The sequence below is a fragment of the Dermacentor variabilis genome, chromosome 11 (assembly GCF_050947875.1).
Source record: "Dermacentor variabilis isolate Ectoservices chromosome 11, ASM5094787v1, whole genome shotgun sequence".
Lineage (NCBI taxonomy): Eukaryota > Metazoa > Arthropoda > Arachnida > Ixodida > Ixodidae > Dermacentor > Dermacentor variabilis.
Window position 1 is genome coordinate 88,660,321 of NC_134578.1, and position 144,179 is coordinate 88,804,499.

General features: G+C 45.5%; 1 protein-coding gene across 6 annotated transcripts; it reads left to right on the top strand.

The window, feature by feature from the left end:
• The first annotated feature begins 35,484 nt into the window (after positions 1 to 35,484).
• Positions 35,485 to 112,920, top strand: LOC142564742 (uncharacterized). Of its 6 annotated transcripts, none has more exons than XM_075675883.1 (15): positions 35,485 to 35,649; positions 46,074 to 46,159; positions 48,542 to 48,718; positions 56,540 to 56,565; positions 59,525 to 59,689; positions 64,742 to 64,770; positions 65,711 to 65,778; positions 72,985 to 73,077; positions 77,332 to 77,448; positions 81,076 to 81,101; positions 84,127 to 84,291; positions 95,527 to 95,555; positions 96,525 to 96,592; positions 103,664 to 103,756; positions 112,760 to 112,920. In XM_075675883.1, the coding sequence occupies exons 2-15, from the start codon at positions 46,096 to 46,098 to the stop codon at positions 112,882 to 112,884; spliced, it is 1,245 nt and encodes a 414-aa protein (XP_075531998.1). In that variant the 5' UTR covers positions 35,485 to 35,649; positions 46,074 to 46,095; the 3' UTR covers positions 112,885 to 112,920. The 6 variants fall into 6 exon arrangements, with proteins under 6 accessions (XP_075531998.1, XP_075531997.1, XP_075532002.1 ...); XM_075675882.1 differs by having other exon boundaries at positions 35,485 to 35,645; XM_075675887.1 differs by lacking the exon at positions 56,540 to 56,565 and having other exon boundaries at positions 35,488 to 35,649.
• The last annotated feature ends 31,259 nt before the right edge of the window (positions 112,921 to 144,179 follow it).

Below are 144,179 nucleotides of genomic sequence, written 5' to 3' on the forward strand. Positions count from 1 at the left end.
TTTATTATCGGTCTGTTATATGTGGAACTTGAACAGCTTATATTTTTGTGTCCTCAATCCACACTTCTGCTCCACTTCTGCCAGCATCTCAATACAGGGTGCTTTGACTGATGTCATACCAAGTGAGCACGCTACAAACTTTGTGCGCATCGTTGTCATGGTTCTTTCGATGACCATATTTCATTTTCAGTGACTTTATCAACAAAGTATCTAATGGCAGCTTGAACATGGGTACTCATGAGAACTCGCAACAGGCTCGGTCAAATGCGTTCAGCACTGCAGCACTGAGTAGTGAACCATGCTGTAAGAGTGGCAACTAAATTGCCGCCTTGTGATTGGAACCTTTCAACCTTACAATCAAGGCTTCAATTGCCCAGCCAGCGAGCTGCAGCAAAGGTGTGAACTGATGTCACATTCTATGTTATAGCGATAGCAGCTGATCGCTCCAGTGGTGGCCCCCAAGGCCAACAGGCATCCCTTTCTGTGCACGTGCTTGTGTAGGACTAGGCAGATGGTGCCAATTTGTTCTTCAGCATTAACACTATGCTCACGCTGTATCGGGAACACATTTTCTTACTCAGTGCGATAGCCCTTGAACCTACATAATTGCCACCAAGATTCCTCTGCCCACCAACCTTTCCTTTGCCATATCATTTGCTTCTGCCTTGATGGCATGGAGCAACTTAAGCTAGGTGAAGCAATGATGGTGTTTGAGTACCCACACAGCCTTGCAGTTTTCCAACCTGAACATAGCTTCATTGAAAGCTGACATGATTTGGTCTCGGCAGACAGATCAGAGTTAAAAAAGAACCCTCATAAATTTCTTTCAAGGTCATTCTAACCTTGTCAATATTCCCGTGCCTTTTGATGAGTTATTCAGCAATGTCCAAAGCAATTTGGCTCTTAAAAACCAAAATAACAACTTTGCGAGGCCAGCTACTAGGCTACCACTGTCTCTTCAGCCAGCCTGAAGTGTGTCGCAGCCACGAAAGCAAAAGTACAAAAAAATGACAAAAAGTGTGGCAGAAAAAATGTTCATGGAAATCCATATGTTTATGGACTGTTACACTAACTGAAAAAGATCGTGGCTTCCCAATACAGTCTTTATGTATGCAGTTGTTTCAGTCACGAACAAACTGGCAGTTGCCCAGTCCTGCACAAGCACAGTGTACAGATGCTTATGGATTAAAATTTGTTGTGTGTGCATGTGGCGCAGTGTACCACATTTCATTTTCCTGAGGCTGCAGTACACTGGGAAGACTGGTTGCTACTTCAATAGCAGGCATTTACAGTATTGCAGCCCTTTGTTCACATTTTGCTTCAGATTGTATCAAATGCGAATGCAAACTGTTTTGCAGGACACGTCAGTTCAGTTCAATCAATTAGACAGAGTAACGAAAGAAATAGTTTAGGCCTCCAAAATGTCCTAATACAGTACCTAGTACAGGTTTTCGCCTGATGTTTCGGCTTCTACGGTATAATGCTGTGTATAAGGCTAGCTAGGTACTGGTGGTTTGATGTGCACACTCTCTTGTGTTGCTATAATGACAACTTGTAACAAAGATTTTCCTTCCTAACAAACGTTTGGATACAGTGCCTGTGAACTCATCTTTTAACCTGTTTTTAATTCGATCTGTGCATTTACATTGAACGTAAACTACAAAATATCAGTACTGAGAATCACAAAAGAACACACCTGCGTAACAATTCTGCCGAGATCGTTGGAGTGTTCAGCCACAGGATGCAATGCAGGTAGAAAGGCATCCTGAGTTAAAGCAAAATAACAATCGTTCTAAAATGCGGATCAAAAATTTTATTCTGTGAGGCTTTTGGCAAGTACACTAATTACCACATTTGTATTTAAATAGTTTTGCATAATAGCTGAGCAAGGATAACGTCTCGCCCTGTGAGTGTCAGCCAGTGCTACTCATGGCAGTGGTGGCGAATATGACACATCCTTTCATATGGAACTTTTGTTGTTTACATTAATTCAAAAGAACTTTGGTTCACATATTACATGACACCTGTGGTTATAAGAATGTGTTGCATGCAACACCAATGCCACGAGGGGCACTGCCTAACACTTCCAGGTCCAGACTTAGTACACAAACAATACAAATGTGCAGCAAAGTGAACAGATGGATAGCTGCTGCTATATCTCAAGGACTGCATCCATCATGAAGATGTGAATGCAGCTCCTATGAGGAGCGAGTTGCCCTTTGGTGCACTTCTCTTCCTTTCTTGACTTCATTGCATGCTGGTGCCATATGGTAATAATGAACAAAAAATAAGCACCTCAGTTCCCATTCTTGTTTTACTACATGCTGTAATACCATCCAAATGCGCTTAGGACTTTGAAGGTTGTACTTTAGCCATTTTGTCTTAACAATATTTTTCGCTTGGCTTCTCTACACCTTAATGTAGTGCAAATTCTAGACAATGCTTACAAAAAAACCTACTCCACACAATAACAACTTCAATTAACATTACAGTCTATGGCTTCGAGATGTGTACATACATACTTTATACATGGTTACAATGAAAATATAAGTAACTATTCTAATACGCACACTTAGCATACTGCATAACAGTCACCTGGTTCCAAGATGGTTTTTTTTGTTATCACACATAGGACGGCCACAACTATAAATTTATTTCTGGCAGTGACTTAAGTCACGGCCAAAACCTTCATAGTGCAATCAGTGAAAATTTTCGAATTTAAAGCAGTTAGACAAACAGGGCAAATAGTTTTAAAGTGTTAAATATAGAACAGTTATGAAATATGGCGGTAGAAGGCCATGCGCCTGAAACATAGGTACTGTTTATCATATAAGCACATTCTTATATTTTTGTTTACTTTCCTAGGGATTGCATCAAACAGTTTGCTTACGTGTAAATTTTGCTGCATGGCTGTATCGTATTAGCCCTTATCTTTTCACATTTGGCTTACTGCAGCTTTATGCACATGCAAATGGGCCACTACTACCTTCAGCTGAAGGTCAAACACTATGCTGTCCAACATACATGCATTTTACAACACCGAACAGTAGACATAGAGAATGAGCAACTTTTAAAAACTGCCGTTCTTTGGACACACATTGATATATATTTGGAAAACAAAGATTTTTGCTAAAATAATAACTTAATCTAACTGGTACTGAGCATAATGCATCACGCAAGAAACTTGCATTCACCGGACACCGCTATGGACACTGCGGCCTCTGCGGCTTCTCCACAATCTTGCACAATGTGCTCAAGCTGCCTGTAAACCCTGGAAGTTGTCTATGATACTTTAAGAAGGTCAGCAAACATGAGCAGGGCCTAAAATGGAGGTCAGAGACGCAAATGAAATTTTTAACCATTCCTCTCTATGTTGCTATGAATGTGAAGGTGCCAGCAAATGATGTATTTGAACTGTGTTTTTAATCGTGCAATAATAGAGAGCACATTTTGCACCAATAATGTGATAGAGAAGAATGACAGAAACCAACCTAATGAATATTTTTCTAAACTTGCACGAGGTTCTCGCCATTATGTTGATGCACACACCTGAATTCCCTCTACTGTGAAGTCTTGTTTCAGTTTATTTTATGGTCACATAGTAATTTACATCATACACTTCTCATGAAATACATCACGTTGGGCTCCTTCAGTATTTTTTTTCTTACTGGAACACACATGCCTATACAGGGCAAGCACTCAAATACATGCAAAACTACCACGGGACTGGCCACTCGAGGTCACCATGTTTGGACAGCGCCAAAGACGAGGAGTGAAGGAAGAACACAACACAGGCGCTTTCACACACACACACAATCAAGGAACTCTGCATGATTCTCAGGCTTCTTTCATGCTCCTAAAACACATTATGTAGCCCATATTGAACCACAGAAAGCTGTACTAGAAAATTTTCTCGTGGCTTTACAATTTTATAATTGAGACTTTTATCTAATTATAATATTGAGTTGATTAATTGATAAGGACTAATTAGGTAATTAGGCAAAATGCAGAAAATCCAAGTATTTCCAAGAGACAGGAAACAACATGACCTAGGTTCTGTGCAGCTAGGTGGCATATGCATATCTTTTAAGGTTTGCTAAAATTGCGTGGGATAACCTGCATACGTCGCATGGAACAGGTGCCACAGCAATCACTCTAAGTGATGCCGTTAAACTAGCCATTGCGCTTAAAACATACTAGGGTAAATAAAAGTAAACTCTAGGTAAGAGCATACCAAGGACTCTATTGCTGAAAAGGGAAACTGATTGGAGGCGTCTGATCTCCGGTTATGAAGCTGCTTCATCCTCACAGCTGGCAATGAAACGGCCGCAGCCGTAGTCGGCTGTAGCCGCAGCCGTAGGAGAAAAATTTGACACTGCAATAACCACATAGAACGCCAAAAAGCTGGTCGCAAGTTTATCTTGGAGAACATCTGCTGCTACATTAGGTTTTGTATATTGGTCAGCTTATTTTTAAACTAAGCTTGCCAGAATTTTATATCTTAATGGCTTTGCTCTTCACAAACTAAAGTTTTTGCCCAACTCATGCACTTATGCACTACTTAAGCTATGAGATGTTTACTGATCCCTTACAATGAATGGCTTCTAACACAAATTATTTCACACATAACTCATGGTGCATAACTCATGACTGTTACTGACATTGGATACCAAGGTAGTACCTCTTTATAATAGACAATGGCGGACTTCAGGCACATTTTTCTCACAGATAAGGGTGATCGATCTGCCTTTTTTTCCACCAGTGGCAGAAATATTGTTTTTCATACTCGTGCAATATAGGATGACGCTCTGATGTGTGATATGATCCTGAGTTGAAAAGCGCAACATTTTTGCGTGAATTTGGCACCTAAAATTCAAAATTGAATATCTGTACCCAATAGGCAATGGCACAGCAGCAAAGCAATTAAACATTAAACAAGTCCAGGTATCCAGTGCACAGCGCCAGCTGTTGAATAACAACATTGCACAAGCATCGACTATATATATATAGCGCAGTATGTGCACGGCAGGCGTAGTGGCGGCCTCCAGCAAAGAACACAACCATGGAGCGACGCGCCCGTATGACGTATCACCGGCAATGCGATCGCGTAAATTGATATATCTCGTCACGACACGGGCACTGTATTCTGCCCGCCGAGGTGTCGGCGCCACTGGTACTCTCCAGCTCCGGCCGCCGAGGTTCAAGTGACGGCGTATCCAGTAATCTGAACCCAAGCAGGACACCTGTTACCGCCAAGCAGTACGCTAACTATAAAGAGTTTCTTATATTCTGACCGGCAACTCATGCGGCGCTGACCCGTAGTGCCGTTGGAAGCTCACCACACGCTTTTAATACCACAAACGCGCCGCCGACATTTCACGCCCGTAGATCAAAGTCGACGGGTGCAGGCTCTACATGCTACGTGCCGCAGTCGCGCACTGCCTGCACAATCAGCGACGTGGGCGCGAAGAGACACAGACGATAGCACGGAGCGTACTGGCAAATCTGCACAATGCGCGCTAAGTGGGCGACCTACTGCACACAATCGCACGAGCTAGGGGATTGGCGCCACGTACGGGCCAGCTAGCAGATACCGCGCACAAAGAAGCGCCGCCGGTTCAAGCTCAATTGATCGCTGTAGAAACGCTCACACACGCGCACCGCAGTAAACCCTTAACGAGCCGCCACATTTTTAGGCCGCGGTTAGGCGGCGAAGCTTACGTCACCTCGCACTGCACGTAACTATTATGGTCGTGGCTTGCGCTTCGGGGAACATGTCGAATGCTCACATCAACCTAATTAAAGACGCGGCAGAGTCCCTCATCGTGTAAAATCCAAATCTTTAAATACACTCGCTTGAATCTAAGCACTCAAGTCGCCTCGATTACGACAGAACTCGAAGAAACACGGTGATCGTGCAAAATGGTTCTGGACGGCCAACTGTCGCGCCAAGTTCTGCTGAGACCTTCAATGAGTATTATCAGCGCGTCTCCTCACTTAGAACACATGCACACTCATAGAACGTGTAATAATTGTTCAAAGTCACTTACCGTGGAATCTTGGTGGTTCGAAGCTGTGAGAAACATCAACCACGGTAGAAGAATGTGCTGTCGCTGGCAAATGGCTGCTTTTCGCGGCTTTCAACGCGCGCGCTCGCGCTCCGAAGGCTCGTGTTCCTCCGCGCGTAGATCCGACTTTCAGCGTCCTCTACAGCGCCAAGGCGCGGCTACTCCGAACAGAAAAACAATGCCGACAAACTCTGCGCGGGATATTTCGAATCTGACTGCAGAAATAATCCAACTGAAATTTTCGCTGCGGCTGACTGCCTTGTTGGTCACGGCTTAGTTCTTTTCTCTATTTGGCTCATCTCGGATATGGGTGTTTTTCAACACTCCCAATTTCCCGTACGCCACCGCTATTCCTTTAAAACGCCCATTTTACAACCGCAATGCTCCTTCAAATGGGGTCGGGGGTACAATAATGGTTCTAGCTTATTTTAATTCTTCTCGACGGAGTACTCATTTTAAGCTAAGGAGGAAAAATGGCATATCAACTGTTAAAATGCCCATATGGGCTCATTTGTGTTTACAGTGATCGGGTTTAGTCGTATGTAACTTGTTATTTACGCAAGAGTTCCATTCTTGTTGCCACTCTGATACTAGGGCCTTACGAACCGCTCGGATGCTGTTTTTGTACGGAAGTGTTATGTGTGTTATGCTTTTGTGCGCTTCCATGGATGCGCTTCTATCTGCAGCTTCATTCCCTGCTGTCCCAACATGGCTTGGAACCCAGCAGAATCGTATGGGAATAAGAGACCTCTTCTTTAAAACACTATCTTAGAAAGTACGCGTTTTCAGCAGTAAGAGTACGAGCACATGTCAGAATAACCTAGCGTTTGTGCTGCAGTAAAGCCACCACGAGAGCTATTTGTTGTATTTGCCATTTCAGGCAAATAGAACCGTGAAGCAAAAATTATTCTATAAAAATATTTCTAGCTCTTACGCACAGCATGACAAATTCGTCGTATTGATTTACTACCAAAAGGCTGTAAGTTCTCACGACCACGCTCAAAGTAAGTAGAAACTTACTACAGATTTGAAGCCTGTTTTAGTCCTTTTGTATACAAGTAGAGTTAGCCATTTGCGCTGAACGATTCCCATACCACACTACTCACGCGGAAAGCGTGTTTGATAGCTGACATTCTTGCGGTATTGTTTCAACCTTTGTAACAGACAACGCATCGCGTAACGGTGTATTTATGAGCAATAAAACTATGTTCTGAAGTTACTTCTGAAGTGAAGTCAGTTCTGTTAGTTCTGAAGATATTTTAGGTGTGGGATGAAAGTTAGCTTGATGCCTTGTATCATGCCCAAAAATTTGTATTTGTTGCTGTCTTTAGTGTAAAAAAGAACGCAATAGTTTGTTATTCAGTCGCCGCTGAAAGCCATTTTCATAATCCCATTTCGAGACTTCGCTGCGACCAAGCTCAATCTGCCGCCCAAAGAACGCAACGATGCGCTACCTAAATTCTATCTGCACGTCGTCCACGTATACGACTGCGGAACCCCAGTTCCTGGATAATAGGTCCGGACAGAACATTACCAATACTAACACAAAATGCACGGTTATGCAGATAGCTTTCTATAACACTCAGCATGCTTACCCGAATACCCATCTCTTACAGGTACCGCAATATCCCAAAGCGTCATGTAATGTCGTGGTATTTTCTATGTTGAGGAATACGGAGAAGAAAAACTGCTCATAGACAAAAGTGTTAAGGATATTTGTCTCAATGCGCGCCAGATGGTCGGTTGTTGACCGGCCTTCGATAAGGCCACACTGAAATCGATACATCATTTTAAAGCTTCGCAACAGGTGTTACGAGAACGCTTGCATATAGGTGCCTCCTACTGAAGCGCAGTTCGCAAGAACACAAGTATACGTTGTCAAGCTTCAAGATCTGTTAAGAAATATTCTGAATCATCCGGAAATGGTCACTCTCGTGACAAACCTTCGTCAAAGCAATCATGATTCCATGCTTGAAGACTTTTTTAATGGTAGTAGATGTCGCTCTCATCCTATCTTTAAGATGCAGAATATTACCACTATTCTGCTTAGTCTCTATTACGACGACATTCGATTTGCTAATCATATTGGTATGAAGAGAGGAAGTCGAGGAACGCACAGTATGCCCAACATACCGCTTCGAAATGTCCCACCTCATAAACGCCCCAAGCTAAGCAACATATTTTTGTTAGGACTTGGCTACACATCCTATTTGAAACATTCCACGGCGGGTCTGAACCTTTTTCATAATTTAAAAACAGTGTTAAATTCTCTAAGCTCTGAAGAAATCATCATCAGCAGAAACTGGGGCCCAGAAAAAAAACTTGTTAGTTGTCGCAAGATCTTGTCACGCGATGCTGTGGCTGTCCATTTATTAACAGGATTTAAGGAGTCGTTTGTTTCTGAAGTAATTTCTTCCTCCCTCTTGTACATACGAATGACTATGCAAGGCCAGTAGGCATGGAAAGTGCATTCTTTGAACGGAACGCGAAACCACAAAACAACTGGAGTCTAACCGGTCAATGTAGTTTGGAAAAAATGGAGAGTCTGCGTTGACCTCTGTTGCTTTTTTTTTCCTTTTGACAAAAGTCATTTCGTATGATCCAATGCATATTTCAACAGAAAGGGTTCTACTGAAATAAATAGAAGTGTTTCGAAAAATGCAGCGAAAAATAAAGCCTTGTTTGCATGAAAATAATTGAATGACACCACAAGCAAATGCAGTTCTCATCGACTGGTAAACAACAGTGACCGGCGTATGATATTTGAGCAGCACATAAATGTTAATAATAGCGTAAGTGCATAACTGGTTCCAATCGTACTCCTACGTAGGATTCTGCCATATTTGTTGCCCAAACATTTTCTGCGATTGCAAAGTCTTGTTTGGTTCGCGCAAATTACTGAAATACTCTCCCCGGTTTCGAGAGAAGAGGGCGTTGGTGCCTTAGAGGAAGTGATATTGCTTACCCCAATGACATGTTATAAAAATGCTATGGAAGAGGAGCAATGTTTCTCGAGCTGCACATGCTGCTGCGCATTGTCGAATTAAAATCCAAGGTACTGGCTGCCATTCAGCAGAACATGCGAATAAAAGCCAAGAATGCTCTTTCAAATTCAAATATATCTTATTTCAAGTACGCGCCGTTTTCGGTAAGGTAATGTTAGCAAACGCTCCTTCGAATACCGATGACACTTTAAAGACAGGGCATGATACTAATAAAGTAACCTCAATAAAGTCCTTCCAATGCTGTGAATGATAAATTTTGTAAAGGCGGACTGCCTCATTGAGATGGTGGCAAAGCTGTCCTCTTTGTTGAATTTGTGAATGCAAGGAACGTAACACTCAGAGTGAATTATGTTTTTTCTTCTTGGTGCACCCGCTGGAAATCTTGATTTTGCAGAATATCTCACACAGTATCCTTTGATGCTCGTATATTTTTATTCTGCAAGGTAGAGAGACACATAGCGTATCTGAATAAGTTAACGCATTTCTGGGAAAAGAGACTTGCCACAATACTGTAACAATTCCGGAGAGCTTCGCATTTCCGTGGCCTGTGTTCGGGAACCAAAGACATAATGAACTTTATTTCATTCTTGAAAGAATCTACACTACTTGCAAATAATATTTACTGCAATAATAGAACTTTAACGTGCACAGTTTTATACACATCTCCAGTCACCGCGAAGAAGGGCGGCCCAGCAAAAACCAATACAGCAATGTATAAAACTTCATTTACATTGCTTTCAGCTTTCGTATACTGAGTGGCATCTGTTATTCGGAGCACATGATTTTTCGTGCAGTTACCACCTCGTTTCCATTTTGCTTAACCGATATTGAACTGAGGCGGGTTCTTGCAGAAAAAAAACATTCTGAGTGTAAAATTTCATCTGCCTATACTCACCATATCCGGAAGTTGCTATTGAAGAAAATAATGTTTTATGGTCGTGGTGTTGCACGTTCAAAAATGTCCGACGATTGCGTTACGCACTAATGTGAAACTTGAGCGCAGCTTAATGAATGCTTTGATTTAGGCATATAGCGGGGCAAAGAATTTGAGACCGAAATCGCCGTACCGTCTGCCAATGGGCCAGTGCCGTCAGCGCCTTCGCAGAGCGAAGGGTTGTATACGAACGCTGGCATGATGAGCGCTATCAGAGCCAGGTGTGGTAGAAGACGTGGATGAACGCTCTAGCAGTGGCACGAGTGCGTTCGAACGGTGACGCCGAGGGAAGGCGGCGCACAAGCCAGGAACGGAAGCACAGTGTAAGAATATTATGTGAGGTGTGCGAACGGCGGCGCCTTGCCATGCTGAGGGCAGGTCCAGAACTTGCGTGCGCTTCTGCCATCCTCCTAATGACAGCGCTTTATGTTCAGGGGCCGCCAGCTGGTTCTAAAGGGTGAAGCCTCCACGACATCGCATCATGGGTACCGTTCGTCGTAGGCAGTTGCGATCACATCTATGCTTTGCGGTGGTATACGTGTGTTGCTCTCGGATGGTTCTTGCGGTGTGAATTGTTTCGTGAACCTGTTCACCCATTTATTTATCACAGTGACAATAGAAACAAGCTTGAACGAGACCAAACCAACCAAACAAGCGCGAGTGGTGCGAGCAGACGATAGTACAAAACTATCGGTCCAGTGGTCGAACGGGTCCGCGTAACAGCAGTTTCCTTCTCCCGCTCCGCGTTCGGTTTTTATTCTTTCGCTGCGTTCGTTCGCTTATGGCCTCCACACGATATGCGCCAACTTACGGACACTGTCTGCAGCGCACGCAAAACAGGACTTGCTGGAACGGGCGCCGTTCACACACCACACATACTATTCTCACACCGTGAATGGGAGCCAAGTGTAGCACTCTAAAAACTTCAGTGGCCTTCCACTCAGTGAAGGATGATATTGTGGCTGTATACGTGGGCCACTTAATGGCAATCTGGCCGTTCGCTGCGGGTCGGCCCGGCATTGCACTATTTAAATTATGAGGTCCTGCTTCACCTCATTGTGGGTCGGCCTGATATTGTACTATCTTCGGGATCGTCCTCCTACGTCGGCTTTAACCACCACTGCGGGTCGGCCCGGTATTGAAGTATTTAAATTACGCGGTTTCACGTGCTAAGACCACTATCTCATTAGGCGCACGCCGTAGTGGGGGACACCGAAAATTTGGCCACCAGGGGTTCTCTAATGTTCACCTAAACCTAAGTACATTGGTGTTTTCGCATTTAGCTCACATGTAAATGCGGCCGCCACGGCCAGCATTCGATCCCGCGTCATATGCTTAGCAACCTGACACCATAGCCACTAAGCAACCACGGCGGGTATTGCATTATATGCGGAGGCGGCCAACGTATGGGGAGTGCTTAAGGCATGTTTCTCCTCCACCCCGGGTCGACCTGGCATTGCACTATCTTCAGCATCGCCTGCATAGGGGGAGTGCTTAACGCCTGCTTCACCTCCTCCGCGAGTGGGCTCGGCATCGAACTATTTGCGGGATCGGCCCACGCATGGAGAGTGCTTCATGCCTGCATCACTTCCGCCGCGGGTCATCCCGGCATTGCCCTATCATTGGGACCCGCACAAGTAAGGACGTTTTATTGTAGTAGGGCCGCGGCAATCACGGCGCGTACTCCGTGGCACGAGCTCATGTGGCGTCTGAGCTTCGTGTCGACACACGGACACGATGCTGGGGAAGCTAGCCCTTAACAGCTTCGCAGTGAAAAATTCGGATCCCTTCCACTATGTGACGATGGAAAACCTGCGAAAGTGTATTACTGAATTGCTATGGTAAATCCTATGTGGTGGTTAAGGTATACTGGTTGAATGAAGGCATAAACACACAACTTCTTTGTTTCATTCGTGCCTTTATATTTTTGGATATTTTTATTTGCAATGTTTATTTTTCAGTTATATTACTTTTCACTTCTATTCTTTTTTCTTTCTTTGTATATGTTTTTTTTCACTTTCTATTTTTTATTTATACATAGAAAGAGAGAAAGAGAGAGAAACAACTTTATTGAGCCGAGCTCGACATCTTCTTAGACGCTGTCGATGGAAGTGTTTCTCTCTTCACGGGGCCCATATGATTCCCTAGCCGCCTGGCCCCTGGAGATCAGGACGAGCTGGTCTTCCAGGGCGGTGCTAGTTAGCAAGGTCTCCCATCGCTCGGTAAGGGTGGATAAAGAATGGGGTAGGGTAGTGGGGAAGGTAAGAGGTGGGGGGATTGCCTTGATGAAAGCGCATACTCCAATGACGTGTTGGAGCATGCCTAACTGAGTTTTGAAGAAATAACAATCCTTCTAGTACTTTTCCGGGTGCATCTTGTTTTGAAGGTAAGGGTGCGGGTAGGATCCTGCCTGTGTCTGCCTGTAGATAGCATGCTGTTCTCTGCTAAGCGATTTGTGAGGATCGGGGTACCGGCGCCTCTCCGTCTTGCAATGGTTAATTCTTCCCACCTTCGGCTGCGCGAGTGCTAGAGCTATCGCGGCCTCTTCTGCCACCTCCGGAAAAGACGTCTTGATGGAGGCGCAGGTTACGAGCACATCCCGCGTCGTAACCGCCAGCGTCGCTTTCGATGAAAACTTGGGTAACGAAGCGTCTGTGAAGAGAGTGACCCCCTCTTCCTCGTCTACTATTTGACCCAAAGTCTCCATGAAGGCCTCTATACGAGCCGCTCTGCGGCCGTCGTTACGACCCGACCTCATGTTTCTAGGCAGTGGCTTACTGTCGATTCTATGCACCCACAACCTGGGGAACGGCCCCATTTCCTTCCGCTCTGCCTCTTGCCAGCACAACTTGGCAAGAACGCGACGTCCCGCCGACGTTTCACTGAGTCGAACTCTTTGATTAGACAGATGAGCTGCTATTAACTCTTCGACGACATTGTGCTTAGCCATGCCGAGAAGCTTGTCGGTCGAAGAATGTATCGGAATGCCCAGTGATATCTTGGTTGCCTTGCGTATAATGACGTTCAACTGGTCCCCGTCTTTCTTCAGTAACTTGAAGTACGGCGCCGCGTAAACGATGCGCGACGTCCCGAAGGCCTGGACGAGCGTCAGTGCATCGTCCTCCTTCAATCCTCTTTGTCTGTTTGTGACTCTTCTGATCATGTTCGAAGTTTGTTCCGGTGAAACCTTGATTTTGTCAATCGACGCCCCCGCCTTGCCATTGTTCTGGAAGATGACACCCAGGATACGTGCTTGTGCGGTTGGCATTATGGTCGTCCCGTCAATGGTGATGCGGACGTTCTCTTGGTCTGCTTTCTTCTTGGCTTGATGACGAGTAACTCTGACTTCTGTAGCGAGCAACTGAGGCCGAACGATTTAGCGAACTCACGCACGGTCTTTGCCACTCTCTGAACGGTCTCCTCAATCCAACTCTCCGAGCCTGCCCTCGACGTCCACACAGTGATACCGTCCGCATTGAGAGCGTGACCTATGCCATCTACATCTTGAAATAAAGCTGGGAGAGGGAGGAGTGCCAGGTTGAAGAGAAGCGGCGAAAGAACCGATCCTTGCGGAGTGCCTCTGTCTCCCAGGACTATCGATTTCGACTTTTCCTCTCCAATATTGATCGTTTCCGTTCTATTGCTTAAAAATCCTGCACATATTTGATTGTTCGCTTTCCGCATCCCGTTTGACGCAGGTTACGGATAATACTTTCGTGGGTGACGTTATCGAAGGCCCTCTTGAGATCGACCGCCAGGATAGCTCTTGGCGCAGGGGTTTTCGCTTGCTTGATAACCAGCTCATGTAGCTGCACCACGACGTCTTGAGTGCTCAGGTGCCTCCGGAATCTGTACATAGTCGGTGGCATCTGATCAGTGACGTCCAAATGTCTCTAGTCTCTTGAACACCGTACGCCCGACCACCTTCCCTACACACGACGTGAGGGAGATGGGGCGCAGGTTTTCGACGTCGTTTGGTTTCCCCAGCTTGGGAATCAAACGCACCTCCCCTTCTTTCCATTCTTTTGGTAACGAACCCTTCTCCCAGGACGCGTTGGCCAGGTTTAGCAGTTCAGCTCGGCTTTTGTCACTCATATTTTTCAGCACCTTGTATGTAACTCCATCAATCCCCGGTGCGCTGCCTTGATTACTTTCATCGATGGCCACAACCAGCTCCAGTTCGGTGAAGGCTGCGTCCATCTCGACGTTGCTATCGCCTTCATACTCGTGAGTCGGGTTACTGCTCTTCTAGGTCTTGGGGTATTTACTTGTGAGTTCACGAAGGAGCTTCTCCCCCTCCCCGCCGTAACTGTTGATCGTTCTTGTGAGATTTCGAGCGCATGCGCTCTTCCTCTTTAACGGATCTATGAGGTGCCGCAACAGGTTTCAAGCCTTCTTTGTAGACAGTGCGCCTTGCAGGTCGTCACACATCTTCATCCAGTTTTCCCTGCATAGTTGTTCCGCATACTGGGTCGATTGCTTGTTGAGCGCGCGTATACGTCTGCAAAGCTTCTTGTTGTGTCTTTGCCTCTTCCTGCTTCGAGTAAGACCGTGCCTGGCCGCCCACATGTGACTCAGCCTGCTGTCTACGAAAGGAATTTGGGTGGTCGTAGTAATCTTCTGCGTAAATTTCTTTACAAATTCGCGTTTCTTTTTGGCCCACGCCTCATACGTCTTGGTGTCTTGGTCCTCGTCCTCGCCGTCACTGTCTGTGCTTCTACGTAACCGGCCCAGTCTGTGATGTTGGCTTGACCCAGTTTCACCTTGATGTCGGTCCCCCCGAGGGTTACACAAATTATGTCGTGATCCCAGCCAAGATTTTCCCCCGTGTTACGCAAAGTTACGTAGAGGTTCCCCCGAACTAGCGTCAGATCAGGTGCGGTGTCTCTGACCCTGCTAGTGCCTGTTCTGGTCAGTACGCCCGGTTCGTTAACCACCTCCATGTCGTTATCCTCTATAGCTTTAACCAATTGGTTTCGTCTGTTGGACGAACATTTGTAACCCCACATCGTGTCGGAGGCGTTGAAATTTCCTAGCACTAAAATCGGTCTTGTTCTTGCTTCTTTAATGCAGTCCAATATGGTGCCTTCAAAGTCCATGACCCTGCTGGACGGTCGGTAATAAGCATTCAGGACGAAAATGTTCTTGTGCCCTCCCCCCTCCCCCCACTCTTCTGCTGTGAATTTCGATGAGCGTATGTTCAGGGCCTCGCTCAGCGGCCACGTGCTGTGTGGCCGCCGCGTTGCTGCGGACCAAGATCTCAGTACCCTTTTCGCTAGGGTTCGTATACGTATTGTATCCCGCGAGCTAGGCCCGGCCGTTGGTCTCGTGTAACGCTATGATATCCGGCTTCTGGTCCAATTTATCAAAGTATAGTTGTAACTCCCCTATCTTGTTTCCAATACTACTGCAGTTCCACTGAAATAACGTCGCAGTCTCTTTTTGCTTTTCTTTAGTCTTCGTCATTTTCTACTTTTTGAGCAGCATGTTTGAGCACGGAACCAAGTTTTCGCGGCCTGACTCGTAGATTAAGTCGTGATGACTTCATCTTGGCAACGGTGAGATGCTCATTTCCCGCATCCAACGTCATGACTCTAACGCAGAGCTGGCTGCATTTGGCATCCACATTATCCATTCTTACTTTAATACTGTTCACTTGCGCAGGCATTTGAGAAACTTGGCTGGAAATTTGCGTAAGCATGCTCATGACCGAGTTAATTATCGGAGGAACAGCGGCCTCGGCCTTCTCTTCCTCCATGGCAACAACTGCTGTTTCTGTCTATGGAGCTTGCGTCACTGACTGCGTCAATGCCGGTGACGTGATCAGCGCCGATGGCGTGATCACTTTCGTCGCCGCAGGAGCAGCGCTCGTGGTGTCTCGTTTGGGTACTTTCTTTTTAACTGCACTGACGTCATTATCACAATTCTTTGTTATACTGAGCGTCTCGATACGCTCCATCATTGCTTTTATCGGATTGCTTTGGCTCTTGATTTGATTGTTCTGCCTATCTGTCATCTCCTTGAGTTCCAAACAGTGTCTACACTCGTTGTCTTTGGAAGGGCGGGAGAAGAGGAGGGGAGGGAAATTGCTATTGTTAAGAGCGACGGGAGACCCCGTTGCCCAGCCCACCTGCTTCTCGGCGCCATTGCTCCGCCGGGTCTTCGACTTGGATCTCGAACGATATTCGCGCCAGCGAGCCCCAGCTGGCGATGCTGACCTGGTATCGCTCGTGCTTCTCCCTCGCCTTGTCTGGGAGTGGCTGCGACGCCCGCTCGGCGCCTGCCACGCTGTCTGCTGCCACGCTGGCCCCCTCGCCTGCTGCCGCTATCGCTGCCGCTGCAGCGTTGCTCGTCGCTGACGTTCCCAACGCCGTTTACGAACGACGTATGGTGTCTTGATTCTCGCTGTACACTCCTTGTCCGCGGAGAGGTGGTCGCCCCCTCAGAGGCTCCACTTGGGGTTACTGCAAACGTGGCTTTCTTCAGGATTATTCATGCCATAACCACGGTATATCTTGTCTTCGGGGTTAGGACAAATGCCCATCCGGTGACCGAGGCGACCACACCAGTAGCACATTTTAATCTACTTGCGATACAGCGAACACTCGACCAGCAGGTTGCCGTATCTGATGTAGTTCGGGACCTTGTCGCCGTCGAATGCGATGACCACCGTCGTCGTCTTGCCGATGCGGTGGGCTTGCATAGCAGTGGGATTATACTTTTGAACGATGTAGTCGTTGATATCTTGAATAGTGTCCGTTATCGTGACACCCCTGATGACGCCCTTAACGGTGCCGTAGGGGGCGGTCTCGTAGGCGCTGACTTCGTGTGCCGTGCCGTTGATAGTGAGGCTTCTGACTGCTCAGTAGCGGTCTGCGCTCTCTCGTTTAAGCGTACTGATAGCGACTATGTTTTGCTGTTTGTTCGGGCAGACAGCATCTTGCGTCACCTTCTCGCCACACACGTTCGCAGTTGCGACGATGGCTCGGCTGCTGTCGAATCTAGATACTTCCCCAAGGTTCAGACCTCCCCTAGGAAGCATGACGATCTTGATATCTTGCCTCGGCAACACAGGCATCCTCGCTGCCTTGAGTAGCTTGCTCTTGAATTTTTTCCGCTGCGGGTGGCGATGCCCGGCAGCGGCCGGCCCCCCATTGACTGGCGTTAGACTTTGCTTGCTCTCTTGCTCCTGGGTCTTCTCCCCGGCGACGCGCCAGCCAAACTTCTCGGAAACTTCCTCTGGCATTATTTCTTCACCCTCGACTTCTACACGCATAGCGGACGCCTTTTTCTTGAAGCACTTCGCCTCTAGGTCCCCGACAAAGTTGACGCCCCGCCGGAGCTCGCCGAAGCACGGCCGCTAGGCCCTGCTTTCTTCAGGCTTAGCTCGCAGCGACAGTGTGCTTGTAGAAAAAGTCCTCCTAAATACACTGACGTTTCGACACATGTTGTCATAGAATAGCGTTTGGGCAATATCATTGTTTGCTCCGGCGCATTGTTTCTGTCAACATCTCACACACATTTTTTTTTGCAGATCCTAGTAATAGACAGCTTAGCAGTAAAGCATCTGTTCTTACTCTTGTGCCTAGGAACCACGTGTGACAACGGTCATTCAAGGGTTACAGGTCTCGGAGCTCACAGGGGTATGTGCCATTGAGCTTGGACTCTTCCTGCACTGTCAGCAGGATCAGCCCACATGATGAATTGATTTTGTCAACATCTGGGGCTCATTTTGTTCCTTGATCCTAGCGATAGACAGCGTCGCTGTAGAAGTACGATATGTTTCATTTGATTGACGAAGTTTACACACATGTATGTTGACGCTTCAAGTCACAGCAGTGCTGTATTTCTTGGCAAAGACAACTGTTGTTATTGAAGATGAGGGACGTTGTCGAAATAAAGACTTTGATGCAATTTAAAACCGACTGCCACCTCGATTCCTTGCAACAAACGGTCGCAAGTCTTCACTGGTCAACAGGCAACAAATAGCACAGTTTTCAGCTTTCGTCTTACAACTGCTCAACGGAATGAACACTACGGAAGAAGAGCACCACAAATAGTCGCAACAAAACCGTCACGCACTTGGGACGCTTTAAACGGGACTTGATCTGAATCTAAAGCAAAGACAAGTTATCGGTATTTTCAATGAGCGTAATACGTATTTTCAATATGCGCTGGAGACAGCCAGACTTTATGACCCGGTAAGAGCTCAACACTGAAGCATTCAAACGAATGGTTTAGTGTCATATACGTGCAGTTTAAGACTACGTTTTTCGTAATACATTTATTAATACATTTTATGAACAGCGAAATAAGGACAGAAACCAACACTACGCATTATAATGATGGGAACCTTGATTTTTGTATAGAATTCTGAAATAGTTGAGCCGTTTGAGAAAAATGAAGAGACTCAGTAACCAGTTTTCTTCCTGGGCTGTTGGGAATGCGGTTTGTACAACAGGGCCTTTTAACAAGAAACAATGTAGTCGCTGTTGCATAACACAGTCAACATGCGGAAAATCAATCTACCCTATCCCTCCGATCTGCTACAAACCATTTTTTTTCTTGAACAAAGAAATTCTTAGTTTTCACATTTCGTAGTTAAACTAATCAGCGCAAGATTAAATGAAATACTGCTTTCTGTGCTGACATTAGTGAAAAAGAAGAAAAATAGCTGAAGGCTTAGATGGTTAAGCCTGGAAGATTGCGAAAGCAATACCCTTCGCTGCGCCTTCGTTCGGCTGATGGTGTGGACATGGTTGCGCTTTGTTAATATTATGGCTATACATCATCCGACATAGCGCAAGGCAGCGCGCCGATCACTGCGAGGAGCCGAGCTGTAGCCTCATTTATCCCCCTAGCGTGATGTCACACCAGAGAGCGCCCTCTCTCGGTAGCACCGCAGCAGCGGCGCGCAAGGCTTCGCCTCCACCATCGATCCCGCGAGCTGGGGCCCCGTCTCTCGGTCTCGCGTCACGTCACACCCGCGAGCGCCCTCTCTCGGCAGCGCCGCAGCAGCGGCGCGTAAGGTTTCGCCTCCACCATTGATGCCGCGAGCTGGGGCCCCGTCTGTCGGTCTGGCGTGACGTCACACCAGCGAGCGCCCTCTCTCGATAGCACCGCAGCAGCGGCGCGCAAGGCTTCGCCTCCACCATCGATGCCGCGAGCTGGGGCCCCGTCTCTCGGTCTGGCGTGACGTCACACCAGCGAGCGCCCTCTCTCGGTAGCGCCGAAGCAACGGCGCGCAAGGCTTCGCCTCCACCATCAATGCCGCGAGCTGGGGCCCCGTCTCTCGGTCTGGCGCGACGTCATACGGTCACGTGACGCGCAGTGGTGTAAGGAGGCGCCACGAGCACCGATGGGCCGAAAGTGCGAGCAGTATTGCTTTCGCAATAAAAATCATATTCTTAAATTTTCTTCGTTATTTAAGATCGCACTCCTGACATGCAAGGCACCGGAACACGCATTTTGTAGATTTAGTCTAAGGAGCGCCTGTTGTATCGAGGGTGAAATTATGCTCTTGCGCAAAGAAAACAAGCTTAAAGGTGCACTGGCGCATTGCCTTTTTATATATTGATTGCAAGAACCTCACATATCGAAGTGCTTTCCCTCACGTTTTAGGCTTAGTAGAAAGCGCACTAAGTAATGATGCGTTTCTGTCGTGCTGCATGAGCTTATGAACATTGTAATGCTGATGAAGTTCCATTAAACCTCCTGAGAAAAATTACGCGGGATGTCTGTACATTATTTTCGCAATGAAAAGAGAATCATACGTCTGTTAGAAACGCATTTGTGCGCGTTGTTGAGTGCTTCAGCAGCAGAAGTTTCTGCACTCAGGCCTACTTGTTCAACTAGCTCGCTTAAATGTTTGCGTGCAGCACAGCGCACGAGTTGTAATATAGTGAAAAACAGACAAAAAATGTACCCGAATTTTGTGATGTCGGAATTATTCTGCAGAGCTTAAAATTGTGTCGAATAAAACTAGCATTCCTCTTCATCATTAAAACATTGTATTGGAAAAGGATAAAGCGTTGCAAAATGTTTCTTGTTAAATAGTGAGCGCTTTAGAGTGGTTAAAGTCCCGTATCTGCTCAGAATATGAGGAATGCCTCAACTTGGGATTCCGAATAAATTCTAAATAAACCTGCACTTCTTTATCCTCCACGGACATTATACAGCATTTCTCGTCTATTGAAACGCTGCCGCTACAGCCGGGAGTGAACGTGCCTCCTCGTGATTGACAGTTCGTTAAGGTAATGAGCCAGCGTGGAGGATTCAATATATGATTTATTCACCAAATGCACTGAAATAAAAATTAGCATGTCATAGGTTGCAAAATAATTTGCTTTGGTATATCAAGAGCACCTACCGTGCATGAACTACACTATAGCAACTTGCAACAAACTAACTTGCCTCCGTATTACTCAGTGCCCATAGCTAGCTATATTGGCATAGTGTAGTGGTACAGGTGCCGGTCTGAATTGCACTTTACCAGAGCTGAATTCCTGGCTGGTGAGTGTTTCGTCTGTTCTCTGATGGTACTTTCTGAAGTGATTTGTATTTGTAGGTCTATGGCAACGTGCGTTAGTGGTTGAGAAAGACGCTTAGAACGCCTATAATGACTTTCTTTTTGCGAATAAAAGGCTGGGGCACACAATTTACCGGCCGCACAACGGCGAACCGTTTCTGTTGTGAAGCAGTTCGAAAGATAGGCCAGCGACGCGTTCAGGCACACAAGAATGAGCCACTTGTGTGAACATCAGGAACAGTTGACTGCTTACGTTATGGGCCCCTAGCTTTCCGAGCTCGGCGGGCCTATTTTAGTCACATGTACTGCGAGCCGTAGAATACTTTCGGCCCTAATATGGCGCGCCACGAAATTCTTTTCGACAATTCTGTCGAGACATGGACTGCGTGAGCCGCCTAAGCTAACCGTTTATAAGACGCACAATTTTAATTTGATTTCTGCAATGTTTTGCATCCGTATATCATCGGATGTTGGCTCAGTGTGCCGGTTAAAAGGGCCGGTTATGAGAGGCAAAATTCTACCACGCGTTTTTGTTTTTAAGCTGTGTTCTTGCAGGAGTTTGCTAAGAGTGTAGATGTGATATGTAATCATGTTTTCCATTTTTCACGTCCACTTAGGGCGGGAGCCTGTCGTGCTTTGCCCGATGCGATCGGTGATGTCGACCTTTCCCGACCCCTGTTTCCTCACAATACAACTTTTCGTAACATGAACCAAATTTGGCAATAGAAGGGCCAGCCTCAGAAGGCTCGACGTGCATATAATGTCAAACGTCAGGGATATGTATGGCCCAGGTGCGTTTGCGGCATTGGATAGCAAGGCCGAGTGTGCGGGTATTGGCTCACGATGCGTTCGAACTCAATCCCAGTGGTAGCACATCGTAAGGATGATCGCAGGGATTGTGCACTGCTGACGCCTGAACCATTTATGGGTGACTTGCTTCCTCGTGCTGGAACTCAGCTTTTCTGTCTAGCAGCCTGACTGATTGCACTGGCGTGATTACCTGCTGCAAGCCTAGTCAATGACTTGATTGCTTGGAAAGCCGGAATGCATCCGTAACAACGTGCCATAGGTCACTGGCTGTCAATTATCCCCAGAGAGAGACTGAATCCTTGCTCAACAGCACCCAGTTCAGGTGCATTGTTCGCGCTCCCGGAGGTATTATGCCGTGTTACACTGACTGCTACTTTTCCAGGTATTCTGCACGGTGCTCACAGTGCAATCGCTTGTGCGCTCAGTTTCCCGTTGCAGGCACCTCAGCTTTGAAAGTACGTTTTCTGTGGCACTAGTGCTTCAACACGCCGACATGAATTCGTAAGCTAATACGATCTCTGGGCAGAGTCCTCAGTTAAAGTAATCTCGCAAGAACGTCTTATCAACTTCAAAGGATCCATACTGGGGATTCCGAAAACAGATCTGTAACTCGGTTAACTAAATATTTGTTACTGCTCTAAGCTATACCGCGGGGAGCACATATATCCGGCCCAACCGCGTACAATTTCCAGCTCTTGATTTTCTGCCAGTCGTTCCGCATCACCTAGGGAAACGTGCAGTGGTACCATAATTTTTAGATTGAGCGCAAGAAAGTAATCTACTGGTTGTGCGACAATGAGAGTTTCGCCAGGAAATACCCCTAAAATGGCCACTACGAATGCCACCTAATAAGCCTTAAACACTACGATAGCTCGATGATACAACCATCGGTATTATTCTGCAAGACGCCCCATGATTGTATTGACCAATCACTCCCACAAATTTCAATTGAGCTTGAGGCGAGTGCCTTATCAATAAAATTTGCCAAACCTAATGTCGGAAAATGGTAAGCAACTGTACATCTCGCATGACAGCGCAAGCAAAATTAATATGCTTTCTTTGGACATATAATGGCTTTGGCACAATGTGCTCTTTAAGGCCTTTCTAAACAACATTGGCAACACGTAATCAGATTTTAGCGCTCACATTTGCACTGAGACATCTGACTGAACTATGCATGGTTGTTTTCAGGAAGAACGCAACAACCTTTGCAGTGAAGGTGAACGTTGTTTATATTCCCGACAAATTCAAAGGCGAAACATGGCGAGAATTTTCGGCACCGCAACCAGGAAGCTGCTGAATAATTATGAGAAAAATAAGATGATATTAAGGGCATAATACCTTGTCAATATTCTCTAAAATTTCTTGCGGTCATCATGGGAAAAAAAGAGCAATTGCTGACGACAGGCAAGAAAACGTGTAAGAACACGCGCCGGTTCACAATTCTTGTCTACCACAGGTGCCCACTCGATAATGCGCGTTGGACGACCTTGTTCAGGTACGCGGCCATCATGAACTGGCTTTAGGTGCACATTTTTCCTATATGGAAAACAGGATCTGAAGAGAACTGGATTGCACAAGTTGACCGGACTGCACGCGGAGATGAACTTGTAGCTAGACAAGGAGGATGATGGCTTCATTTTTAGATATCAGAAGAATTCTAGGTGCTGTTGAAGTGGTTAATGGCGAGGAAAAAATATGTAAAATTTTTCTTCATACTTGTTTAGTTGCATTGGTAAGCCGCGTTTCTAAACTCTCGGATAACACTTCAGGTAGGCTCATTGTTATTGAATGTGTACTTGAAAAAAACTGGAAACTGAAAACGAGAAATGTGGGGGTTCGTGTGATCGGCTGCTCGAGCAGCAGTAATCAGTGTGTGTGTGTGATCCCACACATTCGTAGACACCCCGTTGATGGCAGCACGTTATGGCTGCATTCATGCAACAGCAATATCCAAAGAATAAACGATGCTACGCACATTGTCCAACACAAACGCGCGTCATTTTGCCACGACTCCTGCCCCTACCTAAGCAATAAAAACAATGCTTTGAGAAATATTTTTGCGGTAGTTACTCATGTTAACCGAGGTGCAAGATATACTGGAGGCACGAGGGAGCCGTTATGCGACATCGGTAGAGCCGTTATGCGACATCGGCTATGCGACATCGGTAGTAGCCGATGCGACATCGGCACTGCACTGACATCCATACCAAGAAAACAATAGTGCTGTATTTGACAGTTGAGAGTGCGAAAGTAGGCTCTTAAGCTAAACTCATAGTTCTCGCCAGCTGGGCCGCTGCAAAATTTTAGTATTTCGAACGGACAGGTCACCAAGACGGGTTATGGAATTAATGGCTATGGAATTAAGCTTACGAAGCATGTCAACAGAGTACGTTCCCACGCTCGCAAGCACGTCTTGTGTGAGCCGGCAAAAACTATGGCCTATGAGGCACCTGTCAAACGAAGATAGTCCACGCTCGTCAAAGGAAGCCAGCTAGTGTGATAATTCTCCTGCCACAGCATGTCCGGTCTGTCATGTGAAAGTTAAACGCCGGCTCTCAAGGCTGCTCTGTTCATACAATGCACCACGCTCATGTCATCATCCAAGTTCTTCGTTCGTTAAGCTCAGTTTTGACGCGAAAAATAGCCCCACTCATCACATGATGCAATAGTGCGTACTTCTGTGAGCCCAATTTCAGCAGTGAAAAAAAAAGTGGGACGAATCAAATGAAACCGCAGTGCTCATCATATTTGCAGTGCCAATGAACGTGATTAAATGTGTTTGCAGGTAATTGACAATAACCTTCGTTTGTTTCAACAAATGGCCACATTAATGTGCAAAGTTCCCGTGCGTATTTGTGCGAGCAATAGTGGTTGTGACAACAACAAAAAGACGACGTAAATACGAGAGCAGTATGACCAATAACTTTTCCAGACGAAAACATAAAGCAATATTTTATGGTTTCATGGGCCCGAACAAAAGTATAATTATGGGGCATGCCTTAGAGCGTAGATCTGGAATATATCGTCCACATGGAATTTTTCACCGTGCATCCAGTGTATGCTACACGGGCATTGTGGCGTTTGGCCCACAGCGAAATATTCTCTGCCCTGTCCGCAATGTCATGAAGACGAGGGTGACACCGAAGATGGCAATTTCTTACTGCCATCCGAGCAAGCACTTGTCAAACTGTTCATGTCAAAGATGACGGCTACTGCTTCGCTCTAAAATATTTCGCAGCTTCTTGCTGCAGCAATACGCGTGTAGGATACGAAAGCCGTAGGTCTTTCGTTATGACCTTCGGCACGCGCGAGCGTCGCTTCGAGGTCTTAGGCCGATGCGTCACAAGACAGATGCAGCGGTTTCTTTTCGTCGTACAAACGTATTATCGAGTCATCACACAGAAGCGCTTTGCATTTTTAATGGCGTTTTCACGCTCTTGCGTGTTCACTCACCCAGACAATCCTTTCTGAGAAGCTTGTTGAGATGATCTAAGGTCATTGCTGTTTGTAAAAGAGACCTAGCGTAAAAACTCGCCTGTCCTAGGAAAGCCTTCAGTTCGTAGACGGCGGTGGGGTTGAAGCCCTCAACATCTCCTCCACTTAAAATTTCATGGCGTAAATACCGACTGCGTCGATTTCGTTACCTAAGTCGCAGGCACGGTGTTTCAAAACATGACATTTATTGGTGTTGACGCGTACTGGTTCACATGGAATTCTTCACCGTGCGCCCAATAGATTGTACGCGGGCGTTCTTTCATTTTGCCCACAACAAAATGCGCCAGCTGTGCCCGCAATGTCAATAAGATGACGGCGTCACCTGAAGGGGCAAATTCAAATTATATTTCTATAATAAATAAAAAAATACAATTCTATCCCTCACAACAATTGCTCTCGTAACCATGTTAATAAAAACGTCTGCGCAACTCTTCGGCACAATGTTTTTGTTAAGTATTTGGCGTTTACAACCACTAAGAAACTACTTGTCATGAATTACTATGAATATTTAACTGGTACCTCTAATGACTGCTGAAGTCCCCGGTCTAATTCGAATAATACAGTCATCGAAGGTGCATTCGTTGCGTTGCTTTGACAAGAACAGCGCTAAATTTTTGAAAAGCCGGCCTACAAGGGGGCGGGGGGGGGGGGAGTCGCTATAATTCTGTTCCCCATGTGTCGCCTACTCTCTACCAATAATGACGTTTTTGTGTTGTTTTTAAATAATGTTTTTGTGTTGGCGTTAAAGTGCAGACGAGTGTAGCACTTTGCTGCATATATTGACAGGGTACCGTACCGAGGCACACCAGAGCACATGACAGACTTAAGAGGCGATTTCTGGGAAGGAGTTGGATGTGTAAGTTGGATTGCGTCTTAAGGAATGGTTGAGTGCAGGGAACTGGATAGAAGTTCTAGGATTCCCGTTGTTGGCCGAACCACTCTCAAGCACATGTAAATGTGTTTGTTTTGAACCAGCATGAAAGGCATTCCCCGTAAGAAGCGCTGGAGAGATTGACCCTATAGAGAGCGCTGGAGGGCATAACCACTATTCTTCTTCGCTACAGATGCAACACTTCTCCTTTTCTTATTTCGCATCGCTAGCACGCGATCAGTGGTAACCATGCATTTCGGATATTCATAAGGTCCTAGTGGATCGCCGGATGGCCACTGGTCCCACTGCCTGTTTTGGGGAAGTCGGTTCCCTTACTCTCCCCTCGCCGGGCGGCATCAGGTTTTGAACGGCCGTGCCTGTGCCTAATATACCCACACGCGGTAGAATTTTGGGTACGATTTTGCATTCGGTATCCTGCGTCCTCAGTGTAGCCCGGTAGTTTCGTACGAGAGTACATTCCACGACTGCACTTTACAACTTATGTTATTTGCATCACAACACTTAAGTACCCCGCCTACGCATACCAGGAACGTCACATTTGATACTTTCTTCACAAACTTCCCTCGGCGCCAGCACGTTTTTTTCCGGTGCAGACATATACCTCTTCGCCTTGTGTAAACTCATGGCTGCTTCTCTTTCTGGCATCTACCGTGAGATAATTTTTGTCACTACAATTCTTCCATTCCTTCATGGTGTCTGGTTTTACCATGGCCTGTCTGGCTCGCATTTTTGTCTGAGAAACAGTTCGCATGGTGCTGATTTTGTGAATGAGGCGTCATCGTGTATTGAAACAAAACATTATCAATGCGGTGCTGTAACGGCCGCCTTTGAGCGGCTCGTTCTTCTTCGCGCTGGAAATTCCAGATTGCCTTCTTTGTTGTCTGCAGAAGCCTTTCTACTGCACCGTTTCAATGGGAGTGATATGAAGGCGTGAAAATTTCCATTACCCTAGTTTGCTCTAAGATGTCTTGAAATTCATTGAATCTAAATTGTTAACCACTGTCAGCCATCACAAAACTCCGTAGGACATACTCTGTAGAACTGCTTCTTACTACCTCCACTGTGGGCAAGGCTGATGTGCCCTCCGTTAATCTTAACGCGAGCCATTTTAGGTGCGCGTCTTCCATTAGCAGCTACGATATGCCTTCTACTCTCGAAAAATTGAAATGAACCCTTGCCCGAGTTTTCGCAGCTATAGGCCAAAATTGAACCAGTACTAATTGCGCAGAAGTGTGCACATTTCTCAGGAATCACATGTTCGTACCATGTTTTCTACATCTCTCTCGAGATTTGGCCATGAAACCCCTACTTAGGGCCGGCATTTTGATTTTCGGCATTCATGTGTGGCTCTCGTGCATTAACAGAACACTTGGCCTGAGAGTTTTTGGGATAACAACCCTACTGCTCCGCAACGTACACCCCTGCTCTGTCGACAATTCATAACAACGAATACCATAGGGGCTTTATTGATTTTGGGTTTCTTGCGTCCAGCCGCGGCACCTCATGTCTGTTACTGCGCTTAAAACCTCATCCCTGCTTTTCTCTTTAGCCACTTCCTTGGCTGCAAAGAAACCTCTAAAAGTGGTGAAAAAAAGTTTCTGGTTCGTCCTCTGCAGTTATTTTCATCAGCAGTCTTGGCAAAGCATCTGCATTGCCTACTTGTTGATCAATATTTTACTTGATGACCGACTGATAGGCGGCCAAGAAATTTTTCTATCGCTGTAGTTATACTTTCGATAGTACTTAAACTATCGCAACTTCATTGCACTGTCTGTTCCGATCAAATAGCGGGGTCAGCGGCTGATGACGAGTCACGATTTATAACTGCCATCCGAGCAAGGACTTATGATATTTTTATGTCAAATATACTGACTAAAGCTTGTTGCTCAACTTGTGCGTAGTTCCTTTCAGCAGCTGTGAGCCTGCAGGTCGCGAAAACGATAGGTCTTTCGTCATGACATTTGGTAAGTGCGAGCATCGCTCCGAGGCCTTATGCCGACGCGTCACATGATAGACGCAGCGGTTTCTTTCCCGCGTACAAAACTAGCACTGACTCCTCGCGCAGAAGCAGTCTACATTTCTTAAAGGTGTTTTCACTCTATTTTGTTCACTCCCGCATACAATCGTTTCTAAGCAACTTATAGAGTGGTTGTAAGGTTTTTGCAGTTTGCGAAAGGGAGCTACCGTAAAACTTCACCAGTCCTAGGAAAGCCTTCAGTTCGTAGGCGTCGGTAGGATTGGCACCCTCCTTGCGCCTTCGTCTTGAGATAAATGCCGACAGCGTCCAATGCTTTATCCAAGTAGCGGACGCGGTGTTTCGAAAAATAGAATTTTTTGGTGCTGACGCTCATCCCATGCTTCTGTAGTCTCAGGAGCACCTGTTCGGTACGTCTCAGGCACTCGTGCTGTCCTCCTATGAGAATATCATCTAGATAGCACACTGTGCCCTCCAAGCCAACCAATGGCCGATCCATTACCGACTGGAATATGGCTGGGGCGCTCGCATTACAAAAATGTAAACGCGGAAAGCGAGAAAGGCAAAGGTGTGTATTTAACGTTAGCTACTCTTGCGAATGGCTATCAGTTGGAAGTTGAAAATACACTTTTGATAAATCAAGCACCCTGAAAGAGGCCTCCGCTGCCACTGACACGAACACATCTTCCTGTAATGGCAACGGGTAGTGGGCTACCGTAATAAAGTTGTTTAGGACACATTGGTAGTCACCACAGACCCTGACGGTTTCTCCATCACTCTTCTAAAGAGCTACGCAATGGGCTGCCCATTAACATTCGCGTACCGGATACAAGACACTCGACGCTTCCAACTCCTGGAACCCATTTTTCAACCTTGTCGTTCATGGCGTACTGCACTGGCCTAGCTTTGCAGAATACTGGTTGTGCTCTCTCATTCAAAAGAATGTTTCGACAAAGTAATGCCGCTACTGTGCGCCGTTGTTCATTCGTAGCTACCAGGAGTGGCAGTCTCAAGGTGCTCTGATCAGCTGCAGTTGCAGTGACACTGCCGCTCAATGGAACGCTTCAGCCATAGTATGTCCGCAAGCGGAACTGCGCTAGCTGAGATGGCTGCTGTCTATAATATTTCACAAGTTCCTCTTCAGCAATAAGAGATATAGCTGAGCCTGGGTCTATTTCAAAAGCAATTGTTTGCCCGTTTCCATTCATATCAACTTTGTACAGCTGAATTCTTTCTCCTGGGGCGTAGAATTCTAAGCTAGACACAACCGCACCTCCAGTGAATGGGCTCGGCCTTGCATTGCACATGCTAGCTCAATGTTCCGTCCGAGAGCAACTATAGCACCCTGCCTCGGTGTGTCGACGGTCCTGATAGTGCTGGCGACCCTCCCTCCTCCCCAACGAAAGCAAGACGGCATCCTGTCCTTGTGAGCGGACACTTTTCTTGCGCCCACAGCCCCAAATTGCCGAGTGTTGCTCATCGGCTGCGTACTCGCCGTCCTGTCACCACCTTGCTACTTGACATCATCTTCTGGTTCTTGTGTCATGCTTGTTGCCGATAGCGTCTCCCTCGCGTCGCTTTGTGAGGAATCCATGGACGTGCTGGTTATAACGTAACAAATACTTGCTCTGATAGTTATAGCCACTAAATTATTAGCATTCTCTAGAATCATTCACTTTTCCGTCTTCAAAACAGAAACAATTATTCCTTTGCACAAGTCTGGAAGCAACATGTCACCAAAAAATTGTAGTTCCAAATCATTACAAGTACCCACTGCAGATTACAAGAATACATTATTTTTGCTAATCTTGCATATTTCCCTCAGCCTAATTCATTGTTTTCGTCCGAAGCAGAGGCGTCGGCGCCAGCAGGCGTTTGGTGTGTTGCGACACCATGGACCCGTGCACACGGTGGTTGGACCCTCCCGTGTGTAGCCTTGGATCACTTAGCTATGTCCGGAAAATAGGGTACCCGGGGGGTTGAGAAAATGCGCAGTGCTTGGTCTTTTACGGCCCCTCGGCGGAGGCTACACACCCCTTTGGCATCAACTTCACGTAGACGGAACCCGCGGACTGATCCAACGAGGAGAAATCCTTAGCGGCCTATTCCTATCCTCCTCGCCAATCTTCGTCTCCTGTCGCTTTCAATATTTTCTGTCGTCTCCTCTCGTGTGTAACTTCTGATCTAAACAGCTAGGCTTAACCCTGTGTGAGTAGCCAATCTAGGATATGTCATAATCGGATGTAGCGGTAACGTACAATTGGCTAACAGAGGACCTGTTTTTGGAGGTCCGGCAGTGTCCCCTATTAGGGCTTCATATCGGGTCGCGGGCGTTACTCTCGAAAAGAACAGCCACGCTTACGGGTACTCGCTGACCCCACTCCTTGATCGCACTCAAAAAAGGAGGCGCAAAGAAAAATTTTTCAAATTTATGGGTTATAAAACAGATTTCCCCCGTTATCATATATATTACTGTAAAAAACTGGAAAAACTGTAAGACGCATCTCCACCGGCCTTGCATCGAAATTTCTAGCAGATACTACAGGTACATTTTATAAAGCTACTAAATTGGGCGGCGGTGACCTCCTCTTGGAATTCCGCGACAAGGTACAGTACGAAAAGCTGCGTAATCTAGTCAAATATGGGGGCATTACATAGAATTTCGCCAACACCGCGCACTGAACACAACCTGTGGCGTCATATTCTAGACTACTTCTAGAGGCCTGCAGGGACAAGAACGTTATCGATTTCACACGAATCAAGTTGAGGCGTTATGGCAAAGAAATCCCGTGAAAGCACCATATTCTTACCTTCGCCTTATTCTTACCGTCTCCCTGCGTACGGAAACCCTCGACTACGTCTAGCCTTCTGTGTCGCGCACGGCTCGCCTGGTCGTTAAAGATCTTTTGTGCTTATGGTTGGATATGTTGGCTGTTCACCATACTGGCACAATGTAATTCGTGGCAGCAACTTTGTTTCCGAACAGCATCTATTGTTTTGACTACGTGCGTGCCTAAGTTGCGTTATCGCTGATGTGTGATGCCCCCATCAGTGTATTGTTTCCCTTCCTATTCCTCAGTGGTCATTTACGTGGGAACTGACACATGTTCTTTCTATTCTGCTCTCGTCTATCTCTCTGGGGACTCTTCTCCTTATTCTATCTCTCTGTTTTCACCCTCTAAAAGCTTCATTTTTTGCAACAACTTCCTCTTTCATTTTGCCACTCCCACAATTCAAAACTTTTGCAGATTGGGTTATTTTACGAGTAGGCTACTTTGTCCAGCCACTTTATTTTATGGTAAATATTTTCTCCGAAGGGTATTCAACTGCACCATCCCAAGACCGACTTGCCTTTCGGCAGTATTATTTCTGCTACCTCAGCTGCTCCCTCACTTTCATTAGTCTACAAACCATCAATGGATTTTGCGCTAGTAATAATCAGTCATCTTCATCAATAGATTTTCTACTCTCTGATCACCGGGGCACCCTGCTCTTGGAGATCCTCAGCCATTTTCAGACTGCTTTTGAACATCAACGACTTTTTTGAGCCGTCCATCTGCTATTATTCACCAAATGAACAGCAGCGCTCATTGAACTCTGGGCGACAAGCCTACATTGAGCCTCGTATGCAGAACGCCGTTTCATTGATGACCAGGAGAGTCATATACTTAACTATGGTGCGATACAGCCGTCATGCAGTTTTTGGCGCTCCCGATCTGTACTGGCGAAGTAAAAGACGGTTGCATCAGATTAAGTGTGGAGAAATGGCGCCCTATAGAAATGAAACAAAAAGGTACTTATGCCTGCCCCAAATCTACAACGGCCTAGACGGTCAGCAAGAAGTGGACTTTTTTTTCTTGGCTCTTCTATCGGAGTACTAACCAGTACATATGGACTTGCTAGCGTTGACTGCCTCAGGACTGAATTAATTGCTCCCGATGGGTTACACAAGTTTAACGTGATGCTTTGCGACATTTTCAATGAGCCTACCAGTTTCAAACGCCTCATGGACAGCCTAATTCGAGGCCTCAAATGAAACAACTGTCTTTGTTATCTAGATGAGGTCATCGACTTTTTCGGGACCTGGCATCTCATCTCCCCCGCTTCGCAAGTGTCCTCACTTGGCTTACACATGGTGGTCAGCAGATAAATTCAAAGAAGTGTCATTTTGATACACGCTGGCTTACTATCTTTGTCCGAGGCTAATACAAGTGCGGGGTTCTGCCCACCCCTGCTATGTTAAGCTTTGGGCCGTTGCCGAGTTTCCCAGGCCAACTACAATGAAATAACTTGTTGGTATTTTAAACGATTCATCCGCAACTTCGCGTCCATCATTGCTCCTTTGACAAAGCTCTTTGCCGACATGCTAGGCGTCTAGGCTTAGGCTCGACCTTGCAACGACGCATTCACAACTTTACGCCATCTCCTTACCTCCTCTCATGCTCAGTGCTGTCTTATGCTGCCCGATTCAACAGAAATCCTCATGGACGCTCATCGTGTTGATATTGAAGTTCACCGTGTTAATAGCACCTACACCAAAAAACAGACGCGGGCTATTGTTGCCCAAAAAGGCGTGGCTAGTCCACATTGTCACCTGGTCACCTAGCTCCACCTGTTCACCTAGCTCCACCTGGTCACCTAGCTCATTGGACACTATGACTCCAAGACTATGGCACTGATGTCATCCACAGGTCCTGCCGTAGACATGTAAGTGCCTACATCCTCTTCCGTTCTCCCCTTCCCCATGGGCCTGGCACTGCATCTGTCTCCAGCAACGAGTGTTTGCCCTTTCCATATGCTGACACGCTATTCGACCAGCGCCAGGATCCTTGGACATCCCCTCTCTCACAGTTGTCGCATAAGATATCGCCGTGTAACACCAACCCCACGCTTCGACGCAGTCCTCGTAACTTTGCTATCAACGATGAGCTTCTGTACCTCCGCAATTATTTATCTGACAGCCGTGAAGTATAGCGGCGATTCCTCGCCGTGTACACTCTGACACCTGTACCTAATTTGGCTCAGACCCGCAACGCGACTAGGCCAGAGTGCTGAAGACCAACGCATACCTCTGGCTTTGGCACTACTCGCGGGGATTGCACTACTTCGTCCGGCACTATGTGCGCTCTTACGCCGATTGCCAACCACCGCAAGAATCCACCCTACAGAAGCACTGGGCTGATCCACCCCTTGCTATATCCCATAAGGCTTTTTGACTGCATCGATATTGATAAGGATGGACCCCTTCTGAATAGTCCAAATGACATCCGCTGGGTCATTATCACTGTGTACCACTTCATGTGCTAAACTGAACCTTCAGGGATTCCGTCGGCCACCTCACAAGAAGTCGCCCTCTTCTCCCTCCATGACTTCGTCCTTCGGCCGTCAGCTGCTGAGCGATTGCGGGCATTTCTCCCCGAAGCCGCATAAGCCCTTATACGTGAATGCTACATTGTTCATCTGACTAGCAGCGCATATCAACAAACCGTCGAAATTAATGAGTGCTTTAATCGTATACAAAGCGACGTGCTCCCCGAGTATGTGTCCGCTGACCACATACCCCCCCCCCCCCCCAACTTGAGACCAGACGCTACTCTTCGCTACCTTCTGTTAGGAATGGCCTGCCAAGGTGGAAATGTGCAAGTTATTTCAGCCCGCTGCACGTGTTTCGATCCAGCCGTGGTGAGGGCGCCCTTCTAAGAACCAGCGAGGACAGCGCTAACCTACCGTGAACTTCCTTTGGAGAACTGAGGACTACGTCCGCTCTCGAATTTAGAGGCGCCGGCTGGTTTCGGGCGTGACCACCTGGCTACGGGGACGCAAGACAATGGACACCACGACGACTGTGCTGCAAAGGTCGTCTGCCCGCGGAGGGGGCACTGAAACCTGTGTGTGCGTGTGTGTGTTTCTGAAACGTCCCGCAGAGAAGCGGCTGGTTTATGATGACGTCGAATGTTTGGCCTCACCTAGGGATCTAGGGAACGCGAAGTGGGTATAACGAGCTCAAGTCGCCGGCTAGAGAGTGCTCGTCCTCGTGCTCTGTGCTCGTGTTCGTACTCGTCAGCTGTGCGCTCGTGTGCTGTATGCACGTCTTGCGTGCTCCATTTGGGAGACGCACTAGACTGTGTAAATGTATGCCATGTTCAAATGTAAATAACTGTAAATAAATCCAGTTCGCCTAAGTCCCGACGAAAGTCAAGGTCCTCCCTAAAGCTACGACTGCCAAACCCTACGTGTGGATGGCAGCGGTGAGATCAGCCTACGGCTCGTAGATCGGCCTACGACTCGGGAGAAAGCAACGGCAGCTCACGGACATTGGTACATGGTGACCGACCGGTGTCCTCATCAAGTTGGAGGCGACTTGGGATTGACCACCTCTTGCAACTGACTGGATACGGTTGAGAAGAACTGGTGACATGGGGCTACTTCAGTGGACAAGCGTTTGGTTTTGGCTGTAAAATTTACCAGGCTTCAATTTCGCTGTGTTTGTTGATTTGAATCGCTGGGGATCTTTAAGCTGTATTCTGATTTGCGGGGGTATCGCAGCAAGTATTGTGTGACACCGGAGCCAAAGCTTAAAGTAGCGGCCATGGTCCTAATGTGTTTGACGAGAGCTGACCTGTCGTGGTTGTGTGAGGAGGTCGAGGTAGACGTAGAGGAGGACTTGACGGAATCAGAAATTGGTAAAACCATTCTCGCAAGCAACAATAACTTGAAATTCATAGAACAAATTCGTAATCGAATTCTAAGTAAAAATCGGGAACAGGAATCAATTAGGCAGAACAGGAAGAATTTAGGCAGGAATAAGAAAAAGCTAAGCAGGAACTGAAAAGCATTTCCCAGTAGAAAGACCTAACAGAAGTAACGAGGCCGTACGTTGCCACATCGAACAAGGAGATTCAAGGTTTGAAGCAGGAAATTGAGCGAAGTCAACAGTGGCTTGAGAAATCTGTAGGCTGGACGCAGCGAAAGTGGGAGTAAGTCGATAGCAGATTTTAGTCGAAAGCCGAGAAAAGTAGTAGCACCTGCGAGATTAGCAGCATGTTCATAAGTGAACTCGAAGTGCTAGCAGTTACCGATGCCTTAGTGGCAGCAGAGGCCGTTAAAGGCCAGAGTGAGAGCGACGAGGTGCTGTGCCAACAGAGGACTGTAGAGACAGCTAGTCGAGCTGCGAACAAATTGGCACAGTTACCGCGCGTGTGCGTCGCATCTAAAGTTAACGAGGTTACTAGCGAAGTAGAGAGTACTGCTGACCCGACAGACGCGAGCACTCATGTCGAGTCAGATCTGCGTGCCGAAGTGCAATGCCAGCTGGACGATGCAGTTGAGGGCAGGTCTCAGGATTGCGCGCTGCGTAGCTCAAGAGAAAACAACTGCATTGTTGAGGGATCGGTCCAGCTCTCCGCCAGTCTAGGTAGCCGAGAGAGGGATGATTTAGTCAAGGGTCATTCAGACTGTGCGGGTAAGCGACCAATCCGGGCCGACGAGATGTGTACCGGCCAGCACGAGGCGCTAGAGGACGGCGTGAAATGGAGTTCATAGAGAAAAAAGAAGCGCCGTAAAAAGAAGCGCGATAAAGACCGAAAGGCGGTGACACTTGTAGCGCAGCCAAAGACGGCATGAGACCCAAAAGGGCAGGGCGCGAGGAGAAGAAAGGTGCGGTCGTCGTTGACGACGTGTACGCATCAAGCACGTTCGAGCCACCGGTCAAAAAGAGACCGAGAAGCATGTTCTGCACGGATGCGGACAAAGGGCACGGTGCAGTTATGTTCCTTGTCGGTCCGTCTTTCTTTTCGAAGTTCAGCGTGCAGTGCGAGGGAGCGCAATGTGGCAAGATGAGACCAGGTGGTAGAAAGTCATGACGCGGTCAGTCGAGATCGCGATGAAAGCGGGGCGCCAGGACACAAATTGGCAGGAGACTTGGAGGAGCTGATAGTGAGTGAGTCCTTTTGTTGTTCCGTGGTAGCCAGAATAGCTTTCGAACCGCGACCACCTCGGGTACGGCTCAAAAGTAAAAGTCAGCCGCAAATATTTGGAACGGGAGGCCAAGAGCCTCCGTAGAAGTGAAACGTGGTGTTTTTTTTTAGCATTTGAAAATTTCGCGATTTGAGGCTAGAATTTCTTTCAATATGTAAGGTATGAGCTTTCTTTGTTTTCGTTCGAGAAGCTCCGAGATTTGAAAAATGAAGTTTAGGCAAAACATTAGTTTCGGGATGGCTCATTAATGAGTAGATAGGCTTTTTTGTGTGAGTAACCTGAAGGACAAGGTTATCGTTAAAAGGCCTATCATAACGCGCGGATGTATTAGTTAACATTTTTATGTGTTTTTTTCTTTTCTAAGGTTAAGTGCGTAGATTTTCAGTGAGTGCATGATTTGCACTGAGAAGCGTTTTTAGCTCCTTTAGCGCGTGTCCTGTGCGGACGGAAGGAAGGAGAATGTTTACGACTGGGTCGCTCGTTTGTGTTGAGGGCAGCCGTATTCTGACTTCTCTAGTGGGCGTGCGTGGAACTAGTCGTTAGAAGACACATTTGTTGAAAGGTTCCTCTGTGTTGCGTAAGTTACGCAAGTTTAGTTGTTCGTTTAAGGAACATGTCCTGTGTGGATTAAAGGAACAAATGTGAGTAAGCGTGATGAAAATTTTGTGTGTGACGCAAGTACGCGTTCGGAATAGGGACCACAAAGCTAGCGCGATTGTGATTACGTACCTATGGAGTTGGCCAGACTGTCCAGTGGCAACAGTACGTGAGATAAGTATGCCACTGCGTTAGGATACGAACAGGCTGTTAGTGAAGTTAGGCTGCTTAAGATATGTTCGTGTATTTGTGGTTGAGAGCCTTCGGTTCAGTTCTGCGTAAACCTTTACTCTTGTGCAGAGCGACGGGCGGGTTTGGTCGAACTCAAGAGGAACGTGAACGCTCGCTTTGGCGGCACGAAATTTTGGGGCAAAATTTGGGGTTTTCCCAGTTGAGTGACTTGCATTGAAATTTCTATAGGAAGCCTGGTGGGTTAAAAGCTGATTCCGGGCGTTTACACGCTGAGTGGTATTGTGTTGACAGGATCGACTCTTCTGTGCCAGTTGTTGTGAGATGGTTGAAGGCATTCCAAGTGCGCAGGGATTGCAGAGAGCAAAGCCATCTTCTTGCTTACCAGCCATTCTCTTCCTGCCCAGCGGTTCTCAGTACTGGCCAGTCAAGATTTTCTGGCCCATGGAGGAACTGTTAGGAATGGCCTGCCAAGGTGGCAACGTGCAAGTTATTTCAGCCCGGTGCACGTGTTTCGATTCAGCCGCGGTGGGGCGCCCTTCAGAGAACTAGCGAGGACAGCGCTAACCAACCGTGAACTTCCTTTGGACAACTGCGGACTACGTCCCCTCGGGCATTTAGAGGCGCCGGCTGGGTTCGGGCGTGACCACCTGGCTACGGGCACGTAGGACAATGGACACCACGACGACTGTGCTGCAAAGGTCCTCTGCCCGCGGAGGGGGCACTGAAACCTGTCTGTACGTGTGTGTGTTTGTGAAATGTCCCGCGGAGAGGTAAAACGTCCCGCAGAGATGCGGCTGATTTACGATGACGTCGAACGTTTCGCCCCGCCTAGGGATCTAGGGAACACGAAGGGGATATAACAAGCTGTTGTCAGCCGCTAGAGAGTGCTCGTCGTCGTTCTCTGTGCTCGTCAATGTACTCGTGAGCTGTGTGCTCGTTTGCTGTATGCTTCATGTTGCGGGCTCCATTTGGGAGTCACGCTAGATTGTGTAAATGTATCTCTTGTCTAAGATGTAAATACTGAAAATAAACCCTGTTCACTTAGTTCCTCCCAATTTCACCCGATCGTCCTACAAGCCCGACTCCCAAACCTTACACTTCACGTGCAACAGCGCCACCCGGTCTAACTAAGGATTTTCCACGTTATTCCATTTTTACGGCCATGAGCCTAGCTTCATTATCAACACTTCTCTTCGATGTAGTTCTGATGCCATCTGTATCGATGACTCTACCTGAAATCGTCCAATCCTTTAACATGGCTTGCAGCCCGTATCCAGTCGTCGACCAAATCGTATGTCTCCTAAATACAGGAAGGGCTCGCGCTTTGCCGGAAAATCGACGAGCACATGAACGAGCTTGACAAGGTGGGCCATATCCTAAAACACATCGCGGACGACGCCTTCAGTTTGCTCTTCTATAAAGACGTTTCTACCGTCGACGGCATCGACAAATAATGCAACCGCTTCGAGGTAGCCAAAAGCCGCTGCGTCGTCCCACAGTTTTCCCGGTTCCGAAACACCCCTGCTACGTCCTCTTGTTCCGCTCTTACCGTCACACGACCATTTCAAGAGAACGTCACAACTATCGTTCGCTTTGAGATTGAAGTGGTGAGTCCGGCACCGCTTCATCCACGACCCCTTGAAGGTACCTTGACCAAGCGGCCCCCACTATTTCCGTTATTGAAGCAGTTGTGCGGCAAGAAATTGCAAACCTTGGCATCCCTAACGCCTGATCTGTCTCCCGACATGATTCGGCAACTATTCCCATGTCCACAACCTGTAATGACCATTTGCTCGCAGACCACGAAATCCCGCTGAAGGGGGAACCCCAGACGACAAACCGATCTGCTTCCGCTGCCACCACGTTGTTCATGTAGCCCGCCACTGCCACACCACCTGGATGCCGCCGTACTGCAGCTCCTTCCCTGCTCCTCGCCCATATGCCGACGCTGGCTGTTATTCACCTCGCCGTCTGTACCCTACTTCGCATGCCTCTGACAGCCGCTCCTCCGTGCGATCGCCATTGCCTCACCGCCGGCGCTCCCCGTCGCCCCAACCTCGCCGCTTTTCCTCCCTCGCCAAACCGACGGACGGAAAACTAGGCCATGCAGCTCTTGGGGGCAGTGCTGCATCACGTTCGTCCTGTCCAAATTCTTTGCTGACGCTCCTGACTAACACGAACCTAATTGAAGTAGGCGTAGATGGTGTTCCGTTGACGGCATTAATTGATACTGGAGACCAAGTGTCCATATTGAGCACTAACCTATGTCGTCGCCTCAAAAAAGTTCTTACGCCTGCCATCACTCTAGCTGTACGCGTCGCCAATGGCGCCACTGTGGCCGTCTGTGGTATGTGCACTGCTCGCATAGCAAATGTTGGCCGCCAAGTTCCAGTTATATTCACCGTGATGCCCAGTTGCCCTCATGTCCTAATCTTCGGGTTCATGGAGATATTCTATAATAATATTTCGAAGAGCTGCTTAACACTCACTGCGAAAAAATGGTTGTATTGTCTGCATAGTTGTGTACTCTGCACCATAGTTATTTTAATTATGCCATTTATATAAGTATTAGATAGGAGCAGGCCAAGTATGCTCCCTCGAGGGACACCTGAAGTAACTGTTTTTAACGGAGATAAACTGTCCTGAATGGAAACAGGTTGCATTCTAGGTTGGAAGTAGGCTGTTATAGGCGCCGGCGGTGTGCCTAAGGCTTCATGTAATTCGAATTATTCAGTAAGTGTTCAATGGTTTAGGCGGCCGAATGCCTTCGAGAAGTCAATCTATATGCTAGATTTCAGTCGTATTTCTTCGAATGATTTTAGAACTATTACTTTTGGTTAGACAAAGAGAAGTCCTCCTAACCTGCCTTTTCTGAAACCGAGTTTGGTAGCGTTAATCAAATTGCATTTGTTTGCAAACGCAATTACTCTAGAGTATATTATTTTTTCTGGACCTTTAGAGAGCACGGGCAGTATAGAGATTTGCCTGAAGTTAGCGATCTATATTTTTCCACCCTGATTACGGTAATAACTTTTGCTATTAGCGTTATCTCCGGAAAAGCACTTGTCGAGAGAGCAATATTATAGATATGCATGAGCTATGGCAGTATGATGTCAGGAACGTACTTTAGTGGCCTGATTAGATGTTCTCCACCGCTCCCGTTAAGCTGTCTTTAGGAAATTTGTACATGGTATGCATTTCCCTCTCGCTTGTGAGGTCCATGTATATGATCATCGAATTTCTGCAGATACCATTTATTGACTCTGGAGAATGAGCGCTAGAGACAAGATTTACAAAGTAATGAATAACTCCTTCGTCGAATACTGCTCCTTGTTTAACTTCATTGTTCAGCGATATTTGACAGACTTCTGCGTTTTTAGATACCGAGCATAGCAGCACATTATTTTCATCCACGTTATGTTCAATTTCTGTTTACCCCGGACATCAACGTAGTTGTTGAGATAGTTTTACTTCGTATTCCGTAATAAGGTATTAGTTTTGCTTCTACGTGTCCGGAATGTGTCCCAGTCAGCAGGGTTAGGCCTTTTCAGGAACCTATTGAAGAGCTCATATTTCCTTTTAATCATCTTAAGGCACTGTTCATTAAACCAAGGCCTGTGCGCTTTTTCAAACATTTTTATGCGTGATATAGAAAATTATTTCCAGCATGCATCAAGAAATAGGCTAAAAAATTCATCGTATACATCATCAGAGATGTGAGACATGCATAATGGAATCCCATAGTATATTTATAAAGTTATAATTAAACTTCATTAGTGTTTTTTTGCAATTATCTTGAACTTTCTTTGTCTAGGGAGATGTCGTAAGTTCCGGATTACGATCTTCGGGTTGCAATCCCATTATGCCTGTGATATAGTGACGGTAAACGTCGTGACGACATTCACCCTTTTTTTACCGTGTTACTCTCATTTCTTACGTGAAGCACTTTGGGCAATTCATGCTTTCGAACCAAAAACTTTCCGTCCTTTGTCCATACGAATTTCCAGTTGCAAGCCTTTTTTCGCTGATCGCTATACCGAGCAACTTGAGGGGAGTGCACAGATGATCGTTAACAAATACAGGCTTATTACAGATTATTATATATCCTCGTCGAGTCAGGCTTACACATTCTATGATTGCTAATTCAGCTAGTAAGCGAATGTTTAGAAGTTCACACGGCCGATAATACTACTATCCCTACTTCATACAGGTAGCTACTAATTTGCTATCGCAATCGGTGCTTAGCCTTTCGGGCGGAACTGCGCATTTTTAATTCAAGCAGTTTAAATCACAAGGAAGGCGCACGCAATGGCAGGCTAGAAGAGCATGCTGGGAGATGTTTCGTTCGGGAATCAATTCGTATGACAAGGAAATTGTGTAATGCGTTTAGAAGGCTATAAGAGGAGGAACTCCACCCGCTGCCTTTGATAAATAACCAAAGAAACTGGTTCGAACACCAAGCAGACGCTTGAAACACATTATCAGTATGTATCTAGCTCCGCACACATTACACAGACGTACAATAAGCCCAAAGAAATGGAACGCAAGACACTGGACCGCAAGTGCAGAGCAAACAACTGGTATAACCGTCCGTTCTACGTTACTGAGCTTCGATCAGCACGGAACGTCTACAAACGCTCGGCGCCTGGAGCAGGCAGGATCATGTATGGTATCACCAAGAACCTGAATATTCAAACAAAAATTACATTGCTCGGGCTTCTTAACAACATTTGGGTAGCCGTACACCTTCCACCAGCACGGAAAGATACCATCCTTGACCCAGTTTTGAAACTGGGTAAAGACCCATGTTTGATAAAAACAGGCTACCGGTGGATAGAGCTAACAAGCTGACTGTGTTAGATTTTCAGAAAAGTGTTAAATCGCCGTCTTTTGCATTTTCTAGAATTAAAGAACTTGCTCGATCTCCACCAAAGTCTTTTTCGAGAAGGTAGGTCTACAACCGACCATCTTGTGCGCGTTGACGCAAACATCCGCGATGCATTCGCCCATAAACAATACTTATTGTCAATTTTTTCTGGTTATGAAAAAGGCCTATGACACCACATGGCGCTACAGTACATCATAGACCCGTCGGAAATAGGCATCAATGACAACGTGCTCAGCCTAATTGAAAGCTATCGCTCAAGTTTTCCACCTTCGGACTGGTAATGCCCTGTATAGGCCGCTTACTCGAGACACTGGGGCACCGTAGTGTGGCGTACTTATATGTGCCACTTTGATTGTTAAAATGAATTCTTTAGTTTCGTGTACTTCACAAAGCAAGTTTTATTCAGCATGTGCCGATGATGTGCAGATTGGATTTAAACCGTGTAACAACGCATACTGCCAGCGACGCATTCATTTCGGGCTGAACAAGGTCTCCACATCGGCCAATCAGAACGGCTTTAAAATAAATACCCAAAACAACTCCTTCATTGTCCTTACGAAGAAGAGGAACCTCGTCCAAGAGTCCAATGTCCGGCTACATGATGAACTCTTGTCCATGAACACATAGCACAAACTTCTTGGTGTTAAACTTGACATCAAACTTACATTCATTCCACATATAAAGCATGTGAAAGCCAAATGTTTAAAACAAATGAACATTCATGAAATTCTTGCACGCACTGCATGGGGCCGTGACAGGGGCTGCTTAATGAGGCTGAACGTGAGCTTCATACGGTAAGGTCTGGACTATGGTTTCACGGTGTACCAAACTGCCGATCTAATTGCAATAAATATATTGGATCCCGCTTACTATTAAGGTATTCGCTTGGGCACAGGCGCCTTTAGAACAAGTCCTATACAGAGTTTATATGTAGAATCCAATGAGTGGTCACTCCACCTGCAAAGTACATATATAAGCTGCACATTATTTCCTCAATGTGCAATCTAATCCCGAAATCTTTTCTTGTAAAACCGTTAATGATTACGCATGTTCCACAGTATGTGAAAAACCGGTTCTTAATAATAAAGGATTTCTCGCTACACGTGAGGAAGGTGAGCGAGGAAATGAGTGTCCCACTACATGTGCATGCACTGACGGCTCCGACAAGGTTGTTGCCAGCGTAGTAGTTGCAACTGATAAAATGCGACACGTCCTTTGTCGAAGTTCCGAAGCATGCTCCAGAGATGCACATCCATATGCACTTTCTGGAACGGCAGTCAAAGTACTCATGTCCAAGCGTTATACCGACGCACCGAAGTCACCTACTGGTGTAACGTGAGTGGCAGTTGGGCCATCTTTCTCGCAATGAAATATTATGCACGCAGAAACGAACATTTTTAGTGGAGAGGCTTATGCGTTACTCTCGGCAGTAAAACACATAAATGCATTAAAACTACAAACATCTGCCATATATGCACACTCTCTAAGCGTTGTAAAAGCTTTAGTGCCTTTATGGAAACATAAAGACCCAGTATTCAATCTCATCTACTCATGTTTGTGCAATATGTATGCATCTAACCAACATGTCGTAGTATGTTCAGTGCCAGGCCACAGAGGAATTTGGGCAATGTACCTGCAGACAAGCTAGCTACACCCATAACGAGAGCCTGTAACACTGCATAAGCTATCCCTTCTAAAGCCCTGAAGCCTTTCTTGTGCAGAACACTGACAAACTTTCGGCAGCCCATCTGGGACCACGTAGCCTCTAATAAAGTTCAATTAATTAAGCCAAACATGGGAAATTGGCCTTCGGTGGCAAATGCGCAGCAAACTGAGCTCATGTTCTGTCGACTGAGAATAGGACACGCATACGGTACTCAATGTTCCTTGTTGACTGGTAGTGAAACTCCCTTTGGTTGTAGCTGTGGTGACAGGCTGACCGTTTTCCATGCCTTGTTAGGGTGTCGACAAGCAGAAGCCGAACGAAAAAAAAACTTTCCTGTAGCATAACGATGCCACGTTCCCCTTCATCCGGTAATGTTTCTTGGACAAAAACCGATGTTTGATCAGAAATCAGTTTCAAAGTTCCTAACAAGATGTCGAAAGTATGACGCGTTATAACCCGACGATATTCTTACCACATGCTCTCACAAAAGGCTAATGCTGTGATAGTAGCGACCTGTTTGTCACATGCCTCCTGGCCCTTATGCTTAAGGGTCTTGGTGACGCAGTAGCGCTACTTTCAGCGACATATTTTAGAACATCTCCGCTTCATAGTACATCGTTTCTCCGCAGCTTATCTCATGTATCATTTTCAAGTTTTATTACGAATGTATTTACGCGCTGCATAACGAATATTTTAAGCCTTTATACATCCGTGTTTCCACCACATCCAGCTATTCGTTATTCATTTACCAATGGCCATCTAATATTTTAGCCTTGGCGCTCTTTGGCTACTTCTCGTCCTTGCGCCAATAAACTCCAGTCATCATCAAAGGGCAAAGACGAGCTTACTTTAAGTAAGTGATGTCAGGAATATATTTTGACCATATGATTTTCCCTAAGATATTTAAGCATAGAGCCCCGTTAAAAGTTGTGGAATGCTTTATGTTATTTTGATTTCTCAACACAGTGTACCAGCCTGATTTCTTTGTCGTAACAATAAAACGAGCTGAAACGGGTGAAGAACATACCGATGTGTCGAGGGGTGAGAAATGTCTGTTGATAAATTACATGCTAGCTTTTTACAAGTTCAGACAATGATGACTGAGAAGCGGTCAGAATTTCTTATGCCCAAAACTAGAAATGATTGAGCATGTGTTTTTTTTTTTTTGAGTTCTGGGTTGGAGTGTGCTGTTTGCACGTCCTGAAGAGGACATTAAAGAAATATTTCTTTTCAACAGACAAGGAATTTTATATGGCATTATTATGTTAATGGCTCCACATAGTTAATAGACCTCATGCAGAGCAATTCGCCATGCAGAAGTCCGTACATTGATGATTTTTTTTTATTTTGTTGCTGGAAATGAGAAAATTCTTCAAAAATATATAGCCTTATTTGTTCTCCGAATCTACTCTATTACAATTTCAGGAATTGAATAAATATGTGTATTTCATTAAGTAACTCATAAGTGCAGCATTGCAATTAAGAAACGTGAAGTGTGGCGTATTTGTTGAAGCCTTGACCTGCTGCGCATGAAGCCGTTAATTTGAAAACGCGAAGCATTCTTTGGCTAACATCAGGCATTTTGCAGTAGGCAAGTTTATGTCTCGCCTCGTTTTCAGCCTTTTCGTTGCGGAGAAAACTCAAGTATTCAATAGAAGCATTGGTCCTCTGACTCTCGGGGCAGTAGCGTGGATAGTTATTGTGAAGCCGCGATTGTGTTTTTCTTTAATGAAATGCCAAGATCGTTTCTGCGTTTCTATGGAGTGCGTAAACACAAGGGACTCATGGGCGTGATTGTAGCGCCACAGTCCTGGCATGTTCCTCTCGGGCTATTTTTTTCTAGACTACTGGCATGCAGCACATCATGCAGCACGATTGAAATTACTTGCGCAAACAATAGTTTCCGTTTTGCCACTGGCTTCCTACTGTCATTTCCTTGTATCGCAAGGGGTAGCGTACTAGTTTTCCATAGCTGAGGCGTGCTTATTTTGAAGGCATTTCCTTGCATCAGATATCGCTATTAACAGATGTGCGATATTGTAGCACCAAGTAATTGAAGATACAGCGCTTCTTTGCCAGAGTAACAACGAAACTGTCACGATGCCGCCACCGTCATACTATAGTGATGAAAGTCTTCAACCACTTGTATTCGTCGTCCACACCCATGCTGAGGTCACATAGGGAATTTTCGCTTCGCGCAACACGCTGGTTTGTAATGCTTTCAAGAATCACAAGAACTGCTGGATAACCAGACTGCAAAATTCTTCGGAAAATATTTATTCTGATAATGCATGAGGTAAGATTATAATCCTTATTAAATATGTGAGGAAAGAAGCGAGACAGTAACATACCGGCCTCTTTACTGATAAACTGTCTAAAATGAGGGCATGACTGCTCGGCATCTGTGTTGACACTGATGACTGTCTTGCCTGTGTCTTGACTCTGATGACATCTGATGGCTGTCTTGCCAAGCAGACTACACAGGTCACTGGTTATCTGCTCGAACCGACAACTTCGGCACTGCTCATGTTTTAGCAGGCGCCTACTCTTCACCAATTTTTCAGAATGGGCGCGCGAAGGCGATATTACTGGTATGTAAATTTAAGTACAATACATTACTAGCCCCCTATCCACAACAAAGTGCTCCGCGTCGAGTGATGCCGCTTCTTGGGGAGTTATTGCAACGAAGCTGCAGCCAGGGTGCCAGAGATACTACGGACTTTCAGCAATGCTAGAATGATTACCACATTACCTTTGTGAATCGCTGGACAGACAAGATATAATAAATCCCAGGAGAACACGTATTGGTGTAGATACGCTGTAGAGTGAGCAGATTCGTTTCTTTTGTGCCGTAGTATGATGGAGCATCACACTTTTCGGCAGTGTCGGCAGATGACATCTGACATAATGAACATTTTTTTATCTATATTTTTCACAGAATGGCTACGTTTCTAACGTATCGCAGATAATTGATGGTGTCATCATTTTGGTTTTTGAGCAGTTTTTGAAGTAAATAACATACCTGAAACCTTTTATTTTCCAGCAAAATCACCGACAAAATTCAAATGACATCTGTGGCGTATGTGTTAATTTTGGCTTTCATGATCTACGAAGCTTTTGCCGTGAATTGTAAGTCTGCTATTCTTCTGCATATATCTTGGATTACTTGGTTGCCAGTTGTGTGTTTTGGCTGCTAGGCTGGTACATTATTATTTTTTGTAGAAGAAGTCTTCCTGCGTTCACCAGACAACTGCTGCTGAGTGGCAAGAGCAGCGCCTTGGCACATACCTAGGGTGTCACAAAGTTCACACAATTAATAACGCCCAAATGGACGTCGACCCTCCATGGGGCAGCAGATTCGCCCAACGCAAAAGCGTCTGCGGATGTCAGCGCCAACTGAAATGATCTAGAGAAGTTAGCTTGATGCTTAGCTCTCCGTACCGCACAAATGGCTCTATGTAACACGGTATGGTATACACACAGTTGGTCAAGAGCAATGCTAATGTGTGTGCGCACAGTGTTTACGTCATCATGGGAAGCCTAAACGTTTGACTGACAGAAGCCGAGCCGGTTTGGTGGATCAAAATGTTTCACCCACTTGGTTTCGCCGCTGTTGCTGCCAAACACCAAGCTAGGGTCAGCAGGTCGTCTAATCCTCGCCTGTGTGTCACGCTTTCTCGCCTGATAGGATGAGAGCCCGATGTCATTGGCGACGGTTAGTGTAAATGCCCTTTAAGAGTCCATACCATTGCTGTCGCACTAAGGAAATCCTGCACGTTAAGCGTTCTTCTAGAATTAGGCAATGACGTGAAGTCATAGAGAGCCCAAACGCGACCGTTGCTGGATTCAATATTCACTATTTTGTGAGCAAAGCGTTCGTATCTTACTACACAGCCCTTCTCTCCAACGAACGGATCGAGAGAGTCTAAGTCTGTCGATGCAGATGCCTTCGCAATTAAAGAATAAAAGAAAGAATGCGTGTAAGGTTGCAGGCGATGCATTGAAAGAGCCAGGCCATTTAGTTTAATTCGCTGCATGTTTGCGATTTTAATAAAAGCAGGGCGGAACGTAACATTACAGTAATGAATTTACCTTTAGTAATTTTTCAGTTACTTTAGTGAAGCAGTAAATCGTAATTGTAATGAATTACATTCTTGAAAGCCGTAATTCTAATTGTAACCAGTTATTTTTTTTCTAGCACCTACAGGTCGGCCAGCTATTGGGATACAGGCTGCATCAGGAGTCTTGCACGATGGTCCACAATAGTCGCATTGTCAATTTTCCTCAGAAAATTTATTTGTGAAGTTCAGTAAACAAAAAAAGCTTGTGTTTTCAGGCGAAGTAAGAAAAAACTAACTTGCTGAGCACGACGGCAAACAACGTTAGTGCAGTCCAGCTACAGGTCTTTTGCATAATGGGGAATATTGCCGCAACTTACGTAAGGCACATGCTGTATTCACAACGCATCTAGAAAAAGTAGTCTACTCCTTTGATTTAGAAATCTCTCATATGCACTCTGTGGCTGTAATAACTATAATGAAAAATCTTCGATTTTAATTGTAGTTGGTGCATGCTGCCACAAAAATTCCCTAAACTGTATATACTTGTATTTGACTTTTTAAGAGAATGCCGCTTGCTTTCTTTATTCCTTATTTCTCTATTGTCTATTTTCTTTCTATTCTTGCCCTTCTTTCAATGAACCTCTAGGAATTCGCCTTCAATATAAAACAATAAATCTGCACTTCTTACATAATCAACCAATCTAGACGAAGATGAGAGATTGCCCTAACCGGGCCCACTATTCATGGAATTTTTTTAGATTGAATAGAAAATACACAGCTGTCCGAGAATTAGCATGCAAGAACACAACTGCTGCATTGCTTTCTCAAAGGTACGCCACCGAATCTTCAAAGAGCGTTGTGGTGTCCTATATGGCACTGACGCGCATTGTAAATGTCGCTATTGCACATCAAGAAAGCGCTAGCCATCCTTTTTTTTATGATTTTTTGTAGTTGACAAGTACTGTTTGGCAAATATTTCTTACATATTTCTTTTTAAACAAATGCCAATGGACAGCAAAACAGAAGCACGCAAAATCTTCGTTAGCAAAGACAGTTCAAAGTTTACAGCAGCGTGTTGCAAGATACGGCCCCGCCAAGTGAAGAGCTCAGCCGCAGTGGCCTGTCAGCCAAACCAGGTGATGCCGATGCGCTAGAGAGCAAAATATCTGTTCCAGCTCTAGGAACCAGCGCTTGTGCCTTCCTGCTGTGTGCTACAGCATAAAGAATGAAACCGAGTTGGTTGTAGTATTGTTGCTCGGGGTGGGACGCGCCCACTTTAGTTATAAGTTGTTTGGGAAAAGCAAAGGAACCCCATGTAAAGCTTGAGTTGTTATCAAAGAACCCTAGCAAAGCTAAATGCGGACGCGAATATATTTTGATGAAAGACAAAAAATGTACCGGAGGGGTGAAATGTAAATTCCTGTGTTATTTTTTTTTCTTTCTTCCACAGTTTGCTCGCAACCACATGATATGCCCTACTTCTGCCAAAACAAGGACGAGAAGCATGTGCGGCTTTGTCCGCATTTATCTAAGTATTGTGAGCATAAAGGAGAGAAAACGTGCCTCTGTGAGGAGGGGTACTTTCGTCGCCGATTTTGGTACGAGTGCGTTAAATGGAGGGAATGCGGTAAGTGCCTTTATAAGTACGCAAAAATCAAATTCGCCGGAAATATATGATGTACCTTGGCACGTTTATGGCTGCATGCGTACGTTACACTCCAGAAATACGATGTTAGGACCATTGAGAATTGACACTATATTGGGCAACCTGCCGATGGCAGATAAATCAAGGGATCTTTTAGGCATGTAAGGCCCTCTAGGATGGACTTCTCTGCGATAAGGTAGGCTCGCCGCCTACAGGAATATCTGACTCAGCATTGTCGGATGCTCGATTACCATAATCGGAAGCTCGAATGACCGTATGAAAAAAGATCGTTTTTTTTAAATCTGAGGATGATGCGCTCAAGTTTTACCTCCTCCAGTGCACTACATCTCCAGGCTTGGACTGGCGACAGACACCAGCAAAGATGCTTAGAGCCAGTGGGGCTATGCTAATCCAGGTACAACCAAATTAGGAAGGCCAACTAAGCTTCAACAAAAGACTCGCTCAACAAAACAGGAATTCGCCTCGCTGGTGCAGTATTTCTTTGTTACCTCCTAAATGACTCATCCGATTAACCAATGGTCATCATTCCCCAGCATCTGAGCAGCAACCGACCAAGGCGGTGGTGAGACCTGCAACGGAGCAAAGGCTGCTAAGAATCGCTCGACGTGGAAAGCCTGATAATCGAAAATGACCCTGTCTACCTTTACCACCGGAACTCTGTCGAGTGAGGCAAGCCTTGCGCGACTATTCGTGGAACTATCAGATATTGTTTGGATCTCATTGGCCTAAGTGATATTAGAAGAACTGGTGGAGCTTATACAGTGCTGACTAACGGCTATATCCTCTGCAATTAAGGTCTCCAAGATAAGAAGCAATACGGGGTAGGATTCCTAATCCATAAGGACAGCGGGCTGCATTTACGAATTGTACAGCATTAATGAGAAGGTAGCAGTAGTCGTAATCGAACTTAATAACGGATATAGATTAAACGTTATACATCCATACGTTCCAACAGCAAGGCACGATGCTGATGAAGAAGTTCAGTTTTATGAAGATAACGAATTAGCGATCACCAAACTGCAAATTCCGTATACTGTAGTAATGGGCGACTTCAATGCAAAAGTTAGGGAAAAGCAGGCTGATCAACAAGCAATTGGCAACTACGGCCTCAAATGTAAGAACGATAGAGGAGATATGCTGGTGGAATGGGCAGAAAGGAATAAGCTTCGAATAATGCCCACCGTCTTTAGGATGCGTAGCAACAGAAAGTGCTCCTGGAAAAGCCCTAATTGTGAAACAAGAAATGAAACTGTTCTCATACTTTCCGCCGATCCCCGCACAGTGCAGTATGTAGAAATGTTAGGTGGTGTAAAGTGCAGTGATGATATGTTAGTGAGGGCTGGCATTCAACTCAATTTGCAGAGAGAAAGAGTAAAATTGGTCACGGAGAAACAGGCCAACCTAGATGCAGTAATGGTAAAAGCTGATAAATTCTTGCTGGCACTTTCAAACAAATATGCACCCAATATACATACACTGGCAAATAAGCAGGCTAATTTCATCAGCAATTTCGAAGGTATAGTAAAAGCAGCGGAAGAATTTAATACTGGCATGTACACTGCCCAGAGGCGCCACGACAGCTCCATTGGAAGCGCTAATGAACAGGTTGCAGATAATGAATAAATAGCTATAGCTGAGGTTAGAAGGGCCTTATCAGACATGAAAGGAGGAAAAGCGGCAGTAGAAGATATAATAACAGTTGACTTAAACAATGATGGAGCAGGCAGGATGCTTGGGAAACTGGCGGTTCCCCAAACGATGTATCTTCTGTCGGCTTCAAGGGTCCCAGAAAACTGGAAGAATGCAAACGTCATACTAATCCACAAAAAGTTGACGTTAAAGATTTGAAAAATAATAGGCACATTAGCTTGCTCCCAGTATTATATAAAATATTCACCGAAATAATATCCAATAGAATAAGGGTAACACTGCACTTTACTCAACCAAGGGAACTAGTAAACCAAGGGAACACGCTGGCTTCAGGAAGGGATACTCTAAAATATATCACATCCATATCAATATTAAGGTAAACGAGAAATCCGCCGTGTACAATCAGTCTCTCTATATGCCTTTCATGGATAACGAAAATGAATTTTATTCAGTATTCAGTAGAGATACTAGCTGTCCCAGAGGCTTTACGTAATGGAGTAAAGGCCCTTTACCTAATTCTCTTGCAAAATATCTGCAAAGATTCCACAGCTACCTTAATTCTACAAAAGTAGGAAGCTACCTGTAGAGAAAGGGGTCAGACAGGGAGACATAATCTTTTCAACGCTATTCATTGCGTGCTTAGAAAAAGTATTCACTCTATTAAATTGGGAAGAGTTAGGAGCAAGGACCAACAGCGAATATCTCAGCAACCTTCAGTTTGCAGTTTACATAGTCCTATTTAGTAACACTGGATGGTTGAGGACCATAAGAGAGCGAATGTTGGGGTGGGGTTGAAGATCAATATGCGGAAGAGAAAGATAATGATTGATTGAGTTGTTGTGAAAAGCTCCTAAAACAAGATTGCAAATCTTGTTTAAGACCTACACAGACCTACAATAGACCTACACAGGCGGCCAAAGCTACAGTCCGCGTCAGACACTCGGGGCAGCTGGTGGCATGTTCTCTGGGAATGGTCTACGTCATTCCACTTTCGTGCGGCAAAATGTACTTTGGGCAGACGGCACGCTGCCTTAACATCCGCCTTAGGGAGCACCAAGGTGCGGTCAGGAATGAAACAGGTTCTAATCTGGCCGCGCATTGTAGAGTTTGCTCATGCAAACCCGTGTTTGAACCAACGGAAATATCGTATAAAAATATGCATCAAATTAAACGCGAGATTGTAGAGGCCTACTTCATTCATGTGAACTCACACGCATACGTTAGCCAGACTTCTATCACTCTGCAGGATAAAGAAACTGATTTTTTGCATGGAAAGATAGGTTAACACCCTTGTAAACGTCACTTTATACGTGTTTACATTTTCTGTATATCATAGACCGTTGCTTAAAATAATAAACCAGCTGCTAGTCTGCGCTCGTATTGTGTACTTCTCTCGATCTTCATCCGGGTTGCGCTGCCCATCCATAGGAACATCTTCAATCACCAACTCGCCCAGCTTGCCGTGTTAATACTCTGTTGAACTTGTCCTGCCAAACCAGTCGGAATTCAGCCCTTTCCTTGTCACAGATGTGCAATGGTGAGGCTTGTAAATAATATCAACAAAAATAATTATGCTTGTGTGTTGTGCCGAGCAGCCAACGAGAGCTGGTACCAGCTCTGTAAAAGGAACAGCAGGCAGGCGGAGGAAGCAACTTCAATACATCAGTTTGGTTTAGTGACGGGTGGCTACCAGGCAACGCCTTAGAGCCACTTGCACGGTTCTTTTGATGACCCGAAGCTGAACCTCCAGGATGGGTCCACGGATCATTCCTTCGCATGCTTCAGGCGAGGGAGTGGCAACGAAATGTAGGGGGGTGGGGCGTGTCTTCCCTGCAGTGTCAGAGAATATGATCCAAAGATGCTATCAACCCACAGGGCGGCGATAGGCTATCACTGTGCAAACTATGCTGGTGTCCAGTGCAGTGCACAATAAATTGCTTTGTAAGGTGGGGATTTAAACTTAGGATTTCCTACCGCAAAACCATTAAAAATGAATGGGTAGAAATTTAGTCAAAATCCATAACACGCTGACTGTCGACAGTATTGCGTTCAGCATTGAATTAATATAGCGACCCAGCGTATTGACATTGTCGAAGCGAGTACTGCGGTTGGGCTCTTCTTTTGTGCCGCCATGAAAACACTCGGCATCATCTAGCGCCTGCGCCGGAAAGCGTGCGCGTGACGTTCACAACGCCTGGACCGTTGGTGCGAACGAACGCTGCAAAACGTTACATGCTGCAACCAGACGCATCTTTGGCGTTTCTTTATGGACAACCTGTGCCATCTAGGGATACTGCTGCGAAGTTGGCGTGGTTCCTACGAGGCGAGGCGCGCCGGTGGCTGCGAACACTGAATTGTTCTCTCGCTTCCCACACACCCAGTGACACATACGCGCTGACCAAAGTTGGCAAGTGATGCATTGAAGAGCAGCACCTACGCAGCGCATTCATGGCGCACCTCTCTAAAGCGTTACGATTAGCCGTCAGAATATTGAGTGACGCCCTCTTTGCCTAATCTCAGTGTGGGGACTCCGCTGCCGCACCGTACGTGCGCTGGCTACGTGAAGTCAACTGAAGGCTATAAGCTGACGTGCTCAGCTACAAATATTTGAAGTATAAGTCCTGATATTTGTAAAAGTGTTACACGGAGTGTTCTAGCACACGATCCCTTGCAGAATTGAGCGGAGTCACTGTCGTCACCACGCTTTGGGTGGCTTGTTCCTGGCACCACCAGCTAGTAATCAGTGTGCGATCAGTGTCCGGTTGGCGATCCGGTTTCCAGGAGTGCTGTGGTGAGCATGCATCCACGTGATCATCTCTGGTCTCTTTGGCGACTTTTGCGTGATGATTTTAAGCATGCTGATATGAATTCTGCCACTAGCAAAGCTGCGACACACTTGTTGTGATTTGGTCACTATGGCTTTAACCTTCATTTGGGAGAGTGTGCGGGCTATGGCCGCTTCCTCGTCTTTGAAGGGATTGTTTCGAGTTAATCAAATGCCGAACAGCTTACATCGTTATTAGCTGGTCCTCGTAGCGGCATGACTATCACCTCCAAAGCAGGCAAAAAGAAAGATGCGCTTACGTGCAGGTAGCGCGAGAATAGAACATGCTAACACGCTCCCGAGATCCCGCTGCACCATGGATGACCGGCCTAAATAAACCATGGCTACGATGAATACCTCTCCGCGCCCCACAAACCGGTGATCCGGACGACCAAGTCCAGCCATGCGAGAGCCAGCGCACCTGTTCTAACAAGCCGAGTCCGGCAGACGTTCCGTGGTTGTAGGGCGTCCGAGAATTCTACATGGACATGACGGACATCTGGTTCACCCAGCTGGACAGCCACTTCCTTCTCAACTAAGTTCCGGGCTTCAGCTGCGTTCCATGCTCCAGTTCCTAGCCACGGGCACTGACATCCACAATGACTTTCGGGAAGCCGTTCTTGCTCCCTACATCACCTCCAGCGCTCATCGCAACTCTCACCATTTGAACCATCCCGTCATTCTGCGTCTGGTCCACTCACATCACCGGCACCCATCTTTTCCGATCGTAGGCTCGCGCCGGCCCCAGCAAGAAACCTCCACTCGGTCGGTGAGCCTCCTCCCTAAATCAAAGGCAGCTGCCCGACGACGCTTTTTAAGGAATTCACTGGAATAAAAATGAGCGCTTTCAGCTGCTCTACGTACCATCGCTCTCATTCCTTGGACGTTCCCGCAAGCTGTCCGCTTTCCATTCCGGGGAGCCTCACTGATCACCGATTCACAGTCTCTCCCTCTAGCGCTACTAGACGCAAGTTTTAGTCTTGCTGGCACGGCGATGCCACAAGCATAACTTTCGCGATGCTTGTGGCGACTCCACAAGCATCGCGAAGGTTATGCCGCAACCGCAATCGACTACCGTAACCCTGATGCTATCGGCATTTGAGATTTCACTTCAAGCAGAAACCACGGCACCGTAGCCTAGGTGTCGGTCGCTCCCGAGATCCCGCTGCACCATGCTGGCCGGCCTAAATAAACAGTGGCTACGGCAGCTACCTCTCCGCACATCTTCCCACACGCTAAACCTCGAGGTAGGACCTGGCCAAGCCTCATTCCCAAAGTTCGTCAGTGTGCTCATCAGCGCTCGTCCTTGTCTTCTCGTCGCTGTTCGTGTCTTTCTTAAGCAGCCGCATTTTCTAGTATGCGCCAACTCGGCCAATCCTTCACTTGAAACAAATAGTGCTCCAATGTTCTTTGCTCATGACTACGGTGGCTGTTAAAGCTGCTTATCTGGGTTAAGACGGTTAAGACTGTAGGCTGTAAAGCATTGACAGCCATGTTGCTTGTCTATGCCCGTGCATGGGCTTCTCTTCACTCCGTGTGGTGCATTTGGTTCATCTTGCTAGGCAGCGGAAGTACGGTAAAGTTGCTCTTAATAGCACGGAGTAAGCTCACAGACTAAGTCTCCGGATGGTTGAGTGGTGCAGAGAGGCCCAGACGTGAGACCATGGACCTCTGCGTTTCCGTGAATGCCAACCTTGTTCGCTGACTAGACAATTGTGTCTCGATGGGCTTGCCCGTATTGTGAGTTCTTACCTGTTGTAGACTTTCCGTGGACGTAGATATCCGCAGATCCAACGCCTGTTTTTTTGTCTTTTTGATCACTGTGTCAATTCCTTCGCGTTGAGCAGTACGTACAGTATAGCATAAGTTATTCCAGTCGAGACGAAGACTTCCACAAGCCGAAGCGTGTCCGCCTCTCTTATGCCTCTTGTCTTGGTTGCTATTCTCCACAACATGTAGGTAACTTGGGTTGTTAAATTCATGAGCTTGTTGACTAGTCTTGTAGAAAATCATTCTCTGCATCTTCACGCCCTGAGGGGGAACGATGCCTTGTTGCCCTTGCTGCATGTCGATAATGAACGAGTCTGGTACTTGCTTCTTTGGTGGTGAGACAAGCGAGAAGCTGGTGCAGCTGAGGACGCCTAACTTAGGACAGTTTCTACCCCGTATGCCCCGTCTTGCAAGTGGCTGTCTATTGCCCGGATTCACCCAGTTAATGTACGTATGGTAATGTTGTGCGCGTATAGGCGATGCCGGTTCTGTAGAATGTTATCGCGGAGTGGCGGATGAACTATTGAGGCGATATTACGACGCCCAACCCAGCTGGAAGGGACTTGGGGCTTGTGGCTTTTCTATCTGACAGGAAATCTCAGATGTAGTTACGAGCCCTGGCCTAAAAGCTAGTGTGTTTAGCCTCTTTTTTATACTGTTTGCTTGACGTTATTGAACACAACTTTTAAATTCCATGTTTTTGTCAATGCGCTGACATTTATCTGTTTTATCTTCGGTGTTATCTCAATTGTAGAATACTTCGCTTCTTTTTAAAGTGAATAATTCATGTTCTTGATCCCGTTTTTATGTAACCAAAGGTATGATACAACATTGCACTTTTTTAATGCTCAACTTGACCCCTTTTTTTTTACACCACTCGTGCTGCTTAAAATTTGATTGACACATCACACTGCACCTTCGTGAAAGCACTTGGGCCACCTGAAAAAAAAAATACGCACAACCCCGTAGTCACCAGCCTAATGCTCCACGTGACAAATTACAAAAACGTATGCCATCGCGAAGAAAAACCATCCTTCGGTACCATGCGTTGCAATTTCCTAATTAGGTTCACAATCTGAAAGTTCATGTCTCGTTCGGATTTATAGATGGCTTTACTAGAACCGGCAGCAGCTTATCCGGCTTCGCCTTCTCGTCCTGCAATTGCCGGTGTGGCGCGTATTACAAACATTTGGGCACGAACCTCTCAACTCATTCACTTGCCTTTTACGTCCATTCTGCTATCAGTATTATTAACACTCAAAACGTCACACTGACAAGCCACTGCATAGAGATGCTCAGATTTATTTTGGTTCTGGCATGTTTCTGTTGCTTCCACGAGAAAACAAGGCTCGCGGGTTGGACGACTTGGTATTCCGACATATATTTTTCACAATATTGCATCGAAAACTAGAGCTAACAAATTTTCCATCCTAAATGTTGTAATTTAATTTCCGTTTCAATTCGAACACATTTGTACTGCTACAAATGTTCTTTTATTGGTTTCATGGTCCGCACTTTTCACGGGCTTCATTATAAAGTCTACAGAGAAAACAGCAACCTTGAGGTAAGCCTACCAATTCACCCAATAATTATCTGATTTTCAAAAATTCCTTGTAGAAATATCTATATATAGAGAAGAGCTACAACATGGTGCTGTGAACGAACGTTACTTGTAGCATATCCGGCTCAAAGCTTTCGCTTTCTTACGCACGCAAGTGCTTGCGAAGCTGCTGAACACATGCAAGTTGCTCACAATTGCGATTATATTGGAAGCTTAAGAATTTAAATATAACATCATGCAAAATATTTTCTTTTGTTTCACTGGATTTTACGGAAAACCGTTTCAGTTTTCATTCTAAAGGAGTATAAATCGGCGGCACAGGTGTGATTGATTGGAGCACCGAGAATATCCCCACCTGGTCGTTTCCTTGGTGAGGGGCGTTCATTGAGCTGCAGTACAACCACAAATCCTGGTTTTCAGGATAATCCAAGGGTAATTTGCGCCGTCTCAGAGCGAACTACGAGCATCATGTCAGCAGTTCTACGCACCAGTTATTGGAATGTTAAAGCACTAGTATATAATGTTTCCAAGTTTTTCTTTCCTGCACTAGTTTGACCGTGCCCTTCCTTGTGTTGAAAAAAACATCTAAGATAAAATCCTTAGTGCCACGGTGATCTACCAGTGCGAACAATGGCAGTTGTCGATCCTTAGCACTGTGGCAAGCAGTCGGCCGTGGAGATTGGCTCCTCCATTAATCGATATTAAACTGCGGAAAGCAGTGGCCCAAGTCATATGAAGGCGTGCGTGCGAAATACTTTCTTATGAATAATAATACACCTAAAATAGCAAGCGGTAGGTATGAATTCTACGGTTAGCTCTAGCCATGTCCTTCATGTTCCTGACCGTTGTGAAGCCCTGGTGCACCTGTGTTCTCAAGTATTAAATCTAGTGGCAGCTGGTTCAATGGGTAGCGCAATTACCTGCTATTGAAATCGTCGGTATCGGCACAGTCAGTTTTTTTCTCAGCTCCGAAGACATGGTGCTAATGGCTCGCCTCGGCCTGGTTAAGAATAAGCAGTCTGCCCCCGAAAGGGCGTGAAGTATCTTTACAATGCTAAGGCATTATTGCACAATTGGCCATGATCGCAAACAGCTATGTGGTGTTGGCCCCTGAGAAATATGCGTGCGTTTGGGGCGTAAATATTAGAGTATTTCATTGCGGCGCTGGTGGATTGAGTTTAAAATTGAGGCGTCGCACGAGCTTTTTTGTATTGACGCTCAATGTGCTCGGCGTCAGACCTGTCAGCAACCTACCAACCGACAAACAGACCGCTGACCGACCCAAGCCAAACCCCAGGATAGTAGGCTGAAAAAGGCTTGCTTAGAAATGAACAGAATTATGTTTAAGTCTATCGTAAGAGTTTGGGTATAGTTTGCCAAAAGGTCACAAATTCCACTTGTGACTTCCACTTGTGACTGAGACGTCCCTGTTGGAACGTGATGTGGTGGACCTTCAAGCTTGCTTCAGTTTGCAGGAATAAAATGTCACAACGTCGACCTCATATCGGTGTAAGACGCTCAATATAGGCTTCAACGAGTTATGCCTGCCCTGCAGAAGGCTTACCGTTCCATAGGTAGCGTTAGCCTGTTCTATTCCAGGTCGACACTAGAGGGAAAGCGACGGGATGCACAATATAGAGAAAGCATGGGCTGTCTTTATTCTGATGAGTGGTCAGAAGGAAGGCTAAAATGAAATAAACGACAGTGCTGAATTTAGCAGCGTAATCCTTGGGATTCACTATGAACATCAAATATTGCCGAGCACATTCTCTCGTGGAAACCAAGAATAGAGACTCCAAAATATAATCACAGGGACGAACAAATTTATACCAACGTTCCGTAGCCGAGTTTCTACTCTTCTTGTTGCTTATTATAGCGGAAAATCTACAGAAGCGAAGGAAATAAGCTTTTTTCTCTTGCTCACCGCAGCTTGAGCCGATTGGAGAAAGAACCGTTCCAAACGTATGCTGATAGAAATTTAGCTTAGGTATGCTAACATGCTGGCTCGTGAGCGACGATTCCATTATTCATTTCTTTTGAAAAGTTATATGCGTCAGGGATACACAAGATGTTTGTTATCCCTGAAGTTTGTAAGTGCAGAGTCTGACAGTGCTTACTCTATGTCATTTCTCGATAACCAAGCAACCATGACTTAAGCAAAGCACTATAAGGAAGAACCACGTCGCCTATAGCAGCCGGGGCAAATAAATCTGCAAGTTAAGATTTAAGAGAGCCTTTGTTGTCAAGCACGCAAACAAAATGGACGCTTCTATTGATCTTGGTGCCAATGACTGAAAGGTACTGACAATGTCAGCGTACCCAAAAATCTAAAGGCTCGTACGAAAAGGGGGGATGGGCTCTATTCTTATTCGGGGGGGGGGGGCACTTCTTGTGTTATGTTTCTGCACATGTATGTTAGCGTGTTTTCTTGCGCTATGAAACTAGTTACCAGCAAATGATAAACAACTAGCTCGTTTACAATTTTTTTTAACAATTAGTATGTTGCTTTACGTCTATATCTGCCCCCGTATTCACAAAACGCTTTTACGCTCAAAGCATTTATTGCAGCAAACATTGATTTATGACGCACTATTAGAGAAGGCTGTCAGCCAATAAAAAAAGCACTTACGAAAGAAAAGTTTTGCGTATTTGGCCCCTGATTTTTAGTATTTCAATGGTGTCGTCTCGACGTGAAAATGCATCGATACACTTCATGACTGAATTGATAGATGGCGAAGAGTTTTGCTAGTTGAAACACAGCAGCCACAAGGACAATAGCTAGGTGGTTCGTACAGCGTCGTAAGTAAAGCTGTGCAAAAAAGTATAACAAGCTGTAATTAGTAATCATGGAATCATCCAAGGTATTTAATTACAAACGCATTAATAGTTAGTTTGGGAAATTTGTTATTACTTTATTACTAGTTATACATCCTTCGTGACATGTAACCTTTATATGTTGCAGCTAATCTGTGCGCGACGCACCCTCTACTTAGTAGGGGCATCTGCGGCGATGTGGGGTACAAATGAGGTGAAGTGTATGAAATCACCATTTCGTGGCAATTATGAAAGAGGTTGTCTTCGACAAGTAGTGTTCGACGAGACAACAGAACTGACGGAATTCACAAAGGTACAGTAAACAAAACTAGCGTGGTAACGTGAGGTTTGCTAGCTTCTTCGTTCGCACTAGAGTGAGCACATTGTGTGCATTTCTGCGTAATACGCGCTGTATATGAAATGGTTTGCTAATCTCATTTAGTTGCAGCATCATTTAATGAGGAAGCGTGTTGAGACAAGTTGTTCTGTACGGCATTTGCAAATCCCAGCATTATCTAAGGCAGAACATTTCTCTCAGAGTGCAGCCACTTCTATCCGGATGGGCGGTGCATTGCGCTGCTTTCGTTGGCTGATCCCGGTTATCGTGAAATGAGAATTGTGTGCACTACAGGGAAGACTACGTATGTGCACTGGGGCCACTAAGTATGAGCAATAGCGTGGGTGCACTGCGCATGTGCACAAGGCGCACCTATGAGGGCGACGTGGGTACGGGTCATTGGGTTCTAGTGTTTTTTTTAACGGTATATGTTGGCTTCGGAAACGTTTTCTTGCATATGTTAAATATCATCCCTATAGAATGTAATATCTGCCAAACCGTTTGCTGCACAGCAGTTACACTAATCTTATAAGCATTCATAAATGCTTCGCAGTACGTAAGCGTAAGTTGCACTATGGTTGACTGTGCCAAACTTTTTGTCAGTAATAAATGGCCTGTGTGTTACGTATCCTAACGGCTTCAGGCTAATTTGGGTTGTCTGTTTTATTTGTTTTGGAGACGCATTCCAATGAAAAAAGGCATGCAGCACAGTATAAATGTAGGACATATCTGGCGCCTACCCTACCGAAAAGCCTGCAGTCATACCCATCAGCGATCGCAGAGGACACGAAACATGAGGGAACTTCCGGTCGCACCACCGTCAAAGGCTGCATTAACTGTGAAACATCGCGGGGCTGGTAGAGTACCTGGACAAAAATTACCGTCGCCGTGAACAGAGCAAGAGCTGCCCTTCGCCAGTTCAACCATTAGACTAATTGGGGTCCTACGTGTGAAAACCTAGATTTTTCTGATGCTTGGCGCCCCTCTCTGTGTTCTGATCAGGAGTCGGGTGGTCGGAGCTGATAATCTGGATTTAACCTTGGTGCACCTTCTAGAATATTACAATAAGATAGAAAACTGCCACCAGAAGGTGTCACATGTATTCGCCCAGCTTGTACATTGACGCCGAGACTCCTGTGCGCCTGCTCGAGAATCGATATTCTTAGAAGCCTCTCCGAGCAAGCTGTTTCCTGGAATTGTGGTGGTTTGTCCAGCATTGTCTTTCAGAGCGCAAACTCAGCACGCGAAACTGGTGCTGAAACATGACTGCGGGACACGCAAATCTTTGTTACCACCCCCTGTGTCCACAAGCACTAAGTGCTACACCGAAAATACCTATTCAGACAAATACGGACGCCAGCTAAAGACTTTAATATAACTTTGCTCGGGGTGTTTGAGCTCGCTCAGTTAGGCCGTTGACAGCGTGGCTTCTGTATCCTGTAATCACTGCGGTAAACTACGCCAGCGCCTAAACATGTCTTTGCGTTTGGTGGATCCTTTTGTTTCACTCTTGACATTGCAACTGCCTATCCGAACATCACGTTCAGCCCGGATTATGACTGAAGACGTGGCACCGAAAGAAGCTACCTCAGACTCGGCTGTCACCAGTTTCGGCGCTTCAAGGCGGCCAGACCCAGTCGTACAGCGTGATCAATTTTACGTTTTATGAAACTTTTAAAAATAGCCTGTCGCATATAACATAATTTTAGTCCTTGAGTTGGATTACTCAGAGAAGTGGACATGCACGAAAAATTGAAGCACATGTCCAGCTAATTAACCAAGATCCACTCATTATACTTCGGATTCACCACTTTAGGGCACATATTGCAATTTACGAAGTGTTGCCGGTGAGTTTCCAAGGCATATACTCTTGGAATTAATTTCCATCATCACGCCAGTTTGGAGAAATGCGCCGTCAAAATTGCCCTAAGAATGCGCTGTTCTTCCGTTTACATTTTTAAGAAAAGGCTGTTTTATGCATTCGCGCACAAAACGGGGACCTTCACTTATTTCGTTCCACACTTCGAGAAATAATATCTCGTTGGTGATGTTACTGTGGAAGTTCATTTCAAGCGGATACGTCTTGCAAGCTCACGGGCTACAAGTCGTAAAATGTAATATGTGGCTTAAAGTATTAATTACATCGGACAGGAGCAGTTCAAGGACCCCGTTTTCGTCTTAACGTGTGAGTTTCCCCGCTAGACCTCAGCACCCAGTTGCCAAAATTTGGTCGACGGCTTCCTGCCTCACCAGGCGGAAGGACTGTTTGGCCTCCAAGGCGTACCAGCGGCTCCCACGGCAACCGCAGGAGTTGGGAAAGAAGGCACCGCGTTCCTCCCAGCGCTTGCCTCATGCAAGAGGAGAGATGAATGCTACTATAGACCAACAAGCGCCCGCTGTGCAACCGGCCAGCAGTGTCCACTTCAACCCAAGTGCGACAAGGGATGCTGACCTCGAGATGAACTCTCCCAAAAGGGCACGTAGTGACGATCATTAGCTGTACAGCGATGCTACAATAGTTGAAACCGCTGACACAGAAGCGGAAGACAGATCCTACGCTACGGCGATGTACAATAAATCACGCCAAGCGGGAACACCAGTGATGTTCAAGATAATTGACCCGGAACCATCGTTCTGTTAAGTGAATACAAGCACGGTGGCCAGCGAGATTATTACCATGGTAAGAGATACAGTACAATCATTTCGTGTAACGAGAGAAGGTAACTTTTTCGTGAATGTGTCTTCTCTCCCTGGCTCTACGAGAATACTTGAGCTCACTCCTGTTGTAGTCGTTGCAGTGGAACCAAACGTACCACCATCGTATAAGAAAAATGAGATTATAAGAAGAACAATAAGAATAAGAATAATAAGAATAAGAATAATAAGAATAAGACATGTTCCAATTCGATACGCTTGAGTACTTACAAGCTAGTGGAGTCATTTCCGTTAAGATGCAGACCAGATGCATGTGGCGAGAAGATGGATCTATGGAACCACATGCACATTGGAGCGCCGTGCTACCATTCTTGCGTGAGAAACCACTGTCAACACGCGTTTTACGTGGATCCATGAGTCACCCAGTCGAAGAATATTTAGAACCTGTAACTCGGTGCTAGAATGCCAAAATGGATATCCAGCAAAGTTGCTCACCACTACATCTACAACTGTTCAGGGGGGGTACGCAATTATTGGTTGCTTTCGAGTAATGCTAATTTCAATTATTGGTAGCAATGAGGGTACCAGTAATTTTGACGACGCTCCAACAACGTTGAAATTGCTTGCTGGGCTTGTTCTTTTACATACAAAATACTAGGGACGTCCCTCCCTAGGTCGAAAGCTGCTATCGGCGCTCCAGCTTGCCCAACACTAATATCTACAGGAAAACTCATAGTAGGAGCGCTAAACTATTTGCATTGGTATCAGAAGCGCCTTATCGTCATGTATGGGTTTCGGACGATCGTTTTGTGCTTGTTTTTTATTGATACGCATTCACTTTTGTATGTGGGACACGTCATTCAAAATATTGTCTGAACGTTTCGCCTCCCTTTGCTGGTGCTCGAAGGCTCTACAGTACGAGGGTACGAGCCGCTGCTCCCGGACCTACACAGCCACCGGGATTGGCCCACATATTTTCTGACCGACGCGGACAGGAAAAATGCAAACCAAATAGATGCTAACAGCTTAGCTGTAAAACTTTCACGGTAGTGCATTACGAACCTATTGCTAAACGCTAAGAAGCTGAGTGCCTTACAGACCGGACTAAACCATCGCGTCCTATACAGTAGGCCTGTGCAATCTGGTTTGTGACACCATGCTACTTTAACCGAAATTTCTATTCACAAACACGGCATGATGAATGCATTGACGTAACAATAACCGCATCTTAGTCATGAGTGTGCCCATTCAATTCTATGGCAGTTGGGCAAGGCGGAATGACGTCACGGATCGAAGTTCACCATCTCTATTCTATCTAGGAGGCGTTGTCGGAGCGTTTCACTGCGCTCACTTGCTCGCGCGGAGATTAAAATTCGAAGCATCGCTCAGCGACATTCAATTCAACTATAACGCTTTCGGTTTCACAACACATATATGTAAATAATATGTATTTACAATTAGTGTAAAACCTTCGCGCAGCCACTCAAACAGCGGCAAGGGCCTCCTCAAGCTGCTTGTAGCAACTTTTTAGCTCTTGTCCCAGCATTGTTTTTGTTATACGCTGAAGAATGCTGAATAAAGATTTTGATTTCATTTGATTTGATTTGATAAGGACTGCTTAGGTGGCCTCGGATTTCTCATTTTCCTTTGCAGGCGGAAGCGAACGCCAATTTCATTTTCACGCACGCATAGACGTTTTCTGCCTGCCAAATTGTTTTTCTTCCTACCCACATGGGGTTGCCTTGCGGGCCGAGCTGTGCCGATTTATCGCGAATGTGCGTTCCTTTAACAAGCTCAAAGGAGTCGTTGTCGGTATTGCCTATCAGACTTCTTGCTCATATCTAGTATGGGTAATTCGTGACAAAATAGGTGGGCTATTTCAAGCGCCAGCCATAAATTACAGTACAGCCCAGCTATATATATATATATATATATATTGTTGTAAAATGAAACTACTATTATATGAAAATATTGGTAGGAAGAATCAATAATCTATAAGTGAAAAGCCATTTTCCCTTCCTCTCAAACGTTCTCACAAGTACAGCGAATGATACAAGATAAAGACAGCATTCGTTTGGACTGCATTAGAGATTCCTCGATAGCGGAGGAAATAATCTTGTAGCTGAATCCCCAACTATCGTCGCCCAATGAGAGTGCAAGTACAGCGCTAGACCTTGCTACTAAATCCGCATTTCTTATGCGAAAACTTTAGTCCTTCAATCATACTGAAAAGGGAATGCTGCGGTACGTAAAACTGCAAAAATAAATAAATAAATATATGCAAGGTGAATTAGCGCTGCTTGAGGCAATTTGAGCAAATAAAAACTCGACAAACTGCTATATATATAATCTAAGTTTCTATTTCTCTGTCAGAGTTGGCATGGGAGATTGTGGTTCCACAGGTACGTATATCTCCAATACACGGATATTTAGAGCCAATACCTTACAGAATAAATGAAGATATTAGGAATCTGAATTATGCAGATTTTTTTGAGCGCTATTAAATGTCCTACAACATAGTAATATGAAAATTATAGCGTGAGGTATAGAGAACGTTGTTTAAGGTATTTATTATCTAAACCTCTCTATTTTCTATTTAGTCTTGGTAATACAGCAGTAACTTTTATAGAAAATCTCATTGATTTAAAAGTGCATTTTCTAAACAAGATTGCGCCTTTGAAGTCTTAACAAACAGCAAATTTTCGGTGAAAGCATACTGTGTAAAATTAAAATCCTTTTTCACGGAATGGATGAAGTTACATATTACAACGCATACTATTTAATTTTGTGTCTACAAAATATGGTGACGCTCATGGAGGTATATGCAATAGCATAAAACGTTATCAACGTCGTGCATCCACTGCTGAAACGAAGGGTCTTTGAAAAGTAGATCTAAGGCCTCTGGAAAAAAAATAAAATATTAGCACAAACAATTTTGCATGCTCGGAAAGCTTAGCAGGGTAAACAAAGTACCTCTGTACCGATGCGCAGAAACGTCCTATTCGTAATGCAGTTAGTAGCGTTGGATTTCCAATTTGTCGCAGACTCAGAGTTCAGGGTGCTTCCAGGAGTGCTGCATGGAATATTCTGTTGTAATATGAAAGAACCGGAGACTGGTTTCACCTTTTTTCAAGGATAACCTCTCTTGGCGACACAAGCGCAGCCAAGATTGAAAAAATCTAACCAGCCTCATCCTCAAATCAGCACACAGCATAATAAACGCAGCCATTAACCGAAGATTGACTCTCGCGTTCAAAGAAACACATTTATTTCGTGTTTTATTTTTATTTTTCTTATTTATTAAAAATCCATGCTGACATGCATCACATATTTGTTTTACAGGAACTACACAATTTTTCCAAGGGTTGTACAGCAATCGGACCAGCCGTACATGTTGATTACTTTTATTGGTAAGACGCCTAGAAGGCTTTATACAAACTTTGGCTTAGGTTACCGCAAATGAAGATGCGCGAACACCGTTCACAAACATGGTGTGTTAGTGGACGGTGTTTATTCGATGGGCTTCGTTGAGGGCTGTCAGACTTTGACAGCGCCCCAGCCCGTGCTTCTTGGACTGCGAGGACTAGTGTCGCCCCTCGCGAGCGAATGAACGAAACCGCATCCGCGACCGTGAGCGAAGACGTGCAGAAGGCGAACGGCGAATGACGCACTACCGGTGAATAGTCACAATGCGGGCCATCATATGGGCGGGCCGAAGCCACAAGACGACTTGTCGCGTATGATGCGTCGCTATATGGCTGCACGCCATTCCAAAAACATGCCACGTGCCTGGTGAATCCGCACGCACAGCAGACGGGTCGATTGTCCCAAGTGCGCCACCTGTTCGCTGTGGCATCTCCCATTCATGGCACAGGACGGGTTTTAAGGGGCGGTTGGTAGAATTGTTGCGCAGCGGACTGCGGCCGGGGTCTGGACACGACGTCGGCGTAGCTGAGAGGTACACATTGCGCAAGTGGTTGGGGCCAGGCGACGACATCGGGCGTGGCTTAGTGGAGCAGGCGCAAGATCTGTGGACGCCGGGTTACGACGTTTGCAGAGCTGAGAGGTGCAGCCGAAGGAACATTTTGGCGGAGCTCAGGCAAAGCCACGTTGACCTCCTGCTCAATGACGTGGTCGAGCGGAGGCACAAAATGCGAGGAAGACTCGTGCATATGTTGTGTCTGCGCAAATATTAGCAACGATAGTTGGCGGGCAACCTCCTTACGGACGAACGCCTTCATTACCTCGAGCAACGCATACGGGTCCGAAACTTTAGCCAACCCAGTGAGGGGTTCGTTGCGCAATGAAGAGCGACGGGTTAATGACCCCTGCCACCACAACTCTTCATGGCTTTGACACAACGTGATGATTTCGGCCATCGAGTGAGAATCCTTGGTGAGCAACATTTTGAAGGCGTCGTCCTCAATACCTTTCCGTTCACGACTGATCCACTCAGACTTTACCATTAATGAGTTCGCTTTCTTTCATAGGTCGCGTGTGTCCTCAATGTAACTGGTGAATGATTCACCCGGTGACTGAGAGCGCCCCTGCAAACGCTGTTTGGTACGCAGCTTAGGATCAGCGAGGTAGAACAGAACATTGTTCAGTTTAGCTCGTTGGTCCCACTTGTTAGTCGCGCTGACCCTCTCCTATATATTTAGCCACTCCTCCACATCGGTGTCAGCCACGCCAGTGAAGATGGCAGGGTCGTATTGACGAGCTACTCCAGGACACGCGGTTGGTGCAGGAAGAAGTTTTTGAAGGGATGCGCCCTGAGGTGTTGTAGATGGCAGGCTATGGGATCGAAATTCCATGGTGAGAGGTTCGAGCTTGCTGCCCTTCAAACAAATGTTAAGCTGTTTTTTTGATCGCACTAGGATCAGCGCAGCAGCGAAGGCCTAGGCTAAGCACAGACTCCGAGCGCGAGCGGCATTCACGAGCAAAATCGCTGAAGACGGCCCACTAGAAGGCAACCCAGTATATCGTTCCAATCCTTCGCTACAATATATATATATGCAGACTGGCTGCGCGTCTCGAAACCGACTGTGCCGTATTGACAAAAACTGCGTTACACGAAAACTGTTCATTACAGCACGTGTGAGCCAGTCCAAATGCTGGATATATTAACGAAGGCGGCCAGCGAATGGTGGAAATTAGCTCAAACAATAAGCTTGCGAATTTCACGCAAATGTGTTATGTGTATTTGCAGCCAGAGCTATGTCTTTTTGCAAAAAAAAAAGTGATACAAAAGATACAAACGCGCTTCTTTACGGCTTTCCGAATGCACAAGAAAGCAAGGTAATAAAAGCAAACCAAGCTAATTACAAAAAGGGGACGAAGAATTCGTACAGATACCGATTGAAGAGTCGGTGTTTAAAGGCCGCGTACGGAAGGGTGTCTTGTAACCGACACGTGCAAACGCAACGATGTTCAAGGGTATTCGCGAATGAAGAGACTTCTGACTGGCGGCGAAGAGTGACCGCGCCGGACGACGGCCGGATCACAAATGCATTGACGCGTTCCCTTTACTGAACGTGCAATTTCAGGCTATGATGGCCACATGTTAGTCTTTCATATGCGTCTTTTTCGGTGTGGAAGTGCAGAGAAAAGGACGCGTAATGGAGAATCTCAGTGCAATTCTACAATGAGCGCTTTCAAGAAAATATAGAGAGTAAAAGTATTGGCTCTGCAGGTGCTGGTGTGCTGTAGCTACAGGTGCGATTAGCCTGGAGATTGAGGGCGCCATATACTCCACCTGAGCGTCTCTTTTATTTTCATGGAGGCCTTCAGGAAAGCTCAGTAACCTTGAAATTAAAAAGGCCTGAAGGTTCCTTGCAGGCAAGGCGCTATGCTTCCTTGCAGGAAGGTATTGAGGTGCTGAAACACATGTAGAACGACCCTTTAACCACTGTAGCTTCAGCATGACTTCAGAAAGTGTTTGCACGCTTATCCTGATCGTGGGTGGCACGGAGCGGTGAATCGGTACGTCCCTTTGATTGAACATGCAGAGGTATATTGAAAAGCTTTTCTATTTTGATACAGTAAGCTAGGATTGCTCTCGAAAAAAACCAGGCAGTTGCGCAGAGAACATGTGGCGTAATCCAAAGCGGTAGAAAATTGAGCACACATCTTCAATTTCTTGCCTGTGATACTGTAAGCTTACGCGAATGGCAGAAAGCTGCGTACGCACTGTCATCAACTTCATCGTTTCCCGCAATGTCGATGTGAATGGGCATTGGTTGCAACTTCCGATTGAAGGGTTTCGTGTTGAGGCATTGAACGAACCAAAATTACTTGCGTGGCGCTTTGCATAATGGTAAAGTGCGAGGCTTGTTGCAATGCGCCCCGCCCACGAGTTCGATTGCGTAAGGAATGCGATAATCTTGCAGCAATGTATGCCAAATTTCCCGAGGCCACAGCTATTGCACCACCATCGCCAACCGCTAATCACGCCCCATGGTCCGTCCGGCCCGGCCATGTAGCTGCCAACGAGGGTCGAAAAACGCAGCTTCGCAGAGGTCAGCGTCCGATTTAACAGGTTCATCTATTTACACTTGGAGTTATTTTCGCTAGTGGGTCCTTAATAGCTGGGGACTGTAGAATATTGTTTCTTCAGATGATATACCGTTCTTTCAATCCACTCTCGGTGCGCGTAATATGCATGTTCTATCTTCAAATGTCAAGGGCGGGCATATATTTTACCTCTGTCTCGAGCAGCACAACCCTCATGGCCGAAGTTTGCTGAGCTATGCATAAAAATGCTAGTGCGTCCTGGCACCTACACTAGAGAATGGTCTTGCTGGGCGAAGCATCATGTTGTAATTTTAGTTCTCCCGAAACCTCAGGCGCCTGAATATGAAGTCGACATGATTCAGCTTCGTAAAGCACCTTGTTGTTCGAATCTGGCTACGGAATTTTTAGACATGGTCGAAGACCTCTTCTGCGCGTTGCTTTTAGGCGCTGGCACTGGACATACAATCCTGGCCTTAAGGAAGCTTGCTTAGTATGCTGCTCATGAGTAATGCTGAATTTAACTATTTTATCGAAGTAAGACGTACTAACAAATCAGTTTATTCAACATGCCAGGTAAATGCTGGTTGACAAGGAATCTATCGAAGTTACAGAAAAAGGAGAAGAGATAACTGACGTGTCTCCATGCAGACCCTAACAGGAAACGCATACATCTCTGAAAGTGTAACACAGATTCATGCTGACACAAGATTGTCTCTAAAATCTACCGCTTTCATAATTTCTCTAGGCAGCCGATCTGCAAAGAATGCTAGCATCTTCCTCTACAATGCACTCTCGGAAACTGAGAGTGCATAGTGGAAGAAGATAACATTCTGTGCAGATGGGCTACCTATACAAATTATGTAAGTTGTAGATGTAAAAGTGCTGGGAGAATCCTGTCAGCATGGCCTCCGTTAGAGGTGGATGCATTTCCTGTCAGGAAACACACATTAATTTTTCCTTCTCCTTTTTCGTATGTTCGGTTTATTGCTTGTCCACCAGCATTTACTCGGCGTCGACATTAAACTTTCTGTTGTTAGATCATCTCGGTTTTCTTGTTCGTCCTGTGTGTCCTGTTGTGCCGTTTGTAACGAAGCTATTTTAATTTTTTTAGACGGCACAAGTCACTTTATGGTCCCTATGATGTCTCTGTGTACCTTATAAAATTTTTCCATTTGGCCCAAGTTGCAAGAGCGCACGGTGTGAAGCAGTAAGAACATGATACGGCTAATTTCTAATTAAATGGTTTCTGGTGAAAATGTAGTAATTTATAAACGTTACCAGAAAGCAGTACAGCAAGAAATCTGATAAAAACTAATGCGTGATGAAACCAAATAGAATGAAAAACTGCAAGGAGAAAATACAAGTAAGTATACAAGTCCAGGGAAAATAAAGTTTAGTCACCAAGTGGGCATGCGGCTGCCTTCCAAGAAACTCATTTTTTTAATGGCATGAAACTGAAAGAGTGTGCTTGCATAAGCAAGCTGTCAGTCTTTGTATTGGAATAAGAACAGTGTTTCTTGAAAGGTGCTGGCATGCACGATTGGCAATTGTAATAATTTTCTCCCTTTTATTTGTATTTTATTTCTGTAGTGCTTTTATTTATGTTAGGTTGCATCAAGCACCAATTTTTATGTAGTTTTTAAGGCTGTCCTTTTTTTCTGATAAACTATATAAATCTGTACATTTTTACACTGAACCTTAGTTGGAAGTTAGCCCCAATCCGTCTCTAGTGTCATCCTGTTGACATTGCTTCATGCTATGCGCTCTTGTTAAATTTATGTGTGTGTCTGCGTGTGGGCGCGCTCACGCCTAGGTGCGGATGTGAAATCGGGTCGTTGGGCAGGGGTATTGTTCTTCTCCTGTGCAGACTCGTGAATTCATTTGCTGCATTGCAACAGATACACAATGGACAAGAACGGAGTGAACACACAGAGTGCTTCGTTCTGGCCCGTTGTCTATATGCTGCGCTTTAGTTAATAATGAATACAAACCAACTGGTCCAGTTTTCTGTTCTTATGTCACGCTATAATCCTGCTTGTATCCTGGAATATGGTTATGTGTCCTGTAATTGATTTTTGGCCATGTGCTCGCAAGGCGCGTGTCGATCTCCTGAATTTCGTGACAATCTTGCGTAATCTAAACGCCCCACAGTTTTTTCTTATTCCAAGCAGGCGTGCAGGATGTAGCCTGCAGATTTGCAATGCAAGTGCTTCGTTGATTGCTTTCAGTTTTCTTTTCTACGCCCTTGCCGAGGCTTAAATTATTTAGGCTGCTCCGTACGCGTGATTTTGGTATGCCAGTCCAAAAAATAAGATTCTGTCGACCCCAAAAGGGCATGTCGTCTCGTGGGAATCGAACACCTCGCTGTACTGGCAACTCGCAAATGTGTGCGAAGGAAATGTGAAAATGCACTTCATTTGCTGCGTAGCGTGTCGATGAACTCATAGAAATGGGAGTATGTATTCTGCGGTAGAAGGTTTTCATTCTCCGTGGCGTACGTACCAAATTCGGCACTACAAGTCTCCGCGCATTTCACTTGTTGAGCGAGACGCCATTTCCCAAAACAAACAGATGATATCGTTCTCTGCACAGTTTTGATTGAAAATCGCAGCCATCGCTGCGATGGTGCGACTGTGGGAGCAACCGGTTTGTCGCAGCCGAAAATCTCCTGGATCGGCACTGCGACTGCGACTTTCGTCGGAAACGAAGGAAAGCACAATCCCGGTGTGAAGAAAATCGCATAATGTGAAAAAGGCAATAATCAGTGACTTAAGATATTCCGATGTTGCGTTTCACTGCCTCTTGCCTCAGCACATTACCGTGATGCGCTAACCACTCTACCGTGACTGACACTGACCCAGATAGGCGGGAAAGTGCTAGATACATAGATAAGACGTGCATGCACAGACAGACAGACAGACAGACAGACAGACAGACAGACAGACAGACAGACAGACAGACAGACAGACAGACAGACAGACAGACAGACAGACAGACAGACAGACCGATAGATAGATAGATAGATAGATAGATAGATAGATAGATAGATAGATAGATAGATAGATAGATAGATAGATAGATAGATAGATAGATAGATAGATAGATAGATAGATAGATAGAGAACCCACGCTAATTTTAGCCATAATTTTAACATATCCCAACGCCGCGTGGCTTGAAATAACTAATGTAATGTTATTTGCCATCGCTTGGAGGCACTAAAATTAGCTTTTCTTTCATTCCGCCTTAATAAATAAATACTATCATTTAATTAATTAACAACGACATACTTAGATCAAAAACGTCCATGAGAAACTTGTAGAGCGACATGAAAAACTCCCGATACAGCTTTCTGTTGCTCAATACAAGCTACATAAAAGAGTTTTTCCGAGCATGAAAGAGGCCCGCAAATTCATGGAATATTTCCGCTCGACTGGCCGCTCGAGGCATTTTGCGAGTATTCATGGACTCCTTTCACTATTGAAAAAATACTTTTATATAGCACATACTGAGCAACAGAAAGCTGTATCGAGACTTTATCTTGTTGCTCTACAATGTTGTCTTTGACAATTTTAGTTTAATTATAATATTTGAGAAGTTGAATAAATGATTAAGACTAATTATCTAATTAGACGGAAAGAAAAAGTAACTTAAGTATCGCGCAGTGGCGGAAAACACATTACCTTGATTCTGTCCAGCCACACGGCCGTCGCATGTTGCTTTAAACTCTGACTAAAGTTACCTGGGGCACGTGGTATATAAACACAGGCGCCATACGCAAATTTTCAGGCAGTGCCGCTGGATGACATAGCATGTCCAAGGGCAAAGCGCCCGAGCTCATTTAAACAGTGTGCTTGGCGGATATTAGGTTCTGCGTAATTTTTGGTTTTGATTATGTGGTGTGCCCTTACATTGCTTCTGTGCACACCGCAATAATTTGGACATTCATCATGAGGTGGTGTTTGCCTGCATTATTACATAGAGTCAGGTGTCTTCCGCATGTGAAATTTTACGCAATCATTACGAGCAAATTTTTGCGCTCTCCTATCCTGCTGTCACTATATCGCAAATGCAATGTTTTGAAATTTCGCATTTCAACTTTACAGGAAGAACCCCTCCTGTAAGTGTTCGGCGAAAATACAGCATTTTGCACGCTACTAGTCGATGTCTCATTACAGGGGAGATTCCAGATCAAGGTGGTGAGTAATTTTACTACATGGTGTGAACATCTACCACAAGTATGTATGCTCCACTGAAAAAATGACCGCATTTTATGAGTGTATTTTAGTGGTTATTGTCTTGCGAGAAATTGCTTTGTAGACATAGGATACGTTTAACTATTCCTATCTTTGATGCATGTTTTACGAGCGTTTAGAAAATGCTTTATGAATGTTTAGAAAAAAACGTGCTAATCATGTTTGTCATCGGCAGACGGGCGGCGCAAGGTGACAAGTTCAACTAATACTTCCGTATTTCTTCATCCAAGGCTTGTAAAAGAACAATCAAAATGGAGAGGGGAGGTAGTTTTTTTCGCCTCCTGATTTTTTTTTTCCTGGTAGAGGAATTGAGGAGAATCACTGTCACTGACCAAATCTGAAGAAATATCTGACGTTACAGAACCGCGTGCAGGTTTCTTTTCACTTAGTTGGACAGGAAATGGTCGTCACTTATGTCGCCAGCACGTGACGTAACGAGACCCACACGACGTCATCAATCTTTCTTCGTACACACCAACCAAAAAGCAGGCTGAGTTGCGGTCCCGTAGTTTAAATTTCAACACGGAAACGCCACCAAGGCTTTGAGACATGGTCTATGGGGTCCAACGTGCGGTCAGTCGACTTCCCTCCGAATTGCAAGAAGCCCGCACCCGTGAAATTGGTGTGTCTTCCGTTTTGCGAAAACGTGGCGAAAGAACGCATGTCGGTAGCTGAGAAGCAAGCCTTTCGCAGCCTACGGAACGTTAGCATCATCATTCTGCCCTCTGACAAAGGCAACGGTACTGTCGTGCTTGATAGGCGGGTCTGCCAGAAGGTGTGGACGTTTCTCAAAGACCACCAATCGTAGGCTCCTCTCACTTATGACTCCACAAGCAGACTAGAGCCCAAGCTGCAGAAGGTTGCTGACGAAACTGTTCAAGTTGATTGCTCCACACTACGTGGGTGTATATCACCGTTTGCTCTGTACGAACAAATCAGCCCCATCAAATCTACGGCCTGCCAAATGCCCACAAGCATGTAGTTCCATTCCGGCCTATCGTCCCCTTAACCAGATCCTCACTCTACCGACTATCGGGCTACCTTCACCTAGTGTTCAGCCCGCTTGCCGGTAATAACTCGACGCAGGGCGAAAATTCATCCGAATATCTAGCGAAGGTGAAAGACATCGCTCAGAGTCAAGGCGACTCCATGGTATCATTCGGCGTCACATCTCTATTGACTAGTGGCCCAGTGGATTTGGCAGTAGCCACGTCCGAAGAAGCCCTAAAAGCAGGCACTGGTCTTCCTAGTCGCACACCTTATGATGTCCCTTCACTTATCAAGCTGCAAGAGGTTTTGTCTAAGCAACATGTACTTTATTATGGTTCTAGCCTTTATCAACAAACTCAAAGCACGGCGATGCGAGCGTAAATATCGGCTACCACAGCCAGTCTAGTAATGGAAGCCTTGGAAAAATAAGTACGGGCCTCATTCAACCCGATATCAAAAGTTTTTTACCGCCACGTCGATGACTGATTTTGCATTTTGAAGAAGCAGGCCATCCCACGCTTCCTGGACTACCTTAAAGCACAATATGCGCACATACAATTCGCCGTTGAACACGAGAAGGACAACTTGCCGCCCTTCTTGGATGTACTGGTTCCCCCGGATGAGGGCCCTCTCGCCTTCTCGGTCAACACGAAGAGAGCCCACGCCGGTCGTTACCTCAAGTTCAGTTCCGGTCATCTTGCCTGCCACAAAAATGTCCGTAGCATTGTCCTGGCTAACGTGCGCCGTACGTGTCTGCTGAGGTGGCGATGCCTTAAGAAAGGACAATAAGAACGGTGCACCATGAGCTCACCCGCAATGGGTAACCAAGTCATTTCATATACAGGACCGAGAAGGAGATACTACAGCCAAACTCACAGATAAACACGAACATCTATGCGCGTGTAGTCATACCTTACGTCCAATATATCAGCGAAGAATTGTGACGCGTGTTTTCAAAATACGACTTGCGCAGTGCGTACAAGCCGACCAGCAAGCTGCGGAACCAGCTAGTGAATGGGACACGCGAGTTGTGCATTGAATCATTCGAACAAGTCTTGTGTGTGTTGTAATTTCGAACACGTGCTCTGACTGTGCCCAGCCTTAGAGGCCTCATCACTTCAAACCTGGGCTCCGGGGAATCCACCTTCTAGTGTCCAGAACATGTACAACAACTCCAGAACGTCCAGAAGGCCCATGATGTTGCCGTGGGTCTCGGCATGCCAGTCCCGTCCTGGGGGAAGGCATGGGTCCATGCCCAGCCGCTCCGGACGTGAGCTCTTCAGGGCCCGAATGAAGTTCTTGTCATGTAATATCATGTCAAGGATAAGTGACCATGCCCTGATTGCCATGAAGTATATATTGGCGAAACAGGAAAGTTTTCCAGATGCCTAAATGACCACAAACGCGACGTAAGAAATAACACCCACAAGAAGGATGCCATTGCAGAGCATACGCAAAAGCGTAATCAGAAAATGTATTAGGACAAAGTCACTGTTGTCGCCAAGGAAAAGAAGATGTCATGCCGCCGGCTACTAGAGTCGCTAATCATTTAATCGACGCCAGCTACGCTGAACCGGAAAGCAGGGACTGTACCTGCCATTTACGCACGCTAGTTTCGTCGCGTATTGGCTACATAAGCGACAATTTCCTGTCCAACTCAATGAACAAGAAACCAGTACGCAGTTTCGAAACGTCTGATATTTCATCAGACTTGGTCAGTGAGCGTGATTCTCCTCATTGTATGCCAGACTAGTAAAAATTTCGTCAAACTCTTGAATATGCTAGAGGACATAAGTCTATACTTCCTATTCAGCCCTCTCGTAATTGGAACCCACACTGCAGGCAACTGCGGCGACAAGCTTGTAACATAGTATTAAGCTATGACGCGCGGACGATACTTGCATCCAAGTGGAAATAATGAGGGTATACGCTAGGATCTCGTCTATTACTAAGGCGAAAGCATTAGATGGCTCGTGGGAAGAAACATTCGATGTCCGGTGTTACGCCATCCGGCGTTATGTCACCAAAATGCGTGGATCCAAAACTCATATGGAATGGAACTCTGGATTTTGGTGGAAGCCCGAACCTCTATCTGTGGTGTTAATTGGCGAATTGAATGAAGACGCACGACTTGTGGTGGCAGTCGCACCCGCGACATTGTTCTTAATTAGCGCCAATTCAGGAATCACTTGCTTAAATAGAACAATGAAGCCGAGGCGAAAAAGCACGAACTGTGGCGTTAATTATAGATCGGTTGATTATGATACAGTTAATTAGGTACTCGAACCCACGACATTTGATGAGAGTTGAACCCGCTACCTCTTGTTTTATATAAGGCAATTTAATAAGGAACCTCGACGTATGGTGGGACTCTAACACACGAGATTTCATGTTAATTAGGGCAAAATAAGTGATCAGTTTCTCCTTTAAAGAAGGGTCATGCTGAGGCAAAAAAGAAGCGTAAGCTCGAACTGTGGCGTTCATTCATCTAGTTTATTATAATAGAGGTAATTAGGCCTCGAACCCACGACCTTTAGTCGCTGTCGAATCCGCTACATCTGGTATTAAATAAGTCAAAATTAAGACCTTCTACCTCTGGAACTAGTCGAACCGAAGATATTTGATGCCCATTAGGGTAAATTGGGACATCAATTTATATATAAGTACCCGCGATTTTAGTGTTAATTAAGGCGGTGGTAATTAAGACACTCGAAGCAGTCGAACCCCCACCTTCGTTGGGAGTCGAACCCGGGATATTTATTTTGATTAGGGTGGAGCTACTTAAGGTACAAATAATTAGGTTACAGTTAATTCAGACAATCGAACCCATGATCTTTCATGAAAGGAACGTAATAGGAATAACAACGCATTAGAATGAGGATGTCAGGTAATATTATTTATTTCTTTAGCGTATGCTGAAGTGAGTATCAAGTTTCTTGCTGCTACTGCAGACGCGTGTTCTTCGTTGGTCTTCGCATTTTTGCAAGCAAGTTCTGCTGGCACTGTTGCACTATGAATTGTTATTTGTTTTCTCAGCTTAGTTAATTAAATGGTGCGCAAAACGACTACGGTGGCTGTTACAACCAAAGTGTTATGAACCCACTAAGATACGCAACCATGTTTAATTAAATTACGTTTATTATGATTACAATTTTTTTCCTTTTCAAAAACTCAATCAATCAAGTTTCACTTCTAACCACATTTCAGAAACAACCAACTGCACTTACTGGGTTCCGGAGCAAGACGTTAAAAGCCGGAGTGCAGAGTGTGACTTCATTTTCAATGCGTACTGCACGTCCCCGAAATTTCTCTCATGCGATGAATGTGAGTAGGGCTGCGACTTATCAACAAAATCGTCTTCTTTTCTATGCGATGCATTCTTTTTCTCATTCCTGGCAGTTTGTAGTAGGCGGGCAAATCCCTGTCTAGCCTTATTTAAGGCTTCAAAATTAAGAAGAATAAGGTATCTATCTACAAAGAAGTTTACCTGCTCCCTTATACCACCGCAGCTAATGCTACAACCACTGGTTGTACCTTACGTCAACACTGGTACGAACTCTAAAGCCGCCTTGGCTTTCCACCTAGCCACGTAGCCACCTATCCTCGCTAGAAAAGCTTTCGGCATGATATTGAACTTCCTGGAAAAACACCGGCCTAGGGACGTAACAATTAGCGATCCCTGCGTGACGCAACATACACGCCTTCGGGTATCTGTGTGTGAAAACTGTTTTAAAGTTATTAGATTTATTTGACTGTTTCGGAAGCATTGCGCTTTAATTGTACTAGCATGAGGAATAGCATTCCACTGTTTTATTACCCCAAATGTTATAGCGAACTTACCATAGTTTGTGCGCACTTTAGCTAAAAAACGGTTATCGAGTTCAGAGAACCAAGTAGTGTTAGTATTTACAAAAAGTTTGAATAAGAAAAGCTGACCAATTGGTGCAATATTAAAAAATAACTTATATGTAACGAGTGGTAACTTTAACTGAAAGAGCTGATGAAGAGGATGAATGTTTACCCTGCAAGAAAGTGGCGTTGCATTGGGTAGGAAATGCCTGAAAGTCATTAGACGAAGCCCCTGATTCTGCAGGCGTTGTAGTTGGCTGAGGTGACCGAGGTATGTGTTTCCCCAGGCTGACAGGCAGTAAGATCAATGGCTGTGAATGTGTACATGATAAAGGGGATGGATAATGTGCGGCTGAAAATATGAACGGGTTTTGATTATGGCGCGTATTCCAAACTAAATCTTATGGACAAGTGACTGCACATGAACTTTGAATTTCAGATGCCTGCCTAAAACTACGCCAATAGACATTGTGCTATCAGAGATAGGTAATAATTTGCTTTCAAGACAGACAGATATTGATTACGAAATTAGCATCGGGAAGGAATGAACAACCACAAGAACTGTTTTTAGCGGATTGATGCACATGTTCTTTTGACACCAGGAAATTGTGTTATACAGATCAACATTAACATTTCGCTGTAGATCGTCGACATTATTAGCGTAAGTAAAAATAGTCTTGTCGTCTGCATATAATGTACCGTCGGTAGTGGTCAGAACATTAGGTAGGTCGTTAATAAATAGTAGAAAAAACAGTGGGGCCAAGGTTCGAGCCCTGAGGAACGCCTTGTTCTTAGGAGATGATATGTCCTTAGCAGATGAGTGTTTGCCGTCAATCTGAACAAGTTCAGTACGATTGGTTAGGTAGCTAGAAATAGGCTGAAGTTTCACTGCAAGCCGCAAGCACGGCACCTTAGCCAAGGTGTCGGTCGCTCCCGAGATTCCGCTGCACCATGCTGGCCGGCCTAAATAAACTGTGGCTACGGCGGCTACCTCTACGCACAGCTTATCACATGCTATAAACCTCGAGGTAGGAGCTGGCCAAGCCTCTTTCCCAAAGCTCGTCAGTGTGCTCGTGAGCGATTGTACTTGGCGTCTCGTCTCTGTTCGGGTCCTTATTGATCAGCCGCATTTTCAAATATGCGCCAACACGGCGAATCCTTCACATGAAACAAATACTGCTCCGATGTTCTTTGTTCATGACTACGGTGGCTGCTGAGGCTGCTCGTCTGGGATAAGACTGTAGGCTGTAAAGTGTTGACTGACATATTGCTTGTCTATGCCCGTGCCTGGGCTTCCCTTCGCTGCATGTTCTCCACTGGGTGCATCTTGCTAGGCAGGGAGGTACGGTTAGCTTGCTCCCAATACCATGAGGTAAGCTCACAGTCTACGTCTCCGGGTGGTTGATTGGCGCAGAGAGCCCCAGGCGCGAGACGATAGACCTCCCCGATTCCGTGAGTGCCAATCTTTTTCCCTGGCTAGATACTTGTGCTTCGATGGGCTTCCCGTACTGGGAGCTCCCACCTGTTGTAGGCGTTCCGTGGACGTACATGTGGTCAGATCCATCGCCTGCTTTTGTGTCTATTTGATCATTGTGTCGATTTTCCTAATTCCTTAGCGTTAAGCAATACGTACAGTATAGCATTAATTATTCGAGGCGAGAAGGCTTCCACAAACAGAAACGTGCCCGCCTCCCTTATGCCTCTTGTCTTGGTTGCTATTCACCGCAACATGTAGGTAACTTGGGCTGTTAAATTCATAAGCTTGTTGACTATTGCTTTGGAAAATCATTCCCTGTATCTTCACGCCCTGAGGCGGAACGATGCCTTGTTCCTCTAGCTGCATGTCGCTAGTGGACTAGTCGGGTGCTTGCTTCTTTGGCGGTGAGATAGCGAGAAGCCCCGACTTTGGGGTGGTGCAGCTGAGGTCTCGTCGCTTAAGACAGTTTCTCACCGCGTCTGTTCCGTCTTGCGAGTCGCACTCCATTGCCCCGATTGACAATGTTGATGACAACATGGTATTGTTGTACGAATATAGGCCATGCCGGATCATTAGTATGTTCTCGCGGAGCGGCGGAAGAACTATTGAGGCGATATTACGGTGCCCCACCCCACTAGAAGGGACTTGTGGCTTGTGGCTGGAGGAAATCTCAGATGTAGTAACAAGTCCTGACCTAAAAGCCAGAGTATTTAACCTCTGTAATATGTTGTAAGCTTGACGTTATTGAACACCCCCTTTAAGATGCATTTTTTCGTCAATGCGCTGTTATTTATCTGTTTTATTTTTGGTGTTATCTCCAATTGTAAAATACTTCGCTTCTTTTTCACCTCAATAATATATGTTCTTGATCTATTTTTTATTTAACCGAATTTAGGATGCAACATTGCACTTTTTTTAATACTCAGCTTGACCCCTGTTCTTGTTTCTTACACCACTTTTGCTGCTCACAATTTGATTGACACATCACACTGGACCTTCGTGAAAGCACTTGGGTCACCTGAAAAACAAAAAAAACGCTCAGTCCCGTAGTCACCAGCCTATTGTTCCTCGTGACAAATTACAAAATCGTATGCCATCGCGAACAAAAACCATCCTTCAGTACCATGCGCTACAATTCCCTAATTAGGTTCACAATCTCACAGTTCATGTCTCGTTCGGATTTATATATGCCTTTACTAGAACCGACAGCAGCTTATTCGGCTTCATGCTCTAGTCCTGCCATCTCCGCTGTGGTGCGTATAACAAACATTTGGCCACGAACCTCTCAAGTTATTCACTTGCTTTTTACGTTCATTCTGCTATCACTATCATTACCACTCAAAACGTCACACGGACAAGCCACCGCATCGAGATGGTCAGATTTAATTTGGTTCTGGCATGTTTCTGCTGCTTCCACGAGAAAACAAGGCTGGCTGGTTGGGCGAGTTGGTATACCACCGTATAATTTTCACAATATTGCAATGAAAACGTAAAGCTAACAAATTTTCACTCCTTACAAGTTGTAAGTGAATTTCCATTTCGATTTGCCCACATCTCTACTGCTACAAATAAATGTTATTTTATTCGTTTCATGTTCCACAAATTTCACGGGCTTCATTATAAAGACAGCAGAGAAACCAGCAACCTTGAGGTAAGCCTACCAAATCACTCAATCATTCTCTAGGTTTTTTTAAAAAATATCTTGCAGCAATGTATATATAAAGAGAAAGGCTACAACAGGATGCTATGAACGAACGTTAATTGGAGCATATACGGCTCGAGGCTTGCGCTTTCTTCCGCACGCATGTGCTTGCGAAGCTGCAGAACACATGCAAGTTGCTCACATTTGCGATTATATCGGTAGCTTAAAAATGTAAGTATAACATTATGCAAAATATTTTCTTTTGTTTCACTGGATTTTCCGGAAAACCCTTTCGGTTTTGATTCTAAGGGCGTGTAAATCGACGGCACAGGTGCGATTAATTGGCGCGCCGATAATACTCCCACCTGGTCGTTTAATTGGTGAGGGGCGTTCAGTGAGCTGCAGTACAACCATGAATCCTGCTTTTCAGGATAATCTAAGGGTAATTTGCGCTGTCTCAGAGCGAACTACGAGCATCATGTCAGCAGTTCTACGCACCAGTTATTGGAATGTTAAAGCACTGGTATATAAAGTTTCGAAGCGTTTCCTTTCTCCGCCACTTTGATCATCCCCTTCCTTGTGTTGAAAAAAAAAACAACTCCTAGACAATCCTTGAAATCTCTACATCTAAGATCATTAGAATTGGCGCCACGGTGATCTGCCGGCGGACACAAGGGCAGCGGTCGGTCCTTAGAACTGTAGAAAGCGTTTTCCCGTAGAGACTGGCTTCTCAATAAATCGATATAAAAATTTGGAAAGCAGTACCTCAAGTCATCTTAAAGCGGGCGTGCCAAATACTTTCTTATGAAGATTAATACACCTAAAATAGCAAGCGGTACGAACGAATTTAACGGTTGGGGCTAGCCATGGCCTTCATGTTCCAGAGCGTTGTGAAGCCTTGGTAGACCTGTGTTCTCAACTATTAGATCTAGTGGCAGCTGGTTCAATGGGTAGCGCAATTACCTGCTATTGAAATCGTCAGTATTGGAACAGTCAGTTTTTTGTCAGTTACGAAGACATGGTGCTAATGGCTCGGCTCGGCATGGTTAACAATAAGCAGTCTGCCCCCGGAAAGGACGTGAAGTATCTTCAGAATGCTTAGGCATTATTGCGCACTTTGCCATTATCCGAAAGAGCCAGTTGGTGTTGGCCCCTGAGAAAGATACGTGCATTTGTAGCCTAAATATGAGAGCATTGCATTGCGGCGCTGGTGGAGCGAGTTTACAATTGAGGCGTCGCACAAGCTTTCTTTAATGATGGTCACTCTGCTCGGCGTCAAACCCGCCAGCAACCTACCAGGCGACACACAGACCGCTGACCGACCCAGGCCACACGAGAGGATCGTAGACTGGAAAAAGGCTAGCTTAAAAATGAACAGAATTATGCTTTAAGTCTATCGTATGAGTTTGGGTCTAGTTTGTCTGCCAGAAGGTCACAAATTCCACTTGTGATTTCGCGTTCTAACACCGATGGCACTTCGGTGTGGCGTGCCTGTTGCAACGTGATGGGGTGGATCTTGAAGATTGCTTCAGCTTGTAGGAATAAAATGTCACAACATTGACCTGATAACGGTGTAAGAGGATACAGTATAGGCTTCAACGAGCTATGCCTGCGTTGCAGAAGGCCTACGGTTTCCGTAGGTAGCGTGATCCTGTTCTATTCCGGGCCGCCATTATAGGGAAAGCGTCAGGATGTACAATGTAGAGAAAGCATGTGCTCTCTTTATTCTGATGAGCGGGCACAAGAAAGACTAAAATAAAATAAATAACAGTGCTGAATTTAGCAGCGTAATCCTTTGGATTCACTTTAACATTAAAATTGCGGATCACATTCTCTCGTGGAAACCAAGAATTGGGGCTCCTTAATATAATCACAGGCCTCAACCAATTCATACCAACACTCCGTAGCCGAGTTTCTACTATTCTTATTGCTTATTATAGCGGAAAGTCTACAGGACAGAAGGAAATTAGCTATTTTCTCTTGTTCACCGCAGCTTGAGCCGATTGGAGAAAGAACCGCTCCAAACCTATGTTGATGGATATTTAGCGTATGTATGGGAACATGTTGGCTCTTGAGCCAACATGTTCCGTTATTCCATTCCATTATTTATTTTATTTAAATTATATGCGTCAGGGATACAAAAGATGTTTGATATCCGTGAAGTTTGTAAGTGCAGAGTCTGAGAATGCTTGCCCTATGTCATGTCTAGATAACCGAGCAACCATGACTTAAGCAGACAAAGCGCTAGAAGGAAGAATCAGGTTGCCTATAGCTGCCTGGGCAAATAAACCTGCAATTTAAGATAAAAGAGAGCCTTTGTGGCCAAGCAGGCAAAAATGGACGGTTCTATTGATCTAGCTGCCAATGACTGAAATGTACTCACAATGTGAGCGTCCCCAAAAATCTCAAGGCTCGTACAAAAAAAAGGGGGGGTCGTATTATTCTTTCGGCGGGGGGCACTTCTTGTGCTGATTCCGTACATGTACGTTAGCCTGTTCACTTGCGCTATGAAGGTAGTTACCAACAAATGATAAACAACTAGCTCCTCTACAAGATTTTTTACGAATGAGTATGTTGTTGTACGTCTACATCTGGCCCCGTATTCACAAAACACTTTTACGCCTAAAGCATCTACTGCAGCCAACATTGATCCATGACGTACTATTAGAGAAGGCTCTCAGCCAACGAAAAACAGCACTTACGAACGAAAAGTTTTGCGAATTTGGCCCCTGATATTTAGTACTTCAATGCAGTCGTCTCGAAGAGAAAATGCACCGATATAGTTCATGACTGAATTGATAGGTGACGAAGTGTTTTGTTAGTTGGAACACAGCAGCCACAAGGACAATAGCTACGTCGTTCGTAAAGCGCCGTAAGGAAAGCCGTCCGAAAAGGTGTAACAGCTGTTACTAGTACGCATGGATTCATGCAAGGTATTCAATTACAAACGCATTAATTGTTAGTTTGGGAAATTTGTTATTACTTTAATACTAGTTATACATACTTCTTGACATGTAGCCTTTATACATTGCAGCTAATCTGTGCGCCAGATACCCTCTACTTGGTAGGGGCATCTACGGCGATGTGGGGTACAAATGAGGTGAAGTGTATGAAATCACCATTTCGTCGCAATTATGAAAGAGGCTGTCTTCGCCAAGTAGTGTTCAACGAGACAACGGAACGGACGGAATTCACAAAGGTACAGTAAACAAAACTAGCGTGGTAACGTGGGGTTTGCTATCTTCTCCGTTCGCACTAGAGTGAGCACATTCTGTGCATTGATGCGCTATACGCGTTGTATAGTAAATGGTTTGCTAATATCTTTTAGTTGTGGCATCATTTAATGAGAAAACGTGTTGAGACAAATTGTTGTGTACGACACTTGCCAATTTCAGCATTTTCTAATGCATAACATTATTCTCAGAGTGCAGCCGCTTCTATCCGGCTGGGTGGGGCATTGCGCTATTTTCTTGGGCTGATCCCGGCTATTGTGAAATAAGAATTGTGTGCCCCCCAGGGAAGACTATATAAGTGCACTGGGGCTACTAAGCATGAGCAATAGCGTGGGTGCACTGCGTATGCGCACAAGATACGTGTACTAGGGCCACGTGGGTACGGGTCATTGGGTTGAAAATTTTTTTTTCAAAGCTATTTGTTGGCTTCGGAAACGTTTTCTTGAATATGTTAAATATTATCACTATAGAATGTAATATCTGCCAAACCGTTTGCTGCACAGCAGTTACACTAATCTTACAAGCATTCATGAATGCTTCGCAGTACGTAAGCGTAAGCTGCACTATAGTTGACTGTGCCAAATTGTTTGTCAGTAATAAATGGTTTGTGTGTTACGTATCCTAACGGCTTCAGGCTATTTTGGGTGGTCTGTTTAATTTGTATTAGAGACACATTCCAATAAAAAGGACATGCAACACAGGGTAAATGTAGGAGATATCTAGCGCCAACCAAAACGCCGGCAGCGACAAGCATTAGCGATTAGAAAGGAGGCGACACATGAGGGAACTTCCAGTAACACATCCGTCACCGGCTGCATTTAGGTGTGAAACATGGCGGGGCTGGTAGAGTACCTGGACAAAAATTACCATCGCCGTGAGCAGAGTGAGAGCCGCCCTTCGCCAGTTCAACCATTGGAGTGATTGGGGTCCTACGTGTGAAAAATCTAGATTTTTATGCTAACAGGCGCCCCTCTCTGTGTTCTCATCAGGAGTCGGGAGGTCGGAGCGGATAATCCGAATTTAGCGTTAGTGCACCTTTCAGAATATTACACTAGGATAGAAAACTACCACCAGAAGATGCCCCATGTATTCGCCCAGCTCATAAATTGATGCCGATACTCCTGTGCGCCTGCTCGAGAATCGATATTCTTAGCAGCCTCTCCGAGCAAGCCGTTTCCTGGAATTGTGGTATTTTGTCCACGATTGTTCTTCACAGCGCAAACACAGCACGCGAAACTGGCGCCGAAACATGAGTGCGGGACTCGCAAATCTCTGTTACCGCCTCTAATGTAAACAAGTGCTAGGTGCTACACCGAAAATACATATTTTATTCAGACAAACACGGACGCACGCAAAAGATTTAAAAAAAATGTTCTTCGTGGTGTTTGCGCTCGCTCTGTTTGGCCATTGACCACGTTGCTTCCGTATCCTTTCCTCACTGCGATAGACTACGCCAGCGCCAAAACATGTCTTCGCGTTTGGTGGATCCTTTTGTTTCACTCTTGACATTGGAACTCCCTATTTGAACTTCACGTCCAGCCCGGATTATGCCTGAAGACGTGGCACCGCAAGAAGCTACCTAACTCTCGGCTGTCATCTGTTCCCGCGCTTCAAGGCAGCGAGACCTTGTCGTTCAGGGTGATCAATCTTAGGTTTTATGGAACTTTTCAAAATACCACGTCGCATATAACACAATTTCGGTCTTTGAGCTGGATTACTCAGAGATGCGGACGTTACTTGTACCTAAAATCGAAACACATATCCAGCTAATTAACCAAGAACCACTCATTGCACTTTGAATTCACTACCTTAAGGCACATATTGCAAGTTACGAATGGTCGCCGGTGAGCTTGCAAGGCATATGCTCTTGGAATTAATTTCCAGAATAACGACAGTTTGGGGAAATGCGCCATCAAACTTGCCCTAGAAATGCACTGCTGTTCCGTGTACTTTTTAAAGAAAAGGCTCTTTTATGCATTCACGCACAAAACGGGGACCCTCACGTATTTCGTTCCACACTCTGGGAAATAATATCTAGATGGTGGTGTCACTGTGGAAGTTCATTTCAAGTGGATAGGTGTTGCAAGCTCACGGGCTACAAGTCGTAAACTGCGATATCTGTCGTAAAGCAGTGATTATATCGGACATGAACTCTTCAAGGACACGCTTTTCGTCTTAACTTGTGAGTTTCCTCGATAGACCTCAGCACCCAGTTGCAAAGATTCGGTCGACGGCTTCCTGCCTCACAAGGCGGAAGGACTGTTTGGCCTCCAAGCCGTTCCAGCGGCTCCCACGGCAACCGAAAGAGTTGGCAAACAAGGCACCGGGTTCCTCCCAGCGCTTGTCTGATGCAAGTGGAGAGATGAATGCTACTGCAGACCAAAAAGCACCAACTGTGCAACCGGCTGACAGTGTCCACTTTAAGCCAAGTGCGACCACGGATGCTGACCTAGAGACAAGCTCTCCCAAAAGCATACGTAGTTACGATCATTTGCTGTACAGCGATGCTACAATAGTTGAAACCGTCGACATGGAAGCAGAAGGCAGATCCTACACCACGGAGACCTACAATAAATCACGCCAAGCAGGAATACCAGTGCTTTTGAAGCTAATTGACTCTGAAGCATCGTTCTGGAAAGCGAATAGAGACAAGGTGGTCAGCGAAAATATTGCCACGGCAAGAGAGAAATCACAATCATTTCGTGTAACGAGAGAAGGTAACTGTTTCGTGAATGTGTCTTCTCTCGCTGGCTCTACGAGACTACTTCAGTTTATTTATGCTGCGCTCGTTGCAGTGGAACCATGCGTACCTCCATCGTGTACGAAAAATAAGAATATAATAAGAATCAGACATGTTCCAATTGGATACGCTTGAGTACTTGCAAGATAGTGGAGTCATTTTCGTTAAGAGGCAGACCAGATGGATCCGGCGAGAAGATAGAACTATGGAACCACATGCACTTGGGGGCGCCATCCTACAATTTTTGCCTGAAAAACCACTGTCAACTCAAGTTCTACTTGGATCCATGAGTCATCCAGTCGAAGAATATTTAGAACCTGCAACTCGGTGCTACAATTTCCAGCGATTTTGTCACATTGCTAAGCCATGCCATGGCCAATTGTGATGCAAGATCGGAGCTCGAGTGCATGATTAAAAAGACTGCACCTCTCGAAATCAACCCAAGTGCGTCAAATGCAACGGAGACCATACAGCTTCATACGCTGGACGCCCCAATCAACAATCGGCTTCATTACTCAGCGACCAAAAATAGTACATGGCTTCTCAGAATATTCCTGCTAAAGGAGTAGAATTAGATTATATTCGACAGGCGGAAATAAACTTTCCGGGAGAGTGAAAAATCATCGCCCTCAACAGACACTTCAAGTGAATTTTGGCCGTCTGAATCGTATTCGGCCTGGAGTGTGTTGGTATTCTTTCCTTTACCTAATTCTGCGTGATTAGTAGAAATTCCCAGCATTAACATCCTGGTTTAATTTAGCAAGTCCATTCATTCTGCTTTCAGCTCAGCGTCTTCTTGAAACTCATGTTTTATTATCCCCAGGTCGGCCCTGCGAGCCGGCCTCAAGCCTTCATTGTCTTCAAGTCTTGTTTTTTTTCGACTTTGTGCTACCAAACTCTTTATCAGCGACACATGAGTGGGTGTGAACTTTGACAGATTTATTAAAATTTTAATGGCTTCGACGGGTTTTCTGTGGATGTGGAAGATCTGCCTCATTCACTTCCTTGTAACAGTATGCTAGCAGTCATACGTAATGTAATCAATGAAACTGGTGAACAAGAATTTCTTAATTCAGTAGGCTTAAACACTGACACGCTCATAACGCTATGAGAGTTTTATCTTCAGTTAACCGCCATCAATCATGACGGAATTTTTTATATAGAAGGCACCTGTATTTTTATCTGTTCATCTATTTCACCCTTCCTTAGCGATATATTTTATTCTAGCATTGAGAAACGAATTTTCGATGCTTTAGTTGACTCCCCAGTTACGCGCATCCATCGCTACGTGGACGACTACCTGGTTCTTCTACAGCAGCTACCTGGTCATTGCTTTGACGAAGAAGTGCAAAGTATTCCGAGAACTGTTAGTATGCTCAGGGCGGCACTAAAGTTCGCCTTGGAACTGCCGAATAAATCTAACATTCAGTCCTAAGACATTAATATTTCATTAGCTTTAAATCACCATGTTTGATGGGCTTATCAACATAGGTCTCGGAGAGGTATGCTTCCCTAGGCAGTCTTCATTTAAAATTCGTGAAAATGGGAATGGTCATCTCCTGCATTCAAGCAGCAATGAAGAAATTTGGTGAGCACCAAATGAAAAATAGCCTGCTATTTTGGCAGAACCCGTAAAGAAAGCCAGGTACCCATCTTCCGTTATCACAGGCGTGTGTGAAACACTACAGGAAAAAACAATGCACTCAGGAAGAAAAATGGAAAGCAGCAAAAAGAAAAGAGAGCTTTGTTTGTAATACCATATGTTCACAAAGTATTCCATGATGTAAAAAAAGCACCTAATAGGCACCAAATCGACTTAGTGTATTCGGCTCCCTGTAAACTTTCGAAATATTGAATCCTATGAAAAATTGGAAACGCCACGAGTGCACCACGAATCACGAGAATGAATTCACGATGTCTATCTCTGACGTCGTTTACGAAATACCTTTAAATTGCGGAAAATTGTACATCTGGCAAACCGGGAAATATTTTAATGACAGAACAAGGGAGCATAAGAACAATGTAAAAACAGTTATGGAAACCATTTATATGGACATCGCAACAAATGCTCATGCACTACGATGATCCGTGACACCAGGTTTCTGAAGTACCCAAAGAGCAAATAAACAGAGAAATTGTAGAAGCTTACTGCATTACCAGAGCCAGAGTTGAATGGGTTAGCACCGTGTCGCTCAGCCTAAGAAACCATGACACATATTTTTTTTAAGATAAGCACCTATTCTTGTACGCAGTACGCATGCGTTTGCAACTTTTGGTTTTTGTTGGTGTTTCTTGGCATGCTGTAAATGCTGTGTGATCTTTTAGTACCTTTTCCAGCTGGCAGTACAGCGCTCGTCCTGTTGTGTGTTTTCGATTGTCTTCGTCTTCTTGGCGCTGTTTCAAGATTTAACCATGGACATTCGTACTTTCGCATTCTCAAACCTTAAGACTGCCTAAACATTGTCAAATTATTTTGACGTACTTGAGCATCTGCCCGGTGCTTGCGGAGTCGCAGAAGAGGAGCTGTGGCCACGTGGAGTCAGATATCTGTAGTGGTGGAGACAGACGCGGTATTGCAAGGGTCAGAAGGAATGATACAGTTTGTTGCCCAAAGCCGCTTGTGGGCTGCAAAAGCAAAGGCAACATTAGGTTGTGGCTCTGTAGTTCGCTGCTGCCGAACATTAGAAGGAGTTCGTTCGGTTGGTGATGTTGGGCTGAAGTTCCTCACCCGCCCGGCACTTCGGCAATCCCAGAAAAGTATGTCTGGTCACGTGAAGTCCGTTGTCTTCTGAAGTGCAGACAGGCACGACATTGCAGGTGTGAGAAGGGGCGATAGTTTGCTGCTCAAGATTGGTTGTGGGGGTCAAAGACAAGCTCGATGTTTACACGTGGCTCCGTAGTGGAGTGCTACCAAACAGGACATGCGCACTTGGAAAAGAAGGTACAAATGCAGCGTTTCAGACGTGTTACCATAAAACGATGATGTGCTGACAGCACGTGTTTCCGTGAAAATTATGGAATAAGAGAAGCTGGAAAATAGAAGAGCCATGGGTGAATGCTGCCTTGGTAAAAATGATAACAAGAGAAATATGCATCACTTCTTTGTGAAATCCAGGTGCGCGTGACTGGTTTCATTTAAAAGAGTAGAAAAAAAGTCACCAAAGAAATAAAGCGAGCAAAACATAACTACCGTGAATAGAGATTTGTTAAAATACAATAGATACACTGGGTAGGTACGTAATGAATCGAAGACCTAAGTTCTAAAGAAAACAAAGTTGAGACGAACATAGAAGCAGTGATTGGCGTGTTAACAGGCAGAGCAGCTGAAGCTGCCTTGATTTATGTTTTGCTTCTGGTACCCAGCGTCTCGACAAGAGAGAACCCGTACGCAATCTGTTACTTCAGTCGTAAAAGTTCAGCGATAATTACAGCTGTTACAGGTGTTCCTGAAGTTGTGTACGTACTCCAAGTCAAGAACAATGCATCTGCTAGCAATGAAGTACGAAGGTATGAAGGTGCTGCACACTAAAGAAGGGTCTTGATAAATTGTCCTTATGTTCCCTTGTACCACATTAGTTCGGCAGCCTCCTTTTAAGCGGGGATATTGAGCCAAATCCTGGCCCTCGCAATACTGCTGATAGTGCGGCACCTGGAAGAAACCTGAATCCCGATCAAACAGATATTCGTGGAATACGTACTTCGAATATTGCTTGCACTGTAGATAGTGACAAACGAGAAACAGCTTATACGTTAAGGAGACTACTTGCTTGTCAGTAACAAATGTCATCTAATATTACGTTACTGCGAAAGTATGCTTATTCACGTTTTGAGGCGCTGAAATCTCGTGTGAATGCCCTTGGATCTGCTCTGGCGTCAGATATCTCTGCGCAAGTTCAAGATGCGTTTTTCGGCTCGGAAATTAAACACGACCCTCTCAAGCAAAAATTACAAAGATAAGCAGCTACATGTTACTTTACCCACACAATTAGTAAGCTTGTCTTGAGCGTTGATGATTGGCAAAATCGGTCGCGTAGAAATAATGTCAGCTTGCATGGATTACCTAAAGTATAAGATGAATGGATGACTCTCTACTTTCAAGCGTTACGATGTGGTTCTGGGATGTGCTGCAAATACGATGCCCACGCACTGAAATAATGCAGAGAATTGGTTTCACTCGCGGAACTAACACACGTTCTGTGATCGTAAGTTACTCGATTTTAATGACAAAGCACAGGTGCCGAGGAATCCAAAAAAAGTAGCTCACAGACTCCAGGTACACTATAAATGAAGATGTCTGAAAGCGCATCCTCATAATCCTTGAAAAGTTATTGGACCGTACTGCATCCTTTCTTAACAATGGGTCTTCTATACTCACAGGCTTCCATGATGTGTTTATTGATGACGTATGTTATAACCACCATGTTATGTTATAACAGACATCCAGGCGCACGTCAGGCACTTGCGCACATAGTTGCTCCTATAAGGCTACGTGAAATTTTAGTCCTTCCCATAGCACTGTGCGAGTTCCTAATATCAATGCCGGAAACTTGCTTAAAAAATTTATTGACATTATGGAACTCGTTACTTGTCACTCTCCCCGTATTATAGGCACAGCATCGCCTGGTATTGACGCCGTAGAGTTTATAGGAAACACAGCTGAGGATCTGGCGGTAATTTTTCTGAAATCTGTTCAACAATATTCTGTAATCGAAGTTCCAAATGAACTAGAATCTGCTTGCTGTGAGGTATACCTTGAACAGAGATCAGTAATAATCGATGTCCCGTATCGGCCTCCAGGTTCACCTCATGACCTGGAGGTGAACCAGCGCGTCCTTTACAGTAGGCCTGTGCAATCTGGCTTATGACATCATGCTACTTCAACCGAAGTTTACATTCACAAACCCGGCATGATTTTTGCACGGCCGCAACATTCTATCTTCTGAGATACTGCTGATAGGTTATTTTAATGCTCGAGATATATTCTGGCCGTCAGAAGCCCCGTCTGGTTATGAGGTGCGCTCATCAATTGAGATTCTTCAGCTGATGCAGTCGACTGGTGTTAACCGTTCTGAGAGCAGGCTACGAGCTGTGAAGCTTTTGTCGGTCCACTATTTCTCAGCCAACTCCTTATAAATGCGGTTTATAATGCTGTCACAGAAAATATTACGGATCATAGCGGAGTTGCAGTTAAGATTTTACTTCCATAAAAAATGCCGAACATATGGTACACCTCCTTTCCCAACTTGGATCATACGAATAATGGTTCCATTATTGATGTAAGTTCCCTTGATTTAAAATCGTGATTTGAAACAAAATGTACCTTTTGTGTATTCCACAGGAGTTCAAGCATGTTTTGTATACCGTGATCTTGTTTTCTTAGGGAAAATACTATTCCGCATCGCAACATTGGAGCTGATTTCGTCTTGTCCGTGTGACTTGTGTGCTGTGTACAGCCTGCGTGCCTAATTCTCGTCTCAGCAGAAGCCTTCGTCAGGCCACAAGGCCTTTAACTCCTGTTTGATATCCTTTGTAATGTGGAGAAATAAGTTCATTCGTTACAAGTAACTAAAATTTATCGGCAGCCGGAGTTAAAGAAATTATTTCAGCACAGTAGCCCCATACGTTCTCTATTAAGCCATGGACGCGGGCCTCAGCAGGCAGAATTATCATAATTAATATCATAATTATCATATTCACCATCCGATATTTTTTTCGCCCTGCAGGGCGGATCTCCCTGCGATACCCAATTAGCGCAGTGTTTCGGGAGTTGATTTTGTGTTATGATTGCTAACTTCGTAATTTCAAGGAACTATAGAGTTCTCTAGCGTCCATGACGGCCGTTTTCTTTCTGTAACGCCAACTCTGTAAATATGATATGCCATCGGATATCTACATGCGCCTTACATGGGCTACACAGGTACATTTTTTTCTTCTTAATGTCAACTACTATCGGCTACTTCCGGTAGTTCTACAATCCACACGGATGTCTTCCTGTATACTAGCTGTACGCCTGATATTTTCCGCTCCATCGCTTTTTGCAAGGTTCTTGACTGCTTCTGAAATTTATATGCTAACCTCCAAGCTTCTATGCTGTATGTTGGTTCTGGTGGAATGCAATTATAATTGACGCAAAAATATCAAATGACCCATTGAGCAACAGAGCCGCTCTCCGTAGTAGCAAAACGGCTCAGAAATTTGCATTGCCGGCGACTCCACGTTCCGTGAACCGCTCGATGAACCAGAGTGGGCGACAGGGAACACATGCGGTTTTGTGACGAGAGAGGGCATCGCCGCTACGCCACGTCCCCCTCATTCTCGCTCTCGGAAGCCTGTAATAGCCGCGCGTTCCTTGTCCGCGCAGCTTCTCGCCTGCGTTGTATACTCATCTCGCTAATCGCTAAAAAGAAATAATTTATAGAAACAAAATAAATTCGAAAGGAAAAAACATTGAGCCTTCCTCTCGGCTCTGTCACAATGGATATCCAGCAAAGCTACTCACAACTACCACTACAACTGTTGAGGGGGGTATGCAATTGTTTATTGCTTTGGAGTAATGGTAATTTGAATTGTTGGTAGCAATGATGATAACAGCTTTTTTTTTGACAGGATGCCGCCACCAATAGCTACGCTCCAACATAGTTTAAATGACTTGCTAGGCTAGTTCTTTTATGTACGAAAGGCTAGGGACGTCCCTCATCACGTCGCAAGCTGCTGTCAAAGCTGCAGCTTAAAATTAAATTAGGGGGTTTTAAGTGCCAAAACCACTTTCTGATTATGAGGCACGCCGTAGTGGGGGACTCTGAAAATTTGGACCACCTGGGGTTCTTTCACGTGCACCTAAATCTAAGTACACGGGTGTTTTCGCATTTCGCCCCCATCGAAATGCGGCCACCGTGGCCGGGATTCAATCCCGCGACCTGGTGCTTAGCAGCCCTACACCATACCCACTAAGAAACCACGGCGGGTAAAGCTCCAGCTTGCCCAACACCAACATTTACCGGAAAACGCATGGCGGGAGCACTAAGTGATTTGCATTGGTATTGGAAGCGCCTTATCGTCAAGTATGTGGCTCGGATGATTGTTTTGTGCTTGTTCTTTACTCAAATGTAATCGCTTTCGTATGATGTGTAGGTGATTCAAAATAAGGTATGAACTGTTCGCCTGACTTCACTTGGGCTTGAAGGCTGTACATTTTGGGGTTACGAGCCACTGCTCCAGGCCCTGCACAGCGGCTGGGATCAGCCCACATTTTTTCTGACGTACGCGGACATGAAAAATGTCGACCAAATGGACGCTAACAGCTTAGCTGTAAAACTCTCGCGGTAGTGCATTACGAACCTATTTCTAAACTCTGAGAAGCCGAGTGTCTTACAAACTGGACTAAACCAGCTTCTCCTATACAGTAGGCCTGTGCAATCTGGTTTATGACATCACGCTACTTCAACCGAAGTTTCCATTCACAAACCCGGCACGATGAATATGTTGACGTAACAATCACCGCAGCTTAGACGTGAGTGTGTCCAATCGATTCTGTGGCAGTTGTGCAAGGCGGAATGACGTCACAGATCGAACTTCACCGGCTTTGCACCATCTAGGAGGTGTTGTCCGAGCGTTTCAACGCGCTCAATTGCCCGCGGGAAGAATATTATTCGAAGCATTGCTCAGCGGCATTCAATTCAACTATAACGCTTTCGCATACACAATTCATAAGGACTGGCTAGGCGTCCTCGGATTTTTCATTTTCCGCTGCAGGCGGAAGAGAACGCCAATTTAAATTTCCCGCATGCAATTGACGTTTTCTGCCTGCTAAAGTGTTCTTCTTTATACCCACATGGGGTTGCCTTGCGTGTCGAACTGTGGCGATTTATCGCGCCTGGGCGTTGCTTTAACAGCCTCAAAGGAGCCTATGTCGGTGTTGCCTATCAAACTCCTTGTTCATATCTAGTATGGGTAATTGGTGACAAAATGGGTGGAATATTTCAAGTTCTAACCACAAATTACCGTTCAAGGCAGCTACATATGAGTGTTGTTTTAAATGAAACTACTACTAAATGAAAATATTGTAACAAGAATCAGTAATCTGTAAGTTAAAAGCCATTTTACCTTCCTCTCAAACCTACTCACACGTAAAGGGAATGATACAACATAAACAGAGCATTTATTTGGAATCCATTAGAGACTCCTGGATGGCGGAGCAAACGATCCTACATCTGAATGTCCAACTATTGTCCCCAAATGAGAGTCCAAGTACAGCGCTAGACCTTGCTACTAAATCCGCATTACTTATGCGAAAACTTTAGTCCTTCAATCATACTGAAAAGGGAATGCTGCGGTACGTAAAACTGCAAAAACAAAGAAATAAATATATGCAAGGTGAATTAGTGCTGCTTGAGGCAATTTGAGCAAATAAAAACTCGACAAACTGCGATATATATAATCTAAGTTTCTCTTTCTCTGTCAGAGTTGGCATGGGAGATTGTGGTTCCACAGGTACGTATATCTTCCATACTCAGATATTTAGAGCAAATAACTTACTGAAAACATAAAGGGTTTAGGAATCTGAACTATGCAGATTTTTTCGAACGGTAAGAAAATCCTACGATATACTACTCTGAAAATTACAGCGTGAGGTATAGAGAAAGTTTTGTAAGGTATTTATTATCTAAACCTCGCTGTTTTTCATTTTGCCTTGGTAGTACAGCAATAAGTGCTATATAAAATCTAATTGATTTAAAAGTGCATTTTCTAAACATGATTGCGCCTTTGAAGCCCGAACAAACTGCGAATTTTCGGTGATAGCATACTGTGTAAAATTAAAATCCTATTTCAAAAAATTTATAATGTTGGATACAATTACAACGCATACAATTTTATTGTGCGTCTACAAACTATGGGGAGGCTCATGAACGTATCTTGTATCATGAATTATTGAAAATTGCCATACCATAAAACGTTATCAACGTCGTGCATCCTTTGCTGAAAGGGAGGGCCTTTGATAAAGAAGATCTCAGGGCCGTTGAAAGAAAATAAAATATTTGCACAAACGTTCTTGTATGCTCCCCAAACGTAGCAGGTTAAACAAAGTACCTCTGCAGAGAGGCGTAGAAACGTCCTACTTGTAATGCACTTAGTAGTGCTGAATTTTCAATTCTTCGCAAACTCAGAGTTGAGGGTGCTTCTTGGAGTGCTACATGGAATATGCGGTTCTATTATGAAAGAACCGGAGACTGGTTTCACGTTCTTTCAGGGACAACATGTCTTGGCGACACAGGCACAGCCAAGGTTGAAAAAATCTAAACAGCCTCATCCTCAGATCAGCACTCAGCATAATAAACGCAGCCATTAATTGAGGACCGACTCTCGTGTGGAAAGAGACATTTCTTTCGTGTTTTATATTAATTAATTTATTTTTATATATTTTAAATCCATGCTGCAATGCATCAATGATTTGTTTTACAGGAACTATACAATTTTTCCACAAATTGTACAGCAGTCGCTCCAGCCATACATCTGGATTACTTATTATGGTAAGTGCCCTAGAAGGCTTTGCACAAATTTTGGCTCTGGTGACCGCAAGCGCAGATACGTGAACACCGTTCACAAACATCTTGTGTTTGTGGACGGTTTCGTTCGATGGGCTTCGTTGAGGGCTGTCAGATTTTGACAGCGCCCCAGCCCCTGCCTCATGGATTGCGTCTACTAGTTTTCCTTCTCGTGAGCGAAGAAACGAAGCCGCATCCGCGACAGTGAGCGACGACGTGGAGAAGGCGAACGGCGAGTGACAGGCCTCGGACGCACTGCCGGTCACGAGTCACAATGCGGGTCATCATATGGGCGGGGAGAAGCGACAAGACGGCTTGTCGGGTATGATACTGCACTAGATGGCTGCACGCGATTACAAAAAACATGCATCGTGTCTGGTGCATCCGCACGCAAAGCGGACGGGTCGATTGTACGAAGTGCGCCACCTATTCGCTGTGGCATCTCCCATTCATGGTACAGGACGTGTTGTACGGACCGGTGGGTAGAATTGTTGCGCAGCGGACTGCAGCCGGGGTCTAGACACGGCGTCGGCGTAGCTGAGAGGCACACATTGCGCAAGTGGCGGGGGCCAGGCTACGACATCGGCGTGGCTTAGTGGAGCAGGCTCACCATCTGTGGACGACGGGTTACGACGTTTTCAGAGCTGAGAGGTGCAGTCGAAGGACGATTTGGCGGAGCTCAGGCAAAGCCGCATTGACCTCCTGCTCAATGACGCGGTGGAGCGGAGGCACAAAATGCGAGTAAGACTCCTGCATATGTTGTGGCTGCGCAAATATTAGCAATGATAGTTCGCGGGCAACCTCCTCACGGATGAATGCCTCGAGTAACGCAGACGGGTGAACGACCACTGCCGCCATAACTCTTCATAGCTTTGACAAAATGTGATGATTTCGGCCATCGAGTGAGAATTCTTGGCGAGCCACATTTTGAAGGCGTCGTCCTCACTACCTTTCCGTTCACGACTGATCCGCTCAGACTTCGCCATTATTGAGTCCGGTTTCTTTCATCGGTCGAGTATGTTCTCAATGTAACTCGTGAATGATTCACGTGGCTGCGTAGAGCGCGGAAATGCTGTTCGGCAGGCAGCTTACGATAAGGGGGGGCCAAATACATCGACAAGGGTGGTCTCGGAAGCGGTACAGATTGGGAAAGCTGCTTCTTGGTTGTTATACCATAGGCTGGCGACATTCGCTAGGTAGAACAGAACATTGTTCAGTGTAGCTCCTTCGTCCCACTTGTTAGTCGCGCTGACCTTCTCGTATGTATTTAGCCACTCCTCCCCATCGGTGTCAGCCACGCCAGTGAAGATGGCAAGGTCGTATTGACGAGCTAAACCAGGACACGCGGTTGGTCCAGGAGGAACTGTTTGCAGGGATGCGCCGTGAGGCATGGTAGGTGGCGGGCTATGGGATCGAAATTCCTGGGTGGGAGGTCAGAGCTTACAGCCCTTCCAGCAAATGATAAGCTGTTTATTTGATCACACTAGGATCAGCGCAGCAGCGACAACCTAGGCTAAGCAACGGGGTCCAAGCCCCAGTGGCCTTCACGAGCAACATCGCCGAAGACGACGACCCACTAGAAGGCGCCGGAGAGGGCAACCCACTATAAAGTTCCGATCCTTCTATAAGATATATATATGCAGACTGGCTGCGGGTCCCAAAACCGACTGTGCCTATCTTCACCAAAACTGCCTCACACGACAACTGTTCATTACAGCGCCTGTTAGGCAGTCCAAATTCTGGACATATTAACGAAGGTGGCCAGGCAATGGCGGAGAGCAGCTCAAACAATACTCTTGTGAATTCCACGAAAGTGTCTGATGTGCATTTGCAGCCCGAGCTACACCTTCTTGCGAAAAAAGAAATACAAAAGATAGAAACGCGTTTGTTTACGGCTTTCCGAATGCGCAAGAAAACAAGGTAGAAAAAGCATAAGAAGCTAATTAAAAAAGGGGGAAGAAGAATTTGTGCAGATACCGATTAAAGAGTTAGTCCATAAAGGCCGGGTACGCAAGGATGTCTTGTCACCGACATGTGCAAACGCAGCGATGTTCAAGGGTATGCGCGAAAAAGAGTCACTTTTGACTGGCTGCGAAGAATGACAGCGCCGGACAATGGCCGCATCGCCGCATAAAAATGCAGGGCCGCATTCACATTACGGAACGTGTAATTTTAGGTTATGGTGACACCATGTTAGTCTTTCATATGCGTCTTTTTCGGTGTGGAGGCACAGACAAGGGGACGCGTAATGAAGAATCTCAGTGTAATTCTACAATGACCTACTCCACCTGAACGTCTCTTTTATTTTCATGGAGGCCTTCAGGAAAGCTCAGTATCTCGTTGAAATGTAAAAAAGCGTGAAGGTTCCTTGCAGGCAAGGTGCTTTGCTTCCTTGCAGGAACGTACTGAGGTGCTGAAACACGTGTAGAACGACCGTTAAACCACGGTAGCTTCGACATGAATTCAGAAAGTGTTTGAACGCTCATCCTAACTGTGGAAAGCACGGAGCGGAGAATCTGTACGTCCCTTCGATTGAACATGCAGAGGTATATTGAAAAGATTTTCTTTTATAATACAGTAATAGAATATGCATGTCGCATCTTCAAATGTCAAGGAGGGCATATATTTTGCCTCTGTCTCGAGCAGCACAACCCTCATGGCCGAAGCTTTTTCAGCTCTGCATAAATATGCTAATGCGTCCTGAGACCTACACTAGACCTAGACACTAGACTGACACCTACACCTACACTACACTTGCCGGGCGAAGCATCATTTTGTCGTTTGAGTTGTCACGAAACCTGAGGCGCGTGAATCTGAAGTCGGCATGATTCAGCTTCGTAATACACCTTGTTGTTCGAATCTGGGCAAGGAATTCTTACACATTGTCGAAGACCTCTTCTGTGTATTGCTTCTAGGTGCTGGCACTGGACGTACAATTCTATCCCTAAGGAAGCTTGCTTAGTATGCTGCTGATGAGTAATGCTGAATTTAGCTATTTTATCGAAGTAAGACGTACTAACAAATCAAAGTTTATTGAACATGACGGGTAAATGCTGGTTGACAAGGAATATATTGAAGTTACAGAAAAAAGGAGAAAAGAGAACTGGTGTGTCTCCATACAGATCCCAACAGGAAACGCATACATCTCTGAAAGTGTAACAGAGATTCATGCTTACACAAGATTCTGCCTAACGTATACCGCTTTCATAATTTCTCTAGGCAGCCGATCTGCACAGAAAGCTTGCATCTTCCTCTACAATGCACTCTCGAAAACTGAGAGTGCATAGTAGAAGAAGAAGCTAACATTCTATGCAGATGCGCTGCCTAGACAATTTAGGGAAGCAGTGGATCTAAAAACGCTGGGAGAGGCCTGTCAGCATGGGCTCCGTTAGAGGTGGATGCATTTCCTGTCAGGAAATACACTATAATTTTTGCTTTTCCTTTTGCGTATTATCGGTTTATTGCTTGTCAGCCAGCATTTACTCGGCGTCGACATTAAACTTGCCGTTTTTAGATTATCTCGGTTTTCTGGTTCGTCCTATGTGTTCTGTTGTGCCGCTTGCAGCGAGGCTATTCTTATATTTATTAGATGCCACAAGCCACTATAATGACCCTAATGGTGGCTCTGTGTACCTTATACAATCTTTTATTTGGCCCATGTTGCAAGAGCGCACGCTGTGAAGCAGTAAGAACAAGGTACGCTAATTTCTAATGAAATGGTTTATTGTGAAAATGGGGTAATTTGTAAACGTTACCAGAAAGTACTACATCAAGAAAGCCTGATAAAACTAGTGCGTGATGAAACAAACCCAATGAGAAACTGCAAAGAGAAAATACAATGTGTATACAAATACAAATACAAATATGTATACGAGCCCAGGGAAAATAAAGGTTTTGTCACCATGTGCGCATGCGCCTGCCTTCCAAGAATCTCGTTTTTTTTTGCTATTGCATGGAACTGAAAGAATGTGCTTGTATAAGCAAGCTGAAAGTCTGTGTATTGGAATACGAACAGTGTTTCTAGAAAGGTGCTGCCATGCACGATTGGAAATGTAATAATTTTCTCCCTGTACGTGAATTTTTATTTGTATTTTCTTTCTGTAGTGTTTTTATTTATGTTTGGTTGCATCAAGCACCAATTTTTATGCAGCTTTTAAAGCTGTCCCTTTTTTCTGGTAAACTGTATCAATCGGTACATTTTTAAAATGAACCTCAGTTGGAAGTTAGCCCTCATCCGTCTCTAGTGTCATCCTGTTGATACTGCTTCATGCTATGCGCCCTTGCTAAATTTATGTGTGTGTGTGCGTGTGGGCGCGCTCACGCCTAGATATGGATGGTAAATCGGGTCGTTCGGCAGGGGTATTGTTTTTCTCCTGTGCATCCTCGTAAATTCATTTGCTGCAGTGCAACATAAGCAAAACGGACAAGAACGCAGTGCATACACATATTTCTTTCTTGCCCGTTGTCTATCTGTTGCGCGTTAGTTGATAATGAATACACACCAACTCGTCCAGTTTTCAGTTTTATGTTAAGCTATAAGCCCGCTTGTGTCCTGTAATATGGTTATCTGACATGTAACTGATTTTTAGCTATGTGCTCGCAAGTCGCGTGTAAATCTCCTGAATTTCCTAACAGTCTTGCGTGATCTAAAGGCCCCCACTGTTTTTCGTTATTTCATGCAGGTGTGCAGGATGGTGTTGCCTGCAGATTTGCAATGCAAGTGCTCCTTTGATTGCTTTCAGTTTTCTTTGCTAAGCCTTTGCCGACGCTTAAATTATTTACGATGCTCCGTACGCGTGATTTTTGTATGCTGCTCAATAAAAGAAGTTTCTGTCGACCCAAAAGGGCATGTCGTCTCGTGGGAATCGAACACCTCACTGTACTGAGAACTAGGAAAGGTGTGCGTAGCAAACGCAAAAATGCACTTCATTTGCTGCGTAGCGTGTCAATGAACGCATGGAAATGGGGGAATGGATTCTGCGGTAGAAGGTTTTTATTTTCCGTCACGTACGTATCAAATTGGACAATACACGTCTCCGCGCATTTCACTTGTTGAGCGAAACGCCATTTCCCAAAACGAACCCGCGAACTCGCTCTCCGCGCTATTCCGACAGAAAATTGCAGCAATCGCTGCGACGGTGCAACTGTGGGAGCAACCAGTTGGTCGCAGCCGAAACTATGCGAGGTCGGCACTGCGACTGCCACTTTTGTCGGAAACGATGGAAAACGCACTTCCGGTGCGAAGAAAATCGCATAATCTGAAACAGGCTATAATCAGCGACTTAGGTTAGTCCGATGTGGTGTTTCAATGCATCTTACCTCAGCACATTAGCCTGATGTGCTAACCATTCCACTATGGATGATACTGACCCAGGTAGGCGGGAAAGGGTTGGAGACATAGATAAGACATGCATGCATGCATGCATGCATGCATGCATAGATAGATAGATAGATAGATAGATAGATAGATAGATAGATAGATAGATAGATAGATAGATAGATAGATAGATAGATAGATAGATAGACAGACAGACAGACAGACAGACAGACAGACAGACAGACAGACAGACAGACAGACAGACAGACAGACAGACAGACAGACAGACAGACAGACAGACAGACAGACAGACAGACAGACAGACAGACAGACAGACAGACAGACAGACAGACAGACAGACAGACAGACAGACAGACAGACAGACAGACAGACAGACAGACAGACAGACAGACAGACAGACAGACAGACAGACAGACAGACAGACAGACAGACAGACAGACAGACAGACAGACAGACAGACAGACAGACAGACAGACAGACAGACAGACAGACAGACAGACAGACAGACAGACAGACAGACAGACAGACAGACAGACAGACAGATAGATAGATAGATAGATAGATAGATAGATAGATAGATAGATAGATAGATAGATAGACTCCAGCAAGTGCGTGCAGTGCTTTAAGAATGTCAACTCATCAAAAACATATGTAAAAGTTGTCCGACGTCTGGCGGAATCAAAGCTGCGTCGTGCATTTTTGTTATAATCTTGTCCAAATATGCGTCCTCGCAAACTTTAGCAATAGTTTAAAAATATGCGAATGCCGCGTAGCTTGACAGAGCTAAAGTAATAATATGTGCCATCGCTTGGAGATACTCAAATTAGTTTTTGTTTCATTCCGCCTTAATAAATAATTAGTATCATTCAATTACTCCACAGCGATATAATTAGATGAAAAGCGTCAATGAAAAACTTCTAGAGCGACGTGAAAAACTCCCGATACAGCTTTCTGTTGCTCAATACGTGCTACATAAGAGTTTTTCCGAGCATGAAAGAGGCCCCCCCATTGACGGAATATTTCCGCTCCACTGGCCGCTCGAGGCATCTTGCGTGTATTCACGGGCTTCTTTCACGTCTGGAAAATCACTTTTACGTAGCAGGTATTGGGCAACAGAAAGCTGTATCGAGACATTTTGTTGTTGCTCTACAATGTTTTCTTTACACTTTTAGTTTAATTATAATATTTGAGAAGTTGAATAAACGATTAAAACTAATTATCTAATCAGACGGAATGAAAAAGATAATTTGAGTATCTCGCAGTGACGGCAAACACATTACCATGATTACCATGAAACACATACCATCCAGCTGCATGGCATTCGCATGTAGCTTTGGACTGTGGCTAAAGTTAGCTGGGACACGTGGTATAGAAACACAGGCGCCACGCGCAAATTTTCAGGCAGTGCCGCTGGATGACATAGCATATCCGAGGACAAAGCGCCAGAGCTCATTTAAACAGCGTGCATGGATGATATTCGCTTCTGCGTAATTTTTGGTTTTGATTATGTGGCGTGCCGTTACATTGCTTCAGTGCACACCGCAATAGCTTGGATATTCATCATGAGGTGGTGTTTGCCGGCATTACTACGTAGATTCAGGTGCCTTCCGCATGTGAAATTTTACGCAATCATTATGAGCAAATTTTTGTGCTCTCCTATCCTGCTGTTACTACATCGCAAATGCAATGTTTTGAAATTTGGCATTTCAACTTTACAGGAAGAACCCCTCCTGTAAGCGTTCGGCGAAAATACAGCATTTTGCACGCAACTAGCCAGTGCCTGATTACAGGGGTGATTCCAAAACAAGGAGGTGAGCTAATTTTATTACATGGTGTGAACATTTGCCAAAAGTATCTATGCTTCACTGAAAAGGTGACCGCTTTTTATGAGTGCATTTTAGTGGTTATTGTATTGCGAGAAATTGTTTTATAGACAGAGGGTATGTTTAACTATTCCTATTTGCGATGCATGTCTTACGAGCGTTTAGATAATGCTTTTTGAATGTTTAGAAGAAAACGTGCCAATCATGTTTGTCATCGGCAGATGGGCGGCCCAAGGTGACAAATGCAACTAATACTTCCGTCTGTGAAGAAAAGACAGGTGTGTCTCACCTCTAAATTGATCATCACATCTAAATTGACATTTTTCCATTCGGCTGCCTGACTTCACGCCTATCATACAGGCGGAACTATTGGCCATTGTTCTTGCTTTACACAAACTGCCTTCAGCTCTGTTATCAGCCCTAATCTTAACTGATTAACTGTCGGCCTATTCTTCGCTAACCACATTCAAATTGTCAGACTCATTAGAAACAATCTATCTTATTTTTCCAAGACACTTCTCGTTCATTTATTGTGGGTATCAGAGAACGGATATCTAGCGTTACATGAATATATAGATGCACTTGCAGCAACATCCATCCCACAACGGTCCTATAATTCCCATTTTACCTACGCCAGCTTTCAACACTGCGATGTGATTCAGAAAATATAGTACTGCAAGTAAGTTCGTGTAAGAATCTTTGCCAACATGTCATTTCCCGCATCTCAATTTTCCATGCAACAACAAATAGTGATTTACCAGAAAGATTGACGTAACGATTACTAAGCTACGGTGTCGAATCCCCCTAGTTAACTGTTACCTCCACAGGTCAGGTCTGGGTATATGATATTTCTGTCTCTTATGCAATGAGAGTGAATGTCTGCAACGCTTCTTGACATGCCGCCGTTTCATTATTCAACAGAAAGGATATCTAAAAAAAGCGTTGCAAAACTTGGGTTGAATATGACTCTTCCTGTGATGTTTTGCTTGAGGTTACCATACTCGGTTACAGCCACAGAAACGTCTGTGAAGACTTCTGCATTTTTCTGCTTGAGACAAAAAAAAATTGCACGCTAGAATTCCTCTCTAATGCTTGCTGTACTGACACAATACTTTTTTACAGAGTAGGCGGTTAGGGGCTCATTTCAAAAGCTGTTTCGGTTGGCCATTGTGTCCGACGCCGCCTCCGCCACCGGTGTTTTATGTTGGTGACAACTATCGCGGGTAATGAGAGAAATAAAGCCCAGTTCCAGCAGGGATCGAGCCCAGGCTCCCTGAGCAGAAGTCAGCTACTCTACCACTGAGTCCCGGCAGCGCTTGCTAATATACACCGAAAAGAAAATGCCCTCTAATCGCCTCCCCGCGCGTGAGGACACACGCGATGTGACATGCGCAGCCCGCAGCGTCGATACGTGCATATCTTCCATTGTAGTTGCATATTATTACGCAAGGCAGGACGCCACGTATCAGATGTACAGGAGGCTGTGCAAGGCAGGCTAAGAAGGTTTGAGGAAGATAAAAAAAATTTACGAGCTGTATGAAAGAATGCTACTGAGATTATATTGTGTACCTGATATAATCAAGCTGGCTAGGTGACTATATCGCCACCGAAGCGTCTCAAAGAGGGTGACCGTAAATAATACTGCTGTTAACAGCGCAAACCGCAGACGTGGACGCGAGACGAGAAGTTCCCACCACGAGCACTGACATTCAACAACGTTTATTTGAAACAAACCAGGCTTCTTATACGTTTGCCCACAGGGATCAAACATCTCACAGGCACGTCATTGGACATCAGGTGACACACGCAGTGCTGCGCACTCAAGAAAATTTTTGCACGTGCAAAATCTCAAGTTTTTTTTTGTTAGCAACAAGAATGCCGTGCTATCACATAGGTAATAACGTCTAAAAATCTAGGCTGTTTCAATAATCTCGCGAACCAGCTGGTCATTGGGTGTATCCAGCACTTCACTGAATCTGAATTCTGTGGCACTAGCTTTGGAGGGGCAATCCCTGACGTGGAGACTTAATTCCTGTTCGCCTGTTCGACGTTGAGTTTATGTTTTTTTTTAATATGACATTTCTGCGTTTTCCAGTTTGCCATATATACTTTTTCCCATATTTCAAAAGTATGGAATACACCACGGCTTCTGCAAAGTTCACAAAGCGGCTCAGGTGAATTATCGTGCACCCTTGCGGCTTTAATCGGCTGTTCTGTATAGACACGTCCGCAGAGGCTTTTCAGTTTTTCTGGGGTAGTGAACACAATTCAACTCCAGCTTTGCACCCTCTTTTTCAAGCGGTGAGATTATGTTGTGCAAGTAAGGCAAGACCAAAGTCCTTCGCTCTTCTTTAATTTTTGTGTTCTCTTCAGCATGCTCGCCAGTGACCCGCTCGAGTTTTCGGATCTTGCTCATATGTTCCAAAACAGGCACAAGAAGGTGCGACCGTTAACAAGCTCCAGTAAGGCAGTCAACCTGGCGGTGAAAGCTTTGTTCTGTCCCTGGCTTCACGATTTTTAAGCGAATTTGATAAAAAAAGGTTTGCAATGGCTCTGTTCACCAGTTTTGGATGCCCTAATTGGAGTGGCAGCGGCGCGTTGCCGCCTCTGGGTTCATCCTTGACAACCCCTCAAAAGGATGACCTTTGAATATGTCGCCTACACGTTTTTTGCCAGCTGGACCTCCTCTTTCATCAAAGAATGCCAATTTGAATTTAAACTGTTTGAGATTCCCAGGCCCACCTTTGCTTTTGAGGAATTCGCAAATACCAGTTGCCACTTTGCGCCAACGGGAAGATCGAACGCTTTCATAGGCTTTTTAAAGGAGCCGCCAAGTGTCACTCCAGCCCCACATGAATCGAGGCTCTGCGAGCCGTCGCCTGAAGTCTAAACACCACGTTTAAACACTACATTACGCAACACCTGCAGAGCCCGCAATATGTTTCGCGAGCACGCGTAAACGCCCCGTGTGTGAAATATGTGAACTCGGCGACATCGTGTGCTGCCGCAGGACAAGCGCGCGCTGGAGGAGGAAGACGCCTGGAGGTGGAGAATAGAATCACTAGTTGGGGAAAGTATTCAGGAACGCGCTGAGTGCGCGATAACGCAACGCCACCTAGAGGAAAGTCTAGCTGGCGTCGAGCGACTCCTGGAAAGAAAGGAAGGAGCCTAAGGGTCGTGGAGGAGAAGAGTAGTTGGAGGCGTGCTGGGGTGACCTCCTTTGGTAGTTGCTACCAGTTCTGTGTGCGCTATGAACGTACCACCTTCTGGTCGTAATCGAAACATCGAGCGCCCAGCACGAAGGACGGAGCAGCGACGCAAGCGACGGCAGGCCGAGCATAGTTCGACTGACCATAAAGTCGTCGCCAAATGCTGGGAACAAGCTCTACAAGCACGGGAAAAGGCATGGCCTTGCGTGCACAGGAAGCTTTTGAAGAAGAAGGGGAAAATGAATACTGTGAATCGCACATTACTAAAGGGCATGCAATAACGAAGACTGTGCATTTCCTTACAGTGTCTCGCGATCTTTTTTAATGGTACTTTAAACTTCAAAAATACCTTTACACTTGCAATCCAAACATTTTTAAAACATTGCACACGCAATGCATAAAAATGTACTAGCCCCCATGTGCTTGAACGTAACCCACGTTGACGAAGCGAAGCCTCGCTGTAACATTTCTGTAATTATGACAACCTACATTAAATTAAATAATGACGACGTACTTAAAAACTCAGCTTTTACAGCCATTAGATTTTAGGAGCTTGTTCTAACTTTGTTATTTTTTTCACTCGTTGCAAACAAAAACGAGTCGTGCGTTCCCCCATAAGTAGGTAAAAGCTCCCACGCTATGTATTCCTAAATAAATACTGACTTGGCATTTTTCAGACTTAAATATATTGCCTTAAAACATCCCACACGTCTAAACCCTAGCCAAAATCAAGCCGGCCTCTGAGCAACACAACTAATTTATCCCTACGTCTTTTCTGCATAGAGTTTTGGCTTCATTTTTCGTGACGCGACTGTGTCGTTACACCATCAAGCAGTAAGTAGCTATAGAGGAGAAGGATAATATGGCATTTTCACACTCGCTGGAAGTCATAAGGGTGCTTCGTACGCTACAAGTCATTGTGATGGCTAAAATAAGACCTAAAGTAACAGAAAACGATATCGCAAGCTGGCGCGAGATCCAAACGTCTCATTGTCCGGCTTACGTGGCTACCTTTCGTGTCACTTGGTCACGACAAAGTTGGAACGAAAATGATATTTGTTGTAGTAATGTTATTATAATAAATACATTAATGCTGTGAGGCTTGCGAGTACTTTTCGTCAAGATAGAGGTCCGAGCCTTCAATTCTTCGCGAAAATAAAGTCGTAAATATGATATACCAGTACGCCTTTAAACTTACATTGGACGTTTCATGGGCACTGAAGATTGATAGGCTCATAACTTCAATTCACTGAAATTGCTTCTGAACAACGCCAGCCCACGCCATGTCCCAGCTACTGAGATTTACTATCGCGGCTAACTGGAAGACTTAACAAGGCCTGCCTCTTCAGTACGTCTGATTCGTCATTACGACTAGAGTTACCGTTAAATCTCTCCCTACACAGTGCAGCGCTGCATATCACTCAACACAATATGATCGTAAAAAAATAAATACCTTCTTTTACGTTCCACAACCGCAATAAGATTATGACGCACGGCATAGTAGACTACTATGGGCTCTTTAAACTTCGCCAAACTGTAATTACACGGGCGTTATTACATTTCGACCCCATTAAAATGCGGTCGCTGCGACCTAGATTTAATCGGCGACATTGCGTTAAACAGGGCATTGACAATTCACTCAAGTACCGCTTCGGGTAGCCTGGCACCTGACTGTTCACTCTTTATTTCATTCGCTCCCTAAAGCACATCCACATTACTCGCATTAAAGGCGGCTGACTGCATGAATTAAAATCATTCCGCTTTTGTTTGTTTCCATCGACGTTCGCTAAAAGATTGATAAAATGAAAAAAAAACTGGTGTTGTTGGACGATAATGTTTTTTCTGTCCGCTGCCTGATGTTCTTCTTACAGATTTCACAGTTCAACTGTCTCTTTGTCGGTGGCCATCTTGAGGATTAAAAACTTGCCTTGTAATAGGTGCAATATGGTATTGACACAGGAGTACAGTTTTCAATGCTTCAATCACACCATCAACGTCTTTTCTTCATCCTAGCCTTGTGAAAGAACACTCAAAAGGGATGGGGGAGGTTGTTTTTTCGCCTACTGAATTTTTTTCTGGTAGAGGAACTGAGCAGAATCACAGTCACTGACCAAATGTGAAGTGCTATCTGACGTGCGGGTTTCTTGTTCAATTAGTTGGACAAGAAATTGTCGTCACTTATGTAGCCAGCACGTGACGTAACGAGACGCACAAGACGTCCTCAACCTTTCTTCGTACACACCGACCGAAAAGGTGGCTGACGTACTGTCGCGTTGTTTAAATTTCAACACGGAAACGCCACCAAGGCTAAGACATGTGACCTATGGGGTGCAACGTGCGGTCACGTTGGCCCCTGATACCCTTGATATGAGCGACTACCAGAAGAAGATGTGGGCGCTTCTCGAAGACCATCATACGTACGCTCCTCTAACTTATGATCCTACAAGCAGACTAGAGAGCAAGCTGCAGAAGGTTGCTGACGAGACCGTTCAAGTTGGTTCCTCTATTCCAATCACCCTTTGCTCTGCACGAACATATCAGCTCCCGGCAATCTACGACCTGCCAAAAGTCGACAAGCATGGAGTTCCACTTCGGCCTATCGTCCACTTCACCAGATCGTCGCTCTACCGAATATCGGGCTAACTTCACCAAGTGTTGAGCCCGCTTGCCGGTAATACCTCGACGCAGGCCGAAAATGCATCCAAATTTTTTAGCGAAGGTGTAAGACATCACTCCGAGCCAAGACGGCGCATGGTCTCGTTCGACGTGACATCTGTATTCACTGGCGTGCCAGTAGATTTGGCAGTAGCCACGTCCGAAGAAGCCCTAAAGGCAGACTGTAGTCGTCCTGGTCGTACGCATTCCAAAGTCCCTGAACTTATCAACCTGCATGAGCTTTTGTCTAAGCAACAGCTTATTTAATATGGTGCTAGCCTTTATCAGCAAAATCATGGCATGGCGATTGGAACGTAAATACCGGCTACCACGGCCAATCAAGTAATGGAAGATTTGCAAAAAGAATGACTCAGTACTGACCTCATTCAATCCGATATCTAAGGTTTTTTATCGCTACGTAGATGAATGCTTTTGTATTTTGAAGAAGCAGGCCATCCCACACTTCCTGGACTGCCCTAACGCGCAAAATGCGCACATACCGTTCACCGTTGAACACCAGAAGGGCTACTCGCCGCCCTTCTTGGATGTACTGGTTCCCCTGGATGAGGGCCCTCTCGCCTTCTCGGTCAACACAAAGGCTACGCACGCGGGACGTTACCTCACGTTCAGTTCCTGTTATCTTGTCTGCCACAAGACGTCCGTAGCATGGTCCTTGATAACATGTTCCGTACGTGTCTACTGAGGTGGCGATGCATTAAGAAAGGAAATAAGAAAGATCCACCATGAGCTAACCCGCAATGGCTAACCAAGTCATTTCATATGCAAGACGGAGAAGCAGATACTACTGCCAAACTCACAGATAAACGCGACAATCTGTGCACGTGTAGCCATACCTTACGTCCAATAAATCAACGAACAATTGTAGCGCGTGTTTTCAAAATACGACTTGCGAAGTGCCTACATGACGACCAGCAAGCTGCGGAACCAGCTAGTGAATGGGACACACGAGTGGTCCGTTTAATCATCCGCATAAGTCGTGTGTGTGTTGTAATTTCGTACACATGCTCTGACTGTTCCCAGCCTCTTCACTTCAAACCTAAGGCTACTGGGAATCCACACTATCGTGTCCAGAACATCTACAACAACTCCAGGCCGTCCAGAAGGCCCATTACGTTGCGGTGGGTCTCGACATGCTAGTCTTGTGCTGGGTGAAGGCATCGGTCCATCCCCAGTTGCCCTGGACGTGAGCTCTTCAGGACCCCAATGAAGCGATTGTCATGTCATGTCATGTCAAAGATAAGTGACCACGCGCTGATTGTCATGTAGTGCATATTGGCCAAACAGGAAAGTTTTCCAGAAGCATCAATGACCCCAAAGGCGACGTAAGAACTAACAGTCACACGAAGGATGCCATTGCCGAGCATACGCAAAAACGTAATCACAAGATTAATTAGGACAAACTCACTGTCGTCGCCAAGGAAAAGAAGACGTCATCCCGCCGGCTACTAGAGTCGCTAATCATTCAATCGACGTCAGCTACGATGAACCGGAAAGCACGGACTACACCTGCCATTTACGCAGGCAAGTTACGTCTCGTATTGGCTACATAAGCGACAATTTCCTGTCCAACTCATTGAACAAGGAACCAGTAAGTGGTTTTGAAACGTCTGATATTTCATCATACTTGGTCAGTGAGCGTGGTTCTCCTCCCTGCATGCCAGACTAGAAAAAGTTTTGTCGAACTCTTGATTATGCTAGAGGAAATAAGGCTATACTTGCTATTGAACCCGTTCGTAATTGAAACCCACATGGCAGGCAACTGCGGCGACAAGCTTGTAACCTAGTATTAGGCTATTAGACATGGACGGCAGTTTTATCCAAGTGGAAGCAATGAGGGTATACGCTAGGACCTCGTCTATTACTAAGGCGAGAGCATTAAACAGCTCGTAGGAAGAAACATTCGATGTCCGGCGTTACGCCGTCCGGCTTTATGGCACCAAAATGCGTGGCACCAAAATTCATAAGGAGGGGAAATCTGGATTTTAATGAAAGCCGAACCCTTTATCTGTGGTGTTAATTAAGGCGAATTGAATGAAGACGCACGACCTATGGTGGCAGTCGAACCCGCTACTTTGTTTTTAATTAGCGCGAATTGAGGAATCACTTTCTTAAACAGAAGAATGAAGCCGCAGCGATAAAGCACGAACTCTGGCGTTAATTTATGTATCGTTGATTATGATACAGCTAATTAGGCACTCGAACCCACGACGTTTGATGAGAGTCGAACCCGCTACCAATGGTTTTAAATAAGGTAATTTAATTAAGAACCTCGACCTATGGTGGGACTCGAACCCACGAGGTTTGATGTGAATTAGGGCGAAATAGGTGATCAACTTCTTTAAAGAAAGGTGAAGCTAAGGTGTGAAAGAAGCGTAAGCTCGAACGTTGGCGTTCATTCATGTCGTTTATTATGATAGGGGTAATTAGAACCGACAACATTTAATGGCTGTCCAATCCGCTACCTCTGGTATTAAATAAGTCAAATTTCGTTAAGACCATCGACCTCTGGGACTAGTCGAACGCAAAATATTTGATGCCAATAAGGGCGAATTAGGGAATCAGTTTATTTATAAGTACCTGCCACTTTTAGTGTTAATTAAGGCGAAGTTAATTAAGACACTCGAAGCAGTCGAACCCCCCACCTTCGTTGGGAGTCGAACTCACGATATTTGTTTTGATTAGGGTGGAGCTAAATAAGGTACAGATAATTAAGTAAGAGTTTATTGAGACAGTCGAACCCATGACCTTTGATGATGGAAACGTAATAGAAATAGCACCGCATTAGAATGAGAATGTCAGGTATTTCTTTTGCTTGTGCTAAAGAGAGTATCAACTTTGTTGCTACTATTGTACATGCGTATTCTTCGTTGGTCTTCGCATTTTTGCAAGCAATTTCTGCTGGCACTCTTGTATTATGAATTTTTATTTGTTTTCCCAGCTTCGCTAATTAAATGTAGCGAAAAAGACTACGGTGGTTGTTATAACCAAAGTGTTGTAAACCTACTAAGTTACGCTATCTTCGTTGGATAAATTACATTTAATATAATTACTCTTTTTTGTCTTCAAGAACTCAGCCAATCAAGTTTCACTTCTAATCACATTTCAGAAACAACCAACTGCACTTACTGGGTTCCTGAGCAATACGTTAAAAGCCGGAGTGCAGGTTGTGACTTCATTTTCAAGGCGTACTGCACGTCCCCGCAATTTCTCTCATTCGATGAATGTGAGTAGGGCCGCAGCTTATCAATAAAATCGCCTTTCTTTCCATGCGATGCATTCTTTTTCTCATTCCTCGCAGTTTGTGTTAGGCCGGCAGATCCCTATCTAGCCTCAATTAATGTTTCAGTAATAAAGAATAAAGTATCTACAATGAAATTTAACCGCTCCCTTATACCACAGTAGCTAATGTTACAACTACTCGTTGTGTCGTACGTCAACACTGGTACGAACTCTTAAGCCGCCTTGGCTTTCCACAATGCCACAATGCAGCCTCGCTAGAAAAGCTTTCGGTGTCATTGTGAACTTCCTGGAAAAACACAGGCCAGGGGGCGCAACAAATAGCGTTCCCTACGTAACGCAACACGCACGCCCTCGGGTATCTGTGTGTGAAAACTGTTTTAAAGTTATGAGATTTATTTGACTGTTTCGTACGCATTGCACTTATTCGCTTTCTCCCTTTCGTTCTTCCTCTTGCACATCTCGCTCATTCATTCGCTTGCTCACACTCTTTCTAGTTCGCTAGTTCATTTGTTTGAGCTATTCGCTTAGAATTACAACCATAGACAATGGCGGCTTCAGAATTTTTGTTGATTACTTCTCGTTCTCTGTGCCAAAATGTTCGCCCCGTCCCCTTCGGCCTCTCCTCGACCCAATGTGGCTGGGGGACAGTTATGGCGTACGTGCAAACGCGACCCCGCTTTCATGTCCATGGACTTTTTCTTCACGCTTACCCAACCACAATACTGCTACTTCTGAGCAGGACCATACAGAGCCGCAAACCTGAACGATGGTGGATCGTACTGTTTGTTTAGCTGAAAGCAACACTCCTGTCACGTCCCCCATTCATGGGTCTGTACATCACCTCCCAGCTGCTTGCCTCTCCCCCATTTCACTGCGGTATCCCGTTGCTTTCGGCTGTTTTGTTCTTTTGTTTTTTTAAGTAAACAGTATATACGAGCCTCCCAGCAAAATCAAACATGGTCATTCTTATTTTGTTTTGCTTTTTTGTTTGTTTCAAGTTACCACTGCATATCCCTGGCGGTTCTGACGCAATATAAAATAGCGATACTCACCATCTTTGTTTGCCACTTGTTTGCAGTCCGCGAGCAGGAGAATCTGTGGCGAGTTGCGAGCCGCACCGCTGTCTTAATTATTACACATATGAGGACCCGGCAGTAGCGCGGTAGCAACTAATCTGGCGTAAAATGCAGAGCTTCGGCCTTTTTTGTAAGTGATGTGGCCTTCATGCCGAAAGGACCCCGGGCCCTCAAGTGATCGCATAGTCACGTGGCACAATACCTGTCAGTCATTTTCAAACTCCTAATTTATCTCAATAATTCATACTCCCCACGAAACGAATAAAAATAGTTTTCTTTTATAAGTTAATAATTACTTACTCCACATATGCCGTTAACATTCGGATATTACAGGCAGTATTTGATGTTGGCAAGGATTGTAGCAATATATAGGCAGATTTCTAGGGTGAAAATTATGTTTAAAAGGAACAATAAAATTCAAAGTGACTTTGCTGAAAGATGCCCGTGTAACCTATATTTACATCAAGATAAATAATGATACCTAGTAATGAAAGTGCCTGGGATATGGGTTATTGACTGGTGCTAGATCACCTACTAACGCTTTAGAAACACCTAAGGCCTGATATTAAGGTTCAATAAATTTAAGCTTGTTCACAAATTATCTGTAAAGATCGTATTAACAATTTACTAGGGCTTTCTCTAGATTCCTTGGAAGATTGTGTCACTATTAAATAGAAGAATTTTGTACACTCTGTGAACTTCCTACCGGCATTCTACAAACAATCGTTCGGCCTCACCTTGACTTTAACAATCATTTGAAACCTACCAAGCTTTTACATTTAGACGTTCTAGAAATACCGTCCACTATCAGTCACTGTGTTTTAATTAGAACATGTTCAACCCTTACAATTGACAAATAACATGAAATTGAAGTGAACATGAACTAAAGAGTCCCGAGGAACTTGATTGGGGGTAGCCGAAGGCTTCCTAATGAAGTTGGTGGCTTCGCCCACGAGAGGATCGGGAGGTGGTGACTCTCTGCGACTTCGCGGGACCTTAGGGTATCCTTTACTTGATTGGTGAATTCCGAGCTCTGCAACAAGGCGTCACGCTTTGACTTGTATTGAAGTTCGTAGCCCGCGGTCAGAGCCAGAGCATGTAGTCGAAGGAGCAGCATGCGTGACCGCACTTGAAGCACGATTGTGGGAACCTCGAGTCTGTCCAACTAACCACTTTGGGGGTGAGGTTATGTTAAACTCTGCTCATAAATGTATACTACCTGGACATTTATAGCTTTAAATCACCCAGTATACCACTCCCTAATGCTCAAAGCTGCATCCATTCTCGTCATTTTTCTGGGCCAAATTATTGTCGGGTGCGTTATGGATGTTTGTGCGATGGTACTAGATTATTGATAATTTAAAAGCTATTGATGCGCTGTGCAGCTGAATCCACAGGGTGAGAAAGGAACTACTGTAAATGAAGGTGTGACAAATTGGAAACGTGGCGAAGATTGCATCAGAGGTTTCTAACATTCAATTGGTCAAACGTGGGAACTGCAGAAATGAGACTGCTGTTATGCGAAGCAGCTTCACGATTCTGGGCATTAGTTGAAGTTGCATTTTAGCTATATTGGATATCTGTCTTTTTATGAGGCTGTTGCTTCGAGATGCTGGACGTTCTATCCTGAAAGATAAAAGTAAGGGAGTAGCAGTTGTCTGTGCATTACTGCCCGGTACTCAGGTGTGCGCTTTCAAAAAGACAAAAAACAAACAGTAATTAAGGTCGCAGGCGTGAAACTATAGGGTAAATATTTCACAACCTCTCATCCTGTACAGCCCCAGCAGTAAAGAGGAAAGAATAAGTTCATGATCAGGCAATATTTTTCACACTATAAGTCAGCGACGTCTGCCAAAATTAGTGTTTGTACGCTTCGTGGTTATAGCAACTCCAAGCGAACCGCCTGACGCAGCGTAATTCAAGCATGTAAGAAAATCCTTTTTAAAACCTTCCACATCACTACAGTTCGAGTTTGTAACAACTTGCGAAAATGCGGCACAGGAAACTGAAAACAAAAACAATAAGTTTATGAAAACATTATGGTAAAGCACATACTTTTATTATATTTTGAAGACAGACAGAACTTCGGTGCAGTGCTGTCTTTAGGAACAGCTCTTCACTTGGCGCAGTGTGTAGATTAAAAACCGCAAAGTGGCAATAATAAATGACTACCACTTTACACGACACCGCGTCGTAGCTGACATATAAGTTGCAGAAACGTTCACATCACAGAACGAAGAAAACGTCCTGGGCTTCACAAGCACGGTGCTGGTTCGCCATTTCACTCTCAATTTACGCTTCAACGTGTGCCTGGAAAGTCTCCTTGCATTGATGAATCAGCCACAACACAGCACGAGCATAAACATCAGCAAAAATAGCTAAATTGCTGGTGCAACAGACGACCAAACACCTACATCGCTCCCACAGCACCGTCCGAAAAGCGCCCTCCCAGTTGCCAGTGCTGAAATTGTACTCCCAACACACATGTCGTTGCTTACTGGACGAGCTGAGGCACGCTAACGATACGCATTATTTATTCGCTACCTGGACTGACCAACAGGCCCTCAAAACGGCAGAGAGGCTCATCCTTTCTGTCCCGTCGTGGGAGTGGCCAGCTGCACGCTAATACGTGCCCCAAAGGACCACTATATATTACATTTATACATCCATCCATCCATCCACCAAATTTTCCAGAACAATAAGGGACAGAGGGAACTTGCTGGACTGCGTGAAAATCGTTGGTACATATTTGCCTGGCGCATCACGCATACGGTGAGTTTGCAGAAAGACACGGTCCATCTTCTGACACTCTCGCGCAGGCGAACTAAGTCACATTTAATTACAACAAACACAAAAACACGATTACACAAAATCATCGCAGCAAGTCGCTGGACCGATCCGCTTGTGGAAAATGAAGGAACATGATTGATGGATGGATGCTATGAGCGCGGCTTTGAAACGGAGTGGTGGGTGGTGCTACCTGTAGACTCATGAAGCTGTCATGGCGTCATTCAGGCCTAATTATTAACCATTACGCTGTCGTCTTGTGCCTTGTTGTTCCTATTTACATATAGATGTTTCAATACGAAAACAACTATCGCAAATTTTAAAATGCTATTTCTATCAAGACGCTCTGTGAGGATGTTGGTATGAGGGTGGTATGCCGTTTTCAACTTGAGTTTCATAGCACAGTAGTGCACGTGATTCTGGACAACCTTTGACATTAAATAGCGGACCCGGTCTTTGGCAAGCTATCGGAGGGCATTGCGGGGAAGTATTACGTATTCGAGGAGGAAGTTGGCGGCGTCGGTTCGACAGCTGCGTGAAAGAGCCCGAGCAATCGCGTACCGGGTTGTGTAGTAGGTAGCTAGTGCTACCAACTTATTTCCGCAGGCAGGTAGCCGGAAAGGGTAAAGAAGGATAACTTGAGTAAATGCTCAGTGATCGCGAACATGTCTTCCTATCCGAAGTAGTTCAGGTCATTCTTATAGAGCGCCATGTTGTTCATCGCATAACTACGGCGTACCAACCTTGAACCAATGGTCTCACAGAACACTTCAACCGCACGCTCTGCAACATGCTTGCAATGTACATCACCTCCGACCACACAAATTGGTAAGTCCTCGTGCCCTTAGTAACCAATGCGTACCGCAGCGCCACGCGGAGCCCCACCGGGTGAGTTTCCACCCCCTCACTATAGGCTAAATAGAGCACAGGCAGTTACACTTAGGCAATTACAGACAGAGTCTTATTATTCACCTGCGCAAATAAAGGAATGGTATACCATTGCAGACATGAATATTATATGCAAAGCATGCAAAAAGGGTATATGCACACTTGAACATCTGCTCTGGGAGTGTGGGTCGATCGGCCCTGGCATTTCCCGGAATCGGTTTTTAGGAATGATCAGATCTCCAGATCATATCCCCCAAGTCCTGGCTGTCTAGTACGCCCGTGATAGGGCTAGGAGGCTTGACCTCCCGGTCCCAACATGGGACTAGCCAGGCAGGTGGCAACACCTTGTACAGGACAAGAATAAAGTTCTTCCTCCTCCTCCTCCTCCTCCTGAAGAGCGCCCGTTACTGCCGCGGGCAAAAGATGCTGAAGATAGCCGCGATCTCGCACGCGCATCTATCTGCAATGCCTAAGAGCGCCAGAAAAGCACTCGCAGTCACACCAGCTCCGTAGCCACATTCCTTCTTGGAGCGCTTGCTGTGCTTTCCTTTCCTTCCGCTCCAACTACCAAACTACTGCCGAAGTATGAAGGGTCATAACGTATAGTGGAGCGCGCATCGCCCCTTACCTACGTGATGGAATGAATTGAACCATGTTCGGGCATGGGCCACCATGGACGAGACATTGTCAAAGTGAAGCCCCTCAAGCCGTATTATGATCCACTCATAGTGAGCAGCTGTTAGGTCAACGGACGGCTTCCTTTTTGTTCCCAAGGGCAACTGTAGCGAAGAAGAGAAATACTAAGGTGGGCAACCCTCTCCAGCGATTTCAAGTGGGTCAAGCTCTCCAGCGCTGTTCTAGGGGAGCGCCGCTCGTGCTGAGAGTCCGTGCTCTGCGCTGATGGTCGGCCAGACCACTTAATGGCTAATAAACACCTTTGCACAGAGTTGTGTTGTTGTCAGTTATTGAATATTACTACACTATTTTAGCATTACCAGGGTCCTTCAAAACTTGTCATGTGGTCTTGAAAATTTTAGGGAAAATTTATATGGAGGCAGAAGGTCGCACCAGAGGCGGAGTAAATAGAAGTCGAACAATCTGGCTCGCCAGTTGTCCGTGATGCGCGGTCATACAAATATTTCACGAGCAAAGGCACCTCTACCATATTTATTAAGGCTTGTTTATATAGTGAACATGTAACGGGAACTTTTGTCAAATTATTTGGTGCGATGTGTTTGTGTTTAAATTGTACACGACATCGTTTTATGATTGACGTCGCCCCTTCCCCCTAGTAGCCTTCCTTGAACAAACTACTTCGCTCGGGTTTCTTTATTCGCGCTTTGCATGGTTAGCTAGTTGGATAAGTCAGCTACATTTGGTTAGATAATCCGGTGTGCTAGGTAGTTATTAGTTGTTTAATTAGTAAGATAACTACAGTACCCAAGGCTTTGTGGTTAAGTATGTTATCGGTGAATAATTCGTTAATTTGTTGGTTAACTTTGTTAGTTCTATTAGCTCATTATTTTTGTTAGTAACGTCATTCATTTATTTAGTATGATTTGTGCGTGTGTTTCTTAGGCTACTTATAGTTGAGTTTAATTAGCTAACGTAGTTGTTTTTGATGAATCCTTAAATATAGGCACAAATGAAAGAACAAGCATACGCCTGTATCTATTTCTTTCTTAGTTGCGAAATGCGGAAGCGTTAAGGATAAGGTCCATTATTTCAATATACTGCTGAGCATGGCTGAAGGAACTGTCGGTATTGGCTCCGCTTATTGTTTCTACGAAGCTATCGTGAGTTGCTAAGCATTTCTTGACAAAATTATTTGCTGTCAGAAAAATCGCAGCAGCCGTTTTTGTCTTAGTAGATCAGCATGTCCTGTCCTATAGAATGGAAAAGACTGAAGGCCGGTGCGGTGCTGTGTGGTGTCACCTAAAACTTTCTTAGGGTAAATGGTTGCGGTTGGTTCTCTTTTATTTACCCCCATTGGGTTCTATTCAAGAAGTGCAAGGATTTGCTATTGTTTCAGAAGCACTCACCTCTGAGTACGTCATTTTTGAAGGCGACGTCAATCTTTGGGATTTTGGCTATATCTACTAGCTCCTCACTTCTGGTACATCACGTGGATACAAGGTTCTAATGATTGCTTTCCTGAACTTTATTGCCTTGACAATGACTGATTTTGTGCCTACTCATGGGTATCCTATCTTCTATCTTTATTTTCGTAAGAATTGGTCCAATTACACAATTTTTTTCCGACATGCATGACGGAAATTATCTCCTATCGGTAATGAACATGTAATCAGCGCAATTTTCTTGTAACAGCTGGTGAATTTTGTAATGTGCAATTGCAAACTGACAAGAAATCACGGCAGCTTGGTAGACGCACCTTGTTCTTTTTGTATCCTTTGGCGAAACACATTCTGTACCTAGACTCTGCTATTTATTAAAGACCAACGTCTTAATATTGCTTGATCATATTGTGACTCCTTCGTTAGTACGAAGCAACATAATAAGAATAAACACAACAAACAGAAAAGTAAGAATGAGAAAAACACTCCCCTCACTTACTTCAGACCTTACGCACGTAGGTAGCGACTGCAGCAAAGTCCTCTAGGCAAATAAAGTGAGGTGATCTTCGGTCTTGACCCAATTAGTGAAGAACACGTGATATCTTCTAGCGCCCCCACAAGCATTTCGGCATATACAGCGCTATACTAAACACATAGGTTTTGTCGCGTAAGAGTCTCGTGTCGCGCTCACTTACCGTGTTCAACAATTCGTGAGATCCTTCTGAGGTGGCTTTGAGACGGGCGCAACAACCGACGCATAGCGCCATTGACAACTAGAATGTTAGGAAGGCCAAAACGGGAAGCGGACCTGACAGATGCAAACGGCGAGCTTGAACGATAACACATCACGCATGTGAAGTCAAAACTAGAACACAAAACAGAAGCCTTTGGACTAGTGATCTACTCAAGAAGAAACTCCAAATTCCGTAAAGCTATGCCTCGTTTCTCGAAAGCATAGGTCTTGAGAAATAATTTAGTAAAATCCGTAATTTCAAAATATAGATCCGGCCCTCAAATCCTGATCTTATACGCGGATACTTTGTATATTAGACTCCTTATTTTTCATTACACTTCTTACTTTATCAGCGTTGTAAAACTTGCAAACCATGGAAGGCACTGATGGCAAAATTATCATAAAGGAATCTACCATATAAATACCATTATAAAATGCAGCCAAGGGGCATAGTGTATAATATATTTTCTTTTGTAAGGAGGAGAGATAATTTGGTATGATGGAAAAGTCCTTAAAGGAATGCAATAAATGCGCATTATGAGTATAGCAAATACAGCTGAGCAGTCACTGCTGGTCGTGGCCTGAGTAAGCTATCGGCTATCGGCTCCCAAGATGAGCTCCAATAAATTCAAGGACTTTCGTCATTATGACACAATAACTCACAACAATATAGGCTGTGAATGTGGGAGGTTATGAAGTTAAGTTATGCAGGTAGCTCCTTCCTCTGTTTTTGTTCAACGCTAAACGTGACAGTTCAGCTCCGTGCTGCTTTTTGAGCTACGAAATGAATTTCAAGCCACAGCATGAAATGACGCGACATGCCGGCAACATGGCTACTGTATGCAGATTGTATAAACAGACCACAAATTTTGTCTAGTGAAGGTAGAGCATAAGGTTGAACCAATTGAAAATTTAATCGATCTCATTTCCTTCTGCTGTTTGTACAAGACTGTGGGTGCGTTAACACGTGCGTATGAATAAAAAAAAAATAAGTCTTGGAGCAAAGGTATTAAATTTGTACTTCATTTTGTATTATTATCATCAATAGCGCTGAGTTTAGAATCCCCGTGGCGAAGGTAACGTTATAATCAGAGCCAATGACAAACTCACAGAAAAAATATCTCAGTGCCCTTCCACTCTACGAAGACGGTTGACCAGCGAAGCTGTGTATGTGGGCCCGTTAATGGCGAACTGCACCTCCGGCGCGGCTCGCACGGCATTGCACTATCTTGGGGATCGGCCCACGTATGCCGAGTGCTTAACGCCTGCTTCACTTCCGCCGCGGGTCGGCCCGGCATGGCAGTATCTTTAGGATTAGGCCACGTATGGGGAGTGATTAACACCTACTTCACCTCCGCCCCGGGTCGGACCGGTATTGCAGAATCGTCAGGATTGACCCAGGCATGGGAAGTGCTTAACGTCTGCTTTAAATCCGCCGCGTGTCAGGCCGGTATTGCACTTTCTTTGGGATCGGGCCATGTGTGAGGAGTGCTTCATGCCTGCTTCACGTCCGCCACGGGTTGGCCCAGCATTGCACTAACTTCGGGATCGGCCCACGTATGCAGAGGGATTACCACCTGTCTCACCTCCGCAGCTGCTCGGCCCGGCATTGTGCTATCTGAGGGATCACGCCACGTGTAGGGACTGCTTAACGCCTCATTCACCTCCGTAGCGGTCCACCCCGCATTGAACTATCTTTGGGATCGGCCCACTTATGGGGAGTGCTTAACGGCTGCTTCCCCTCCGCCGACGGTCGGTCCAGGATTGCACTAATTTCGGTATCGACCCACGTATAGCGAGTGTGTAACCCCTGCTTCAACACCGCCATGGTGAGTCCGGCATTGTACTATCTTCGGGATCGGCCCACATATGCGGAGTGCTTAACGCCTGCTTCGCCTCCGTCGCGGCTTGGGCCGGTAATGCACTATCTCCGCGATCGGTCCACGTATGGGGAGTTTATATTTGTTTATGGTATTTATTACATACTGCCAGCCTGGATGTCAGGCTTTAGGCAGAAGTGGGGTACATAACAATACAGTATATAGTATTATGATGTACATTTAGTCGAGAAAGTACGGCATTAGGAGAACCGACATAAGACATACAAAGCGAAGTACAAACAATATGCCAATAGGCCAATAAACACATGCTTACGACACGAAAACGTTTTTGGATGGTACACGTATACAGCTTGATTGTAAGATACAATGATGGACTGCTAATTGAGGTATATTTGCGCTGCTATCGCCATCGCCTCCTCGCCACGCAAGCTCCGTGCCGCAAAGAAGTAAATCAAAGATCTGTTGAGGAGAGCCATCCAGTAGCGATTTCTAACGAGCTATCAGGGGATTTGGAAGCATCAGAAGGTCTCGTTGCGAAACCTGAAAACGTCACAAGAAAGGAGTCATTATGGCTTCTTCGTTTATTGCTGACATAGCTCTGTTCTAGGCGGTGACCTAATCCAGCTAGCTGCCCGCAATTGCCCTCCACAAACCTACTGCTTTTTGCAGGTTCGTGATTCTGCGCGTCCTGAGCATTCTATCGCCGAACAAGAAAACGAGCTTAGCCTCAGATTGATGCAGCCACGTGTAGTAGTAGCTCGATGAGCTACAATGAAATGTATTGCTTTTAAATTCGCTCTTGGCGCTGTATGTTACCCTATTTCAATGTTTTCTTGATTACGAATGTGAAGCTTGTCAGTAGATAGGAAAAACAAACTTCTCTGAAACGTCTTTCTTGTGAGCTGAACTTTATAATCTCCAAAATACATGCCGCCGTTACACTTTTTCAAATGCAAAGAAATGGGTCATGCGAATGTTTGCCACCTTGTTATCTTTGAACTTGCTAAAGAAATTGATAGTCGATTTCTTGACTTGGCAGGATTGACAGATTGAGAGCTCATTTTTGATACGGTGTGTGGTGGATGGTAGTGCATGGCCGTTCATAATTGGTGGAGTGACTTGTATGGTTAATTCCGATAATGAACGTGACTCTAGCCTATTAAATAGGTGCGGTGTTCCCAGCACCTTACAACCTTCTTAGAGGGACAAGTGGCTCCTAGCTGCACGAAACAGAGCAATAACAGGTCTGTTATTTCCTTGGATGTCCGGGGCTACACGCACGCTACACTAAACGAAGCTGCTTGCCTTTATCCCTGTCTGAAAAGACTGGGTAACCCGTGGAACTTCTTTTATGATTGGGATAGGGGCTTGCAATTGTTCCCCTTGAACGAGGAATTCCCAGTAAGCGCGAGTCATAAGCTCGCGTTGATTACGTCCCTGCCCTCTGTACACACCGCCCGTCGCTACTATACCGATTGAATGATTTAGTGAGGTCTTCGGACAGATGTCCGGCGCGGCCTTTCGGTTCCACCTGTCTGTTGGAAAGATGACCAAGCTTGATCATTTAGAGGAAGTAAAATGGTAATGTTTTTCAGAACCCTGTAGCCTTGCGAATGGCTGAGCAAAGAGAAATTCTTTTGCTTATTGACTGCAGCAGGATAGACGTGACCAGCTGTCGCTGAGGGGCACCTGCGTGAAGTGACACAAGTTTAGCGGATGTAGCTTCGATGTTGTCAAAGCAAGCCGTATTTTGTAGGCATCGTTTAGTACTAGAAATGTGTTTGAACCAAATATAGACGGGAAGCAAGCTGGCGACTCCGCTATAAAACACCGTTTTCTTATTTTTCTGTAAAACAGCTGTCATACTCAAGTTAGCATGCTACAGAGAAAAAAAAAAGGAGTAACAAAAATTTTGCAGGTTCGCCACAAATGCGAAGCATCGATTGCGATATCCAATTAGCAGATAGCCATACGAAGTAAGAATTGTACTTTTATCAGCCGTATCAACTTATAAACACTGCCGGGCTAACTAATTCAACAATCATGGGGTCATCGCGCACCAAAGATGAAGACATCACACTCAATGACCGCGGACACTGGCTGTAAAAACGCTGGCGTGAGCAAGCTTCGCAGCAGTTGTAACCGAAGTAAACTTCGTGCTCTCTATCGCTTCAACCTAATCTGAACGCCGAGAACACGCAGCAGGCACAAAGGTATGCGCTGTCGATGCACGACATAATCACAAATTTTTTTATAGGGACTGAGGAGTTTAGAGCGTGGAGACTCCCCGGTCCCCGTACCCGACTGCACTCAAACGCTTCTGTTTTGTCTATAACGCTGGCAGTCCAGTCAGTCGTCATCGACAACACAACCTGGTCTCCGGAGCGGAGCGCTGTTTCACAGTCCGTCCAGTCTTCAGGTGCTCTAGTCGCCGCGGGGAGGATCCGCCAGGCAATGAGAACGGACACTGAGAGCAGAAACCGAAATTAAGGAGACATAGTAAAGGCTGAAGTGAGGAAAATTGGGTGATTGTGGGAAAGAATGAGAGGACATGTGACCTTGTCTCTAATTGGTACGAAGTGGTTGCTTTTAGATTGATAAGAGATTTGTGGACGCACCTAGACTCTGCCTCCACCCAACAAAGCTTGTTCTCTGATACGACCGTGCGACCACGCGCAGCCACACCATATGTAGTTCCAGCGGAAGTAGAATATTGCTCCCTTCCTCCTTTCTCTCCCCATGGAGCCTCGAAACGTTGGGCGCCTCGCGCTTGATGGAAGACGGTGCGCTTACTACCCGCTGTCCTACGCTTCACGCCGGCGAAACTGAGGTGCGTTTGTCGGTTCCCCTTGCACGCGTACACTCGCACCTACAGCGTTGGGTGCTATGCGACGGAGCTATCGCCCATGGATTTTAAATGAAATGTCACAGCGACCGCAACGGCAGAATTGTGCCTGGAGTGTACATAAATTGCTGTCGAAATAAAACGATTCTGCAGTTTATGAATGCCAGACATTGTTGGCACTAACCTGTCGCAAAGTACGCGGTTGGAAGCGCTGAGAAGCTAAGCGTTAATTCCTTCAAAAGGATACATTTCATTATGTGCAGCATAGTTTATCAACTAATATATGCGAAAACTGTTGGGCTTTGCATTGTATTAAGGGTAGCTACATGTGCTTGCAATCGTGTATATTTCTTGTAGCCAGGACGAATGGAGGGGGGGGGGGGGACAAGGAAAGTATAGACAAGCCCACAACGCTAATTTTCTAAAAAAATATTTATTTCCAGTCGTCGCAGGTGTACTTGCTCAGCAAAAAAAGAACAAAAAAGGGGGAACGCCACATGCAGACACTTTTCTGTCCACACTGATTATAGTCTCGTGTCGATGTTGGCGGGGTAAGCAAAAAACTCCCCATACGTGTACCGATCCTGGAGATAGTGCCATGGCGGACCGACCCGCGGCGGAGGTGCTGTTCGCCATTTAGGGGCCCATATTCACAGTGTCGCTGGCCATTATTTTTCACTGAGTGAGAGGGCACGGAGTTTTTCGGATAACCATAGATATAATATACCCTCTATCACTCTACATGAATTTTCATGAGCCATGAAGATACGGCGATAATATCGAAAAGCTAGCTGGTGCAATGTCTAGAAGGCGTAATGGTTAAAAATGCGTAATTGGTTTAAAAACGAGGCTGTGACATTGGCAGGACGGAATTTTCTTCCCACAATTCCCATAATTTTTTTTTACGTGTGAGCAATTCGGCAACAATGCTTCCCCAACAGCCATAGTCAGACATGTCAAGATAGGTTCATTGCGAAAGATTTGCTTTAAAATTTCACTGCGTGACCTATCGTGCGGTCGATCCTCACTCAAGCACATCAGCCCAAACTTTCCGCTACTGTGGCACAGTACACATGCGTCTATTGGGCCAACAACAAAGATTCCTTTGAGATGATCGGCAAGAGCGCGACATTGAATAGCACGTCTGTGCTATACCACATGCACGCACGCCGGCTTCCTTGGCGCCAAACAATCAGGGATGAAATGGACAAATTTATAGCACTTGTTTAGCCACATCACGCATACTTCGCTTCACATTGATTCCAAGATGTGGGTCGGATGTGCATTGCTTTTATAGCATGTCCCATCTGAAATTCCAAGAATATTCCTTGCTGCTCGCATATATTGGATAAAGTACAAAACTATTCGTGACGCGTGTGCCATGGGATCAGACACAATGTTTTTGGCATGGTACTGTCGAGAACAATCAAATCAATTAGGATACAAATGTACATGCATTTCGTCGAGTGACAGCATGGCTGAAGCGTTAATCTATTGAACGCAAACAACGCCTCAAAGTAAAACAACGGAACTCGTCAATATCTTCTTATCTATACGTATTCTTTCATGTTTTCTCATTCCATTCATTCCTTTGGCAGAAGCACGCCAACCAGATTTCCACCAGTTGGCCACCTCAAAATTTCTTTTGTCTCTTACGTTGACGCTTTGTCGTCGATGCACGGGTATTTGCTGCAAGTTTCAGATCTCTTACGGAAACTATTCCGAATTATTGCCACATAAAGGTAATGCTTTCTGATAAAAGATGTTTAGTCCAACATCTTTCATCCTAAAGAATAAACATTAGGCACATGGCTGTACCACCTCAACCAATATATTTCACTAATGTGCCTGTGTCGGCTTGTAGGTACAACAAATTGGTGAATTGAATCACAGTTATACACACGGAGAAAAGATAAGTTCGTCTGTCGTCTCCTTTCTTCTGTCCTTGTGTACAACAGCGCTGCTATCTACCAGGATATTTCAATTTTAATATGCCGCCTAAGAAAAGAACATTTTCCATCCAGACCCTGCGCAACAGTACTTGGCCTTGTTGGCAGTTCCCAGGTGCCCACACAAAATACAGTACGTAGTTGTTTACAAATTCTTGTGTATTTCACTTCTAGCCATCGTAGGCAACTCCTTCAAATAAAGAATATTATCTCACGTAGCTCACGGCAAAGATGGCTCCACGAAAAGCACTGACATTTTACGATGTGCTCAGTGGCTTCGTCTTTCTATGAACAAATTATAGAAAGCTGCCACAAATAAGATGAAATCTGTAATTGCACATGGATGTTTTCTTGATTATTGCTTTAGCTGTTGCAGATTGAAAGCGACAAAATCAAAGAAGAGATTATTAGCAAGCTTCATGATGAGAAGAACGAATGCATTTCAAGTACACTGAAATTAGCCTTCGCTACCTATTAAAGGAGACATTAACTATACTCCTCCTAAGTATATCGCAATTACATCGCCAAAAGGCAGTACGGCAGCTGCCATAGGTCAACTATGGTTTAATCCCCGTCGTGTATTAATAACAAAGGTCATGAAGGTCTAATCATGACGCGCAGCTGCATATGTGGAGATTCTACATTGGACAACGCTTCGCTTTTTTTCTTAGCACTTATACAAATACGCATGAAGGCATCATTAACAGTGTACACACACACACACACACACACACACACACATATATATATATATATATATATATATATATATATATATATATATATATATATATATATATATATATATATAATGTCATGAGCTCTGGTCGCAAAAGGCAGAAGGCGCGGGAATGACAAAAATACGAAAATACGAGGGTAGAGAAATAATGCGACGACGTTCGACGGGCCACTTTTGGATCGCTGCCGGAATTATCAGCCTTGCATTTTGCAGTAAACGGTGTGCGGTATATATATATATATATATATATATATATATATATATATATATATATATATATATATATATATATATATATATATATATATATATATATATATATATACAGTCATGTTGTGGTGACGGCGAACAAAGCAGTAAAACTGCGAATGTCCAAACTAGTGTTTTATTGGCTGAACCTGTGCCCTCAAAACAGGCAGCACTCACAACTCGACACTAACGGCGAACACAGTCCGCGATCAGCGAAATTCTGATCAGCGGCTCAAGCGCGCCAGCTTTTATACATGAGCCATTGAACAATCCTGAGTAACCGCTGGTGCCCGCGCGTCTTCCACAAAGTTCTACACCATTCGTGTCGTGAAAACGTGCAATCAGATTACACAAGGTTAGGTGACAACCGCCAGCGGATAGAACCATCGTTAACATACCAGAAATTGCCAATACATGCAAGCGCCTCCTGCGCTGAGCGATAACATTTGTTAGATGATGAAACGCGGTCATTCGATAAACAATACCCCCTTGTCAATATATATATATATATATATATATATATATATATATATATATATATATATATATATATATATATATATATATCGAAAAGCCAAGACACAAGGACTCCAAGAAAACATGGGGAGAATTACTTGCAGTTGCAACTTGGATTAAAGAAATAATAAAATTAACGTCAATGAAAGGGGATGAAACAAGAACTTGCCGCAGGTGGGAAACAATGCCACGTCTTCGCATTACGCGTGCGATGCTCTAAACCAGTGAGCTACCACGGCGCGGTTTCACCATCCACTTTCTTGGAAATAAAAAAAAACATTGTGCAGTTTTCCGTGCCAAAACCACTTTCTAATTAGGAGTCACGCCGTAGTGGAAGTCTGCAGAAATTTAGACCACCTGAGGTTCTTTATTGGGCTCTTAAATCTAACTACACAGCTGTTTTTCCATTTCGCCCCAAACCAAATGCGGCCGCCATGGCCGGGATTCAATCCCGCGACCTCGTACTCAGCAGCCCAACACCATAGCCACTGAGCAACCAAGGCGAGTTCTTGGGTAGTTATGTGTTACTGCTATAATTAACCTTGGGTGCCTCAGCCACTCGCAGTTTTAGCGCTGCCTAACGCCCCCAAAGTCACTTAAATTAATTCAGATTGTACTTCTATTAGCTATCAGATGCCATCGGTACCTAATATTTAGCGTATTTTCCGCTCTATCCGTTAGACACCAATTGCAGATAACCATTACCCCAAAGAACGCACAAATTTACTCCTAAGTATTAATTCCAAAGAACGTAATGAATATTATTGAACCTAAATAAATGTTTTCATTCGCTTACCATTGCACACCGCCTCACAAGGGGACAAAAAATATGGTAAATGTTATCTTACTCATCACCTGTACAAAACCCCTTCAAATGAAATTGCGAAGTGAAATTCTGACCTCTTATGCACTGGCATTTGGAGAAAAAGTTCGTGGTTTAATGCATTTTTGCGTACTGCGTTATACTTATTGCGTATGCGTATGCACTGCGTATAACCACCATCGTCATGCCATTGTGGTCATGCCATCATCGTCATGCGGTCATTGTGATTTCAGCGTCTTATTCTCATTGTGGCCATGTCGTCGTTGCGCCGTCACCATCGTGCCATATTTTCATCATGGCCTGGTTGTCATGGCGTCATCATCATACCGTCGTCTTCTCTCCATCAGCACCATTTCTTCGTTGCCAAATGTCCGATCCGCATGTTCAAGCACTAACCTCGGCTGGTTCTTTGGCATAGACATAAACTCTGCATGTTTATATTGTTGTGAGCGTTCTGTCAACTAACATGAATACTGCATGGTACTACACATTGCATAACATGGAATCATACACTATTGTACGCATCACCCTTAATTGTAAAACATAACACAGCTTTGCATAAATTCATCTTCACAACACTCCAACATATGCGTTGAATTTCCGTAATCTATTGTGGGTTGCTGTATCGCAGCATTAGCGTGCCACGTATATTAAGCCCATAAAAAAGAATCACTGCAATAGTTACGTACTCCGTTTCTGTCTCCTTTGTTTTTAGCCTGTGTTGATTCTGCTATGCACAACCGCTTCCATTTGCAAGTTTTTGCATGTTTACGAGTGATCGTTTTTCAGGCTACTTGAACAAAACTAACTTTCGAAGGAAACTGCCGTTTCAATGAGACAGGCGTCACTTTGCGGCCCACGCCCTTTGGCTATACGATTCACAACACACGTCACAGCGCCTAGCTTTTAGATGAGTACAATTATGAAATTGGTATCAGGCCAAGTAATCACTGTTTCTCAACTGTACACGCAACTGGGATTTCCTTGGCGCAGCCGACGCTGCCACAAATATTCAGGCACAACCTATTCACAATTGATGTTTATGCGATATAAGGGTGTTTTCAAACAATTTCAAATTTTTTTAAACATCGCCGGTGGCAGATATCACACTTCTAGTTTATGAGCCGGTTTACTCAAAGCGGCGGACACTACTTGCACAAAAAATTGAGATGCAAAATCGACTAAATTATAATGATTAAATAATTAAGTTTGTATCTAATTGCAATTTGGCCCATATTGCAATTTACAAATTCTAGCCATGGCGTTCGCAAGGGGGTTCCACTTGTAACAAATTTTCGAGCTGACACCAGTTTGGAGATATAAATTCCGGATCTTTGCGGAGAAATGCAGTGGCGTTCCAGTTACTTGTGTGCTTCAGTGCAAGAAACGACGTTTTGTTAACAAATTAACGATGCCCAAGGCTTAGCAGCTTTTTGTGCAATGACCTGGGCCTATACGAAGAAGTCGTGTGTTTTGATTCAAACCAAACTGAAAAGAGGCTTTAGGCCGCAGTTCCTAAATGCGTCTTATAGGCTACAATTCGGTAAAACTTTAGTTTTTCCGCATCAAGCCCGATAAAGGAGGACAGTGCACACGAAGAGCACCTCGCTTTGCCTGTAAAAGGACAGCTTATGCAGGGAAGACCAAAGTGGCATCTTTATCTACTCTAACAGCATTTGCGCTGAATGGACTTACCCTGAACTCGCCGTTAATCCCTACTGTGGCCCAAGAAAAATCTACCAACAAAACTGAGTGATTTTGTACGTAATGGATTGTGAAAATGCATTGTGGAATAGTTATAAATTGTCCTTTAATATTTCAAGCAATGCGGTGGGATATTCTTAAAAGAGGCAGGGTTCTTTATGCTGGACGATGTATGTCCTGAAAGATATGCAGTGTTTTCGAACTTCTAGAAACAGAAAATCATTGACTTTGAATGATCAAATGATACTTTGTTCACGTGGGACTAGCTTTCTGATGGCAAAATTAGTATCCCAGTTGCTTTCTTGCTTAAAAAGGTGTTTTTGCTAATCAGGTGCGTTATATAATTTAAGGCAGGTGAAAAAGTCATTCTGGCATTGACATTCCGATTGTACGTGGTGCTAATAAACGACAGAGATAAACATGTGATATGTTACTAGGTTTATTAGAGTCGTGTCGACGTACATCCAGAAACACACTGACAGCAACGATAGCTCTGCTAGAGCAGAGAACTGGCCGAGAGACCCGATGGTGATGGTGTTATCTAGCCTGTCGATCTTTATCTCACTCGGACACACGATATAGCGGTGGTCTAATGCCTTCCTTCTTCCTTGCAATCGCCCCCGATTGAAATTGAAGTCATCGTGGTGACCTACGGCGATGACGATGCGATGGACTCATAGTAAGCCTAGTTACGTTGCAGTTACAGCAAGTCTACAAGAACAATTTCACTTGTTTGGCTGGTCATATGGGGGCATCAGTGGCTGGGTGAGGCAGCTAATGGACCAGGCTTGGGCACTGGTACAATATGGACCATCAAATTTTGCAAGTAGTTTGGAAGAGATGCCTAGACTCGTAGGTGGGACCCAGATCCATACGAGGGATGCAGGTAGGAAGGTAGGCACAGGTCGAAGAGGAAGTTTGCCACGTCGGTTCCACAGCTGGTTGAAAGAGGCCGAGCAATCGTGTGCCACAGCGTGTAGTCGGTAGCTACTGCTACAAACCTATTTTCGCAGGCAAGTAGCGGGAAAGGCTCAAGAAGGTCTAAATCAACCCTAAATAATGGCTCCGTTAGTACGAGAAGAGGTTGAGGCGACAAGCTGGAGGTACTTCTCATTTTTATGTAGTGCTGGCATTCTTCACAGAAAGTAACATAACGGCGGACGGAACGTTAAATACCCGTCAAAAAGAGCCGATGCCGAATGTGCTCATACGTAGGAGGTACTCGGAGGTAACCTACGGTAGGAACATCATGTAACTGTATGCGACAGTTTGACGCATACATGTAGGAATAACAAAGAGAATTTCAGGACCGCTAGGGTGCACGTTGTAACGGTAGGAAACGCCGGTGAGAAGTGCCGCAAAAACATACCCAGACAAGGGGAAGTAGGTAGCCGGAGAATAAGGTCATGGGAGAAGAGGTCACTCCGTTGCTTATCTCCAGTGTTCTGAAACGCAGTACGCAAACAACATGCGGGCATACTCGCAGCTGTTGTGAAGCTTTGGTGGGTGTACTGGATGGCGCGACATGACGTCAGCAGCTTCATGTAACGTGCCACTATTATGCACAACAGTTTATGAATACTCCTGGAGTCACTGAACCAACCAACGAATACGTCCAGTAGGGTCATTAAATCCAGCGTAAGGCATGATGTTCGGTGATAAGTCTGAATGGCCGGCCCTACAAATAGGGGCGATATCTATCCACTGCCCAAACAAAGAAAAGGCACTCGCGTTCAGTAATGGAGTATTACGCTCCGCTTCGAACAGAAGAGGGCTAATGTACGTAATAACATGGTGGCCACCATGGCGTCTGGCAGTGGTGCGAACAGCGGTGTTCGAGCGGGCACGTAAAAATGGGCGAGAAGTGGTAGTGAAGTGAGCCGCACGGTAATTCAACGAACGCAGCAGCTAGTTCTGGACTTGAGGCAAAAGCAACGTCTTTCTTGAGAAGTTCTGCGAGCGGACAAGCAACGCTAGCGAAATTACGTACGAAGCGACGGAAGTATGAGCACAGGCTCACAAAGCTTCGAACTTTCTTAGCACAGGTTGGCACGGTGAAACTGTTGATGGTGCGAACTTTCATGGAATCCGGATGGATGCCGGAAATATCGACAAGATGTCCAAGGACAGTAATTTGTCGTCGGTCCAAGTGACATATTCGTGAATTGAGCTGAAGCGCAGCCTTATGCAAAACATATATTTGTCGAAAAGCACTCGAGGTGCTTGGAAAAATAGGCGCAAATACCATAATATCATCGAGGTAGCAAAGGCAGAGTGAGCATTTCAAACTGAGAAAAATAGTGTCGATGAAACGTACAAATATAGCTGGGGCAATACATAACACGAACGGCATTACTTTAGAGTGACAGAGGTCAACAGGTCTGATAAAAGCGTTATTTTCACAGCCCGTGTCGTGAACTGTAATGTACCAAAACCCGGAGCAAAGGTCTATTAAAGAAACATATATTGTACCGAGGAAACAACCGAACGCGTCATCTTCCTGCGGCAGTGGATACAGGTCTTCTTTGTTACTTCGTTGAGATTGCGATATTCGAAACAGAAGCGCCAGCTGTCATCTGTCTTTCTAACGAGCACAACCGAGGATGCCCAAGGGCTACAAGAAGGCTCAGTAATATCTGAGACAAGCATGCTGTCGACTTCCGTCTTAGTAGGGGAAACGCAGTAGAGCATCGCTGAATCACGCTGACGTCGCCCGCATGTGTCCGATGTTTCACAGTGGACGGTTGACTCAGTGGTCGGCCATCAAGATATAAGATGTCCTGGTACGAAGCGAGAAGGCAATGAAATGCGTCCGTATGGTTGGCCGCAAGGTCTGGAGCAGTCATTGTCGCGAAAGGTTCTAATACTCTGCTTGTAGGGCACGAACCAGCAAAGGTAGGCAACACAGTGTCCAGTTAAAGTGAAGCTGCAGAGTCTGTCGAATTCAATAAGACGCTCATATACGGATGCGGGAACCTTATAAACCATGTAAGTAAAATTTGGGTTTTTTTTTTTCAATAAGGAGCGACGTAATCGCCGGTTAAAAGTGCGCTGTAGCTCCGCCCCCCGTCGAATGCCGCGCGCTGCTGCTGACGCTGACGATGCCAGCGAAGACCGGAAACCGAGGTGTTGTGACGTCAACAATAGTGTTCCGTTCCTTCGCAGCCTCCGCGACCGTGCCTGACCTTGCTTGTTTCTGCGTGCGTGCCATCGTAATCTGCTTCGATCGACCCTGCATTCCTATTGTTGGTGCGTCTGCGTGTATGTAGAGTGGTAGTATACGGCCAGCCCTGCAATTCGGCCTGCGCAGTTGCTGTATATGGCCACAGAATGAGAGAGGACTACTTGCCACTATCAGGCTTTCTAAACGCAGCGCGAAAAGATCGGAGCAACGAAAACAAAGACGGCACGGGTGCGGACTAACTGATGATAACTGGTGTTGGAAGGCCTTATGAATACACGAACTCGCCCAAACCTGGATTTTGATTTACTGCGAGCTCGTTCATGTTAGCACGCTGAACGGAAGGTGCATGTTTATCTCCCGCCCTTGACGCAGGTTTGGTCGCAAAGCGCCGCGAATTTTCTATTTGCACGTGTGTTGTAAAACAGCCTGCATGCAGCTACCATTACGCAGTGCAAATGTAGAGTTTGCAGGTGCTGGAAAGCCGGCACACGCCAGGACGCTACGCTCCCCCCTTCCCTCGCGCACAGAAAGAAACCGACCGTCTCACGTAGCCGACGGAATTCGCCGCCTTTACGACTTCGGTTACGAGTAGTGTGCGGATGGCGCACAGATGAAGGTCACTACACGTACTGCATGAACCGGGAAACTTTTCACGCGTTTAAACCGTCTTTGTAGATTGCCGACAGCTTCGGACAGCGCACAAATGCCGACGATCGCATCCCCGCTTACGTTCCACGAGGAGGCATGCAGGAACACAACACTACAGTTGTTTGACCGGAAACGAGCTCACTAGATCGGCGAAAGATCGGCGAGATCACTAGATCGCTTTGCAAAAAACATACTCACCAAAGAGCATTTCCAACACGAGGAGATCCCAAGACTTCGCTTTCGTTCGCGTCGAAAGCACTGCTCGCACCAGCATCGTTTGCTTCTTCGAGAGGCCGGCTCTTCGCAATCGGCTCGTACATGTAGGGAGTAACGCCGAACTCCTCAGAAAAACGCAGCCTCTCTAAATTTTCTATTACAGCACCAATTACCTGTCAACAACAGCACCAAACTACCTGTCACCGCGCTTCATGTGTAGCGGCAGCGGTGGGTTCGGACGAACACTAGTGTTGACGTCACGAGGCGCCCGACCAATCACAGGCGGAAACGAGACGCGCGAGCTGGGCGTGTCCGCTGCTGCACGTTTCGTCGAAATAAAATATATTTGCGCTTTCTTTCGCTTAGTTTCGATAAGATTTTCGAATTCGGAGGGTTGAAAACCATTATGTACAGATGTTCACTCATTTTTTCTGGAAAACCTTTCAGCTTCCCTTTAAGGCGGAAATATGGCAATTGTAAGCCAAGGCGAAGGTTTTCAGGGTAGAGACCAAAATTTACCACAGAAGGCAGATTTCATTTTCCTTTATAGGGACTACTGTGTTTGAAAATGCGACGATCTGTACCAGGAGAACGGTGACAGTGGGCGACACGACGCAGTCGCCGTCGGTAACAGGTGGATTGGGTGAAACGGAAATGTTGGTGACGGCTCGGTGAGGTAGGCGAACGTAATCGATGGAGCATAGCAAACTCGCCATAGGATCAGGATCATCAACGGGATGCGGTAGAGAGAGGTGCGAAACACTTGTAGAGCAGTCAATAAGGGTCGATTTTGTGCTCCTGTGTCGATCACTGCTATTACAGGTACACCATCCACGTACACGTTGCTGGCGTTTTGACGGCCAGGCATTGTAAGCAGAAGAATTTCTGATCAGGTAATCGTGGCAGGCACATATATTGCATTACTTCTCGGTGCTCGGCTCGTTAGTTCTCCGAGGATCGGCGGGAGTGAGAAGGAGACGGCGGAAGCACGGAGGCATAGGCGAGCGGGAAAGACGTGGGCGTGGCAGAGTTGTTGGAGCGGTGTCTTCGAAGTGTGTCGGCTGGCGGGGACCGCTTGGCAGACGCCTGGTATTTCGAAAGCTTGGCCAAGACTGAGAGTTAGAAGAAGTGCGGCAATGTGAGGAAATATGTCTAAGGTGTCCACAGCAGAAGGAGATAGGCATGTCATCAGATGTAGGCCATTGTCCCGGTCTTCGCTGCCAAATTGTTGCTTTACAACGGTCTCGATGAGCGATATATTTCCATTGGACCATCTGGGGCGCGACCCTGAGGACGAACTGGAGAGGCAGCATAAATCTCCCAGTGGACCATGAGCACAGTACTATCGCATGTTGGGTGCATGGGTGGGAGACGAAGGTCCTCGAAGTAGATGTTGCACCCGTGTTAGAAATGAGAGATAGGTGTTGGGCAACGAGTCCGTTGTTGGCTTCTTTGAAATCGCACCATTCAGCAGGGATGTAGCGCACTGTCGAAGAGTTGTTGAAAACTAGGAGACTGAATGCGTCGTGCTAGATTCCTTTGAGGATATGCGCGACCTTGTTTGCTTCCTGCATCTTCTCGTCAGCTTTGCGACACAGTGCAAAAACTGCCTGCATATCATATCACACAGGACTTAGTGCAAGTCTGAACACTGCACGCAAGCTCGTTCTGCGCGGCACGATGGCAGCCAATAGGCTTGTCAAACAAATCAAAGCTTGTTTTTGCTCAAGCCACAGCTGGTGAGTGGTTCTTCATGGGTCTGACACCTGACGCGTGCCGTTCCCACGAGCAAGCATATCAGGTTGGCGAGTGTGAATGTCTGGTCCCACTGACTGCTTGAGCTCGCACATTTGTATAGTTGAAGCCAATCTTCAACGTCGGTATTATACGTGCCAGAAAAAGTTTTCGGGTGACGAAAAACGAGAGAGACGTCGGTGCCTGGTGCCCACAATTTATATGTTCACAGAGCCCGCTCAATCAGGCAGCAAGGCAAATAAAGACCCACTTGCCGTCATGCTTGCCACCGCCGATTCGTTGCTAATGCACCGTTGGCGTGATGGACGCATCGTGGTCTTCGGTTTTGGTTGGATCACTGTAGCATGTAGTAGCCCACCACAAATTCGTAGGGCGTGCGCTTGAGACACGATAATGGTGGGCGCGGGCGGCGACGTACATGAAGCAGTCTCGCTTTGAACTCGCATTGCCGATGAGTTCAATGAGTACCCGGTGCGTAAATATGTCTTGCGTCTTGGAGAGCCCGTAACCGCCTCCAAAACATTGAGGGGAGCAGAAAGATTGGAATATATTTGCTGGTACTTAAACGGATTCACTGGCATACAGAATGGAAGACACTCCACGCAATTTCAGCGACCGTCGTTGTCAATTGTACTATCCTAAGCCTCATCTCAGGCTGTGCTTGGGAGCAATATAAATCGATCCCGAGAGGGTCAAAGGGGCGGACTAGGCATGAAAATGCCTGCAACGGAGAGCCTGGAACTAGAATCACTAGAAAACACCTGCGACCATCGTAATAGTACTTCCAGGATAGATTTCGCAGTGCGAAATGCGGTGTTTGACCGCAGAGCTGTAGCTGCCATCGCGTCGCGTAGGCCTGTGCCAGAAACTGTTGATGCGGTACGCGCACCTTACGCCAAGTGAACCAACTATCATACGAGATGTGACCATTGACTCTGAAGCCGGCTTCTGATCCACCAATCGCTGAAATAGCACGTTTCCTGACTGAAGGCATATATTTCAAACACAGTTGCACCACACTAAAATTAAATTAAACGGCACTTCCGCCGCCGAGAGATGATAGATGTTATGTAGTAGTTTGTTGAGCTTTGGAAAGACCTTATGAAAAGAGGAAGATGATGGGCCGCTGACATCGACCAGTGGTCTGCCCTCTTGTTTGGAGCTACCCATTCTCGCTGTAAATGCATTCCGTGAAAATAATCTTCCCCGTAATACTATGGGAATAGATAGCGGCAGCAGAGGCGCTTGTAAAAGTAGGAAGTGGACAATCTGCCATGCAAGGTGGCCGCGTTGTGCCATTATGCAAATATTTCACGAGGAAAGGCGCCTTTCACACATTTATTTCAGAACGTTTCTAGAGTGAACATGCAATGGGCGAGTGACCTAAGAATGCGAATAACTGCGTTCTCCGGCAAACGGCAGTAGACTAAGCATAATAATAAAACAAAGTTCTGTTGCAGTCAGTCTTAGTATGTACCGCTTACGCAGTTTATGACAGGACAGAGACCGCAAGTATTTGTAAACCGCTGGCCGTATCCCGCAGTTCACATGAAAGGCCATATTTATATAGCGTGTTAGGTGGATGAAGCCACTAAGTGTGACTTGCCTTAAAGCATCACGACTCCCGATGGCACGAATTCATTGCTGAAAAGGCTTAGAAGACGCTGGAGGAACTTGACCTAGAAACAGTAGTGAAGCTCAGACTGAAGCACTCCTAGTTTCAAGATTATCTTATGATGCTGCATGCACAAACGCTGGCAAGGCTTCTCCACGCAAACAAGATTTTTCTGCTGACTCGTGCTTCCTAGAAATGCTCAGTTGTGAGCATCAGCAGGCAGAAAGACAGCGGAAACTCACGGAGAATCTAAGCTCAGCAAAGACCCAAAAATGATATTCTAAAGCTTGATCCATTTGACACGGAGTGCTCAAGGCTAGTGGCTTCTGACAAGTTTTACGAGCAACCATCTAAAGAAAACTCATGTCAGCAGCCAGTTGAGCACATCAGAAATACCGCTTGTAGCCAGTGGGTCGAGGGCAAGAGTGGGTCGAGCACAAAAGAACAAAAGACCGCGCCTCTCTTCCGTGCTCGCGAGCCAACTCTGATAGACACGTTTTCCAGGAGCCAGCTGCTCTGTGGTTTTTTAAAACCCCAACAGTACTTCTGAAGGCTCGTGACAAACTGGTGGAGGTACTCGGTGGCCCTCTCGGAGGTTGCAGACTCATCCAAGGGCCTACACAACGCATCCAGTGCCAGTCGACATTCCCGTGCATGGGCCAGCCGCCGGATCAGGAGAGTAGCGCCAGATGTCGTCGACGCTATGGTTCCCACCAGCTCAACCGATATGGCAGGTGCTTCCGCTCAACCAGCCCCAACCGGTACGGTGAACACGATGTTCAACCGATATAGACTTGCGAAAACACTGGACCCGACAACGTCCCATGGTGCAGTGTTCAGAGACATCGAAAACTGGATGGTCGACTTCGGGCGTGTTGCCGCCTTGAACCATTGAAACGACGCGACAAAACAAAAACATGTCTACTTCTACCTTGAGGGCGACGCGCGTACAAAGGTTCGGAACCGTGAAGAGCTACTGACGTCGTGGCACAATTTTTTTCGTCGGCTTCTGGAGACCTAAACCAGTGCTGATCGCCACGAACGAGCGGAACGTGTGACTCCGGCCCTCGTCTATTTGCGAAGCGAAATTGTGATCACATAGTCTTGATGCGCCTCTTGAATGGAACTGATCTAGTAATGACGGAGGAGAAGAAGGTACGTCATCTAATGCGCGAGATCAAAGAGCAGTTATCTGCTGGTCTTGTATGCAGCCCTCGGAACAAAGTCGCGGAGTTCTTGTCGCGGACCTCCCTCCCCAGAGCTTACCACCGCCTGCAGAGCGGAAGTCGCGGTCACCTCTTCCGAGACGAATTTCATCTCTACCTGTCATGGTTGCTCAGTGGCTATGGTGTTGGTCTGGTGAGCACGAGGTCGCGGAATCCAATCCTGGCCACGGCGGCGGCATTTCGATGGCAGTTAAATGCCAAACCGCCCGTGTACTTAGATCTAGGTGGACGTTAAAAAACCCCAAGTGGCCAAAATTTTCGGAGTCCTTCACTACAGCGTGTCTCATAATCAGAAAGCGATTTTAGCACGTAAAACCCCATAATTTAAATTTTCACCTCCGCTCTAGCGATATTTTACCGCGCGGTCATCCAGTCGCAGCTGGGAAACTAACAAAAGCGATCTTTTGGGGCGAGGCGGCTGACGATGGAAGTGCCGAAGACCGCCGATCGACACATTGCCGAACAGATCCTGATCCAAAACAATCATGCAGCTGAACAGGAGCACCGGCGTTCTCTCGATATAGTAGTGACTATCGATGGTTACACCGTTAGAGATTTAGTAGACCCCGGCTCAGACTACTCTATATTAAGCGGTAAAATGGCAACGCAAATGAACAAAGTAGTCACGGCCTGGCATAACTTGCAGATTCGGATGGCTGCCAGACAATTCGGTACCGCACTGGGCGCTTGCACCACTAAAGTTCAGATTCAAGGACCTACATTCGTCGTGACTGCCTTGAATGCCTCGTGAAGCGACTTGCCTTGTCTTACGCGAACGCTCCCGCAACGTTATTCTTGGCGTTGACTTTGTGGAGGAGTAGGGCGCCATTTTAAGTGGTGTCGGCATCGGCGCTGTGGTAACTGAACGCAAACAGGGGTTTCCTCAATGTGTCGTGGCTTATGCAAGTCGCACGCTTACGAAAACAGAACAATTACGCTGTGACAGCAAAAGAATGCCTGGCCATCATTTGCACGCTCACGAAGTTCAGTTCTTATTTGTGTGGCCGGCCAGTTGTTGTAGTTAAGGACCACTACGCACTTTGTTGGATGCCCTCCTCGAAAGATCCCTCAGGCCATGCTGCCCGGTAAGCACTTCGCCTGCAGGACTACGATATCCGTGCGCTGTATGGCAGCGGGCGCCCGCATTGTGACGCCGACACCTTCTCGCGGTTTCCCTCACCAGAAGATAACGCCTGCTGCTCACTATCCCACTTTGCCGCTTCTTCGCTCGGCCACCACCATCGCGCCTAAGCAGCGCAAGGACCATTGCATTACCTCTCCTATAGCCTTGCTTTCTGGTTCATTAACAGACTTAGGTGTACTGGTTGGTTGCTGGCTTGATGGGACATGGCTATAAAGGCGAAATTTGAGGACAGGACACAAAGAATGTACATAGGACAGCCAGACATGGTCATGCGTGTAGGGCAGAGTGATTAAACGTGCAGACGCAGAGACATGCCTTGCATGAGATGGATAGATGAGTAGGGGAGATATTGGATAGCTGTGTGGAGCCCCAGAAGTACTCCAGGTAGAGCACTGACCTGCTTATCCGGAAAGCCGTGTGACGATTTTTTGCGGATAGTAGACCGTAATTTCGAAGTTGCTCTTGAGCCGGCGGAAAAGCTCGGACCCAAATTGACGACCACTGTTGGCGATTCTCTCCGTGCGAATGCGAAACGGGCAATTCACGTAGAAATGAGGGTCGAAGCTACAGTCGCGGCACCAATGTCCTGTAGTGATGTCCCATGGCACCACCGGCTGAATGTAAGATGGTCAGAGTTATCATCAGCCTCATCATCAGCATGGTTACGCCCACTGCATGGCAAAGGCTTCGCCCATACTTCTCCAACTACCCCGGCCACGTACTAATTGTGGCCATGTTGCCCCTGCGAACTTCTTAATCTCATCCGCCCACATAACTTTCTGCCGCCTCCTGCTACGCAATTCCTTCCCTTGGAATCCAGTCCGTAACCTTTAATGATCATCGGTGACCATCGGTCTGAATATGTGATAACATATACTGGAATTGAATTATAGGGTTTTACGTGCCAAAACCACTTTCTGATTATGAGGCACGCCGCAGTGGAAGACTCCGGAAATTTCGACCACCTGGGGTTCTTTAACGTGCACCTAAATCTAAGTACACGGGTGTTTTCGCATTTCGCCCCCATCGAAATGCGGCCGCCGTGGCCGGGATTCGATCCCGCGACCTTGTGCTCAGCAGCCTAACACCATAGCCACTGAGCAACCACGGTGGGTTAACATATACTGGGCGTCAAGGGTGCTAATATGTAGAAAGAGGCGGAAGCAAAGCGTGCATCTTGAAAAAGTGAATTTTGCCAAGGAACACCTTGTACTTGATGTTCTTCGCAAGCTAGAAAGGAGCGAGCCCAATTGTGGACGTCATTGTTCATCACTACCCAAGCGAAACCGACCGAGAGAAGCCGGGCCGTCAAATCGAGTGAAATTGACCGAAAGCACATTGAAGTAGTGGTGGACGTTCGTGAGGACGTTGACGGCCGGAACCACACTTACGTTTCTGGCAAAATGTATACTGGTGTCTGAAAAGAACACTTTCTTCAGTTGGAGAGACAAGGAGTTCGACGACAGGAAAGGCTCTCGGTGTTCTTCGCGTTTTTGTAAATCTGCAAGGTGCTACTGTGTGAGCATGCTTAAACTTCATGTGACTTAGGGTGTCAGGAGGAAATTTGTCTGCGCCTTTTACATGCTGATCTATTGTTATGAACTCACACAGTAATGTCATATGACAAATTTTACGTGGGCTGTACGTAGTTCACGGGATACAAGAGCTGTAATTAGAGGTCTTTCATCAGTGAAAATAACGAAAGGGTGATCCCCCGAAAAAACCGACTGCGAGGTTTCTTGCGATAAACTGAGCAGCCAACAGAATTTCTTGGCAGGGCACAGACCTCAGCGCCAGTATTGACAACAAACTTGACCATGCTGGTTTGTCGGTGACGTAAAAGAAGCGACATGAAGTGCCGATAGTACCACTCGTCGTCATTGGTGGTCCTTGCCTTTTTCCGACCAGGCACATGGGCATGTGCAGCGCTAACCGGCAGTGCCAAAAAACTGATGGTACCCGCAAAAGCGAGTGGGCGGTGCTGGTTTAGTGAGCCGTTAGGGAACGGGGAGTGAGTGTGGCAGCTGGTTTTGCGAGTGTAGGATCTCCTGAAGGACCCAGCGCCCGAACCGCGGTTGCCATCGGGATGAGTTTGAAGAAACATTGAAGCAAGAAGTTTCCTGAGGCTGTGCACGTCTAGGCGTAGCGCCTTCATCTCGCTAGGTGATTTGGTAAACCGAGGGCGCCGCGCGGGGAAGCGACAGAGAAGCCTCGAACCTGCACCGATGCAAGAGCAAGCGGGGCGGAAGATTGTCTGCCAACTTCAATGATTTTGTCACGGTGGAGAATCGAAGCCGACAGAAAGAGGTCTGACATTGAGGCCAGGATCATCTGCATCGGCAGTGGTTGACGGTACAGAAAAACCCCCCGCAGGAACTGCTTGTCAAATGTTGCTGCTCGGCCTCGGAATATTGCTTGAATGGAATGGATAAGTCGCGTTGGTCGGCGGTACCCAATTTCTTTCTGGAATATGAACTGTTGCAGACGCTGGTATTTAGGTTGCATGGTATGGCCGATGATAATTGCTTTAGGAGCGTTACAATATTGCCACGACAAACTTGGTGACATTCAAGTTGTGCGTCCTTTGCACTGGGCACTGTGCACGCCGTACAGTGGTGTTGTTCAGCAACAACAGGAAGCGATCTTCGTGGCACGGGCAGCCAGTTGGACCCGGCTCGCATGCGGCACGCGCTCGAGGTGTCACGCGAGAAGAAGAGGAAGACGGTTCGAGCCAGTTTGAGAACGCGACTGCCGCGGATTCCTGCACGACCGCAGTGACTTTTACTTGTGGGCACAAGTTCGCCTTTAATAAATATCCTTGTTTTACTAACATCGTTACATTTCTGGTGGAGGTGCGGGGTATGAGTCGACGCCCCACGAACGAAAGTCAGCGTAGCCCCGACAACCCGCGAGTCCATCCCGTGGAACAGACACCTGTACACCAGCGGACGAGCCGCCGTCTTCGAGGTGACTCGCCCGAATTCGGCCCTCTTCTCTTCTTGCCAAGAGAAACTCCCACAACGGACGCCGCCACAATGACTACCCAGGTAACACCGGCACAGCTAGTCGTAAGCCAACCTCGCAAGCCGCCAACATTCCATGGTGACTCGTTCGAAGACGTGGAAGATTGGTTGGAACTGTTCGAGAGACTGGCGAGCTTTAATGAATGGAATGAGAGACAGAAGCTCCGTAACGTATATTTCGTGTTGGAAGACTTCGCAAAAACGTGGTATGAAAACCACGAACCCTCTTTGACCTCTTGGGAGGAATTTC

Coding starts and splice junctions, on each gene's coding strand:
- LOC142564742 (XM_075675883.1), top strand. CDS start 46,096: ATGACATCTGTGGCGTATGTGTTAATTTTGGCTTTCATGATCTACGAA. Junction 46,160..48,541: donor CGAAGCTTTTGCCGTGAATT/GTAAGTCTGCTA, acceptor TTTCTTCCACAG/TTTGCTCGCAACCACATGAT. Junction 56,566..59,524: donor GAGAAAACAGCAACCTTGAG/GTAAGCCTACCA, acceptor TATATGTTGCAG/CTAATCTGTGCGCGACGCAC.